This window comes from Puma concolor, chromosome B1, assembly GCF_028749965.1.
Source record: "Puma concolor isolate L17-30 chromosome B1, mPumCon1.1.hap2, whole genome shotgun sequence".
Taxonomy (NCBI): domain Eukaryota; kingdom Metazoa; phylum Chordata; class Mammalia; order Carnivora; family Felidae; genus Puma; species Puma concolor.
In genome coordinates, this window is record NC_141670.1 from 138,511,795 (window position 1) to 138,646,250 (window position 134,456).

At 40.3% G+C, this 134,456-nt stretch overlaps 1 protein-coding gene, 1 non-coding gene and 2 pseudogenes across 5 annotated transcripts; 1 reads left to right on the forward strand and 3 right to left on the reverse strand.

Moving 5' to 3' along the window:
- Positions 1 to 30,294: 30,294 nt before the first annotated feature.
- Positions 30,295 to 97,259, reverse strand: GPAT3 (glycerol-3-phosphate acyltransferase 3). 4 transcript variants are annotated; one of them, XM_086704683.1, is made up of 13 exons: positions 97,236 to 97,259; positions 95,969 to 96,246; positions 87,594 to 87,660; positions 51,329 to 51,599; positions 47,554 to 47,628; positions 46,942 to 47,031; positions 44,744 to 44,837; positions 40,674 to 40,789; positions 39,417 to 39,472; positions 38,564 to 38,649; positions 36,908 to 37,036; positions 36,345 to 36,424; positions 30,295 to 31,579 (listed from the first exon to the last, which is right to left on the reverse strand). In XM_086704683.1, the coding sequence occupies exons 2-13, from the start codon at positions 96,107 to 96,109 to the stop codon at positions 31,483 to 31,485; spliced, it is 1,302 nt and encodes a 433-aa protein (XP_086560809.1). In that variant the 5' UTR covers positions 96,110 to 96,246; positions 97,236 to 97,259; the 3' UTR covers positions 30,295 to 31,482. The 4 variants fall into 4 exon arrangements, with proteins under 4 accessions (XP_086560809.1, XP_086560808.1, XP_025777325.1 ...); XM_086704682.1 differs by lacking the exon at positions 97,236 to 97,259 and adding an exon at positions 96,545 to 96,750; XM_025921540.2 differs by lacking the exon at positions 97,236 to 97,259 and adding an exon at positions 96,399 to 96,750.
- A 20,016-nt stretch (positions 97,260 to 117,275) lies between these two features.
- On the forward strand, positions 117,276 to 117,382 carry LOC112859214 (U2 spliceosomal RNA; annotated as a pseudogene).
- A 2,626-nt stretch (positions 117,383 to 120,008) lies between these two features.
- LOC112858945 (vascular endothelial zinc finger 1 pseudogene) lies at positions 120,009 to 121,443 on the reverse strand (annotated as a pseudogene).
- A 1,739-nt stretch (positions 121,444 to 123,182) lies between these two features.
- On the reverse strand, positions 123,183 to 123,289 carry LOC112859113 (U6 spliceosomal RNA). Its single transcript, XR_003223432.1, has one exon. It is a non-coding gene; the product is annotated as a U6 spliceosomal RNA (small nuclear RNA).
- Between the last annotated feature and the right edge of the window lie 11,167 nt (positions 123,290 to 134,456).

The following is a 134,456-nucleotide window of genomic DNA, read 5'->3' on the forward strand; positions in this document are numbered from 1 at the left end:
CAGTTTGCTCAAATTCCCAGGAAGCATCCTCCTATATCTTGTCACTAAGGTAACATGTTCATGTCACTAAGGTCCCTTCTCCTTCCCCCCACCCCGCCCGGAACTACAGGGGATAATCACCAGACTCGGGCAGGCTGCCTCATTCCCCTTACCGCATGACTGATGCGATGCTTGTTACGTGACCCAAATCAGGCCAGCATCCTCCTTGAGATCCTTCTATTTGTTCCCGAGTCATAATGCAGAAACTATATGAAATCTGGACATCTGGCAACAATCTTCTCTGAAGCAAGAGGAACTAAACACCAAACAGAAATGAGAAACAGAGAGGGAAGGTCCTGGCAACACCGGGTCCTGGATCTAGCCCCAAGACCTTGGCTGCTACAGCAACTCCTTCAGTTCTGTGAGAACCCTTTTCTTGCCTAAGCTAGTTTAAAATAAGTTTCTATCCCCTGAAGTTGAAAGAAATCTGATTAATATACCAAGCCTTTGCCATAGCCAGGTAATGTAAACGTCCTTTATGACATTGGTTCTATGGGGAGACATTGCTAAGTCCAAATTGCCCAAAAACCCTCATAAACTTTTTAAACACAACCTTTCTGGCAAGTTGAGGAGCTGAATTCAATCTCTTTATAATGCTGACCACAAGATGGCACCTAAAGCATTCTTTCAAAAACTTCTCAACCAGACGCTCTCCATGATTGCCAAATTCAAACGTCTTATTTATGCCCCACATAGATCCTATTAGGTTGCAATATTGTTCCCTTCTAGAGGATTCCATACGCATCCTGGTAGTTAAGTGAGCTTCACAGAGCATCTTGCACTTAATTGTCTTTAGCAGATTGTCAAATCACCAAAATAGTGAACAAACTTGAAGAGGTAGGTGTTGGTCATTTCTTTCAGGATAACCGATCTACCTGTGATGTGTTCAGAAAATTTAGTCATATGAGCATGCTGTACGACAGGTGAAATCACTAAACCCCTATTTACACACCCACGAAATGAACCTGATTATCTGTCCTTTTTATGGCCAGACACAGCCCTATATTATTTTTAAACCGTTTTCCCTGTTGGCAACTCAGAATCACCAGCTTATGTCCCTGTCTATAAACCAGATTTAGTGTCTACCAACTGGCCCAAAAAGTCTTCTTAAAACTTGCTTTCAGTTTTCAATCACAACTTACTACACATAAGGTCAACACAAAAATATACTACATCTTACAGATTGTATCTTTGGATTATGCTTGAATGTGAGTTTATTAAAATGGAAGGGCAAAGCCTCTTAGATAAAATATAAAGGTTCTACCACCAGAATGTTTGTGAACCCTCTTTATGGGGAAGAGTCCTTCTCTGTTGCCCCTCCTTTCATAGTAAAACACCATCACATGTTATATACTGATCACAGCCCGTAATTTTTCTTTTTAGCATTTGGCACAATGTGTAATTATACATCTCCATTTCATTATTTGCTTAATATTTTTCTCCCTTTCTCTACAGTTACTATCCCCTTCAGGGAAGAACTGTTTTGTACCACTATGTACTTAGCACCTATGCCAATGACTGGCACTCAATAAATATTTATTGAATAAATAAATGAGTGAGAGCATCACAATTCTAAGCCAATTTCCTGAATACAGAGTGTTACTATAAAACAAGTGCAATTATTTGGCTGTATGCAATCTGCCTTTCTCCCTCCCACCCCAATACACACACACACACACACACACACACACACACACACTCACACTCACACCCATTTCTAGGCACTGTCTTTTCCTGCTTAATAGTGGAAAGAGCTTAAATCTAGAAATCTGAGTCTCTTCTTTTCCATTTGTAACAGCCTAACTCAGTTAATATTTATATGTAAAGGTGTTTAGTAAGTTGTTATATGCATAGAAGGATAAGATAGTGTGTGTATTGCTAATAAAGTATTACTTCTGAACTGCCCACCCCCTTCAGGGACCTTCTACCCTCTTTCCACCCTTGCTCCCTTAAATCCAGCAGCCTGATGACTAATGGGTTGGGGGGCGGGGAGGCGGGGAAGGTGGATAATAGAACAAAGAGCCTGATAACCCAGAACCCAAGAGGAAGTTACAGACTGAAGAGTTTAGTATGTTAAACTTTGCTCAGGTGTTGGGAGACTAGCCCCTCATGGCGTCTCCTTGCTATTGCTGGAACCTTTAAGGAGGTCCAATAAACAGCACACTTCTTCTCTGCCTGACTCCTGAACCAAGCCAGAAGTGCCATAAATGAGTCAGAGACAGAGAAGCAAATTACCAACTGTATTCATAAAGGCTGGTTTGGAGAACAATGCCGATCGTCAGAGTCAGACAGCCTTCCTAAGCCTCGTCTTGATCTCAGAAACTCATCTAAGGGAAAGCTGACTCGTGCAGTGGGCAGACACATGCCTGGAGGTCACTGCCTGAGCAGGGAAGGGCAAAGTGACCAAGCCCCATTCTTGGGACTTTTAGTGGGTTACCTCCCACCAATCCAGAAGCATGTCGGTCACACACTTGGCATCTTTATTTTCAACTTCTAACTGAATTTAGTTAGAAATATAAACATCAAACCATGTGGTATTAACAGTATCTGTGACTTAACCAATCATTATCACAAATATTTGCACATTTTACAGTTGTTGCAGATACCATGAAATATGGCATAAATTCATCACTACTTTCAAATTATAGCAGTTATTAGACCTACTTACAGACCTACTGAAGATGTACATATATTATAAATGTTAAGCCAGTTTAATAACTATATTTTAATATAATTGGTTTCCTTTGTGATCCTACTTATTTTATGCTTTGAAAAGTATTTTTCTGAGCTTGACTAGACTAGCATATGATTACAAGGAACAATAAAAGTTAAGCATCTCTGTTCTTAGGAGGGCCAATATAAGATTTTAAGCCAGCGACACGATCAGATTTGTCTTTCATAAAATAAACTCTGAGGATCTTTACAGAGTGATCTAGGGTTAGGGGAAATTAACACATCCTACAAAATCCTTTACAATGTGGCATTCAATGCCCTTGCCTGCCTATTGTCCCGCCTTTCTCCCACATCTAGCTGACCTTCAGGACAACTGGTCTTCTCACTCTGTCCCATACATTTCATGCTCTTTACTTCTCTAGGACTCTGCACATGTGATTCTCTCTCCTCCGCATGCCTGACATCCTCTCTCCCACATCATGTGCACCTAACATTCTTCACAGCCCAGTTCACATCACCCTCTCTTAGGAGCTACATTCTGCCATATTCCCATAACCATAGCACCTTGGACATAAGTTAGCCCCGCACATAACAAATGGCATTCCTCGCCTGTCTCCCAGACTAAGCTGTAGCATCTGTTGTCCTACAATCCGCAGAAATACAGTCTGCCAGCCCTTGTGATCTGTCTGGTCTCATGCTGGTTTTGCTGCTTACACAATTCATTCTACCTTTCTTTGCTTCAAGGGCCTCAGTACCCACTGCACGCAGTAGTGTCTTGTGCCTGTCTCCTTCTCTTTGGCCAGCATGTCCCTACAAGTCACCCTGGGCCCTCCTCATCTTCACACCAAAGCCTCTGCAAGTTCCTAGTTGACTCCCAGTCAGTCCCGTGCCCCTATGGGTTTCTGTTCTATGCAACCTCATGCGTGCATGTGGGTGAATGGGAAGGGATTCTCCCCACACGTTCCATGCCACCTTTTCTGCTCTTATTTAGCTGCGTCCATGTTAGCAGGAGGGTTGGGACAGAAGGATTTCTTTTCAAGACCTGCTGCCTCCAAGCTTCACCTGGGAAATGAGGGCCAGGTTGTCTCTGTTCTGGCATTCTCCAAATTTATTGAAAGTGTCTCGCCTTGGGGCACCTGGGTGGCTCAGTCGGTTGAGGGTCTGACTTTGGCTTGGGTCATGATCTCGCGGTTTGTGAGTTCGAGCCGCACGTCAGGCTCTGTGCTGACAGCTAGGAGCCTGGAGCCTGCTTCAGATTCTGTGTCTTGCTCTCTCTCTGCCCCTCCCCTGTTCATGCTCTGTCTCTCTCTGTCTCAAAAGTAAATAAAACATTAAAAAAAAAAAAGAAAGAAAGTGTCTCGCCTTTCTGATCGTCCACCTCTACCACATGGTTCAGTGTAGGAGTCCCCTCTGAGGCATTCACCAGCCTCAGTGTCTCAGTCATATTCCCCCCTGAATCTTGGCTTCCCACCAGTCACTTAGGTTTTAATGCCTATTGGATGGGGAACTGCTCCCATGCCTTTGTGCATCCTTCTCTAGACTACAATTAGAAAACAAAGTCAATGTGGAAGGAAGGAAGGAAGGAAGGAAGGAAGGAAGGAAGGAAGGAAGGGAGGAAGGGAGGGAGGAAGGGAGGGAGGGAGAGAGGAAGGAAAAAAGAAAGAAAATAAAGTCAGTGCTGAAGGACTCCTCCGCTCTCTCAAAAATCTGATTCTTCCAAAAGGAAGGTTTTCAATATTATAGTGAACGTTGCAGTATGTTTTTAATCAATCCAGTAACTCACTTTTTACATTTTTCAGAGCCGAAGCAACAAATGCTTCCAATAGGCAGAAGCCTTATGGGGCAACAAGAAATTTGCAGGAAGAAAAGCATTTGCAATTTTATCTTGTCACACTAGTCTATGTGTTATGTGCATACTTGGAAATGAACAATAAACGCATTTGGATGTGGTGTTTTAGAGTCAAATAATGAGCTAAACTAGGCCAACAGAAATCTTGAGAACTAAATCTAGCATTATTGAAAGTCAGAGTCAGGAAAACCTGGAGAATTCATTTTTGTCTAACCCTCTCACTTCAAAGATGAGGCACTGAAGCCTCGGGAAGGGACAAACAGGTGAAATTGCACGACTCACCCAAAGACACTTTTTACTTTTAGCTGCTATCTATTGGGCACTTGCTCTGTGCCAAGCACCCTGCTGTCACTGTCACTGTTTCAATTACTCCTCCCAGCACCCCCTGAGCATTGGTGTGACTGGGCTCATTTTTAAAGGGGTAAGTGGGGCTTACGAAGGTTAATTTACTCGCCCAAGGTCATAACGCTACTAAACAAAGGGCATTTAGTTTTCAGTCCCATGATGTTGGATGCCAGAGCCCAGGCTCCTAACCTAGACCTACTGTGTGTCAGACACCATGCCGAGGGCTGAGAACACAAAGCTTAGTAAACAAGATACCACACGTGGCCCTGAGCTGCTGAGTCCGCTGACAATACAAGCTACTGTTAGTCCACTGCTGTAGCCACATTTCCGTCAAGTTAGAAACAAGGATTTCTCCTTTGAAATCTACTCAATAACAGCTACTCACTCACAGGCAATGTCGTTTAGTGCAAAGTTCAAGGACTTAGGGTCTGAAGACTTTGGTTCCAATCTCCACTCTGCTGCCTGCTTATCAGGTATGAGTTCTGTGCTGGCCTCTGTTTTCTATCTGAAAAGGTATAAAATGCCCATCCTGGCTAGCTCACAGGATGACTGTGAATTTCAAACATCAAACACTTGAAAGCCCTCAGGAAAGCTTAAGAACTGTTGCAAACACCAGCTGAAATCACATTGCATATTCTCCCACAAAGGTGTCTGACCATTTTTATAAGTGATTATAGTCAGTTTGTGAAAACTTGAAGTAAGGCACAACAGTAGTTCAGAGATGAAGGGGAAGGATGGGAAAAGAAAGGAACCACAAATCAATTCCTTAATCATGCCTTAATCAATGCCCTAATCATGTTCTGGCTCTGAAGTCGATCAGTGGTTCTGTGGGTGTTACATTTATTAGTGTGCTTCTTAACATATATACATGTGGTACGGACATTCTTTTTTATATATTAAATACTAAATAATAAACGTTTGAATTTTTAAACAAAGAAAGTAAGGCATTTACTGGGGGAAAAAAGCTCAAAAGCAACAAGTTAGAGATATGTAGACTCTCTTTAGAGGAACTTTTGTGTTTGGGGTTCTTTTACAGGGAGAAAACCTACAGAGATTCTATGGCTGGATGCAGGGGAGATGATAAAAGCAACACATATGACCTACTGATTTCCTTAAACTCAGATACCCCACCACGTTTCAGCCTTAGAAGAATTCAGGGCTCACTTTTCCCTTTTGGATGGTAGGAGATCATTTCCTCTTCCAAGAAAGAACTCTCACCTACTCTAGAGAGATAACACATTTGTCATAACTATAAATCTATTTGGAAGAACAACTGGGCTTTACACAGGCCATCTGGAGAAGACAAATGTTTCATGTAAGCATGTGGGAAATTTCACTGACAACATATGTAGCTAAATGAGCTGTCTTCACCATTGCCAAAAGGAGAAAATTCCATTACACACAAGGAAGGTATTTCAACGATCACCTCAAAATACATACACATCAATATTTTAATTTAACTAAAACATATGTAACGTGTGTAGCTATGTTTCTTTTCAATATACTGGCCACCAAATATGCAGCCCCTGCCGAGACATGCATTGGGTTCACCCCCACAGGGACAGCCTTGAAATCACTGCGTTCATCTGCTCATGTTTCAAGAAATGTGTCTTCCTGCAATCTCTCCTGCTTTGCATACCCTCCACGCCTCTGAACACTTGACATGATGTTATGAATGAGGATTAGACAGGAAATCGAAAGTTCTAGTCCTACCCCATCCCAGCCCCCTGTCACTAATTCACAGAGTGATCTCAAACAAGTCCTGTGGCCATTTTCATTTTATCCACTCTAAAACAAAGAGCTCATTCCTTCCCTATTTACATTTTGGGGGGTTTGCGAAGATACCATTAACATTTCATGCTAACATAATATTTTACAACTTAGTAAGTGTCTCAAATAGATTGTTTCATTCAGCCACAACTTTACCCCCATCTTACAGATAAGATATTGAAGCTGTATTAAGGGAAAGGTAATGCTACAATTAATAAATTGGGAAAAGTCAGTGGCTTAACACAGTAAGGTCTAATTCGCATTCATGTAAGTCAGTGTGACGCAAGTGCTCCCGGTCACTGAGTAGCTCTCCTTCCTAAGGTGACTGAAGAGCCCGGCCGGGCTCATTCTGACTGTGGTGCCACCAGACCCTAGGACCTCAGAGTCCTCTGCCTCCAGCTGGCAGACAGTCAAAGGAAGAGTGGAGAAAGCATGCTCACTTCCTAGCAACCTCAGCCTGGCAGTGACCTGATGACTTCCATTCGCATTGCATTGGTGAGAACCAGTTATTAGCTCTACCTAGTTGCAAGGGGGACTGAGAAATGTTGTCCTTGGCTGAACAGCCACTTCTCAGTGACAGTGCTATTCTGTGAAAGAGAAAGTATAATTTCATGGTGAGCAGTTAATTATCTCTGCCATGACAGAGTGGTTATGTAATTACTTCAAGGCTATATAACTAGTAGATAAGTATATTAGCTATCTATTTCTGCATAACACAATACCATAAACTCAGTGGCTTAAAGCAATACACATTTGTTTTCTCACAGCTACTATGGGTCAGGAGTCTGGACATGGGTTGTCTGGCCTCACAAGTTACTACAGAGTCTCACCAGGCTGCAGCCAAGGTGTCAGCCTGGGCTGAGGTCTTATCTGGAGGCCAGACTAGGGAAGGATCCACTTTCTCTCTCACATGGTTCTTGGCAGCATTTGGTTCCTTGAACCTGTAAGATTCATGGCAACTTCCTACTTCAAGGTCAGCAATGAAGAGAGAAAGACTCTAAAGTGAGTCTGCTAGAAAGACAGAGTGATATATAATAGAAAGGAATCATGGAAGTAATATCTTGTCATCGTTGTTATATCCTACTGGTTAAAAGCAAGTCACAGGTACACATACACCCAAGAGGAGGGGAATACACAAAAACGTGAATACCAGGAGAAGGATCATGGTCTGTTCGTCAGAAGGATCATAAAGTCTGTTCGTCACAGTAAGAAACTCAAACCAGATTTTCTGATTATGAATACAATGTTCTTTCCATTTAATCATTTGTTCAACTTTCAACTCCATAGTCCTAATCTGTAAAATGAGGGGAATATTTTCATATAATATATCCAGTTGTTCTAATGAACAAATGAAATAATGGATGTGAATGCACTTTATAAGCTGTAAATGCAATGTGAATTAATGTGCATTTATTGTTATTTTATCCCCTTGCTTGTGATTTTTCTTGCCTGTCTAAATCCTACTCTTCTCTCAAGGACCACCTCAGTGTAACCTCCTCCATGAAGTATATGTGTCAGTTGGGATTAGGTTTAGTTTCATGTAATAAGAAAACCAAATGATGACTCAAATAACATAGAAAGTAGAGCTGATAAGATAGAACCACAAAGTCACTGGGACCCAGATCTCTGGTCTGTCCTACCTAGAATGTGGTCCTTGTCCTCAAGGTCCAAAATGGCTACTGGAGCTTCAGCCATCACATCCCAAACCAACGAGCTAGAAGGAAAAGATATTTTTTATGGATACCACCCAGAAGTATTTGTATTCACGGTCTTCTGACAAGAAATTAGTCCTATAGCTAACCATGGTTGCAACAGAGCCTGAAGGATACAGTTTTCCACTGGATATGCTGAAATTGTAAACAAAAGTGGGGTTCCACAACAAAGAAGGAGGAAGAGAATGAATGTGGAGACAATAAATGGTCTCTGCCACATGGTGTTTTGGAAACATCAAGTACACACACATATTTAGAGGAAAGGGGGCAAATAAGAATTTCAGCAGCTTTGAACCAGATTATGGAGAGCCTAGAACTCCAGGCTCAGGAGCTGGACTTCATTTGGTATCTAATAAGGAACTATGACATAAGAAAGGGGGTTTGGGGAAAATGCATTCTAAGGGTGGCTTCAGACTTAGAGAATTTGGGTTCTAAAATTTTTGTAATCTAGCAAGCAATTGAAAAAGTCTGAATGTTGACTGAATGGTGATGACAAAGAATTAACTAAGAGAGACACTTTAAAGGAAGAATCCAGTTATGTGTAAAAATCCCAACACTGGGGGTTATGCAGAGAACCATAGTCTCCCTCACCCTTATTTGAAATCAGGATTCTTAAAATGCCAACCACCATTACCGGCCAGCTACAAATCTGCCCACACAGCAGAGGCCACATGCAGCCCCTCCAAGAAGGACACCAGTAGCAATCTCAGAAGCCAGGGCTCAAAAGCCTGACTCCCTGTCATGGCCCCTCCCACCTCAAGAGGAGGAGACACCTAACCCAAGATCTGCAGACAACCTTAGCTCTTGCCCAAGGGCCATAGCAACAGACATCCTGAGCTACACACCCAGCCTGGTGAGGCGCCCAACATGGAAAAGTAACATTTGTTTCCACCCAGTCAGAGGCTGTCGGGAAGATTCTACTTTAGTGACCATGGAATAAATGAATGAATAAAAGTCCTTCAAGTTTTTGTTCAGAAAGTTGGGCTATGGAACAAGTGATTGTTCTCCAAGTAATCTGAACTGTTGCCAGAAGATCTACTTTCTGAATTTTATCCGTAAATATGACATGACAATTCTTCTGAACAAAATCTTCTGAATTGGAATTTATTAGGAAGAGTAGGGGAGGGGCGCCTGTGTGGCGCAGTCGGTTAAGCTTCCGACTTCAGCCAGGTCACGATCTCGTGGTCCGTGAGTTCGAGCCCCGCGTCGGGCTCTGCGCTGATGGCCTGGTTCCGATTCTGTGTCTCCCTCTCTCTCTGCCCCTCCCCCATTCATGCTCTGTCTCTCTCTGTCCCAAAAATAAATAAACGTTGAAAAAAAAGAAAGCGTAGGGGAAAAGAAGAAATTTAAAACCTATGACCACATAGCAATTTCCATTATTAAAAAAAAAAAAAAAAAAAAAAGAATGCTAATATGACATTATTTACTTTCTTAATAGAAGATGAAGTTGAACTTCTGGCCTCAGACTTTGGCTTATGTCTATGAATTTTCTTCTAATGATGTAAGCAATTATTTGATGAGACCACTTTAGAAGGAAGAGAGATCAGCACTAGGAAATTAAATGCTTCTTTCTCCAAAGCAAATCTCATAAGAATTCACATATCCACTTGGAAATGCTTAGGAGAACTGAACACATTTAAAAATAATTCTGATTTGGTCATCACTTCAGTGATTCCTGTGCCTTTGTTAGCTGAAGGATCTGTGCTGCCAAGATACATGATTTTGATCTAAAACTACCTCAACAACCTATTAATACTAGCAAACCAACAATGAACTGAGCATAGGACGTGAACAAAGCCAGACAAGTGCTAAAGGAGTCACACTGTAAATAGAAGAAAAGAGAAGATTGGGAGAAAACAAGGTCAGAGAAACAACCAAAATGCTTTTCTTTAATACAGACTAAGATTCCCAGCCACGAAGAGAAAACGGGTTACTTCTTACATTGTTTTTCTGAATGGTGCCCTGGTTTACACATGCTGAGATTCTGAGCATTGTCTTTTCTGTATTTTTCTGTAAAGCAGCATTCTCTTCTACAGTAGAAGTGTGTTTACAGACCTGCCTTCTCAGGCTCCCCCAAAACGTGGGACTACAGCATTATAGAACTCTTAATTCTCAGTATTAATATATCCTTTAAGAGTCTGGTAAATTATCCCTTTTATGTTCAGCTGTCAGAATGGTGTGTTCTATGATGAAATTTACCACTCTCCAACTTTTTACATAAATATGTGTTTAGGGATGACTATGGGGACTTCGCTCAGACTACATACAAAGAGTAGAATCAGGTATAGATTAACAACGAGAAATATTCAAGACCTTAAATTTTTTTTCCCCCATTTCACCCCAAAATGGTAGACAGAGACTTCTGGAAAGTATTCCTCCAGTTCCTACGAGTTTGCATTGAGTCGGCCTTACCTCATACTGCCTGGCTATTTGCCCTGGCACTGACCAGAGATTCTGTGTTCTACAGCTGCTGAAAGAATCAATTATAAATCTGCAAGCCGCACTGTCTATGGAAACACCCCACACTGGCTTCTCTGCCTCAGACAGCAGTTCTGCACCAGGCAGGAAGATTCCAGAAGCTCCTGGGCACAATTACCTCTCTCAGCTAGACTCAGTTTTAATTACATTTATGTTTGATTGAGCTTAGTAGTGGAGGCTGTCCAAAAAACTACCCTGAGGAAGACATTTAGGGTTTTTTTTTTTTTTTTTAAGTTTATCCATTTTTTGAAAGCGGCCAGAGGGAGAGAGAGAAAGAGAAAGAATCCCAAGCAGGCTCACACTGTCAGCGCAGAGCCTAGCATGGGGCTCAAACTCACGAACTGTGAGATCATGACCTGAGCCGAAACCACGAGTCAGACGCCCAACCAACTGAGCCACCCAGGTGCCCCAAGACATTTAAATTCTATAAACGTTCAACAAATTGTGTTGTACATATTTTGTATTTAAATCATTAAAATTAGGTCCAACAATTGAGGGAGGAAAATCCCTTAAAATTGCCTGTTTGCTGCCTTAAAGCTGTGCTTTGATTTTTGTCTTGCAGAGCCCTAAGTTTTCATAGATTGCCCTGGAAAGCATCGATGGAGGCGAAGGGAGACCAAGTGAATGAGGCTCTGGCTTCTAGAACCCCATCCCTGATTCTATATTTCGTTTAATGGACTGTGTTTAGGAGTTCTAAGGAACATTTCATTTGGAGGGGGGAGAAAAAAGAATCCCTTAGCTAAAAAAAGAAATGTGTCTGTGTGTGTATGTGTGTATATACATGTGTATGTATACATATATATATTATACATGTATATTTGTAAAACCATTTGTTTTAGGGCTGTTTCATTTGCAACACACTATAGCTATAAACTTAATTGAATCTAAATGCAAACCTACTCTAGCTTGAACAGGGGGAAAGATTCTATCGACTATTTTATCTGGAAAGTCAAAGGGTTTCTGGCTTCAGGCATTGTGAAATGAAACATATCAAACTATATCATCAGGATAGGTCTTTTTTCTTCCCTGCCTTCCTTTCTGTTGGCTTCATTCTCAGGAGGGACCTTCCATGTGACACCAAAGATGACCCCCAGGAGCTCTAGATCTATGGATCTATGTAGTTCTTTCCATGTGCAATCTCAGAAAAAAAGAAACTATTCCTCTGTGTCCCTGTTGCTCATTCAAAAAGACTCTGCTAAGGGGCGCCTGGGTGGCTCAGTTGATAAAGCACCTGACTCTTGATTTCAGCTCAGGTCATGATCTCAGGGTTGTAGGACAAGCCCCACATCAGGCTCTGTGCTGGGCATGGAGCCTACTTAAGATTCTCTGTCAGGGAGCCTGGGTGGCTCGGTTGAGCATCTGACTTCGGCTCGGGTCATGATCTCACAGTTTGTGAGTTCAAGCCCCACATCGGGCTCTGTGCTGGCAGCTCAGAGCCTGGATCCTGCTTCGGATTCTGTGTCTCCCTCTCTCTGCCTCTCCTAGCTTGTGCTTTGTGTGTCTCTCTCTCAAAAATAATTAATTAATTAATTAATTAATTAATAAGATTCTCTGTCTCCCTCTCTTTCTGCCCCTCCCTTGCACACTCGCACAGCATGCACACAGCCCCTCTCTCTCTCTAAAAAAAAATTAAAAATGAAATAAATTAAATAATAATTAAAAAACAAAAGACTCTGCTTGACACTCTTAGGTCATATGTCCACACTTAAACCAGAAGAAATCCTCTAACTCGCCAGCCTGGGGGACACGTGCCAACCTTCGTGGCAGAGAAATTGTTTTCTCAACATTATAACATGGCAATAAAAGGAAAGAATATGGGAAAGAGAAAGGATAACATTTACCCACTGCATCAAAGTAATATCAGACTTGTTTCCTAGTAATATCAGATCTCAGTTTTCAAAATGAAACTTGAAAGTGTAGGCTTAAAACATTTTAATATTCTTTGTTTTGTAAAGCCAAATTAAAATCTATCCAGGAGAGTGACCTAGTTATTTAAAAAGTCTATGTCTTAAATATGTTTCAAGGACTTGTCCAATTGTAATTTAAAGAAACATTTAAGATTGAAAGCACAGGTGGGGGCACCTGGGTGGCTCAGTCTGTTAAGTGCCCGACTTCTGCTCAGGTCATGATCTTGATAAAGGACCATAAGGCAAGCTGTGGGCCAAGCACAAGCTAGCACAACTCCTCTACCCCACGACCACCCCACAGGTGGAATATGTGTGATATTCCTCAGGCACTCCTGGCTACCCAAGGACAAAGGAAAGGACAGGAAACAAATGGTTAAACTGATAGATTCTCCAACAGTTTACAAATATCTTAGCATATTACAAGAAAAAAGCAATCTTATCAATAGCCTAATCTCCAGGAACTCCCTACTATTTTAATGATGATGCTTTGCTAAGGAGAAAAACAACCTTAACTTGACAATAGCCATGCCTCTAGCAGTCTGTAAAAACTCTTTAGCATATAGAAATCCCTTTAATAAACTTCCTCTTGACTTTACCTCCCCCAAACCCACAGTACAAAAGCAGTCACTCTGCACAACCCCGGTGCAGCTCTTTCTACCCACGGGGTCTTGTTCCCATGCTTTCATAAAATCACCTTTTTGCACCAAAGGCATCTTCAAGAATTCTTTCTTGGCCTTGGCTCTGACCCTCTATTGCCCCAAAACTTCATCAATCTCAAAATTCGTGAGTTGGAGCCCCACATCAGGCTCTGCACTGGCAGTGCGGGACCTGCTTAGGATCCTCTCTCTCTCCCTCTCTCTTTCTTTTTTAATTTTTTTTTAACATGTATTTATTTTTGAGACAGAGAGAGACAGAGCATGAATGGGAGAGGGTCAGAAAGAGGGAGACACAGAATCCGAAACAGGCTCCAGGCTCTGAGCTGTCAGCACAGAGCCCGACGCGGGGCTCGAACTCACAGACCTCGAGATCATGACCTGAGCCGAAGTCGGCCACTTAACCGACTGAGCCACCCAGGCGCCCCTCTCCCTCTCTCTTTCTGCCCCTCCCCCCCTTGTGCTGTCTCCCTCAAAATAAATAAACTTTTTTAAAAAGGGCACAGTTCGAAAAAAGACCCACTCTGCAACCATAAGTGAAAGCAAACAAACAAAAAATCAGGAGCAGCTCTTTCACTTCCCCTTTCTCTTTTCCTTCACCCTTTCCTGAGTAATTCAGGCCTAAAGGCAGAGCAGAGTCACATGGGCATCACCCTGGTAGTAGGAAGGCCAAGGTGGTCCAAGCCCAGCCCGGTGCAGGGTGATAGGGGGTGGGAGCAGCCTGATAGGATGGCACGCCAACACTACAGCATGTCACTGTACAACCTGTGCATGACCCGGATCTAGTCATGAAAAACATCATGAAAAACCCACCCAAATGAGAGGATACGCTAACAATAACTAGCCTGTAATTTTCAAAATTGCCAAGGTCGTGAAAGTTGAGGAAAGATTGAGAAAGTCGAGGAAAGATGAGATTAGCAAATTTACCCATTCATTTAGCAAATATTAAGCTTACAGTGTAGTGGAGAATGCATAAAACAAACACATCGTGTCTGGAAATGAGTGCTAATGGGGAAAAAAAAGAAGAAAGAAAAGCAGGGTAAGGGGATAGGGAGTGACAGGGGCTGCTGCGTGAGGGAGGGTGGCCAGCAAGGAGGGGACATTTGAGCAGACAAATCCAACTGGAAAGGAGCTTTGCAAATATCCAGAAGAACATCCTAACCTGAAGCAACAAGTGTCAAGACCCTGAAGAGAGACTATCTTTTGGCTTCCGAAAAAGAACAAAAAGGCCATAGTGTAGGGAGAGGTTGAACAAGGGAGGGAATGCTAGAAACCAGGCTGAGGGAGTGACCAGTGGCCAGATGGTAGCAAGGCCTTGGAGGTCAGGATAAGGATTTGGGATTTGATTCTCAGGGTGAGGGAAGCCACCGGAGAGGTTTGCATGTGGGAGTGACATGCTTCAGTCACAACCGGCAGCTGTTTACCAAATAGACAATTTTGAAGCCAAGAGCAGAGGCGGGGAGATCAGTTGGAAGATTCTTACTGTAGCCAAGGTGAGGGATGACGTTGGCTTGGGCTCAGGCAGGAAAGGTAGGAAAAGAGTAAATGGCTCCAAAAATACGAACGGGGAGCATTTCGGAGGCAAAGAGTTCTGTGATTATAAACAGCCCTCTCCTATTCGGGTTTTTGTTTTTGTTTTATTGGGAGGAGGGGTAATGTATACAGAACAAGAAATCCATTCACTACCATTTTCCCTAATTTCACCAGAGAGCACTTATTCATCCACCGCAGCCTGCTCAAATGTCCTCCCTCCTACACACACAGCTCCAGCCCCAGCATTAATCACTTCTCCAGACTCCTACAGCATTTTCCTCCAGGGACAAAAAAGAAGGAAAGAAAGAAAGAAAGAAAGAAAGAAAGAAAGAAAGAAAGAAAGACAGACAAGGCCTTGCTACTTCCTGTGTGGTTAGTGGTGTTGTCTCCACTTCTAAATTCTAAGCTTCTTTAATGCAGATTCCTATCCTGGGCAGCATAGAACCTCGGGACTAACAGAACCTGTCATCATATGCTTTTCATCAAACATATGTCAAATATCTAAACAATATTACTAATATAAACATTTTCCAGGGCACCTGTGTTATAGCAAATACTCGTTGCCCAGGAAGAGACAAGCGACGAGCACTCGGGGAATCAGAAAAATATATTTATTTTGCACCAGTGTTGGCCCAGCGGAGTCACCTCCAAAAGCTGAGCATCCGGCTCCGGTTTTACTGGTCTTTTATACACATGTGCTTCCGGGATGGGCAGAGCTAGTACAGTCAAGCTTCAGGCTCCTGGCTACAGGCTGATACAAAAGGCAGGCAAGATTTGAAGAAGCCAAAGCCTGCAAGGGCAGTGTCTGGCCTCGACCATCTGACTGCACCTTTTTATCTGCTTTTTTACCAGCTTTCCTTCTCACCTGGGCGGCTCAGTCGGTTAGGCATCCGACTCTTCTGTTCAACTCAGGTCATGATCTCACGGTTTCATGAGTGAGTTCAAGCCCCACATCAGGCTCTGCGCTGACAGTGCAGAGCCTGCTTGGGATTCTCTCTCTCTTCCCCCCTCTCTCTCAGCCCTTCCCCTGCTCACACTGTCTCTGTCTCCTCAAAATAAATTAACTTAAAAAAAGAAAAAGAAGCATTTTCCAAAAAGAGGTATTAAACCAAGGGACTTCTTGGGTGAAACTGTAGTATCTCATTTGTTAACCAAATTACTGTAGAACCCACTGGACAGAACACGGTTTCAAAGCCATTCCCCTGCCTCATCCTGAGCAAAATTCTGGCTCTTCAGGAACATTTTCAGAACCTGCCTTACAAACAACCAGCACCGAAAATTCCTTCCAGTTAGGTAATTTGGTACTCTTTCACTTATACCTGATTTAGTAACAAATAGACGTCAGGGCTACCTGCACCAAAAGATGGTTGCTATAATAAAGAGGCCTTACCCAAGGTCAAATCCTCAGTAGACTCAGTGAATAAGCATTGTCAGATGTGCATTCCACAGACCTTCGGTTCTCTACCTTCTCCCAATCACAGAGCTCGATTCCATTGACACTGTATAACTGTAAGAGTATACTTTTCCATAAATTCTCTCTAAGGAATGTTTAGGCATTTACTATCCCTGGGTTATTTGAAAAAAATTAAAGGCCACTATGAATTCATTGCGATGGTTTTGTCCCAATAAGCTTCTTGATTTTTTAACTTTCCATCTTCGTCAGTAGATTTCCATAAACTCAGAGATTTGTCTTTCTTTGTCATTGCTGTGTCTCTAGACCTAGAACTGCTGTGGACACAGCAGGTGCAAAATATATGCGTTTTACTTTATAAAGCCAGAGAAACAGTAATTTGAAAGCTTTCCCAACTCTAACCTGTGATTCCCAATTGATTTTTATTACTGGCAAGGATGTATCTTAACTAAGTCAAGGATACAGTTTTCAAAGCTTTTCAAAAAAAATTAAAGTCGGGGCGCCTGGGTGGCGCAGTCGGTTAAGCGTCCGACTTCAGCCAGGTCACGATCTCGCGGTCCGTGAGTTCGAGCCCCGCGTCGGGCTCTGGGCTGATGGCTCAGAGCCTGGAGCCTGTTTCCGATTCTGTGTCTCCCTCTCTCTCTGCCCCTCCCCCGTTCATGCTCTGTCTCTCTCTGTCCCAAAAATAAATAAACGTTGAAAAAAAATTTAAAAAAAAAAATGTGTTTTAAAAAAAAATTAAAGTCACTTATTTTCAAAATACGTATCCTATTTCACCTTGAGAGGAGACTGACTCTTTGGTCCCACTCTTCCAGACATCCTGCTCCCTAATCTTTGAGCTTGGGACTCAAAGGGATCTAAAATATTTTAGTTCACCAAGATAGAATACATACTCTGTTTGCAAAGCTATCCTGGGCATCTTTTCCAGATATAGAGCCAAGAACCCAAGAAACAGCCAGAACTGCTACATGCTTCCTACAACAGCAATGCGGCACACCTCGGAGGGATTTTTGACCCCTGCGAAGTAACATAAAAGGCCTCGATGGGACCTCAGCCTACGGTGTAACGTGAGCATCAAGAGAACTTGCCACTTACCACAATGCAGACAGAAAATATCACTGAACCTATAGCTGCTTTTGTGCTGTTAGGGTATTTATTCTCTACACACACTAAAAATCTAACAGCTTCTCCTGTATTGGTCTGTCTCTTCCTGTGTACTTTCATCAGAGTATTTAATTTATAACTTAGCAGTTATGATTCTGAAGGACACTTTTTTGCTCTTTATATTAAAATAATGGCTCAGAGAAACATTTTTTTTAGAGTTGTTGCTTTCTAGAGCTTTTATTTCTACCAACATATACCCACCATCTTTTTACATGATAAAAGAAAATTATTTTGAATGCTTTCTTAAACTAGCAAGAAAGTTATGACTACTCAGGCCAAAGACTGAGGGAAGATAGGTTAACCCACAGACAGAGAAGCAGAGCAGAGAGGCCAGCTGTTGGCTTTCACTTTGAGGGCATTGGCTAAACCAAGCAAATTGGAGCAGTGGTTTCCAGAGCATCGAGGGCCTAAGGAACAATAGATAAAATTGAAGGCTGACTCAAGGTTGGACTTGGGAATCTCTAGTCTCCAACCAGAGACCCTTCAAAGGTGGGATCTCAAAGGGCTACAACTTTTAAGGAAAAAGAAAGTAGAAATTTCCCATCCCTCACACCAAGATGCCAGCCAGGGATACTGTCTTTATCAAACCTTAGTGCTAAGTGAAAAGGGAAAATAATTTTCCCCAAAGGATTTACAACAACTTGGCAATTAAAGGGAATGAACTGCTTATAAACACAACAACATGGATAAGTCTCAAAAACATTATGCAGAGAATTTAAAACCACAAGATGGTTCTCATTTGGATTTATAGGCTAAATCCTCACTGTTTACATGGTTCAATAAACATCAAGCCAATAATTTAGTTTAAAGTGGTCCCAGATTGATAATGCTCTACAGCAGGAGCAGGCAAACTATTTGGGGTGCAGGACAAGACAGCAAATACTTTAGGCTTTGAGGGCCATTCAGTTACTGGTGCAACTACTTAACTCTGCTGTTATAAAGCAAAAGCAAACGCAGGCAATGTATAAATAAATAGGTGTGGCTGCTTTACAATAAGATTTTATTTACAATAACAGGCAGAAGGCAGGATTTAGTCTATGGGCTATAGTTTGCTGATTCCTGCTTTAAAGGTTTAAAGGAAGATTAAAAAAATCCATAGAAAATGACAGATCATGGTGAAATATCTCTAAACACACACAGAAATAAGGCTCCATTAATGACAAGCAACGGGGTGGGGGTGGGGGGGGGTGACTCATACCCACAAAAGATGTAAGCTTTTGGAATTATTGGAAAAAATACAAAATCAATAAGCATAAGATGCTGCAAAACTTATTCAAGAGTAAGTACCTTTGAAAAAAACAGATGTAACTCATGGAAATGAGAAATTTAAAAATCAAAATTAAAAAGAAATCAATGAAAAAATGTAACAGTAGACTAGATGGAACTGAAGAGAGCATTAGTGAAATTGTATAACTGAAGATTGTCAAGAAAAAAGTCTAGAGAGGCAAAGAAATGGAAAACATAAAAAGTAGATTAAGAGACATGTAGGATACAATGAGAAAATCTAACATTTGTTTTAATTAATCAGACTTCTAAAAAGACAGGAGTGGGAAACTGAGACAAAGGATATCTAAAGGATCTCTGAGAACTTTTGAGAATTGATAAAAAATACATTTCCACAGATGAGAACCCAAGAAGTCACAATTAACAAGAAATTCACACCTAGATACAGCAGAGTGATCTTCTAAAATAACAAAAACTGAGAAATGATCTTAAATACACCAGAAGAAATATCCTCCAAAAAAGTTATAATTAGGCTGGTAGCTGACTTCTCAACACCAACTACAGAATAATCTTTAATGTACTCAGAGAAAAATAAGTGTTACTCTGAATATAAACTTCTACATCCAGCAATAACTTCAAGAATGAGTACAGACATGTCTCTGAAGGCAAGGAAAATAAAAGCAAAAATAAACTATTGGGCCCTCATTCAGATAAAAAGCTTCTGCACAGCAAAGGAAACAACCAACAAAACTAAAAGGCAACCTACAGAATGGGAGAAGATATTTGCAAATGTTACCAAAAAACAAATAAGCCAGTGAAGAAATGGGCAGAAGACATGAACAGACACTTTTCCAAAGAAGACATCCAGATGGCTAACCAACACATGAAAAGATGCTCAACATCGCTCATCAGGGAAATACAAATCAAAACCACACTGAGATATCACCTCACACCAGTCAGAGTGGCTAAAATGAACAACTCAGGAAACGACAGATGTTGGCAAGGATGTGAAGAGAGGGCAACCATGTTGCACTGTTGGTGGGAATGCAAACTGGTGCAGCTGCTCTGGAAAACACTGTGGAGGTTCCTCAAAAAATTAGAAATAGAATTACCATGTGACCAGCAATAGCACTACTAGGAATTTATCCAAAGGATACAGGAGTGCTGATTCATAGGGGCACAGGTACCCCAATGTTTATAGCAGCCCTATCAACAATAACCAAATTCTGGAAAGAGCCCAAATGCCTATCAACTGATTAATGGATAAAGAAGATGTGGTATACACACACGCACGCATGTACATACACGCACGCACACACACAGTGGAGTACTACTTGGCAATGAAAAAAAGTGAAATTTTGCCATTTGAAACATGGGTAGAACTGGAGGGTATTATGCTAGTGAAATAAGTCAGTCAGAGAAAGACAGATATCATATGTTTTCACTCATATGTGGAATTTGAGAAACTTAACAGAAGACCATAGGGGAAGAGAAAAAAAAAATCAGTTACAAATAGAGAGGGAGGCAAACCATAAAAGACTCTTAAATACAGAGAACAAACTGAGGGTTGGGTGGGGGGTAGGGGAGAGGGGAAAATGGGTGATGGGCATTGAGGAGGGCACTTGTTGGGATGAGCACTGGGTGTTGTATGTAAGTGATGAACCATGGGAATCTCTCCTGAAGCCAAGACTATATTGTATGTCAGCTAACTTGACAATAAATTATTTTTTAAAAAATGGGTATAAAGTGTATACCTACACAAAAACAAAAACAAGGAGTTAGCCATTATCAAACTGTGATCCCAGATGTTAAAACTGAGATAAGAGGCGAGAAATAACAAAGAAAGTGGGAAAAAGTGTGGGTAAACATTGCCTGTATAAAGGAATAACCATGTTGCTGCTGATGACAATGATTATGACAATTTGTGAGACTATGTAAGTAATTGAAATACATAATATCGTATACCATAAATTGGTGGAGGGGTGGTGGTGAATGATTGGAACTCAAATTCTAGAGTCCTTGAATTATTCAGGAGTGTAAGGGTAGTGATCCACTTTAGACGTTGGTAAGTATGCAAATTAAAAATTATAAGGCAACCACAGAACAAATAGAAATGAGACCATTAACCAACAATTAAGTAGAGAAAATGGAAAAAGGAAAGTAGTAAGTCCAAAAGAAGGCAAGAAAAGAGAAAAAATGGAAGAAAAAGTACAAAATAAAATAATAAAAAATAAATCCAACTATGTTATTATAGTAAATACAAAAACTTTTTAATGTTTATTTATTTTTTGAGAGACAGAGCATGAGCAGGGGAGGGGCAGAAAGAGAGGGAGTCATAGAATCTGAAGCAGAGTCCAGGCTCTGAGCTGTCAGCACAGAGCCCGATGCGGGCCTCGAACTCACAAACTGAGAGATCATGACCTGAGCTGAAGTCGGACACTTAACTGACTGAGCCACCCAGGCACCTCTACACTAAATATAAATTTTGCTCTCCTACAGTGCCGATAGTTCATGTAAATTGCTACGTTTTTGGAAACAGTTTGGAAGTTTCTACACTGAAGTTAAACATGTTTATATCCTACTATGGAGCAATCCTAATTCCTACTAAACATACCAACTAAAGAAAAGCTCTTGTGCATGTATACTAGGAGACATTTACAACAAAGCTAAAAATAGCACTACTGTCAATCAGTAGTAAAAGGAATAATAAATTGTGACTTCTCATGCCTCCTAGGATATAGTCATTCATGTTTTACTTATTGGCCTGGGTAACAACTAACCAGGGTAACACTGAGAAATAAGTTTGCAATTTATCATTGCCCTGCACACTTTCATATATACTTGTATTCTATAATTTCACAACACATTAAAAGATAAGTAGAAATCAGAGAATTGCCAAAGGCTGCAAAGCCAGTGAGTGCCAGAGCCACAATTAGAAAATGTCTTTATGATTCTTTATCTCATCATTTTAACCATTATTCCAAAAAATAACATCAAATACTACTAGCATCAATTCACTAGAAACCAGTGTTAAATAAGCAAAAGCAAACACACAGCTTTTGTCAAAATCCCTACTAGGGTCCCTAGTTTTAAGTACCAACCTTAAATGCCAATTTCGCTCCATCTCCCATTCCATCCTACTCTGGCCAAGCAGAAAGCCACACCTCAGAAACAAAGACTGAGAAAACTCTGGCCAAAAGGCAGTCCTCATTATGTATAGACTACATTATCTAGAGTCACAAGAAATGAACAGCCCTTAAATTATCAACAGAATACCCAACGTGTAACATAGGCAGAAGGAATGATGGCAAATCACCAAAGCAAAGCTGAATATGCCTTGGAAAGTCTTGAGGAAAATTTCCTCAAGACAGTTCTTTGTTACACACTATGATCCAGGTCTATTTCCCATGCTTCCAGTATGTTTACTGTTTCCTACCATGGTTGCTCATCTAATCCTAAAATGTACCAGGATATTTCAGAACATCTTGACATTCCTAAAACCCTGTGTCTGTAATATGACCAGGGCAAAGTTGGAATTTAAAAAGGCAAACTTGAGGCTCAATAAATGAATCTGTGCAAGAGGTTAGATGAAAAGTCTTTTCTAATGGGATTTTTCTAACAAATTCTACCTACCCTTGATATGACATTATAATCAGAGAAGACTCAGAAGTTTAGAAGATTACATGCTGGGCATAGTACTTCTAAAGTAGATACAAAACAATATTAGGGATATAGGGGAAGATGGCAGCATAGGAGGATGCTGGGCTCACCTCGTCCTGCTGATCGCTTAAATTCCACCCACATCTGCCTAAATAACCCAGAAAACTGCCAAAAGACTAGCAGAATGGACTCTCCAGAGCCAAGCATAGACAAGAGGCCCACAGAAGAGGGTAGGAAGGGCGGAGAGGCGGTGCGTGCTACACGGACTGGCGGGAGGGAACCGAGGCGATGGAGGGGCAGCCTGTCCTGCAAGGCAGAGCCCCCGAGTCTGGCTTGCAAAAGTGGAGGGGCCAGACAGAGTGTGTTCTGCCAGCCAGCGGGACTTAACATCTGGAATGTTATAAGTCAACAGCTCTGCTCGGAGAGCAGGAGGGTTAGAGGACAACGGGAGGGAGAGTTGTTGAGCCTCGGAAGGACAGAGCTCAGTGGGGGAACAAAGGCACTGGCAAGCGCCATTTCCCTCTCCCATCCCACAGCCTAAATTCCAAAGGGAACCAGCTCCCGTCACCGAACTTGCTTGGACCTCGAAAACGCCCAACACTGTGCTTCTGTGGATCCATCCCTCCAACGGGTCTGCCTCCCTCCCGGTGCTGCCAGGCCCCTCCTACAGGGGACCACCAACAATAAATAGAGCTAAGCCTGCCCCTCCTGCCCCCTGTGCACCTTGCAGATCCACCCCTTCTAATACGCCCTTGGCCAGATCCCATCCAAGCAGTACCACAAGCCTGGCAGTGTCCAAGCTGCCCAGGCAAGGGCCACACCACTCCACAGTGAGTCCTGCCCCTGGGAGAGGGGAAGATAAGCTACACACCAGTCTGGCTGTGGCCCCAGCTGTGGGCTGGGGGCAGACATCAGGTCTGACTGCAGCCCCGCCCACCAACAGAAGTTGCTCCTGACAGCACAGGGGAAGTGCCCTGCAGTTTGGAGCTACCACAGGGACTAACCAAAATGATGAATGGAAACATTCTCCTCAAAAGAAACTCCAGGAAGTAGTGACAGCTAACGCATTGATCAAAACTGATTTAAGCAATATAACGGAACAAGAATTTAGAATAATAGTCATAAAATTAATCGCTGGGCTTGAAAAAAGCATAGAGGACAGCAGAGAATCTCTTGCTACAGAGATTGAGGGACTAAAAGATAGTCATGAGGAACTAAAAAATGCTATAAATGAGGTGCAAAATAAAATGGAGGCAGCCATAGCACAGATTGAAGAGGCAGAGGAGAGAATAGCTGAATTAGAAGATAAAATTATGGAACAAGAAGAAGCTGAGAAGAGAGAAAAAAAAAATCCAGGAGTATGAGGGGAGAATTAGAGAACTAAGTGATGCAATCAAACAGAATAATATCATTATCAAAGGAATTCCAGAAGAAGAAGAGAGAGAAAGGGGCTGAAGGTGTACTTGAACAAATCATAGCTGAGAACTTCCCAGATAGAGGGAAGGAAACAGGCATTGAAATCCAAGAGGCACAGAGAACTCCCTTCAGATGTCACTTGAATTGATCTTCTGCATGACATATCATAGTGAAACTGGCAAAATACAAGGATAAAGAGAGAATTCTGAAAGCAGCCAGGGCTAAACAGGCCTTAACATACAAAGGTAGACCCATAAGGGTAGTAGCAGACCTATCTATTGAAACTTGGCAGGCCAGAAAGGAATGGCAGGAAATCTTCAATGTCATGAACAGGAAAAATATGCAGCCGAGAATCCTTTACCCAGCAAGTCTGTCATTCAGAATGGAAGGAAGGATTAAGGTTTTCCCAAACAAACAAAAACTGAAGGAATTCATCACCACTAAACTAAGCCCTACAAGAGGTCCTAAGAGGGATTCTGTGAGTGAAATGTTGCAAGGACCACAAAGTACCAGAGACATCACTATAAGCATGAAACCTACAGACATCACAATGACTCTAAACCCATATCTTTCAATAATAACACTGAAGGTAAACGGACTAAAGGCTCCAACCAAAAGACACAGGGTATCGAATGGATAAAAAAAAAAAAAAAAAACAAGACCATCTATTTGCTCTCTACAAGAGACTCATTTTAGACCTGAGGACACCTTCAGATTAAAAGTGAGGGGATGGTGGGGCGCCTGGGTGGTGCAGTCGGTTAAGCGTCCGACTTCAGCCAGGTCATGATCTCGCGGTCCGTGAGTTCGAGCCCCGCGTCAGGCTCTGGGCTGATGGCTCAGAGCCTGGAGCCTGTTTCCGATTCTGTGTCTCCCTCTCTCTCTGCCCCTCCCCCGCTCACACTCTGTCTCTCTGTCTCTCAAAAATAAATAAACATTAAAAAAAAAAATTAAAAAAAAAAATAAATAAAAAAAATAAAAGTGAGGGGATGGAGATCTATCTATCATGCTCCTGGAAGTCAATTATATCAGAAAAACTAGACTTAAATTAAAGGCTGTAACAAGAGCTGAAGAAGGGCATTATATAATAATTACAGGGTCTATCCATCAGGAAGAGATAACAATTATAAATGTCTATGCGCCAAATACGGGAGCCCCCAAATATATAAAACAATTACTCACAAACATAAGCAACCTTATTGACAAGAATGTGGTAATTGCAGGGGACTTTAATACCCCACTTACAACAATGGATAGATCATCTAGACACAAAATCAATAAAGAAACAAGGGCCCTGAATGATACATTGGATCACATGGACTTGACAGATATATTTAGAACTCTGCATCCCAAAGCAACAGAATATACTTTCTTCTCGAATGCACATGGAACATTCTCCAAGAGAGATTACATACTGGGTCACAAAACAGCCCTTCATAAGTATAAAATAATTGAGATCATGCCATGCACACTTTCAGATCACAATGCTATGAAACTTGAAATCAACCACAGGAAAAAGTCTGGAAAGCTTCCAAAAGCATGGAGGTTAAAGCGCATCCTAACTAAAGAATGAATGGGTCAACCAGGCAATTAGAGGAGAAATTAAGAAATATACGGAAACAAATGAAAATGAAAACACAACAATCCAAACGCTTTGGGATGCATTGAAGGCAGTCCTCAGAGGAAAATACATTGCAATCCAGGCCTATCTCAAAACAAGAAAAATCCCAAATACAAAATCTAACAGCACACCTAAAGGAAATAGAAGCAGAACAGCAAAGACACCCCAAACCCAGCAGAAGAAAAGAAATAATAAAGATCAGAGCAGAAATAAACAATATAGAATCTAAAAAAAACTGTAGAGCAGATCAATGAAACCAAGAGTTGTTTTTTTGAAAAAATCAACAAAATTGATACACCATTAGCCAGGCTTCTCAAAAAGAAAAGGGAGAGGACCCAAATAGACAAAATCATGAATGAAAATGGAATTATTACAACCAATCCCTCAGAAATACAAGCAATTATCAGGGAATACTATGAAAAATTATATGCTAACAAACTGGACAACCTGGAAGAAATGGACAAATTCCTAAGCACCCACACACTTCCAAAACTCAAACAAGAAGAAATAGAAAACTTGAACAGACCCATAGCCAGTGAAGAAATTGAATCCGTTATCAAAAATCTCCCAACAAATGAGAGTCCAGGACCAGATGGCTTCCCTGGGGAGTTCTACCAGACATTTAAAGCAGAGATAATACCTATCCTTCTCAAGCTGTTCCAAAAAAATAGAAAGGGAAGGAAAACTTCCAGACTCATTCTATGAAGCCAGCATTACTTTGATTCCCAAACCAGACAGAGACACAGCAAACAAAGAAAACTACAGGCCAATATCCCTGATGACTATGGATGCAAAAATTCTCAACTAGATACTAGCAAATCGAATTCAACAGCATATAGAAAGAATTATTCAGCATGATCAAGTGGGATTCATTCCTAGGCTGCAGGGCTGGTTCAATATTCACAAATCAATCAATGTGATACATCACATTAATAAAAGAAAAGATAAGAACCATATGATCCTGTCAATCGATGCAGAAAAAGCATTTGACAAAATTCAGCATCCTTTCTTAATAAAAGCCCTCGAGAAAGTCGGGATAGAAGGAACATACTTAACCATCATAAAAGCCATTTATGAAAAGCCCACAGCTAATATCATCCACAATGGGGAAAAACTGAGAGCTTTGCCCCGAGATCAGGAACACGACAGGGATGTCCACTCTCACCGCTGTTGTATAACATAGTGTTGGAAATTCTAGCATCAGCAATCAGACAACAAAAGGAGATCAAAGTCATCAAAATTGGCAAAGATGAAGTCAAGCTTTCACTTTTTGCAGATGACATGATATTATACATGGAAAACCCGACAGACTCCACCAAAAGTCTGCAACAACTGATGCATGAATTCAGCAAAGTCACAGGATACAAAATTAATGTACAGAAATCAGTTGCATTCTTATACACCAATAATGAAGCAACAGAAAGACAAATAAAAAAACTGATCCCATTCACAATTGCACCAAGAATCATAAAATACCCAGGAATAAACCTAACCAAAGATGTAAAAGATCTGTATGCTGAAAACTATAGAAAGCTCAAGAAGGAAATTGAAGAAGATACAAAGAAATGAAAAAACATTCCATGCTCCTGAATGGAAGAATAAATATTGCTAAAATGTCAATACTACCCAAAGCAATCTACACATTCAATGCAATCCCAATCAAAATTGCACCAGCATTCTTCTCAAAGCTAGAACAAGCAATCCTAAAATTTGTATGGAACCACAAAGACCTCGAATAGCCAAAGTAATATTGAAGAAGAAGACCAAAGAGGAAGGCTTCACAATCCCAGACTTTAGCCTCTACTACAAAGCTGTAATCATCAAAACAGTGTGGTATCGGCACAAAAACAGACAAATAGACCAATGGAATAGAATAGAGAACCCAGAATTAGACCCACAAAAGTATGGCCAACTAATCTTTGACAAAGCAGGAAAGATTGCTTTCCATTATCCAATGGAAAATACATAGTCTCTTTAACAAATGGTGCAGGAAAAACTGGACAGCAACATGCAAAAGAATGAAACTAGACCACTTTCTTACACCATTCACAAAAATAAACTCAAAATGGATGAAGAACCTGAATGTGAGACAGGAAACCATCAAAACCCTAGAGGAGAAAGCAGGAAAAACCTCTCTGACCTCAGCCGCAGCAATTTCTTACTTGACACATCCCCAAAGGCAAGGGAATTAAAAAGCAAAAATGAACTATTGGGACCTCATGAAGATAAATAGCTTCTGCACTTCAAAGGAAACAATCAACAAAACTAAAGGCAACTGACAGAATGGGACATATTGGACAAAGGGCTAATACCCAAAATCTATAAAGAACTCACAAAACTCCACACCCAAAAACCAAATAATCCAGTGAATAAATGGGCAGGAAACATGAATAGACACTTCTCTAAAGAAGACATCCAGATGGCCAACAGGCACATGAAAAGATGCTCAACGTGCTCCTCATCAGGGAAATACAAATCAAAACCACACTGCGATATCACCTCATGCCAGTCAGAGTGGCTAAAATGAACAAATCAGGAGACTATAGATGCTGGAGAGGATGTGGAGAAATGGGAACCCTCTTGCACTGCTGGTGGGAATGCAAAATGGTGCAGCCGCTCTGGAAGACAGCGTGGAGGTTCCTCAAAAAATTAAAAATAGATCTACCCTATGACCCAGCCAATAGCAGTGCTAGGAATTTACCCAAGGGCACAGGAGTGCTGGTGCATAGGGGCACTTGCACCCCAATGTTTATAGCAGCACTTTCAATAATAGCCAAATTATGGAAAAGAGCCTAAATGTCCATCAACTGATGAATGGACAAAGAAATTGTGGTTTACATACACAAAGGAATACTACTTGGCAATGAGAAAGAATGAAATATGGCCATTTGTGGCAACGTGGATGGAACTGGAGGGTATTAGGCTAAGTGAAATATGTCATACAGAGAAAGATAGATACCATATGTTTTCACTCATATGTGGATCCTGAGAAACTTAACAGAAGACCATGGGGGAGAAGAAGGGGGGAGAAAAAAGTTAGAGAGGGAGGGAGGCAAACCATAAGAGACTCTTAAAACTGAAAATAATCTGAGGGCTAATGGGGGATGGGAGGGAGGGGAAAGTGGGTGATGGGCATTGAGGAGGGCACCTGTTGGGATGAGCACTGGGTGTTGTATGGAAACCAATTTGACAACAAATTTCATATTTAAAAAAAAAACAATATTAGGGAAGGGTAACATAAAAAAAACAGTATTAGGGAAGGGTAACATAAAAACAAATTAGGGAAGGGTAACATAAACATTCCTATCTAGGAAGCATAATCTAAATCTGAGCAATATTTGCTTTCTAAAAAGATGTTTATGGAAGCATGGCAATTCCCCCAACTCCAATTCACTTATTGTGCAATTCACAATAAGTTGCAATTCACTTATGCCAATGAAAACTAGTTGCATAAGTCCAAGACCTACAAAGGTTCCCACTGAGATAGCATTAGACTTTCTAGTGAACATGTGATAGCATTATTGCTTCCACAGTGCACTTGGAAAGATATATCTTATTGACATCCAAACAAAACAGCTGTTAGTTGTTCTATCAGCTTTTCTGAGAACTGGGCTAATTAATACAATGGATTCATTAATTCAAGTTATATTGAATATGAAAAGTAAAAGGGAAAAAGGAACTCAAGACAAAGAGTCACCCCGAATCAGTCACTTGCTGATTTTCAGTCAAGATCAAAGGGAAGAATCAGGGCCCCTGGGAGGCTCAGTTGGTGGAGTGTGTGACTCTTGATCTCAGGGTTGTGGGTTCAGGCCCCACGTCGGGTGTAGAAATTACTTAAAAATAAAACCTTTAAAAAAAAAAAGATCAAAGGAAAGAATCAAAGAGTAAGAACAAAGGGAAAAAGGAGGGGGGGTGCAAAGAACAGAAGAGTAGCTCACCATTTGGGTAACCTGTTTGCACATGTTCCTTTGGGAGCAAATCCATCTAGTTTGATAAGATTGTAAATCATAGCCCTATACCAGACATATGTATAGTCAATTAAAAGATAGTTACCTGGGTGGCTCAGTAGGCTAAGTATCCAAATTCAGCTCAGGTCATGATCTCACAGTTCAAGAGTTTGAGCCCTGCCTCGGGCCCTGTGTTGAAGGCTCAGAGGCTGGAGCCTGCTTCAGATTCTGTATCTTCATCCCTCTCTGACCCTCCCCCACTTGTGCTCTGTCTCTCTCAAAAATAAATAACCATTGGGGCACCTGGGTGGCTCAGTCGGTTAAGCGTCCGACTTCAGCTCAGGTCACGATCTCGCGGTCCGTGAGTTCGAGCCCCGCGTCGGGCTCTGGGCTGATGGCTCAGAGCCTGGAGCCTGATTCCGATTCTGTGTCTCCCTCTCTCTCTGCCCCTCCCCTGTTCATGCTCTGTCTCTTTCTGTCTCAAAAATAAATAAACGCTAAAAAAAAAAATTAAAAAAAAATAAATAAATAACCATTAAAAAAAAACTAAAAAGAAAAAAAAAGAGATAGTTGCCTGAGTTCACCCACAAATCAAGTGAAGTTTATGACTTGCTCAAGGCAGAGTCCACAGGGTCAGAGTCCAAATCATCAAGCTAAAAAAAAAAAAAAAAGAAAGAAAGAAAGAAAGAAAGAAAGAAAGAAAAGAAAAGAAAAGGAAAGAAAAAACAAACCAAAACTAGCTGTTCATGGTCTCATTTCTCAGATATTCCAGTCCAATAAAATCTAACTATGTAATTGATATGGAAAACAAACAATTCTTGTTTATAATAAGAAAAAATTTAACCTTCCTCAGACCAGAAGAGGGTAGAGGTGAGGGAAAATAATGCAACACACATTTAGAAATATATAATTTATTTATATTCACTGTAAGACAGTTTCACATTCGGTACACAGTTACCAGAAGAGATGGAACACTCCCAGAGTTTAACATGGTGTTATATTGCTATCAAACATTGTTTACACTGAGTAAATTGGGAAACACTTATCTTCCCCTTAAAAAAATTTAAGGCTCAGTTTCCAAAAGGTAATTTTACCACTCATTCTTCTGTTTAAAAAACTGGGAACATCCTGAAATAAACCTCAAAGGGGTAGAGGGTGAGAAGCAGCACACACGCCTGGCTCATTCATACCTCCCCTGAAGACAAAGTGATTTTTTTGTTGTTAAAGCCTCCTCCTGTTTGAAAATATGCTTCGGTACAAAATGAAACAAATCCGTAAATGGGAGAGGCACTACGTATAGATCTCTACTGTAACCACAAGGAAACCTTAAAGCTTTACCACCAGTGGCCCGCTAAAAAGTTGTTTATTCAAAACTTGCCTACATACAAATGCACACACACAGTAACCTGCATTCACCTTTCTTTGGTAAAGCTCACCAAGTAATACTTCTCTTCTAACACACTAGTAAAAAAATATTTACATTTGCTTTCAACTTTCAGATCAAGTGGCCACAAATCTGTCCTTTCTCCTAAATACGATCCTCATTTTTCTTTTCAACCTTGCAGTGGAACACAACCGTGGCAGTAACCTTGAACTGATGTGTACTCCCGCTGTTTAAGTGATTGGCGGAGGGGCGGGGTGGGGAGAAGGAGTGAGAAAACGAATCATGAAAAGAGCCTGGGGGATTTTTTTTGAGAATTGTCATATCAACAAGTTCCAAACACAGTGAGTTCCAAAAGTGTTTTAGAAGCACTTTTTCCTGTACAAATATTTCATTCAATCAACAATGACTTCATCATTTTACACAAGACAGAATCTGTTTAAAGTCAGTAAACTACCTTATAATTCATGAGACTATTGCTATGACAACAAAAGCCAAAAAGGGCCCCAGATGAGTTCTGCCTCTGGCGTAAAGAGGTAGAGACAATTCATCCTATAGAAAAGATTAACATTAAAAAACAAAAACAGTAAACCAAAACAATACTCCATTCTCCCTCTCACCCCACCAAAAACAACACATTCCATTTCTAGGGGCTAGTTCTGGTAAGCCAAATTTTATCACCAGGGTGGGATTCAGTCTGATTCAAAGAGATCCATTGCCTACAATCATCTTGCTGTAATTCTTCTGCTGCTCTTCCTTAAAGGTGTCCTTCACCTTTGCTCTCTTCAGCCCTCCATCCCTGGGAATAGAAAGGCAAATAAATGAAAGATATTCCCAGCAATGATGTAAAAGCATTTGCTGTTAACACACACTGTGTGGTGCCATGACACTTTAAGTGGCTGGTCAACAATGGGGCAAAGCACATGGGATTTGGAAGCAGAAAGACCAAGATTTCAGTCTCTGTTCTACTGACTAAATGTGTGTTACTCTGGGGAAGGAACGATCTCTCTGATGCTTAATTAAAATATAGAATAATATCTCCACTCAGTTTCCTTTTAGAAGTTAGGGTTGCTAGGGGCATCTGGGTGGCTCAGTCTTTTAAGCGTCCGACTTAGGCTCAGGTCATGATCTCACAGTCTGTGGGTTCGGGCCTGCGTTGGGCTCTGTGCTGACAGCTCAGAGCTTGGAGCCTGCTTCGGATTCTGTATCTCCCTCTCTCTCTGCCCTCCCCCACTCGCACTCTGTCTCTCTCTCAAAAATGAATGACCACTGGAAAAGAAAAAATTAAGAAGTTAGGGTTGGTATATTCAATATTTGGAATTTACATCGTTTTTTTTTAACTTTCTAAATGTTTATTTTTTAGAGAGACAGATTGCAAGCAGGGAGGAGCAGAGAGAGAGACAGAGACAGAGACAGAGAATCTGAAGCAGACTCCAGGCTCTGAGCTGTCAGCACAGAGCTAGACGCAGGGCTCCAACTCACAAACTGAGAGATCAGGACCTGAGCAGAAGTCAGATGCTTAACCAACTGAGCCACCCAAGGCACCCCTGGACTTTATATTAAAACTAGGATTGTTTGCCTGTCTTTTTCGGCAAGGAAAGCAAACTATTGTTTTCTTTCATCCAATAAACCTATGTCTTACTAGAAAACCCATATGGAAAATTTAAGGTACACTCAAATAATGGTGAGGGTACTGTGTATGTACCGGTAAATTCCTTACAGATAAATGGGTTAATCATTATTCAAACCAAAGCCTTTCTTCCTTTCTTTCCTATGTCTACATAGGAAGACATATGGAAAATACATAGAAAATATAGGAAAGACACAGGAAAATACAATGAAAAGTTGTATTTTCATTCAAAGCACTACATATTTCAAGCATTAATGATCTCCCATATTACAAAACAGACTCAGAATAAAAATGAACAACAAAATCATAAATTGCATTTAACCAGTAGGTAGTGCCTATGTAAGTAGCATTCCTTAATTCAGAGTCTGTGAATCTCTGAACTCTCTCCACGGTGGTGAAAACACAGAGCTGCCTGGGTTATAAGGACTCTGCATGCCTTTCCTTCTTTGGTCAACACAAAGGAACAACAAACTGTAAGCTCTGAGAGGAGAACTGGACTATAAGGGGCCACGATCTCTCTCCTAATCTAATGTTTTTGATTTTAACTCCTAAGCGCATAGATGGTGAACTTGCTTACCTTATACTGTACCTGTTTAATTTTAACCCAGTTAAACACAAATGTTTACCAAGTGCCTTCCGATGATGATGAATGGATCACAGGTTAGCCTGTAAACTCTGCCATGAGGACAGAACTTGACCTACAAACAGACGCCCGCCTGAACCACTGCAATGTTTTGGCCTCTGAAGTCAAAACCAAGACTCAGCCTGCCAGTGAGTCCTCAACTTAAAAACAGACTAAAGTCCACACATCTTCCAGGGGCTCAGATGTAGGAAATTTCCATGAAACAAAGTTATAAATTGTTATTAGCTCCCCAGAATTGTCCCCCAAAGCCTCTTTTATCCAGAAGAGCTGCCTCTAACTATTCATAGCACTGATGTGAATTCTGAATAGTAGGAACTAAGTGGGGGGGCGGGGGGGGGGGGAGGCAGAAGAAAAGCCTTTCTTTCTTTCCTAAGGTCCAAGCCAAAACTGACAAAACAGTTAAAAACATTTGCCCTTGAGCATCCTGACATTATTTTGATGCAACTATCCCAAGCACCCAGGTATCACACACAGCTCTGAGCACCCCAACTGTGACCTGCCCCCTCTAGAGACTTTAAGTGTTTTACCCAGTTCCCCTTTGCAATGGCAGCAGACCTGAGCTCCTAAGGATAGCAGCAACCATATGTAAAAACCTGTTTAAGATGATACAACCGAATTCTCATTTTATCTCGGAAAAAAGCCATGTAGACATGTTAATTCATACTCAGTGTGTGAATGACAGGTACACCTGGAAAGGCAGTGAGCCTTGCATATGGCCCAATAAAAGGAAATTGAAAAATTCTCAAAATCTGACAGATTTTCTTTAAGCCAATCTGATTGGGATCTGTCCTGTGGCTGACTTCCTTAGGCTGTTGTCTTTCAAGACTTTCTTCCTTTCTTTGGTGTCTGAGGCTACTGATCCCAAACTCCTAGATTTTCATATGGCTTCAGGGCAGGAGGAGGGCTTTGATGTCAGGTGAGAGGAAGCAGAGTAAAGAACTGAAAACAATGAGGAAAGAGGAAGCCAGGTCCAGAGTGAACTTGGATTCACTAGGGCATTGATAAACTAGGACATGTATAAGTCTGTCATTTCATGATATTATGATGTCTGTAATTTAGTTTCACCTATTTCAGCTTAGGTAGTGTGATACAAATGTTAGTTTTAGCCTATCTTGACCCTAGTCCTGGCCTTAGGGCCAGTCAAGTTGCCCTAAATCAAGAACTCATACTCTGGGGATGATCAGCCAGGCATTTAATTAGAAGGCCACCCTCCAAAGGTGTCACTATAAGGCATCAGCTATCTTTGTCTCCCATCAACTTCCCCACCTTTGTTAATTCACATAATGAATTTTAGAAATGGGTTTTCACTACAGAAATGACTGGCTTCCTAATTAGCATAACAGACGCCAGAAACAGGTTTCTTGGGTGAAATTGGTTGTACTCAAGGTATATGAATGGATAAAATATTCTAGAGACATTCCCCACCTTTGCATAAAGGAGTATAAGAACCCAGCAAGCCCTTATTCCAAAGGCTAATTCCCGAGCAGTCCCGGGTCCCTTTGCAGTTGGCTGAACTGGCTGACAACCTGACTCAGTCAAATCCTGCTCCTAGAACATAACTATAATTGCCTTAAGTGAACTTTTCATGCAAAGTGTTTTCAAAACACCAAAAATGATAAACAGAGGGACTTTATTAAACTTACAGGATTTGAAGTATGAACTGGTTTTTTTAAAGTTTATTTTGTATTTATTTTGAGGGGGGAGGAGAGAGAGGGAGAGAGGCAGAGCAGGGGGAGGGGGCAGGGATAAAGAGAAAGAATTCCAAGGAAGCTCTGCACTATCAGCACAGAGCCCAACACAGGGCCCAGACTTATGAACCATGAGATCATGACCTGAAACAAAATCAAGAGTGGACGATTAACCAACCGAGCCACCCAGGTGCCCCAAAGTTGGAACTGCTTTATGCAAGCTTGCTAACATAATGTCTGTGTGTGTGAGAATTTAATCTCCCACTATAATGTAGGTATATAGTTAACCCTCACTGATACAGACTAAATGTTTATGCCTTCCCCGCCCCCCTCCATTCATATATTGAGCCCTAACCTCCAATATTTAGATGGTATTTAGAGAAGGGGCCTTTGGGAAGTAATGAGGTTTAGATGAGGTCAGAAGAGTGGTCACGAATCTTCAAGATAGGATTAATGTCTGTATAAGAAGAGACACCTGTGAGCTTGCTCGCTTCTCTCTCCCCATACTCATACAAAGACGAGACTGTGTGAACACAAGGCAAGAAGACGGCCATTTGCCAGCCAAAAGGGAGAGAGAGCTCTCACCAGAAACCGACCTTGCTGGCACCCCAATCTCAGATTTCCAGCCTTCAGAACTGTGAGAAATAGTTTGTTTTTTAAGTCAACCCCATATATGGTAGTTTGTTATGGCAGCCCAAGCAGACTACTACACTCCCCTACATTCAACCTTCCTCAAACAAAGAAAAAATTAAATCCAAAGTTTCCATAACTAAAATATTTCACTTATTTCCTTTCAAGTTTTTAAGTTTTCTCTAATTTAGTTATAGCTAGCATTAAATATGAACAAGCCTATAAGTTGCCCCTTGCTCCCAGGGTCCGTCCTCCAACCCCAAATCTATTCTCACGTTCTTCTTCAGTAAAAAAACGCTAACAGCTAGACACATGGCCTTCCAGAACAAAGACGGCATTCTCCAGCCTTCTTCGTGGTTGCTGTCATATTACTTGAGTTCTAGCCAATGGATACAAATGGAAGTGGCTGGTCCAACCTATAATGGTAATAATGAGAGGGGTGTGTCCTTGTTATAAGTCTTCCCTACTGGCCATTTTCTGGACACATGGAGTAGCCCTGAAGCCATCAGCCTGGACCCGAAAGTGGAAGCACACTGAGGATGGGATACAGAATGAGCTGTTATACGAGCCTGTGCAGCCTGTGTTTAAGCAAGAGGGATAAACTTCTACCTTATTTAAGCCATTGGTATCTAAGTAAACCGCTCTTTCAGGTAAACCTCTGGCTAGCTAGCACAATAAATGACATTACTAAAGACGATTTTTTGGGGGGTGCCTGGGTGGTTGAGTGTCCAACTCTTGATTTCAGCCCAGGTCATGATCCCAGGGTCATGAGATTAAGCCCCATGTCGGGTTCTGCATTGAGCATGGAGCCTGTGTACCACATTCTCTCTTCCTCTCTCCCTCTCCCCCACTCGCTCACTATTTCTTTCTCTCAAAATAAACACACTTCTAAAAATAAATAGATAAATAATGCAAAATAAAAGTGATTTTTTTAATGAAAAAGAAATGATAGTACGTCTAAAAAATTTCTTACCAGGGAAGCTCAGTCAATCCTCCTTGCACAGCAATAGCAGACTTAACCCTGTTAGCAAACTGGACAGCATCTTCTCCTTCCTGGGGAAAAGAAAATTACAAGTACATCCTGGGAATAGAGTTTTCAAACAATTCTTAAAATATCTCACAATCATTTAGATTTGTTTTAAAATGTAAGAGTCACCTTTTAGCTCAGTTCTGTTCTCAATCATAGCAAATATCATTTGGTCTGCCAAGAAAATGCAGTGCTGTAATGTTTAATTTTTATCGTGTACATATATTATTAGCCTTACCAATATGTAACATTCCATAATATTTGTAGGTTCGCTAAACCAACAGCAAGTATAAAAACCATTATGGAAAAGAGTTTCTGAATATAAAAGAGCCTGACTTAAAGACGGCCAAATACATTTCGTTTTAAATGACTCGTTTGCTGAGAGAACAGAAAGGAAGCCCAGCTCTTGCTACTGTGAAGAAGGCAGGCACCCAGGTTTTCAGGGAAAAGTGTTCTCCCCTGGATCTGACTGGATAAAGCACCAAAGACCAGTTGTTATCTATGGATACCTCTCTGGTCATGGGGGGCATGTACCACACGTCACAGACGATGGCCCAGCTGGTCATCATTCGAAGCAGGTAGCTCACCATGTTGTATTTACTACTGTTCCAAAATGCATCCCCAAACTGAGGGTTATACTGGGGAAAAAAAAAAAAAAAAAAGAAGTAAAAGAAAGAAAAAACATTGCAGTCATGAACTAAGTGATGGCTTATCCACGTTAGTGTTTCCAAGGCGACAGGCCAAACATCTCTACTGAACCCCAAGAGAAAGAGAAGCTACTTTGCTTGATAGAAATGATCAAAAAAGTAAACCAGGCCAGCTAACTCCTCTGACCAGAGCCCCAGAGTGCTGCAATAAGAGAGTTATCCACATGAGTCTTCAATATCTGTCTCCCACTTCACTGAAATTGAGTGAAAGTAGGCACAGTACCTCTTTTGCTTATTACCGTGTCCTCGGTACTTAATAAAATGCCTGGTACACAGTCCCCTGGAACCCGTCTGTATATGTACCAATAGAGACAGAATGATTGAGCAAACAGGGCAAAATGTAAACAGTTGGTGAATCTGAATAAAGAGTATACAAATGCCTTAAGGAAGACCTTATACACAACAGGTCTTTAGAATATGTTGGTTGGCTAAATATCTCTAACATAATGGCAACACAATATTTCCACCAAGTAACAGTATAACTGTGAGACAAATTACATGACATCTCTGAGACTCAATTTACAAACTGAGAAAGTTTAACTAAAGTTGTGGTTTCTAAACATTCTGGGTTAGCAGCAAATTACCAATCCTTTTCTTCAATTACATCTCATGCAGAATCCCAGGATATAAAACAGATTTGCAAAAAGGAAAAACAGATGTGGAGAAAAGAGATCGTTGGTGCACTGCTGGTGGGGACGTAAATCAGTACAGCCACTATAGAAAACAGTATGAGAGCGTCCTCAAAAAGTCAAAAATTAGAACTACCATATGATCCAGCAACCTCACTTTTGGGTATGTATCCAATGAAAGTGAAAACAAGATCTTGAAGAGATATCTGCCCTCCTATGTTCACTGCAGCATATTTTTCACAATAGCCAAGATATGGAAACAACCTAAGTGTAGGTCAACAGATGAATAAAGATGTGGGGTGTGTGTGTGTGTGTGTGTGTGTGTGTGTGTGTGTGTGTGTGTATACAGATGACATTTGTGCCAACACAGATGGACCCTGAAAGCATCATGAGGAGTAAAATAAGTCAGACAGAGAAAGGTAAGTACTGTATAGCCTCATTTATATGTGGAATCTAAAAAAGCTGGACTGATAGAAACAAAGATTAGAAAGGTGGTTACCAGGGCCTGAGGAGGAGAGACGGCACAGTGGAAGAACTGGGGAGATATTGGTCAAAGACAACAGACTTACAGTTATTAAGATAAGCCAGTCCTGGGGACCTAATACACAGCATGGTGAATATAGTTAATAACACTGTATATTGTACACCTTAAATTTACACAATGTTATATGTCAACTATATCCCAATAAAGCTGGGGCAGGGGGAAGAGTGTACAAGCACTTGTTATTCTTACAGATTTTAACACTGAAGTTATATCAAAATAAAGTTACCAAGTCACTCCCCTTTGGGGAGCCTCGGGGCAGGGGGGGGGGTGGTATATCTGTTTTACCTTAATTGCAACTGGATGTATGGTTCCTCCAATTTCAAAGCTTCCCTTTTTAAACATCATGACTGAAGTATTGTTGATGCAAGTCCCTGCAGAAGGGAGAAAAGGGTATGGTGACTATTTTTAAAGGCAGTTTTTCTCTTTTCAACAAACTTTTAAAAGGAATTATTTTGACACAAAATAAAATATTCAAATCCTAGCAAAACTGGAGTTTACTCTTATTTCACAAATCAATCCCTGCTTAATTAAGTAACTCAACAGTTCTAAGCAAGTTTAAAAACAAACTTTTGCTTTGTTATTAAATACTCTGGAGATAAAAGTTTTGCACAACAGGTGATAATTTTAATACTTTTTTTTTTTTTTTAATTTTTTTTTTCAACGTTTATTTATTTTTGGGACAGAGAGAGACAGAGCATGAACGGGCAAGGGGCAGAGAGAGAGGGAGACACAGAATCGGAAACAGGCTCCAGGCTCTGAGCCATCAGCCCAGAGCCCGACGCGGGGCTCGAACTCACGGACCGCGAGATCGCGACCTGGCTGAAGTCGGACGCTTAACCGACTGCGCCACCCAGGCGCCCCAATAATTTTAACACTTTAAAAAATACTTTAAAAAATTAGGAACACTACCTATCCAAGTTCATTACCCAGAAATAACTTTTAAGATCAAAGAGGCACCATCCCTTCCATCAAATGTCAAAAGAAAGCAAGGAATTATTGGCTCAGAGAAGGCCATCCCATTCCTATAGGACAGCAGAGATCTGGACTAAGAGTGAACTTCTAGAACAATCTGATGCCTCACATACTTTTGGTGCTGGTTGTTATCAACTATAGCTTGGTAGGCAGTTACCCTTCTTACCTTCAGGAAAGATTAATATGGGTAGTTTTTTCTTATCAGCAATGTGTTCTTTTAGTCTGTGAAGAAAAATAAAGGATCAGAATGCTACCTTTATAAAAATAGAGGTGGGAATCCACTTTGGTGTTTACACTCCACTAGCACAAATATAATTGTATAGCAATAAGGAGGGGGAAAAATAAGACATAAGTAAAGGGATAAACTCAAGTTGGTCCCTTTCTAAAAAGCATAATGCTATCTGTACTATTTTAATTTCTCTCATTTCAAAGTGAGCAGTTTTCAGTGCCTTCTGCCTACTCTTAAAATAGAACGCTAGGCAGTCATGTGACATGAGCTCTGGAGCCCCCTGTGTCATATAGTTTGTACCCTTCTCCATGTACTTATATTTCCTCATCTGAAAAATGAGAATACTGATCACTGGAACCTGTCAGGCTCATGGCCATTGAGTGTAAAGAAATTCCTTAAATGAGTCAGGCTCAGCTTTCCTGTGATATGTAATAGAGATGCCAGAAAGCTGAGAACATGGAAGTTCTTCCAGGCTTAGGTCCTGTCTCCCCTGCAGCCAGCTTTATATTCCCAACTGCTCACCAGAAACTGGTAAGACTGAGAGAGAGAAATTACAGCTACCCGTGTCCCATGTTAAATAATCTCAAACTGGGGAATGGTTTCACTAACCTTCAACAGATTTCAACAAGTACTTTTCATCTTACTCTTAAAAGCATGCCCTACCTTCAAGTTTCTAGAAGCAATAACCAGACGGCCTTCACTTAAAGGCCTCAGGCAAAAAGCTGTTGTTTCCCAACAAAGGCTTCTGGTAGCTCCTCTCAATCCCAAACCCCAGAGATTTCTTCTGTTCCATAAAGAGCATTAGCTCTGCCAGTCTCTTGATGGATTTAAATGATAAGAGACATTCAGCAAACAATCAGCCATCTATTTACTCAGCAAACAGTTACCAATTATTTAACTTTCGTGGTAGTAAGTTTTAATTCTGAAAATTCAGTGACTGGACTATACCTAAACCACAGCAATACAAAATGTATGGGACTTCTAATCTCATCCTATAACCCACTATGACTACAGAATTCAAATTTTTAGGAATGTAGCTCAGACAGGTGATTCAGCAAAGAAAAGTCAACCACAAAGAAAACCCCATATATTTTAGGTTTAATCCTTAGTACTGTTCTGCTGTCTTTGCAGGAAGGCCAAGATTTATCAGATTTTATGCTACCCCAAAGAACACCGAGCAATGTCTCTGTTTACCGCTTAGTGACCAGGTGTCGATCTTTCATTTCCGATCGTTCAAACCAGACATGCGGACAAGCCTTCACCATGGCTCTCTGAATAATTCCCATCAATCCACCGTGAACCTGGCCAACCTAGAAGTACCATTAGAAAAAAAGAAAAATGTCCTGAGAAACTTAACAGAAACCCAGGGGGGAGGGGAAGGGGAAAAAAAAAAGAGGTTAGAGTGGGAGAGAGCCAAAGCATAAGAGACTCTTAAAAACTGAGAACAAACTGAGGGTTGATGGGGGATGGGAGGGAGGGGAGGGTGGGGGATGCGTATTGAGGAGGGCACCTTTTGGGATGAGCACTGGGTGTTGTATGGAAACCAATTTGACAATAAATTTCATATATTGAAAAATGAAAAAAAATAAATAAAAATTAAAAAAACAAGAAGTTCTCATAATAAGAAAAACATTTGCAACTATGTATGGTGATGATGTTAACTACATTGATTTTGGTGATCATTTCAGAATATACACAAATATTGAGTCTTTATGTTGCATACCTTAAACTAATAAAATGTTCTATGTCAAATACACTGCAATAAAAAATAAAGATCTCAAAAAAAAAAGAAAGAAAAATGTGAAGGCACAGATATGCAAAGAAAGCTTTTTTTTTTTTAAAGTGCCAATAAGTTCCTATTCCCCACCAAGAGAAAAGATTGGCCTTCTTCTACTGACTGAAGTTCTTAGTCTAATCAAAAGATATGAATGGCCAGATATAAGCAAAAAGTGTTCGTTAGTAGCACCTTTGAATTTAAACTGTGTTCCTACACTAGTTATAATCTAGCTTTAAAAAGTAAAGGTCTTTCAACTCAGTCAAGATAAGGGAAATGCAAATTAAAACTACACTGAAATACCATTTTTCAATCATCAGACTGACAAGGACTCAAAAGCTTAACAATGCACTCAGAGCCAAGACTACAGAAAATGGCAATCGTACATTGCCTGGGCTGGGGGAGATTATAACACCCATAGAAGAAAACTTGGCAGTATCTATCAAAACTACATACACATTTATCCTTCAACTCAGTAATCCCACTTCTGGGAATTTACTCTGAAGATACACCTCCAACAAGATGAAAGTACATATGCACGAGGCTTTAATTGTAAGATTATTTGTAATTTCAAGATACTGGAAACAACCTAAATATTCAAACTTTAGGAAATCAGATGAATAAACTATGATACATATATGCAATAGAGTATCATGCAGCTGGGAAAAGAGAAGGTTGATCTCTATGACTGATAAGGCGTGATGTGATTTCCAGGAGATGCTGGTTGGGGTTCTGGTTTTGTTTTCTTCTAATTTAATTTTTTTTTAATTTGAGTATAGTTGACACACAATGGCACCCTAGTTTCAGTTGTACAACATAGTGATTCACCATCTCTATACGTCATGCTATGCTCACCAGTCAGGCAATATTGTTAAGTGAAAAAAGCAAATTGCAAAAAAAGCAAACATAGTATGCTACCTTTTGTGTAAGACAGAAGGAAAAATATATGTTATATAATTATATATATTATATTATATTATATTATATTATATTATATTATATTATATTATATACATTTCTACAAAAAGAAAAAAAATCCAAAGCAGCGAAGCTGGAAACTTACAAGGATCAGAGGGAACCGGGCTGAATGGACAGCGGGAGGGGAGGAAGCAACACAACTCTGAGCATGCCTTTGCTGTTTAACATTTAGAAGCACGCCAACAATAAACAACAACAATGGGACTAGTAAACTGAAAGAAAACTGAAACAAATAAATCCAACTGTATTTCAAATGAATAAAAGAACAACACTGAAAGAAGGAGAAAAAAAATCTAAGAAATGTACAAAGACGAGTATTTGACCACACACCCTCCATCTCGGGGAAAACTACAAAATATCCTGATTTTTTTTTTTTTTACATTTGTTTTTGTAGTGAAACAGGTGAAGCAATTCTGAAACAATTCTAGATGTATTGGAGGATTGAGAAAAGAGGTAAATATGTTGAATGTTGGGCGCCAGGGTATTCACTATGAAAAAAAAGGAGATACAAATATGGATGGGAGGGAAAGCAAGAAAGAACCCTATGAATTGCATGAATTGGCACAGACTCAAATTTCCAATAGTATATTAATATTAGAAATAATATTAATACCAATATATAAAAAAATAAATAATTTACATACATTTTTATGTAGAGAGACAGCAGGAAAACCAGTGCATGATAAAGCAAATAGGACAAAACAGTACCAATAGGTAAATGTGAATAAAGGGTATATGAATGTTCTGCATACCATTTTATTATTACAATTTCTCTGTACCTTAGAAAATCTTTCTAAATTTTTTTAAAAATTAAGAAGTCTTTGTTTAGGAGGAAAGAGGGCTTTAAAAATCTTCTTCAGATATATAGTTTACTTGTAGCCGAAAGAGGCCAGAAGTGACCTCTGGAGGTCAACGATACAGTTTCCTCCCACTTCTGCCCTTTATTGCCTCTGATCTAAATCTCATTGGCTTTAGGTTTCTATCACTCAACCCAATGGAAAGTTAGCAGGCTCTACGCTTTTCTAAACTTTGGCTAATGTTATAACTGCAGTTACAACAATAAAAAAGCCAACAAAATTCTGAGGCCCTCAGTCACAAATGAGTTTTATTCAACTTTTTGTTGACAGGGACAGAGAACAAATATGGACCCAGAAACACAAAATCATAATTAAGTAAGTTGGTTAAAATGCCTGAGCCTCTGCTTTCTCATCTATAACAAAATCTCAGCCTTAATCCCACCGCATTACAGGGAAGGTCACATACGCATGTGAATATGCTTGTCCACATAAACGCAAGGAACGGTCATACACCCAGAACTGTACTGGGGTCTACCAAGGATTGTTAACATAAGGGTCCTTGCATGGGCTTTCTAAGAAGCCATAAACATCTTGAAATTATGCACAAAATTGTGCTTGTATGATGCACATGTATGTCATTGTTTTTCTCAAGAAAGGGTACATAACTATTAACTGATTCCTAACCTAAAAAAGGTTAAGAACCACCAATTCCCATAAGTCTTTTCCTAGAAGTAGTTAAAGCTTCCTTGGATTTAGAAAAAGCTCCACAACTTAAAGATTAAATGTGGTTGCATGGGGCACCTGGGTGGCTCAGTTGGTTAAGCATCAGGCTTTGGCTCAGGCCATGATGTCTTAGTTCCTTAGTTTGAGCCCTACATGGGGCTCTCTGTGGTAACAGCTGGAGCCTGGAGCCTGCTTCAGATTCTGTCTCCCTCTCTCTCTGCCCCTCCTATGCTCATGCTCTGTCTCTCAATAATAAATAAACATTAAAAAAAATTTTTTTAAATAAATAAAAAAAAATGCAGTTTGCACAAGTGTTGTATATCTGAACTTATTGACAGAGAAAGGCAATGTGTTATATATATATTTGTCTTTCTCGTCTGATCTTCATTAAAAAGTCTGATTTTTTTGTTTGCTTGTTTAATTGTATATGACTCCCTGAATGAAGACAGAACTAATTGGCTGGTAAGGGATTTGCACAGCTCTAAGGAGAAAGACTTTAATGTCTTGAAGTGTTATTGAACATTGCAGGGATTTTAGAAGCAAGATGAAGTCAACTTTGTAAATTCCTATCAAGTTCATGTATGTCTATATTTCACTAAGCTAAATTTTTTACCATCTTTTTTTTAAAAAAGAGATTGATCCATTTATTCATTTTTATTTTTTAAAGGTTTTTTTTTTCTTTTTAGTAATCTTTCCACTCAAGGTGGGGCTGGAACTCACAACCCTGAGATCAAGAGTCTCACACTCCACCGAGTCTCATACTCCAGCCAAGTGTCCCCAATTTTCTATTACCTTAAATATAATGGCTATTTTCTTTCTTTTTCTTGCCCCATATAGTCCTCATTTAATGTGTTATATAATTCATACAGCTATAGTAGTATAACCGAGTCACTTTCTAATATAAAACTTTCTAATCTGTGCCAAAATAAATTAAAAGTTTGAACAATCCACAAACCATGCAATTACTTGAACTATCAATGAGCTGCTCTTACCATAGCATAGCATCCATCTGTTGTCAAGATCAAAACATCTATTGGAGAAGTATGGTTGGCAACACAAATGCCTCCCTTCTGGGGTCTGTACTGTCTGCAATTACAAACAGTGGTAAATACTATACCCTGGAAAAGAGCCACTATTTTGCAGCATGTAGAGATTCATCCTATTTTACTTTAAAAAGTACATTAAAAGTACAGTTTCAAAGTATATGGGCTCATCTTAAAAGGTTATTTCTGGGCAGTATGATGGGAGTGGGGTAAGAGTAGATAGAGAAGAAGGGGCCCATGACTTTCCCTTTATATATATTTACATTGTTTTTTTGTAATGATCATATTTTCCTTTTATAATGAAAAAGTAATTTAAAAATATTAGATTGAATTACAAAGATTCCACAACTTTAATATTGTGATATGTAAGTTTCACATCTCTTATAAGTATTTTCATATTATTCCACTCTTTAAATGCATCACTTTTAGTAGTTTCACAAGACCCAAAAAGTAAATTTACTGTAGTTTCCTCCCTCTTATCCCCCTAAAGCAGAGGCTGGTAACTTCTCCTACTGAGGGCCATAATAAATATTTTAGGTTTTGCAAGCCAGCCAATCCCTGTCAAAACTACCACATTCTGCTATTTGGGCACAACGGCAGTCACAGACAATATATAAATGAGTAAGTTTCAATAAAACTTTATTTACAGAAAACAGATGGCAGGCCACATTTGGCTTCCAGCCCCATAGTTTGCCGACCTTTATCTTAAAGTTCAACCAGTATTTGATATTAATGAAGCAAAGTAGTTTTTGTTGGCCGTATACAAAGAAGAAAGGCAACCAAATGCATAACAACTTTAGCATGTTTTCTTTAAAATTAGAAGTAATTCGGGGCGCCTGGGTGGCTCAGTCGGTTAAGCGTCCAACTTCAGCTCAGGTCACGATCTCACGGTCTGTGAGTTCGAGCCTCGCGTCGGGCTCTGAGCTGATGGCTCAGAGCCTGGAGCCTGCTTCCGATTCTGTGTCTCCCTCTCTCTCTGACCCTCCCCCGTTCATGCTCTCTCTGTCTCAAAAATAAATAAACGTTAAAAAAAAATAATAAATAAATTAGAAGTAATTATATAATAAGTTACGAACTCTCTATGTAATTAAAGCACCTTTTCTGTAGATAGTATTTCTTCTGATCACAGTTCTATCAAAGCATTTTCTTCTACTTTTCACCCCAAAACACACAGCTCAATGAAAAAATCATGTAATTTTAGAATCTTAAGGGGCCTCTCAATGTTGGTAACACATGGTAAAGCCAAATGAGAAAATGTTTCCCTTCTACAAATGAGACAGAAAGACCCAGTCAGAAAAAAAAAAAAGAGAGAGAGAGAGAACTTTTAAAACAATGAGATTAAACGTAAAAAAATAAAACTGAGTTAACAGAAAAGTAATTAAAACAACCAAAATTACTTCAATCAGCTAACAAGTTAGCTACCACTACCCCTACCCTCTATAGTTAGGGGTGAGGGAAGCAAAGTGTGGGTGTTCTGTCTCAAGGCTCAGTTACAGAATTTCAGAAGCAGCGGGACTGAGACTGGAAACCAGGCCTCAAGACTCGAAGACCAGTCCTCCTTCCTCCACACCACAGGCCTGTCAACTTCATGGCTTTTTATATCGACAGACCCAGTTCACAACCTGACTCTGCCACGTGCCAGGCATGTGACCCTAGACAACCAATCCCAGGGCTCCCAGCTCTTCACCTGTAAAACAGGACACCGGTGTCTCTCTCATAGGATGGCCTATGAGAAGCTCGGGCCTGGCTGCACACCATAAATGCCCAATTTTGGTTTTTTTGTTTTTGTTTTTTTTCATTATTTTTGAGAGGTGGGGGAGGAGGGACAAAGAGCCTTAAGTGGGGCTCAAGCTCACAAACCATGAGATCATGACCTGAGCCAAAGTCAGACGCTTAATGGGCTGAGCCACCCAGGCACCCCTGCCCAATTTTTAAGTGTCATCACATGTCTATTATTATGTTCCTTCTGCAAATGGATGGCTTTTTAAAAGGTTTTCGGGCAAAATTGTTATGTCTGTGACACTCTAAGCAGCAAGAATGAACACACTGGAAGGACTTTCATTTCATCTGCTTCCTCCACCCGCTACTGTCAGTCATGGGCTGGACTTCCTGAACAGAAAGGCAGAAGGAAGCAGGCACACACTCACTTGTTATGGTAATGAATGGTACCAGAGAGGGCTCGCACACAGATCCGGCAGCAAGTCAGGTGAACCAGTTCACTCAGCCAGTTTTTGAGGCTGAAAAAAAGAGGAAACATTTTATGGTGCAGTTCTGGGCACTGCTAAGAGACAACAGAATAAAAACTTCAATGTGCTCCTTCACAGCAGCATACTGTGTTCTGAAACACAAGCACAGTTCAATTCTTAAAGTCTCATTGACGCATTAGGACAAAATTCTAATGGAAAATAGCTCCTGCCCTACTAGACTATCATGATAAATGCCTGACCAAGATTAGCTGAAGCTTCTCTGGTCTCAGCCTGATGAGCCTGACCGGATGATAACGCTCTTGTGGTTTCCTTGAGTCCCTCACTCTATTTTCTTTTCTTCATTTCCCCTTTGAAAAACAATTTCTTAGGATTTATATGAAAGTGTGGTGGCAAATCAGATGAAGACTATGAATACGAAGTAAGCAAAATTTTAATAAGTGTGATGGGGCCATAAATTTGATGCAATACATAGGAATCAAATATTCTTTTTTGAGGATAAGGCCAAGAAAAGGGACGATCCTATTTATGGCTGGGTGGAGGCAAACATTTCACCTGCCATCTGGAAGCTGCCCAACCAGTGTAGTTCCCAATACCAACAAACTGATCCCAATGAAAGCCAAGGTAACCCTGAAAAAGAAAAGAAAAGGTAATGTGAAAGTTAGTTGAATAGCAGCAGTGGAGGGAAATAACCTGAAAATTCATAAATAATTACATTGTAAATAAGTTGCGAAACATGTATGGCAGTGCCATTAAAAAGAATCAGGTAGGGGCACCTAGGTGGCTCCATCAGTTAAGCTTCTGACTTCGGCTCGTGAGTTCGAGCCCTGCATCAGGCTCTGTGCTGACAGCTCAGAGCCTGGAGCCTGCTTCAAATTCTGTCTCCCTCTCTCTCTGCCCCTCCCCACCCCCAACTCATGCTGTCTCTGTCTCTCTCTCTCTGAAAAATAAATAAACATTAAAAAATTAAAAAAAAAAAAAAGAATCAGGTAAATCTATAGATCCTGACATGGGAGAATGGTCCTTGGTACTTTTGAGAGAAGAAAAGCAAAATTAATTTCAAAATAATATGTAGAGTATGATAACCATTTTCAAAATGACAGCAAGCATATAACTAGTTGATAGATGCATAGAGAAGGCTTGGAAATTTATTTATAAAGCTATCAAATTCAATCTATGTAATCACTAAAGGGTTAAGCGGGTTAGTGACAAGAATAAATTTAAAGGCTTGCCCCTTTTGCTTTTCAGAATTATTTTAATTTTCAAAAATATATTCATATTAACTAACATCTTATATAACAAAAAGTTTTATGTTGTATAAAGGAGTCACATCAGGTTGAAAGGAGTTATCTAATTCTGTTCAGGATACATTGGTGGGCATAGTGTGGGTGTAAAAGAAAATATTTTCCAAAGGTATGAAAGTAACTTGTTTTTCTGTGTTTTTTCATGATGGAGGGAGGTACAATTCAAATTTTTCTCAAGGGAATTTAAAATTTATAGCAAATCGCAAGAAAAGCTCTTTCATATTAAGGACACCAAATTATATCACCATGTAGAAATCCTTTAATGCAGACCTTTGTCCCTTTGCATGTTTGTGGTAACTCACATCTAATCTCCACAAAGACACTTTCTCAGTTTTGAAAAGTGCTTTTAATATACATTCTAATCACTTCAGAAAGAAAATAGTCACCTTTAGAAATGTAAGTAGAATTAACCCAAAAAGAAAAAATTGAGATTTAAAATCTTTCCAAATAAGGGGGACTTCCTTATAAACACCTTCTTAAGGTATGAAACCTTGTTGAAGTCTTATTTTAAGACCTTTTGACAGAACAATTTGAAGTTCAGATTCCATTTTCTTTCGATGCCACATTTTCATGCCAGCACTGATGCAATAACTAAATCACTGCTTAATCTCATTCACCAATTATGCAAAAGTTTTAAAAGAACGTTTTGCTATCCTGCCGTAATGGCAATCATTTGTTCCTACACATTAAGTCAGAAGGGCCTTACATTTTAACATGTTTCATAATTGGGTTCAAAACTATTGAAAGCTTTTATTTGCTTGATGAACGGGCCAAAAAATTCTGTTTTCCAATTTAAGAGAGCCAACATGAGAGTTCTCATAGATGACACTACTTTTCAGCCACAACTTGTTTTTTATAAGAGTTCTACTGAGATACAATTTACATATCATACAATTTACCCCTTTAAAGGGTTCAATGGTTTGGGGCATATTCACAGAGTTGTGCAACCATCAACATAATCAATTTTAGCACAATCTGCTTTTTGAGTGTTCACTTTGTAGCAACAGCTCATCTTATAAAGCATTTACAGAGCAATTCTTTCACACTGAAGAGTATGTACTAAGTAGGAGTCTCAATTCTGCCATTTCTTCTTGTTCTTGGGTGCTTACATTCCTGGATTATCCTACACCTGCTTTCTTCGCAAGAATCTTTTATGTTATTTCTTTAGTTTGTGAGTGCTACTTAAATGTAACTAGATAACAGAATCATAATACCATTTGCTGGCAGCCACAGCAGCTAAAAGCTAACCAACAAATGAGGGCATCTCAAATACTCTGTGTGGCAAAATCCTCACTTTTTTTTATCACGTTGCCTTAGATACAGTGAATGACTCATGGGACAAGTGGAGATATAAGAGCTAATCTATATACTCTACTTTATTGAAGTTTCATTCCTTTTTAAGAATAAGAACAGTATAGGGGTGCCTGGGTGGCTCAGTCAGTTAAACGTCCAACTTCGGCTCAGGTCATGATCTTGCAGTCGGTGAGTTTGAGCCTCACATCGGCCTCTGTGCTGACAGCTCAGAACCTGGAACCTGCTTTGGATTCTGTGTCCCCCTCCCTATCTCTCTGCCCATCCCCTGCTCGTGCTCTGTCTCACTCTGTCTCTCAAAAATAAATGTGTTAAAAATTTTAAAAGAAAAAGAATAAAAAACAGAATAAATGGAAATTCTAGAGACTAGAAATCTCTAATAAATAAAAGTTCATGCGTGTATACCAGTGGATAGTCTTGTGCATGCTCAGAGTACATGAACCCCAGTTTGGGAACACCGGTTTAAGGCTGAAGGAAAAGTAGATGTGAAACCCTGAATGTCACTTTGTTATCACAGCTGAAATGATTCCCAAAAGACAAACCATGCCCCAGCTGGCAACATGGGCACGTGCACACACACACACACACACACACAATGTACCTTTGTACTCTTTGTACTCTTGTAATAGACCTAAATGAGGCAAATATAGGCCACCCGAGGGATGGTAAAAAGGTTTCAACTCATGTGCCCATTTAAGGTGGCTGATAGCAACTATCTGGAAAACTTTATTGAGAGGATGCCAAGGCTGTGTCGAGGGAAAGCAAACAAGACGATCAATAGCAATATTGTGACTGGTACACGTGCCTACTACCTCCCATCGCCATGCTGAATACACCTTGGCCACTCGTGCTTCTTCCCACTGTGCAGCGTCACTTCTGCTAATCTTATGTTCCACACTGTGGTTCCAGTAAACTGGACCTGAAGGTACCTCCTTCCTCAGTCAGCATTCAAACTTAGAACCAGAAGGGGACACAGGTGGGGGAACTTTTAGTAAGAAAAGTGAGGGGCAGCTGGGTGGCCCAGTTGGCTAAGTGCCCGACTCTTGACTTTGGCTCGGATCATGATCTCACAGTTCATGGGTTCAAGCTCTGTGCTGACAGCATGGAGCTTGCTTGGGATTCTCTCTTTCCCTCTCTCTCTGCTCCCCGCAAAGGGAAGGGAAAGGTAGGGAAGGGTAAGGAAGGGAAGGGGAAAAAAGAAAAGACAGAAAGAAAGAAAAAGAAAGAAAGAAAGAGAAAAGTGAGTAATCATAATGGGACTGGATGGAACAAATTCAGTCTTCTGAATGGCTCTCTCCCATGTGGTAACCACTCTCAGAAATTTTTTTCTCTCCTGGGCAACTGTGAACTGCTAAAGACTAGCAAAGAAAGGCAGTTATAGTTTGGTTGACACTCTGGTGAATTCAAAACTATAAATCTTCTCTCTTCTTTTTTCTACTTCCCTTTTCTATCCATCCTCAAATTATTTATGACCAAAAGAACAACATGGATCCCGACTGATATATAGTAGATTCTGAAGAACACTTCCATTTGGGAAAAAATGTGAAAGGAGAATGGATACTTAACATGTTCCTGTGGAGGTCACATTTGGTGGTGTTTTGCAGGTGTGAAGGGGTGGGATTAGTACCATAATACTCTCATGGGACCATTATATACATGATTTAAAAAGAAAGCCGAACCAATTATACCATCAAATTACTGGGCAGGAGACATACCTCAGGGGTAGTAGGACACAGTAGCGTACTATGACGCCCAGTACCCACACCATGGTGAGCCGCAGACTGATGTAATGGAAATTTACATTGGTCCTTGTGAGGAGATTCCACGACACTAGCTCCTCTGAGGAGAACCTCTGGGTCACTTCATCTTCCACAATGGCTTCCAAGCCCTTCTTGGAGAAATAAAACACGTCAGACAGCTCAAAGTCCCTTCCTCGCAGACCAGAGAGCCCTTTTTCCATGGGTGACTCATCTCTTTGGATAATACCTTAAAAGAAAGCATCAGAACATGAGAAAATGCCATAGGACACAAGAACTGACCAATGAGGCAACTTTGTACAGAAGACAAGTAAACAGATTTAATGGGTAACACGAAGCAGATTTCAAAAATAAAAGACAAGCAACCACAGTGGGAAAAGAGGTGAAATCACTGAGTCTGCATGAAATGGCCTCTACCGAATTACTTCAATTCACTACTGGTCCTCAGTAGCCTTTTTCTTGTTGCATTTCCTCCCTCCACACCGCTAGCGAACAAACTCTCCAGTATAGAACTACACTGTGTGAAAATAAAACCTTCTGTTTACCCCTGATAAAAACCATAAAACCAAAATGCAAGCAAAGTGGCAAAAGGTCTTTACCACAATTGGCAAAAGGCTGCTGTCTTTAATATGCAAAAATTATTTAATAAGAAAATTAGTCTCCTGTGAAAAAGTGAGCAAAGTTCATGAACTGAATTCATGGAAACATTAATAGTTAAGATAATCAGAAATGTAGGCAAGAGTGTTCACTGTAGCATTTTCCATTATAATCGATCCAGACAATGAGATATAATGCATCTAATAAATACCCTAGTTAATAAATACTCTAATGTTAAGTGAAAAAAGGCAAGATCTAAAACTATAGTTCGATCTAACTCTATGAAATATATATGCATAGAAAAAATGTCAAGAAGGCCACATTTAACAGTTGTCTCTGGGCAATACAATTAGATTTTCCTCCTTAAACAGTAATTGTATTTCCCATAAGGAAAATAATTCAAAGATTTTTAAGGTACCATAAATTTTGTAAGTTGAAAAAATGACTACTGTCACCCAGTTCTAACTATTAAGTGAGAGTCATAGATGAGATCTTTGAATAAAGAGTAGTTACACACACAGTGACAAGACCATCTGATTGCCCCTCTGGGGTGTGTCGCAAAGGAATTTACCTCCCAAAGTAGAAAAGTCTTTTCTTTTGAAAGAAGATCCCTTTTGATTGTCTCACTTTCCAGTTTACTGGGAAACCAGTGAGGAGAGTGAAGAGTGCTATATTACCTAACCGCTGGAGAACAAGTGCATGCATCCATAGATGAAGAGGTGATATATCAGTTTTTTGAAGGAATGGAAGCATAAGGCACTGGAGTAGAAAGTAAAGAGGACCTGGAGTCCAAGGTCAAGTTCTGTTTAGGACAAAAACGGCTCTGTGACTGTATAAACAGACAAGTCACCTAAGTTGGTGCCCTCCTTTACAAAATAGAGGGTGGGAAAAGTTTTAGCTTCTTACGGGACTCAAGTTACACGATTTTCCTTTTGGGTTTTTGGGGTGGTTTTTCTTTGTTTTTGGTTTTTTTTTTTTTTGGTTTGTTTGTTTTGTTTTTGGTTTTTGCCAACATGCAAACTAATCACCTTAAATTCGAGCAATAAAGTAAGTTCTGAGATGATTAGATTACCTTTTCCAGCCATCAAGTCTAAGTGGTTTAACCTTTCTTCACCACCTCTGAAAAGGATTTGATTCCTATTAGAGGATGACCCAAGACAGTGTCACTGGTGAATTACCCTCTTGCTCTGTGAACACTGCAATACCACTCAGAGCAGCTTACTCAATCCAAGTACTGACCAATATTTAGCGGGGCAAGAATTTCATTATTTAGCAATATATAGGGTTTTTGTGGGTTTCTTTTTTTTTTTTTTTTAATTAAAAAAAAATACCTCTAGAAGGGTAGGGAGAACAAGCTATTCAGCAAATCTCAGAATGAAACACACTGGAGACAAGTGGACAGCCCTTCTAAACATAATGTTTTTTGGAGGGGCCAGAGATAAAATTTCAAGTTTGAGTTGCCTCATTATTTAACTGAGCGAGGAGAGAGATCTGTAAAGAGGAGCCAGCCCCCAGCGCTTATCCACTTGATGTGCAATATTCTCTCTGCCCCCTGACCTACTTAATTTTGTGGAGCTCAAATAAAATATAACTCAATTTTATATTTTTGTTAAGCCTTTCTTTTTAAGTTTATTCATTTATTTTCAAGAGAGAGCGAGCACAGGTGGAGGAGGGACAGAGAGAGGGAGACACAGAATCTGAAGCAGACTCCAGGCTCCAAGCTGTCAGCTCAGAGCCCAAAGTGGGACTCAAACCCATGAACCGAACTGTAAGATCATGACCTGAGCCGAAGTCAGATGCTTAACCGACTAAGCCACCCAGGCATTCCTTGTTAAGCCTCTTTCAAAAGTATGTGGGTGACTACAATGCATCTAATTGACTAAGGATTAATTTCCAGAATATATGAAGACATACAAGGGGTGCCTGAGTGGCTCAGTCAGTTAAGCGTCAGACTCTTGGTTTGGGCTCAGATCACGATCTCACAGTTTGTGAGTTCGAGCCCTACATCAGGGTAAGAGCTGACACCACAGAGCCTGCTTGGGATTCTCTCTCTCTCCCTCTCTGCCCCTCCCCAACTCGTGCACTTGGTCTCTCAAAATAAGTATACAAACTTAAAAAAGAAAAGACATACAAAAAAATAAGAGAAAGTTTTAAAAATATATGGCAAACAATTCATAAAAAGAGTAAGCCTTAATGACTACACATTTTAAAAGATGTTCAACTCCACTATAAGCAGAGAAACACAAACAAAAACCACAATGAAATGCTATTTTATACCCTTAAGATTAATACAAATTTTAAATTGAATAGTATCCAGTGTTGGTGAAAATTTGGAAAACAATTTGGTACCACCTAGTAAATTTAAAGAAATTCGTAGCCCAAGACCCAGCAACTCTCCTTCCAGGTATACCTCAGGAAGACTTTTGTTTAATAATTTCAAATCTACAGAAAAGTTGCAACAATAGTTCACTTTACCCACATTCATAAATTGCTAACATTTTGTCACATTTGCTTTATTGTTCTATCTCTAGGTATATATAAAATGATACTTTTTTCTGGACCACTTGAGAACAAATTGCAGGCATCATGCCCTTTACGCCTAATATTTCAGCATTGATTTCCTCAACACATGAAGTTTTACTTATTTAACCACAGTACAACTGTCGAAATCAGGAAAGTGGACGTTACTACAATACTAGTACAAATGTACAGCCCTTTTCAAATTTTGACAATGGTCCCAGTAATATCCTTCATATCATTTTTTCTGGCCCAAGATTCAACCAAGGATCATACGTGATATTTACATGTCATCTCTGTAGTGTCCTAATTATATGAAAAAGTTCCTCAGGCTTTCTTTGTTTTTCAAGATATTGACGTTTTTAGGACTACAAACCATTTATTTTGTAGACGGTCTCAATCTGGGTTAATCTGATGTCTCCTCATGGTGAGAGGCATGTTGTACGCTTTAGGCAGAAATACTATATGAACGATGTATCCTCCATGCGTCACACTGGAAACATGTGACATCTGTCCCACGATTAATGACCTGTTCCTTTGACCACTTGATTTAAGATAGTTATTACCAAGTTTCTCTACTATAAAGTTACTATTTTTGTCTTTTTGATTAGTAAGTGGAGAATTATTATCTCTAAGTATGTATAAAGGAGAGACTATGGAAATATTGAGACTATGGAAATATTTGAGACCATGGAAATATCCTGCTCTTCAAACCTTCACCCAATATTAGCAGCTATTAATGGTCCTTCCTGAATAAATTGGTACTATGTGTATTCTAAAATGGTATTTTCTTATTCCTTCCCCATGTATTATCTGGCATCCCACCTTAAAGAAGAGCTTTTCCGGGGCGCCTGGGTGGCTCAGTCGGTTAAGCGTCCGACTTCAGCTCAGGTCACGATCTCGCAGTCCGTGAGTTCGAGCCCCGTGTCAGGCTCTGGGCTGATGGCTCAGAGCCTGGAGCCTGCTTCTGATTCTGTGTCTCCCTCTCTCTCTGCCCCTCCCCCATTCATGCTCTGTCTCTCTCTGTCCCAAAAATAAATAAACGTTAAAAAAAAAAAATTAGGGGCGCCTGGGTGGCGCAGTCGGTTAAGTGTCCGACTTCAGCCAGGTCACGATCTCGCGCTCCGTGAGTTCGAGCCCCGCGTCGGGCTCTGGGCAACGGCTCAGAGCCTGGAGCCTGTTTCCGATTCTGTGTCTCCCTCTCTCTCTGCCCCTCCCCCGTTCATGCTCTGTCTCTCTCTGTCCCAAAAATAAATAAACGTTGAAAAAAAAAATTAAAAAAAAAAAAATTAAAAAAAAAAGAACTTTTCCCTCATGCTCGAGCAATTCTTATAAAATTGTGCAAAGTAGACATATATAAGAATATCTGCCACATTGTGTGCAATAGCAAAATAGCGGAATCAATCTAAAGGTACATAAGATAGATAGCAATGTATTAAAATAGCAAATCATTATGTTGTACACCTAAAACCTACTGTTGTGTTAATTATACCTCAATAAAAATAAATACTAAAAGGCAGTTCATATAAAAAAGAGATGGATACATACAGTGCATACTACACAAGAGCTAAAAGAAATTAACTAGAACAATTACTCCCTTAGGTAATTTGCAAACATCAGCAGGAACAAACAACTCAGAATGATATGTGGAAGGTGATATTTTTATAGAGCTTGAATAATGCAAAACAATAAATACTATGTATCGTTTAAGGATATATGCATGTATAGGGGGAATATGAAAAGATGCATAAAAATAATAAACATTAAAATCAGAGTAATAGGTTTCTGTAAAGTTTTATTTATTAAACTAAGTAGTGGCTACACATGTGCTATACCCCCCCCCCAAAAAAAGTTACATGAAACTGAAGATTTTTCCTAGGATAAAGATCTATATTATAAGAAAGCAGGTACCAGCTTAGAAGCTCTTTAATAAGGCACACAAAATATGAAAATGGGTATTATTTTAAAATTAGATGTCAAAAGCAGCACTACTAAATATGTAATATTACTTCCTTCCTGAATTATATTGACTACGATGGTCAGAAACACTGATTCAATTTACCCTAGGTATATCTTCTGAGAGAAAAAAAAATATTTAATTCAATCAACACATAGGGGATACTTACTCTGCATCAGGCATCAAAGTACACGTTAGAAAGAAAAAGAGGAAATATTTCTTTTGGCACGAAGACGCATTTATAAATAGACTGAAAGTCTTCAAAATATAGATTAAAAACACATACTGGATTTAACTAGCACAGACACAATTTTGATATCAGTTTTTATTGTCATTAAGGAAACCTAGTTATCACCAACAAATTAGTCCTGATCCTTCAGGATCCTTCATAAACTGATGAGACCCTGATTGTAGGAAATATTTCCTTTTGTTTCATAAATCAAAACAGTAAGGCCATAAACATTTGAACTTTGTCCTAATACCGAATGCTTTGGCCAACCCAACAAGGTTCATGCTTGAATGAAAATAAAATGAAAAAACTATCTCTATCTAATGCAAGAGATTAATTGCACAAGCTGCCCTGTGCCCTGTGCCCTCAGCAAGTCATGGTACATAAATAATCAGCTATGAAAGTCCTGTTAAATGGAGGCTAAAGTTAAAACCATCTCAAATATAATTAACTCTAAATTAGCTGAGCGAACTCTTGGAATGACTGCCCATTTATAAATCACAGTAGTTTTTCAATCCTCTAGTTGTAAAGCATGTTTCTAAGTCAGCAGTTAGGGAAAATTAGGGCCCACTACAGACCAAAAGTGTATACAATGGACTTTATACAGAGAAGTTGATCTTTAATCTACGAATGGGCTATATTCCAAAAGTCAGAAGCTTAGAGTTCAAAACACACTCTCACCTGGAAACTTGAATTGAACTAATCTGTTTGAGCTAGAATTCTATCCCATCATAAGCCCAACTAACCCCAAAACATAGGTAATCATATACTAGTAATACCATGAAGTAGAAATCTCTTTTAGCACTGTTTCTACCAGAATTTTTTTAATTAAACCTGGTTTGGAGGCACCTGGGTGGCTCAGTCAGTTAAGAGTCTGACTTCAGCTCAGGTCATGATCTCACTGTTTCTGAGTTCAAGCCCCTTGTTGGGCTCTGTGCTGACAGCTCCCAGCCTGAAGCTTGCTTGGGATTCTGTGTGTCTCTCTCTCTCTTTCTGCGCTTCCCCCACTTGCATGCGTGCTCTCTCTCTCAAAAATAAATAAACATTAAAAACAATTATTTATTTTTGAGAAAGAGAGAGACAGAGTGCAAGCAAGGGATAGGCAGAGAAGGAGACACAGGATCCGAAGCAGGCTCCAGGCTTGGAGCTGTCAGCACAGAGCCTGAGGCAAGGCTCGAACCCACAAGCTGTGAGACCAAAATCGGACACTTAACCAACTGAGCCACCCAGGCACCCTCCAAAAAATTTTTTTTAAGAAAATAAATTAAATCTGGTTTGGAATTAACAAAAATATACTTCCTTATCCTGTAGTGACTTAGAGGGGACACTGGGAAACTTTCAGGGGTACTGATAATGTTCTTTTTCTTGATCTAAATGAGAGATACATGAATAAATTGACTTTGGGAAATTAATTAAGTTGTACATTTATAATTTTATACTCTTGCCTATGTATGTTAAGTTTCAATTAAAAAAAATTTTTACTTGCAATCTGCTGTACAATATTGCCTATAGTTAACAATATTGTATTATACACTTTAAAATAATGTTAAAAGGATAGATCTCATGTTAAGTGTTCTTACCACAGTTTAAAAAAAATAAAATGGGGGGCACGTGGGTGGCTCAGTCGGTTAAGCGCCAGGCTTTGGCTCAGGTCACGATCTCGCGGTTCGTGAATTCGAGACCCACGTTGGGCTCTGTGCTGACAGCTCAGAGCCTGGAGCCTGCTTTGGATTCTGTGTCTCCTCCTCTCTCTCTGCCCCTCCCCTGCTCATGCTCTGTCTCTATTTCTCAAGAATGAATAAACTTAAAAAATAAAAATAAAAATAAATAAAAATAAAAATAAGAAAGAAAGAAAGTAAGAAGGAAAGAAAGAAAGAAAGAAAGAAAGTAAGAAGGAAAGAAAGAAAGAAAGAAAGAAAGAAAGAAAGAAAGAAAGAAGAAGGAAATAAAGAAAGAATTGGGGGCACCTGGGTGGCTCAGTTGGTTGAGCATCTGACTCTTGATTTCATCTCAGGTCGTGATCTCACAGTTCATTTATAAATCACAGTTTTTCCATCCTCCAGCCACACTGTACTGACAGCGTGGGGCCTGCCTGGGATTCTCTCTTTCTGCTCCTCCCCTGCTCGCATGCCCTCTCTCTCTACCCCAAAATAAATAAACATTAAAGAAATTTAACAATACAAAAATTAAATTAAAAAAAAAGAATTGAAGGAGGCAGTATCTGTGAATCCCCTGTTTCAGTGATTTATCCACTACAGGATTACATAAATACCTACTTCCATGATCAAAAAATAAATAAATAAATAAATTCATATCCCCCTAAGCAAGTGGACAGGGAGGAGTTTACCTGTCTCTGCACCAACCACTGGGACTGAAGTCCCTTTCCTGGTGTAAGGAGCTCCTCTGAGGGGCTGTGGTCCTTGGCAAGGAAGCCGGGCGTACATTCTACCCCCACCAGACTCCAATATCCTCCCTGACTCACCCATGTGATTAAAGAAGAGACCAAAGTAAACTAGTTGTAAAGATTAACTGCATGTGGTTGGAGTCGGGGGTGGCATGGACCACTGCTGCTGGCTTTAAAGAACAAAAATATGCAACGTCAAGCTCCAGAGAAAGAAGACCCACATTCAAGCGATCGCTTAGATTTAAAGACTGAAAGGTATTTTTTTTTTTAACGTTTTATTTATTTTTGAGACAGGGAGAGACAGAGCATGAACAGGGCAGGGTCAGAGGGAGGGAGACACAGAATCCGAAACAGGCTGCAAGGCTCTGAGCTGTCAGCACAGAGCCCGACGCGGGGCTCGAACTCATGGACCGCGAGATCATGACCTGAGCCGAAGTCGGCTGCTTAACCGACTGAGCCACCCAGGCGCTCCAAGACTGAAAGGTCTTTAGATGGTTCTCACAAGTAAGGGCCTAGGACGGATCCTCAGACGACCAATCTCTGTTCTCGTTCTTTTCCATCAGTCATCATACATATGAATATATCCATCGGTGCATCAACTAAATAGCCACCTAACTGTACAGATTTCCAGCCCTCCCTTTGTCACCTTTTATGACAAAAATTTAGCTGTAACACGGCAAGGCTAAACGCTAGATACACCATGTGCAAAAAATTCCCTGGGCCAATAGTCAGGTTATAATTTCTATAATTTACATAAGTAGGGGATTGACTATGCTTATTTCACAGTGAATCCTTTGTGTTCCTGATTACCCCTGCTGTCCTTCCTAAGTACTTTTTCAAAATCCAGTGTATTGTTACTAACTTAGTTAACAATGGTGTCAGGGTTGTTTTTTAAAAAGTCAATTTTTTGAGATATATATACTGAAGTACTTAAAGGCGAAATGGCATATTCTCTGGGATTAGTTTTAAACTACTTCCATAAAAGGACGCATTAAGGTGAGAATATGGTGTTTCTGATAGCTTCTCTGTATTCTCTAATTTTCTACCTTGCTCACATACTGCATCTGTAATTTAAATTTTAATTAAAAAATACTTCCACAAAGGAAAAACTGAAAAAAGGACAGATGATGCAAATTCTTGTTGAATTTGGGTGATGGGTATAAGAAGATTAGTGACACTATTCTTTATACTTCTTAAAAATAAATGCTACATTTTTTAAAATTTTGTTTAAGAAACTCGTTTGAGGGGCGCCTGGGTGGCGCAGTCGGTTAAGCGTCCGACTTCAGCCAGGTCACGATCTCGCGGTCCGCGAGTTCGAGCCCCGCATCAGGCTCTGGGCTGATGGCTCGGGGCCTGGAGCCTGTTTCCGATTCTGTGTCTCCCTCTCTCTCTGCCCCTCCCCCGTTCATGCTCTGTCTCTCTCTGTCCCAAAAATAAATAAAAATGTTGAAAAAAAAATTAAAAAAAAAAAAAAAAAGAAACTCGTTTGAAAAGCCAATTTCCTCATCTAAACCAAAAGCATTCATTCATTTAGTCAGTCGTCAGCCACTCTAGAGAGAGAATGTCAGGCACTAAACACAGAGGAGAGGGAAAAGGAGCTAGACTAGGCATGGTTCTGCATCAAAACATCTTGGGAACCTATAAAAATACAGCTGTCGGGGGGTGCCTGGGTGGCTCAGTCGGTTAAATGCCCAACTTCAGCTCAGGTCATGATTCCGCAGTCTGTGAGTTTGAGCCCCACATCGGGCTCTGCGTTGATAGCTCAGAGCCTGGAGCCTGCTTCAGATTCTGTGTCTCCCTCTCTCTCTACCCTTCCCCCACTCACACTCTGTCTCTCTCCCTCTCTCAAAAATTAATACACATTAAAAAAAATTTTTTTTAAAAACACAGCTGTCAGGGCCCAACCCCAAATCAACTAAACTAAAACATCAACTACATTTTTAAAAATATACATGAGTGGAAGGGCACCTGGGTAGCTCAGTCGGTTAAGCCTCCAACTTTAGCTCAGGTCATGATCTTGTGCGCGGTTCCTGAGTTCGAGCCCGGTGTTGGGTTCTGTGCTGACAGTTCAGAGCCTGGAGCCTGCTTCTGTTTCACTGTCTCCCTCTCTCTCTGCCCCTCCCCTGCTTGCACTCTGTCTCTCTCAGTCTCTGTCTCTCAAAAATAAATAAACATTAAAATAAAGTTCACTGAGTCACGTAACCTGGAGACAGCTCATAAACATTATACTTTGTGGAAAAAAATAGGTACAACAGAGCACATACTGTATGATTCCATTTATGTGAATTCCAAAAATAGTTAAAACTAATTGATGACTGAAATCAGAAGAGTGGTTGCACAGGGACCGAGGGATGAGCACTATATATGGTCAGGGGCTTGAAAGAGCTTTTGAGATTTGGGGTATGTTCTTTAGGGGGACTGTAACAGGTTCTTTGACAGGTCTATAAATACACAAACATTCATCTAGCTGAACACTTGATATTTGTGCATTTTATTTATTTTTTTTTTTAAATTTTTTTTTTCAACGTTTATTTATTTTTGGGACAGAGAGAGACAGAGCATGAACGGGGGAGGGGCAGAGAGAGAGGGAGACACAGAATCGGAAACAGGCTCCAGGCTCCGAGCCATCAGCCCAGAGCCTGACGCGGGGCTCGAACTCACGGACCGCGAGATCGTGACCTGGCTGAAGTCGGACGCTTAACCGACTGCGCCACCCAGGCGCCCTGATATTTGTGCATTTTAATATATGTTAATTGTGCCTCAATTTCTTAAAAATAAGAAAAATGTTACATTTAAGAGTCTCCACAATTTCTTGCTATAATCCCAATTAGAGGCTCCAGGCAATCACACATATTTTTCCCCTGAATATTTTTAAATTTCCCATACTAAACTAGAAGACAACTGACAGTTATTGAATGTTTTCTGATGCCAGACTCTATGCTAAACGCTTGACACCTGCACTTCCATAATCCCCATAACCCTATGAGGTATTGTCTGTTACCCACATTTTACAGATGTGGAAACTAAGACTCAGTAGGGTTGAGTAACTGGCCTGGGGCCGCAAAGACAATAAGGAAGAGAACCAGGATTTGAAGCCAACTCTGTGACTCCAAAATGAAATGCTTCCTCACATCCGCAAGCTTCAAATTCCACATCACCCTCTCCAACACCTGCCCTTTGACAAGTCCCAAATGTGTACAATCTTTCCCATTGACTCCACATCATGCCCAGTTCACCTTGCTAAATAGAAAGCCCTGAGTAACAGTTCTTACAAGTATCTATCCTATCTTTGAGGGAAGGAATGGAACCTTGATGCAGGAAAAACTACACATGGCCTCCACCTATCGTTAATCTGGATATGTACTTGTCACTAACTGACTTAGACTTACTCATCCTTCCCAGATAATTGTAACCCAAGTCACTTAAAACAAACAAACAACAACAACAACAACCAAAAAAAACTAGGGGAGCAATCTTTCATAGCCAGGAACACATTGATTAGGTCTCTAATGCCTTCTCATGATAAGCAGCCCCTGCTTGATGCTTCCCTAGTTCTGTGGTTCAGCCAGGTCTGAGTTGTCCAAGGAAGCTCTTCTGTCGGACTTATGACTCTATGACTTCAGCACACAGATGTCCTTCTGGTACTTTGCTCTTCAAGTCCTCGCTGTGGCAGAAGCAGCTGCCCCATGCATCTTATAGGTTAGTCAAGGTTTAGAAAGAATAATCACCCCTGGTGTTGTTGCTCTTAGAAATACTTTAACACCTTCTGCCTCCTCATTAACCTTGTCACTCAGCCAACCTTTTTAGGAAACAGCCTCCATCTCTTTTGGTTCCAACAATCTGTTGTGCCTTCACCCATGACTCTAGGTTTGAGTTCAAACTCTCTGAGCCAAAGATAGATTGACCGTGAAGGCAGTAAGGTTCATCTTCAGTCTCTTCACCTGCACGGCTCCTTCCAAGGTCTCATCCCTAATTTTTTATATTCTCTCACCTAAAGATTAGGCTCTCCAAGTTGTATAAGCTTCAGGCACCCACAAAATTACATTTGCCCTTACCTCTGAATCACATTATCATTTTGTTGCTACAAGCACTGGATCTGTGATAAACCATTCACCTTGCAAATTAAATTGATTTAGAAGGAGAAATACTTAAAAGATGAGAGAACCGGGGTGCCTCGGTGGCTCAGTGGGTTGAGTGGCCGACTTCGGCTCAGGTCATGATCTCGCAGTCTGTGAGTTCGAGCCCCGCGTCGGGCTCTGTGCTGACAGCTCAGAGCCTGGAGCCTGTTTCAGATTCTGTGTCTCCCTCTCTCTGACCCTCCCCCATTCATGCTCTGTCTCTCTCTGTCTCAAAAATAAATAAACGTTAAAAAAAATTAAAAAAAAAAAAGATGAGAGAACCAAGTTATTACCAATAAGTATTAGAACATTAGAACCAATAAGTACACAGACACACATTAACACATTTCTGCTTAATTTCACATATTAGTGATAATATATTACCTATTTGATGATCAAATCAGCAATATACTCATTAGAGGACTGCTGTTGCCTAGGTTGTCTTTTGGTTATTGTTTTAAGCTCTGAAGTTTCTCTAATTTTGAAAGTGGAGAGATTGAAGAGACATGCAAAAAACATGAATACAAGCAAAATGAAAACAAGTTCACTACATAAGTTTCACATGTGTCCCTATTACAGTAAAAATGTTTTAAAAAACTAGATTATTGTATGTCATATAATAGATCCATAAAAAGAAAAGGAGGGCAAAATCAGCACAAATATCATGACCTGTCATAAATATGAAAAGTGCTCAAAATTAATGCTGGCTTAGCATCTCCTTTGGTTTCCTAAGAGGTACTCAATCGCAATTGCCTCATTTTAAAACAAGCATTAGTTACGAAACTACTCATGCTCTCCCTGGCAATGCTTCCCCAGTTGGCACATTTAAGAGTGACATTCAACTTTTTAGTTTAATTTTATTTTTTGACATAAAAAAGGGTAAAGTTTACTTTAAACACCTATATACCCCACAAATTAATCCAATTAAGGAAGATAAAATAAATATGGATGAAGCCCATATATAATACAAAATAAGAATTTACAAAGGAGAAATAATATAAACAAAATTATTAAAATCGTTAAGAAAAAACTTTGCACAAAGTTCTACACAAATTTAATAAAAATCTGGGCCAAACGGATAGTTTTCTACAAACAAAACCAAAAACATGTGGCTATTACTAACACCAAGAGATGAAGGCTCTAAAGAGAACCGTTTGTAAAAATAAAATAATGTGTAGGGAGTAAAAAAAAAGTTTCACTGCCCCCCCCCCATAAGCACCAGACCCATAGCTTTACAAAAAATTCTACCAAGCCTTTAAATCTAAGAAGGAAGAGAGAAAGGGAAGGATGAAGTAAGGAGGTAGCTAATACACTAATCTCAAGGATCAATTGCAACAATCCTAACCCCAATTTGACAGACAGTTTCCAGCATTACATTATGACCAGACAATGTTTAGGGCATAAATGCGAAGGTGGCTCACCATAGTAAGCTATTAATGAAATTTACCATAATATGTCTAAGGGGTAAAAAATATATTCATCACCAAAAAAGCTGAGAAAAGTATGAAAAACGCGACATTCATTCTTCATTTAATATACCAAGAGTCAAGTACTTAACATGAGATAGAGAGCTAGAGCAAAGCGAGTATGATGTTTACTGGGAAGACATAGACAGCACTACCGCCTGTCCGCACCAGACCCGCAGCTAGCATCACTGCCCTTCAGCAATGGACCAGAGTAGCAGCCAGTGCACTTAGACAAGTGAAAGAAATCAAGTAGAAACTGGAAAAGAAATCAAGGACAAACTAAAGTTGAATAAGAAGTGATTAAATCATCACTATTTTAAGTTAAAATAATTGCATACCTGAAAAAAAAAAAAAAAACAGAGAGAAAATCTGAAAACTTACCTACAGTATGAGAATTCTTACTTTTATATCCTCCTACCTTACTAAAATCAAACACTTTCCAGTATTGAGTGACACATTGGACCAGATGGACTTAACAGATACAGTTGGAACTTTTCGTCCTAAAGCAGAAGAATACACATTCTTTTCAAGTGCACATGGAACGTTCTCTAGAATAGACCACATACTTGGTCACAAATCAGGCCTCAACAAGTACAAAAAGACTGGGATCATGCCATGCATATTTTCTGACCACCACACTATGAAACTTGAAGTCAACCACAAGAAAAAATTTGGAAAGACCATAAATGCATGGAGGTTACACAACATGCTACTAAAAAAATGAATGGGTCAACCAGAAATTAGAAATAAAGAAAATACATGGAGGGGTGCCTGGGTGGCTCAGTTGGTTGTGCATCCGACTTCAGCTCAGGTCATGATCTCATGATTCACTGGTTTGAGCCCTATGTCGGGCTCTGTGCTGACAGCTCAGATCCTGGAGCCTGCTTTGGATTCTGTGTCGCCCTCTCTCCTTCTCTGCCCCTCCCCTGCTCGCTCTCTCTCTCTCTCTCTCTCTCTCTCTCATATTCTCAAAAAAAAAAAACATTAAAAAAAATTTTTTAAAGAAAGAAAGAAAATACATGGAAAGAAGTGAAAATGAAAACACAATGGTCCAAAACCTTTGAGGTACAGCAAAGGCATTCCTAAGAGGGAAATATATAGCAATACAGTACTATATCAAGAAGCAAGAAAAATCTCAAATAAACAACCTAACCTCACACCTACAAGAAGCTAGAAAAAGAACAAAAGATGAAGCCTAAAGCCAGCAGATGAAAGGAAATAATAAAGATTAGAGCAGAAACAAATGATATAGAAACTAAAAAAACAACAGAACAGATCAATGAAACCAGGAGCTGGTTCTTTGAAAAGATCAACAAAACTGATAAACGTCTAGCCAGACTTACTAAAAAAAAAAGAGAGAGAGAGAGAGAGAGACAGAGAGACAGAGAGAGACAGAGAAGATTTAAATAAAATCACAAATGAAAGAGGAAAAATAATAACCAACACCACAGAAATACAAAAGATTCTAAGAGAATATTGTGAAGAATGATATGTCAACAAATTCAGACAACCTAGAAGAAATGGGTAAGTTCCTGGAAACATATAAAGTACCAAAACTGAAACAGGAAGAAATAAAAAATTTGAACAGACCAATAACCAGAATGAAATTGAATCAGTAATCAAAAATCTCCCAACAAACGAAAGTCCAGGACCAGATGGCTTCAAAGGTGAATTCTACCAAACATTTAAAGAAGAGTTAATACCTATTATTCTCAAATTATTGCAAAAAATAGAAGAGGAAGGAAAACTACCAAATCATTCTATGAGGCCAGCATTACCCTGATACCAAAACAACCCAAAGACACCACAAAAATAGAGAACTACAGGCCACTACCTCTGATGAACATAGATGCAAAACTCCTCAACAAAATATTAGCAAACCGAATCCAACAATATATTTAAAAAATCATTCACCACGATCAAGGGAGATTTATGCCTGGGATACAAAAGTGATCAATATTTGCAAATCAAGGTCCCATTATTTCCAGAATGGCTTGCCATCTACCATCTCTTCTTTCTCCACTTCTCCTTCCCTTTTCCTGTCTAATCCGACTTCTGCAAAGCTAAAGATACATGGAACTTTGAGACGCCCTCATCTAAAGAAGTACTTTTTTTTTTCTTTTGACTGGGAATTTTATTTTTTTTATTTTTTTTTATAATCTATGAAATTTATTGTCAAATTGGTTTCCATACAACACCCAGTGCTCATCCCAAAAGGTGCCCTCCTCAATACCCATCACCCACCCTCTCCTCCCTCCCACCCCCCATCAACCCTCAGTTTGCTCTCAGTTCTCAACAGTCTCTTATGCTTTGGCTCTCTCCCACTCTAACCTCTTTTTTTTTTTTTTTTTTTCCTTCCCCTCCCCCATGGGTTCCTGTTAAGTTTCTCAGGATCCACATAAGAGTGAAACCATATGGTATCTGTCTTTCTCTGTATGGCTTATTTCACTTAGCATCACACTCTCCAGTTCCATCCACGTTGCTACAAAAGGCCATATTTCATTTTTTCTCATTGCCACATAGTATTCCATTGTGTATATAAACCGCAATTTCTTTATCCATTCATCAGTTGATGGACATTTAGGCTCTTTCCATAATTTGGCTATTGTTGAGAGTGCTGCCATGAACATTGGGGTACAAGTGCCCCTATGCATCAGTACTCCTGTATCCCTTGGATAAATTCCTAGCAGTGCTGTTGCTGGGTCATAGGGAAGGTGTATTTTTAATTTTCTGAGGAACCTCCACACTGCTTTCCAGAGCGGCTGCACCAATTTGCATTCCCACCAACAGTGCAAGAGGGTTCCCGTTTCTCCACATCCTCTCCAGCATCCATAGTCTCCTGATTTGTTCATTTTTGGCCACTCTGACTGGCGTGAGGTGATACCTGAGTGTGGTTTTGATTTGTATTTCCCTGATAAGGAGAGACGCTGAACATCTTTTCATGTGCCTGTTGGCCATCCGGATGTCTTCTTTAGAGAAGTGTCTATTCATGTTTTCTGCCCATTTCTTCACTGGGTTATTTGTTTTTCGGGTGTGGAGTTTGGTGAGCTCTTTATAGATTTTGGATACTAGCCCTTTGTCCGATATGTCATTTGCAAATATCTTTTCCCATTCTGTTGCTTGCCTTTTAGTTTTGTTGGTTGTTTCCTTTGCTGTGCAGAAGCTTTTTATCTTCATAAGGTCCCAGTAATTCACTTTTGCTTTTAATTCCCTTGCCTTTGGGGATGTGTCGAGTAAGAGATTGCTACGGCTGAGGTCAGAGAGGTCTTTTCCTGCTTTCTCCTCTAAGGTTTTGATGGTTTCCCGTCTCACATTCAGGTCCTTTATCCATTTTGAGTTTATTTTTGTGAATGGTGTGAGAAAGTGGTCTAGTTTCAACCGTCTGCATGTTGCTGTCCAGTTCTCCCAGCACCATTTGTTAAAGAGACTGTCTTTTTTCCATTGGATGTTCTTTCCTGCTTTGTCAAAGATGAGTTGGCCATACATTTGTGGGTCTAGTTCTGGGGTTTCTATTCTATTCCATTGGTCTATGTGTCTGTTTTTGTGCCAATACCATGCTGTCTTGACGATGACAGCTTTGTAGTAGAGGCTAAAGTCTGGGATTGTGATGCCTCCTGCTTTGGTCTTCTTCTTCAAAATTACTTTGGCTATTCGGGGCCTTTTGTGGTTCCATATGAATTTTAGGATTGCTTGTTCTAGTTTCGAGAAGAATGCTGGTGCAAAGAAGTACTTTATTAACCTGGCATTTGAGGCCTTTTAGGATTTAACTTAAACCTATATATCTATCTAATCTTAACTCCTATATCCAACTTATTTTCACTTATTCTAGTTCCAGCCAAACTAAATCAGTCTTTGGGCTCCTAATACTTCCTGGGTTCTCCCACCCTCCTGCTTTTCCTTACAATTTCTTCCACCTGATGACTCTAGTCCTAAAATCATTCAAAATTATTCACATCAGCAGAATGCCACCCCCCCCCTTTTTTTCAAGCCCACGAACCACGAACTCCATTCATTCCATGATGCAGGCATTGTCTTAACCAATTATAAGCAAAGATCAAAAAAAGACCAAGTTAGCTCGGGAGGAGGGGCCAACATGCCAGAGAAGTAGGGGGATCCACACTTCCTGCTTCTCTCAAACAAAGAAGTGCATAAGCCAAAAGACTTTGAACACCAGAGCCTGGGAGGAAAAGAGACTGAATCTACCAGAAAGAAAATGGGAAAGCTGGAAAAAAGATAGGGGTACTCCAAAGAACAAATCAAAGCATACCTGGTGGGAAGTCCAAAATAGCACTACGAGTAGGGTAATAAAATAACAAAAGTCACAACAACAGAGAGCAAGTAACAATCTCTGAAAAAATGCCTCCTGAAAGGCCAGGCCCTGGACAGTATATGACCCTCCTTTAATATAGCAGGGCTCACAGGTGCAGAGCACACAACAAGCTTTTAAAATGCATAAGGGACAGAAAACTAGCCAAAATGACTAAATGGAAGAATTCTTCTCAAAAGAAATTCCAGGAAGTGGTGACAGCTAACAAACTGATAATACCAATTTAAGCAATATAACTGAACAAGAATTTAGAATAATAGTCACAAAAACAATCACTGGGCTTGAAAAAAGCACAGAGGACAGCAGAGAATCTATTGCTATAGAGACCAAGGGACTAAAAAATAGTCATGATGAATTAAAAATGCTATAAATGAGGTGCAAAATAAAATGGAAGCGGCCACAGTGCGGATTGAAGAGGCAGAGGGGAGAGTAGGTGAAGTAGAAGATAAAATTATGGAAAAAGAAGAAACTGAGAAAAAGAGAGGTAAAAAAATCCAGGAGTATGAGGGGAGAATTACAGAACTAAGTGATACAATCAAATGAAACAATATCCGTATCATAGGAATTCAGGAAAAAGAGAGAGAGAAAGGGGCTGAAGGTATACTTGAACAAATCATAGCTGAGAACTTCCCAGATAGAGGGAAGGAAACAGGCATTGAAATCCAAGAGGCACAGAGAACTCCCTTCAGATGTCACTTGAATTGATCTTCTGCATGACATATCATAGTGAAACTGGCAAAATACAAGGATAAAGAGAGAATTCTGAAAGCAGCCAGGGCTAAACAGGCCTTAACATACAAAGGTAGACCCATAAGGGTAGTAGCAGACCTATCTATTGAAACTTGGCAGGCCAGAAAGGAATGGCAGGAAATCTTCAATGTCATGAACAGGAAAAATATGCAGCCGAGAATCCTTTACCCAGCAAGTCTGTCATTCAGAATGGAAGGAAGGATTAAGGTTTTCCCAAACAAACAAAAACTGAAGGAATTCATCACCACTAAACTAAGCCCTACAAGAGATCCTAAGAGGGATTCTGTGAGTGAAATGTTGCAAGGACCACAAAGTACCAGAGACATCACTATAAGCATGAAACCTACAGACATCACAATGACTCTAAACCCATATCTTTCAATAATAACACTGAAGGTAAACGGACTAAAGGCTCCAACCAAAAGACACAGGGTATCGAATGGATAAAAAAAAAACACAAGACCCAACTATTTGCTCTCTACAAGAGACTCATTTTAGACCTGAGGACACCTTCAGATTGAAAGTGAGGGGATGGAGAACTATCTATCATGCTACTGGAAGTCAAAAGACAGCTGGAGTAGCCATACTTAGACAAACTAGACTATAAATTAAAGGCTGTAACAAGAGATGAAGAAGGGCATTATATAATAATTACAGGGTCTATCCATCAGGAAGAGATAACAATTATAAATGTCTATGCGCCAAATACGGGAGCCCCCAAATATATAAAACAATCAATCACAAACATAAGCAACGTTATTGATAAAAATGTGGTAATTGCAGGGGACTTTAATACTCCACTTACAACAATGGATAGATCATCTAGACACAAGAACAATAAAGAAACAAGGGCCCTGAATGATACATTGGATCACATGGACTTGACAGATATATTTAGAACTCTGCATCCCAAAGCAACAGAATATACTTTCTTCTCGAGTGCGCATGGAACATGCTCCAAGATAGATCACACACTGGGTCACAAAACAACCCTTCATAAGTATAAAATAATTGAGATCATGCCATGCACACTTTCAGATCACAATGCTATGAAACTTGAAATCAACCACAGGAAAAAGTCTGGAAAGCTTCCAAAAGCATGGAGGTTAAAGAGCATCCCACTAAAGAATGAATGGGTCAACCAGGCAATTAGAGGAGAAATTAAGAAATATATGGAAACAAATGAAAATGAAAACACAACAATCCAAACGCTTTGGGATGCAGCAAAGGCAGTCCTGAGAGGACAATACATTGCAATCCAGGCCTATCTCAAGAAACAAGAAAAATCCCAAATACAAAATCTAACAGCACACCTAAAGGAAATAGAAGCAGAACAGCAAAGACACCCCAAACCCAGGAGAAGAAAAGAAATAATAAAGATCAGAGCAGGAATAAACAATATAGAATCTAAAAAACCTGTAGAGCAGATCAATGAAACCAAGAGTTGTTTTTTTGAAAAAATCAACAAAATTGATACACCGCTAGCCAGGCTTCTCAAAAAGAAAAGGGAGAGGACCCAAATAGACAAAATCATGAATGAAAATGGAATTATTACAACCAATCCCTCAGAAATACAAGCAATTATCAGGGAATACTATGAAAAATTATATGCTAACAAACTGGACAACCTGGAAGAAATGGACAAATTCCTAAGCACCCACACACTTCCAAAACTCAAACAAGAAGAAATAGAGAACTTGAACAGACCCATAGCCAGTGAAGAAATTGAATCCGTTATCAAAAATCTCCCAACAAATAAGAGTCCAGGACCAGATGGCTTCCCAGGGGAGTTCTACCAGACATTTAAAGCAGAGATAATACCTATCCTCTCAAGCTGTTCCAAAAAAATAGAAAGGGAAGGAAAACTTCCAGACTCATTCTATGAAGCCAGCATTACTTTGATTCCCAAACCAGACAGAGACACAGCAAACAAAGAAAACTACAGGCCAATATCCCTGATGACTATGGATGCAAAAATTCTCAACTAGATACTAGCAAATCGAATTCAACAGCATATAGAAAGAATTATTCAGCATGATCAAGTGGGATTCATTCCTAGGCTGCAGGGCTGGTTCAATATTCACAAATCAATTAATGTGATACATCACATTAATAAAAGAAAAGATAAGAACCATATGATCCTGTCAATCGATGCAGAAAAAGCATTTGACAAAATTCAGCATCCTTTCTTAATAAAAGCCCTCGAGAAAGTCGGGATAGAAGGAACATACTTAACCATCATAAAAGCCATTTATGAAAAGCCCACAGCTAATATCATCCTCAATGGGCAAAAACTGAGAGCTTTGCCCCGAGATCAGGAACACGACAGGGATGTCCACTCTCACCGCTGTTGTATAACATAGTGTTGGAAATTCTAGCATCAGCAATCAGACAACAAAAGGAGATCAAATTTATCAAAATTGGCAAAGATGAAGTCAAGCTTTCACTTTTTGCAGATGACATGATACTCTACATGGAAAACCCGATAGACTCCGCCAAAAGTCTGCCACAACTGATGCATGAATTCAGCAAAGTCACAGGATACAAAATTAATGTACAGAAATCAGTTGCATTCTTATACACCAATAATGAAGCAACAGAAAGACAAATAAAAAAACTGATCCCATTCACAATTGCACCAAGAATCATAAAATACCCAGGAATAAACCTAACCAAAGATGTAAAAGATCTGTATGCTGAAAACTATAGAAAGCTCAAGAAGGAAATTGAAGAAGATACAAAGAAATGAAAAAACATTCCATGCTCCTGAATGGAAGAATAAATATTGCTAAAATGTCAATACTACCCAAAGCAATCTACACATTCAATGCAATCCCAATCAAAATTGCACCAGCATTCTTCTCAAAGCTAGAACAAGCAATCCTAAAATTTGTATGGAACCACAAAGACCTCGAATAGCCAAAGTAATATTGAAGAAGAAGACCAAAGAGGGAGGCATCACAATCCCAGACTTTAGCCTCTACTACAAAGCTGTAATCATCAAAACAGTGTGGTATCGGCACAAAAACAGACAAATAGACCAATGGAATAGAATAGAGAACCCAGAATTAGACCCACAAAAGTATGGCCAACTCATCTTTGACAAAGCAGGAAAGAATATCCAGTGGAAAAAACATAGTCTCTAACAAATGGTGCAGGAAAAACTGGACAGCAACATGCGGAAGAATGAAACTAGACCACTTTCTTACACCACTCACAAAAATAAACTCAAAATGGATGAAGAACCTGAATGTGAGACAGGAAATCATCAAAACCCTAGAGGAGAAAGCAGGAAAAAACCTCTCTGACCTCAGCTGCAGCAATTTCTTACTTGACACATCTCCAAAGGCAAGGGAATTAAAAACAAAAATGAACTACTGGGACCTTATGAAGATAAAAAGCTTCTGCACAGCAAAGGAAACAACCAACAAAACTAAAAGGCAACCAACAGAACGGGAAAAGGTATTTGCAAATATATATCAGACAAAGGGCTAATATCCAAAATCTATAAAGAACTCACCAAACTCCACACCCAAAAACCAAATAATCCAGTGAAGAAATGGGCATAAAACATGAATAAACTCTTCTCCAAAGAAGACATCCAGATGGCCAACAGGCACATGAAAAGATGCTCAACGTTGCTCCCCATCAGGGTAATACAAATCAAAACCACACTGAGATACCACCTCATGCCAGTCAGAGTGGCTAAAATGAACAAATCAGGAGACTATAGATGCTGGAGAGGATGTGGAGAAATGGGAACCCTCTTGCACTGTTGGTGGGAATGCAAATTGGTGCAGCCGCTCTGGAAAGCAGTGTGGAGGTTCCTCAAAAAATTAAAAGTATGACCCAGCAATAGCACTGCTAGGAATTTATCCAAGAGATACAGAAGTGCTGATGCATAGGGGCACTTGCACCCCAGTGTTTACAACGCACTTTCAACAATAGCCAAAATACAGAAAGAGCCTAAATGTCCATCAACTGACGAATGGATAAAGAAGATGCGGTTTACATATACAATGGAATACTACTTGGCAATGAGAAAGAATGAAATATGGCCATTTGTAGCAATGTGGGTGGAACTGAAGAGTATTATGCTAAGTGAAATAACTCAGGCAGAGAAAGATAGATACCATATGTTTTCACTCATATGTGGAACCTGAGAAACTTAACAGAAGTCCATGGGGGAGGTGAAGGGGGGAAAAAAAGTTACAGAGAGGGAAGGAGGCAAACCATAAGAGACTCTTAAATACTGAGAATAAACTGAGGGTTGATGGGGGTGGGGGAGTGGGAAAAGTGGGTGATGGGCATTGAGGAGGGCACCTGTTGGGATGAGCACTGGGTGTTGTATGGAAACCAATTTGACAATAAATTATATTTAATATAAAAAAGAAAAAAAGACCGAGTTACATCAAACTCATGAAATGTCTTTCCTAAGTTTCTAAAACAAGCTTATTCCAAAGGACACAATGGGTGGCTTTTCCTATGGGGGTAAGGACAGAGTGGCAAAGCAATGGCTTTCCTTAAGGAAAAAAGGACATTAGTTCTTTTTGTTGATTACAAAATACCTGTCTTTCTCTCTCCTTGATTATATACCCTGAGACACATGCTTCTCTACTGACTGGTGACAGGCTTGTTGTGCAGAATGTCAGATGAACATCAAAGGCTGAACACCATCACATGTTGGGATTTCACAATGCCTGCTGGCTTCACACACTTGAAATCTGTTCTGGAGAGGTCATGTGGATTGGCCACTGGGTGCAAATAAACTGACTGTTGGGAACATTTGAGCCATTGAAAATGAAGATGCTCATTTATTTGTGTAGATTTGTACCAATGTCATTACAGAGGCAAGGAAAGGAAGTGATCTATATGCCTGACACTCTAACATAACAACCTAAAAAACTTACCACACTTGGGAAAAAGGGGACGTACACTTAATCCTTGCAAAGGCTTTAAGTACTGCACATAGTCTACCAAGTAGGTGAATGTTATTAATTACTCATAGCCAAAACCTATACTCTCTGTCCAGTCTTAATCTCCTTTTTACCTCCTTCCTTTCTTCCTCCCTTCCTTCCTTCCTTCCTTCCTTCCTTCCTACCTTCCTTCCTTCCTTCCTTCCTTCCTTCCTTCCTTTCTTTCTTTCTCTTTCTTTCTTTCTTTCTTTCTTTCTTTCTTTCTTTCTTTCTTTCTTCTAAAGATAGTCTCTAGAATTCATTATCAATTTCCTCTTTGTGTAAGCCAACAGAATTCCACTGGTTGCAAAGTGATACCAGAAATCATAATGCTGTTTTCTCTTATAACTTGAAGAAGAATGTCACTACATATGTATATGCACTGTCTCCAAAGTATTTTAGCTTTTTGTAAAGGCCAAAGTCAATGTTCCTCCAAGTTGCTGTCCTCCGCAGACAGTGCATTTTCCCTTTTAAAGGTAAAAGGGCCAAATTATCCCACCCACAAAGTTTGTCTATGGCATTTCCTACATCCTCAGGCTTTCAGGTCCACTCCATTTCCCAGGTGAAATGAGTCAGTGCAGGCTACCCAGCACACAACACCAGAAAAGCACACAGGCAAGGTCCATCAATTCCAGAAATGCTGAGGCAAGACAGGGTGAAGGCTCTAAGACCCGAACAGAAAAGCAGACCACATCCCAGGTTTTTTTTGTTCACCAGGTGTCCCCAGAAGTTACAGGAGACATAAGGGCTCTACGGGTTCTACTCCCTGAGGAATCTTCAAAAAAACAAAATAGGACTCCAGGGAATTAAAGTTCTTCTCTAGTCAGCTCAAGTTTTGAAGGAAACAGAACTCTGAGAAAGAGAAGTGGAAAAACGAGGCACCTGACCTAGAAAAGTTAGGAGAGGATGTACAGAAAGAGAGCTTTCAAAACACTGGGGTTGGCATACAAGGGGAAGGTCCCTGTCTAAGAGCTTTGCCCATCCCCAAGGCATCCAGACATCACCAGCTTCTTCCTACCCCAACCCAAGAAAAGGACTCTGTCTAATCACAATTCTAACAGGCTTTCTCCTTTCCCTGAGCCCTGAGAGCCAATCCTGAACAACAAAGGAACCACCACCATCTGCTCCCCATCTCCCCAGCCTTCTGTGTACCAAGCATGCTTTGGCACTCTAGCCTGTCACCTTCTTATTCATTCAAAAACTTATGCTTTCCCAAAAGCTTCAGCAAGAAAACAGAAAACTGGGAAATGCCATTATAAAACCTCCTAGAGGGAGGAGAAAAGGTGAAGAGGGCTTGATTGTCATGACTTATTGGCAGAATAAAGAGCCGATGAAGAGCTTTCTTGATTCCTCTGCCTATGGAGCCAATGACCTACAAACAGATACATAGAGACAAACACACACTGAAAAACTTAAGTTCTCGACTACATATTCTATTTGGTTTTTTTAATTTCTTTTAATGTTTTTATTTATTTTTGAAGGAGAGACAGACAGAGCATGAGCAGGGGAGGAGCAGAGAGAGAGGGAGACATAGTATCCAAGGCAGGCTCCAGGCTCTGAGCTGTCAGCACAGGGCCCGATGCGGGGCTCGAACTCACGAACTGTGAGATCATGACCCGAACCGAAGTCAGACGCTTAACCAACTGAGCCACCCAGGTGCCCCAACTATGTATTCTATTTGTAAAACTTCTCTGTATTATAATCTACCTACTAGCTTGGTTTAGTTTTATGATCATTTTTTGCTAAGAATCTCTGTCTTACATGTAACAATTCTTTTACTTTACAACATTCTTTTTGTTCCAACATTTCTTTAAATTTATTTATTTTAGGTAAGATCCATGACCAATGTGGGGCTTGAACTCACAACCCTGAGATCAAGAGTTTCATGCTCCATGGACTGAGCCAGCCAGGTGCCCCTCTTTTGTTCCATCTTTTATGGATGTGGAGGGAAAGAGGGATGGCTTCTACCTTCTAATAATTAATCAACTGTCATTGGAATCATCTCTTCTTTTTTTCCAAATTCAATAATCAACTTTCACCGGTCTGGTTTGCCACTATATTAATCCTTTCTGCAGGTTTCAGAATTTCTTCTTTACCACCCTCAATATAAACAGTAAACCCAGGCTTTTCTATGCCTTTATATCACATCGAAAGCCCTTAGCATTTGAGCCCTTCACAACCTCATGTCACCTTCTTGCCAACCTTATTTCTATGTCTGTTCCCTTCTATGAACTTAGCTCACTACCATTGCTGTCCAAGCAATTCCCTCATTCCCCCAGTTTAGAAAGCCCTGTCACCTCAGTTAATCCCAATCCACCTCTACATGACTGGTTCAACACTAACATGTTCACCAAAACACTCTCTCTGACATCCCCCATCCGAAACGATCTCTTTTCATACTGCGTTTATGCATTTCTTTACTCGAGGTAATTATATTTATTTTTGTGAAATTCAACACCATCAGCACTGCCTGGTTCCCATTTGCCACATGGACATGTGGATATTGGTGATATCTCCTTAAGTAGGCTAAGGGTTGCCTGAGGGCATAGTTCAGCATATAACCCAGGTACCCAGAAAACACTGGGTAAAGTGTTCATGCAGAGACCAGGGTGAGTGATTCAAAGCAGTTTGTCACTGTGTGTTGAACATGCTCATTCTGCCATGAACTGCAGCATTATTTTGGGTTCTATACTTTCCCTGGCTTTCCATGCCTGATGGTCTAAAACTCTGCTTCTGGTCCTTCTGAAGTGGCAAGCCTTTTCCTATCAAGGCTGGCTTTTCTATTCCATTTCCAAGCATCCACCTTGGATAAAGGATCTTGAATGTCAATCTTCTCTTTGATGGCTCACGAATCCAAACAATCAAGATCACTATTGGTGTGAATGCAAACTGGTGCAGCCACTCTGGAAAACAGGGTGGAGGTTCCTCAAAAAATCAAAAATAGAGCTACCCTACAACCCAGCAATTGCACTACTAGGTATTTATCCAAAGGATACAAAAATGCTGATTCTAAGGGGCACTGCACCCTCAATGTTTATAGCAGCACTATCAACAACAGCCAAAGTATGGAAAGAGCCCAAATGTCCATCAACGGATGCATGGATAAAGAAGATGTGGTGTATATATAATGGAATATCACTTGAGTATCAAAAAGAATGAAATCTTGCCGTTTGCAACAATGTGGACAGAACCAAAGTGTATTATGCTAAGCAAAATAAGTCAGAGTAAGACAAATATAGGATTTCACCCATATATGGAATTTAAGAAACACAACAGATGAACATAGGGGAAGGGAAGGAAAAATAAGATAAAAACAGAGAAGGAGGCAAACCATAACAGACCCTGAAATACAGAGAACAAACAGGGTTGCTGGAGGGGTTGTGGATGGGGGGAATGGGCTAAATGGGTGATAGGCACTAAGGAGGGCACTTGTTGGGATGAGCACTGTGTGTTCTATGGAAGTGATGAATCACTGGGTTTTACTCCTAAAACCAATACTACACTGTATTTTAACTAACTTGAATTTAAATAAATAAAATTTTTAAAAAGATTACTTCAAATTCTATTCGGTTTCCTAGGTAATTTAAAACCCAACTAAGAGCATTCGGTCAATGATACTGCACTTTCAATACAACCCCTTGAACAATACAACCAAATCTATGCCAAAGCCCAATTACTCAAGAGGTTCTCCTCCTTTTAGTTAGTGATCCTTTGCTACACAGTATGAGAAACTCCATTTATTCTCCAGATCGAGTGGTAACAAGGTTTCAACTTGTTTCAACTGTTTCATCAGCCTACACAGACCAACTCCAAATCAGTGAGAAGTGAGGGCGTGTCTGCAGGTTTGTGCTAAGGAGGCTACCCGGTGGTTCAGTGGCAAAGACTTCATCAACCAGAGATGTCTTCCAGGGCCGTGGGAGGGGTAACAGATAGAGTGGATTTGTCAACCCTGTTATTTGGAATAGGATACAATCAAAAGCTTTACTGAAGTAAAGGTACCTTCTATTTTCCTGTTTTCTGTATGACTTATATATCTGTAATAGAAAAATTTGGCCCTTATTAAATTTAGAGTACTTTCCTGTTAGTGTCTCTCAGTTATCAAGACTAGAAGTACGAAGCTACAAGTAATCAAGACTAGGAGTACTAAGCTACAAGTACTGGAGACAAATTTTTGTTCTCCTGAGAAAAGCAGATGAGAAAATCAACTCCCTTTTTCACCATTATATACCCCGGTAGTTCCCTAGAAACTTACAAAATAACCAATGGTAATGATAAAAGAGGAAGATTTTAACCCCCAGATATAAATGCTAGTCATGAAATTAACCATGTGTTTACAACTGTTTTGAAGCATAAATGGAGGGAAGTATGGACATTGTTGTAATCAATTCTCAGTCAACCCTGCAGAGAAACTAACAGGCATTTAGAATTAACAGGCAGAGTTTCAGTTTAACTAACATTTTAACATCCCATCCAGTATACTGTTAAGCCATCTCTTCTTGGCTGATGGACCCCATTAACTTTGTTGATTTGGACATAACTCGTTTGATTAAACAAGAAATCCCACAACAGAGAAGCGTCTATAAAACTTCATTGTCAAATAAGCCATCAAATCAATTATAATGTCAACATTATGGCTTGGCATTTATGTATAGTATCTTTTGTTTATAATTCTAAATGTTCTTAATAGATTTCATTTCTTTAAAAATTCTGTTGATGATTTGAATTGAAATGTTATGCGTTTCCTAAGATGCGACGAAGCCAACTTTCAGCAGGGAGTTTCCATTTGTGGAAGAGTTACCTCAACCTTCCAAGGGAGAATGAGAAGGCATGGATTGACCAGAGGAGCAGGTAAGGAAGGTATAGTTTAGGCAAGGAGTTGTGGCAAGCGATTCTGAATAGGAAAGACAAATTGGGCTTTCTTTTCAGTCTGCCCTGCCTACTTAAATGATCTGAAGGAGTCACTTGACCTCCTTCACCCATTGTTTTCTCATCAGGTAAGAGAGAATTACCAAGACCTCCCTCATGTAAATAATTTTGCACAATGGAGCCATTGTTTAATAAATGGTGGTGATTCTTATTATTATTGACAGGATTTTGTCTATAAAGTAGAAACAAAATGGAGAAGCTTTGTAGTTCTGACTAGGGTTTTCTCTGGGGAGTGTGTTAGGTGGGGAGATTAGTTTGGGGAACACTTCTAGAGTGACAAGCTGGATTTTAGATTTGATAGGTACCTGATGAGATGTCTGCTCCTCCCAATGTCACAGAGAACTTCTCTAAACCGAGAATGTCTTCTCAAGTTGACTATCCAGTCACCTGATCCAGCTATCTTCTCACTCTCAAAGAATCCCTGAGTCTCATTCTCATCTGACTTTTTCAAACCTCCACAATTCTGAGATGCAGGTACTCTCCCAATCCGCTGAGGAGTTTAGGACTAAGAGAGCCAAAGCACCAACAAGATGGCCAACAGCTAAACAGTGCTGGGGATAGAAAGATTTAAAACCTGCTTTTATCATTTATGTTTAAAAGCAAAATTCATTTCATAGAAAATAGGGATTGGGCACAGGGCACGTCACCTACTTTGTTCCTGCTACGTGACAAGAAAACAATGTGCAAAATAAGAGAGTATGTTTTATGAGCTTCCTAACTGCTTTCTTAAGTTAGGAGCCTTCCTTTCTGTGATTTAGGGCTTATATCACTCTCCTCCCACCCATCACTTTACAATGCAATGAAAGCCATTAGTCCGATCTGACTTTTTACTTTCTTTCCTGCCAGAACCACTCCTTCCTGCTTACTCACTGTTAGCCAGAATTAAATGTTAAGTCATCTCCTTTCCGGAGGTTAGAGTACATAGTTATACACAAGTCTCCAATCCATTCTAAAATAAAGCTCCCTCCAAAACAGCGTATTTTCATCAGATTATGAGGCAAAGTTTACAGAAAGAGTCCCTTGTCTCACTTCTACCTTTCCTTAAGGAGCAAGCTTCCTCTCCCATCATCCAGTGTTCTCTGCTCACCCTGTTGTTCACGTGCCTTACCTCACTTTCTGTCCTTCCCCACACCAGCCACACCACCAAAAACTGGAAATCAAGTTCTGCTCCCTCAAGGGCCTATTTGTTAGAAAACTAAGATAAATGATGCTAATGATATTGGATACCAATAGAAAAACACATTATTCTCTAAGAGCAGTGCTTTGCAAAGGAGAGGACAGAGGTTAGGAGACAGGAGAGGACTTTGCCCCCTGGGGACATATGTCAGTGTCTGGAGACACACTGATTGTCACATTAGGGGGTACACTACTATCATCTAGTGGGTAGAGACCAGGGATACTGCTAAGCATCTTACAATGCATTTACTCCCATGACAAAGGATTATTCAACCCAAAATGTCAGTAGTGCTGAGGCTGAGAATCCCAGCTCCAAAAGGTAATATATTTCGATTCCCATTGGTTTAAATGTCAACTCCAAGCATTGGACAGACTGAATGAAGATGTACTTTGGAGCAGGTAGGAAACCATCAATCACAATTGATTAGACAATTTTTATTGATAGACAAATTTTTATTTTCTATTATAAAACTACTTCCACCCATCAGACTAAAGACTCTAGTTGAGCAATTCTTAATATTCTTAATATCTTATTAGTTGGGTTTTTTTAATTTTTATGCTTAAAATAAAATTTTGAGTTCAACAAAGAAAAAAGAGACTTATTGTCATATTTGCTTCAGGTATTCTTTTTTTTTGTTTAAGGAAGGTCAATTTTTTTTAATGTTTATTTATTTTTAAAAGAGAGCACGCAGGGGAGAGACAGAAAGAGGGGGACAGAGAATCCAAAGCGAGCTCTGCACTGACAGTGGCGAGCCTGATGTGGGGCTTGAACTCATGAACCCCATGATCATGACCTGAGCTGAAGTCGGACGCTCAACCGAGTGAGCCACCCAGGCGTCCCTTCAGATATTCTTTAAAGAAAACAATTAGAGATACAGTTAAAGCCCATCTCCCCACCTTTTCTCCTCCCTCCTAGAAGATAAACACTAACCTATAGTACATTTCATTTCCACATATATTTTACACTTATCTACATATATCTACATAATTATATGGTATCTGCGTATAGTAATAATTTTAAATAAATGTTACACCATACGTTATTTTCGCGTAACATTAAGATGTACATACTTTGTTCTCTTCATGTAAATCCAGTTAGTTCATTTGAACTAGCTCACATATTAATTCTCCTCCTGATGAGTGACAGGATTGTTGCCCTATTTTCACTATTGGTATCCATTTGATGCATGTCTCCTAATACATACATGCTGAGAGTTTGGGTGGGTTTGATATCTTAGGAAAAGTGGAATTACGGGGCTACCGTGTAATGGGTCTTCAGCTGTGCCAAATTGCTCTCCTAAGTGGTTGATTAAATTTCATTATATTGCTTAGAAATACAGAGGACTAATCTGACGGTTTACAAACAAACAAATAAACAAGCAAAAGAATTAAACCTTGTCTTCCACAGAGCTACATCAAGCTGTGAGGATAAAAATGCAAGGTATGCAAGCGAAATTTTTCAGAATCACCTGCTATTAAGAACTGCTATTTTGCTTCAAGAACAAAAATTATACTCCATCTGTCCAATAAGCCATGTCAATAAATAAATAAACAAACAAGTTCGTGGGCCATGACTGAATCTCAATTCAAATAAATCAATTATAAAAACATTTTGAAACTGTTAGGGGAATTTATATATGGACTGTATATTAGATGATATTAAAAAATCAGGTTTGAATTAAAGGGATAATAGCACTGATTATTTTTCAATCCTGTTTTAAAAACACACGAAAAGGGGTGCCTGGGTGGCTCAGTTGGTTAAGCACGGAACTTTAGCCCAGGTCATGATCGTGTGTTTTGTGGGTACAAGTCCCACATCAGGCTCTGTGCTGAGAGCTCAGATTCTGTGTCTCCCTCTTTCTCTGCCCTCCCTTGCTCATGCTCTGTCTTTCTTTCTCAAAAATAAACATTTAAAAAAAATTTTAATTTAAAAATGCATGAAAGGATATGAAATTTTATACTGCATTGAATATTTTAGCAGAAAGTAAGAAGGCATAGATGAATCAGGTGTGGCAAAATCTTGACAAATATTGCCTATATTGGGTTCAATATACTATTTCTCTACCTTTGTGTGTGTTTGAAAATTATCATCATCTTCATCACCACCATCAGGCACAAGATTTATAAATAGAGGCAGACTAATAAAAGCATTTGGCTGTGATAAGGAAAAATCTCACGCTATAATCCTTCCATATCCCATAAATGGATTATTTTTCTCTCTACAAGTAGCTAGGCAAGTTCCAATATTTTATCAGCAAGATAACCCCTTTAAATGCATTATACTCTATATCCTTGAGGACTTGTACTCAGGGAGTTTATGCCAAGACAATACTAGTTGACAATTAGTTGATGTAAACAGACTATCAAAAACAGCCTGCCCGAAGCAAAAATGAGTATAGAAAATGATACTCAAATTTCTGTCACAGAATATTATCCCACATTTTCTATAAATTCAAGGTTATTGAATTTATAATATCTTTATTGTAAGTTACAATAAAGATAAATATAGCAAATAAAAATCTTTATTGAATTTACAATATCTTTATCTTGTGAATTTATTAAATTCACAATATTGATGTGACTTATATTGTACCAGCATCACCATGGTTGATCAAGTCTCACAGAAAGAATTCCAAGAGTAAAATCAGTGGAAATGTTAAGCAGCCTGAATTCTCTCTGAATAGGTATAACATGAGAAGTTTCTCCACAGCATTTTGTCCTTTGTGTGTGTTTGGGTGGAGGAAGAGATGGGCTCTGGGGGTAAGACGCACAGGGCAGGAGAGAAATTCAGCACGGGGCTTCACTAACAACAGGCCATGTGACCACAGATCCCTGTGTGTGATGCCTCCTGAAGTGGGGCAAAGGGGAGGACTGAGGAGGTGGCATGCATCTGGCATGCAGATAACGCTAAGTCAGGCCAGCGCCACATTCTAGAAAACAGTGCCACAATGACTGAACCATAGCCTCTATTTATTGGTTTTGTTTGAGACACTCCAGGCCAAGGGCAAATTCGGGCCTTTCATCCTGCCTGTTGACCTATGGTGGGTAATTGTTCAAAATGTCCTAGTAATATAATGCAATGTACAGTGGAATTCATCTTGAGTCATGAAAATGGCATAATGAATCATAATGATTACAAGTGCAATCCTAATTACTATTTGAAATCTATTGCACAAGAAGTCCTCCAAATCAGTTAGGCACCCAAGGGTGAGGTTGGGGGCTTTTTTTTTTTTTTTAAATAAATATAGCATAAAACTACAGTTTCATTGTTTTATTTGGGGTGGTTTTTTTGTTTGTTTGTTTGTTTTGAGAGAGAGGGGGGATGTGCAAGTGAGAGGGGGACAGAGAGAAAGAGAATCTCACCTGGGGCAGAGAGAGAAAGAGAGAGAGAGAGAGAAAAGCAGGGCTCATGATCAACCCAAGCCAGGCTCAAGCTCACCCACTGTGGGACTCAAACTCACAAACCGTGAGATCATGACCTGAGCTGAAGTCAGATGCTTAATGACTGAGCCACCCAGGCACCCAAGGTTGGTGGCTCTTATTAATAGTTGATGGTCCTTTGCACTATTTACAACAAAGTAAAATAAAAGTTGATACTATCTCCATCAGACCACATACCTGGGTCCGAGAAGATGCATTTGTCCTAAGGCTGGAGTGATAAAGCACAGCTGATGCAGAGAAGCAAAGGACCCAATAGCCTTCTTGTCTCTTGTTTTAGCCTCCCCAGCATATGAGCCCTCAGGAAACAAAAACTAGGGTAGAGGGGACTTCTACATTCTCCACTGAGTCAGGATGCTCAGAATAACACAGTTACTTGAAGAGGGGGGGAAATATTTACCTTCATGGTTGTATTAACAATGAGGAAAAGTCCTTAAAACTGGAAGAAGAAGGTGCAATAACAGAGCTTCCTAAAGAGCTCTTGCTCATGATCATATCTGAAGCTCCATCAATAAATGAGACAGATTTTTACCAGAAGATACAGCAGAATATGGCTAAAGACAGAAGAGGATTATTTAACCACAAAGGTAATATTTCTCTAGGTCAGATTTTAGCTGTCTTACTAATAAAGGCACAGGAGAAATACACTGAAAAAGGGGTCTCACTGGAAAGAGAGACTTAAAAAGTATTTCCAAAAATGTGCTTCGGGGCACCTGGACAGCTCAGTCGGTTAAGCCTTGACTTTGGCTCAGGTCAGGAGCTCATGGTTCATGAGTTCGAGCGTTGCATCGGGCTCTGTGCAGACAGTGCAGAGCCTGCTTCAGATCCCCGGTTTCCCTCTCTCTCTGCCCCCTTCTCCCCGGCCCTCTCCCAAAAATAACTTTTTTTTTTTTTTTTTTTTTTAATGTGCTTCATTAAGTAAAAGAGCAGCAGAGTGAATTTTGGGTGCAGAAAATAAACATAACTATTTTCCCTGTTTAGCAATTCTCTCCCTCTCAGTTTCGTAAACCTGTCATCAGCACTATATCATTCAGACATCACATCCGCACTCTTGGGGCCCTTGGTCTGCCTGTGACCCTTGCCTCAACTTTGACCGACTCAACGCTGACTCGGGCTACTGTTGGCTGCAGTACAGAGACATGATGCTCCGAAGGCAGAAGATTGCACCAGCCAGGCACACAAGTGCTCAGTGTGTTTCATCACCCTTGGCCAGTCTATCTAGGATTAAGATATTACCTCTTGCTGACTCCAAACAGCAGGATGTATCAATAGGGCACACACCCTCTAACAGGGCTACCCAAGCAGGATGCAAATCAGAATGGGAATGGAGGTGCATACCATGCACACTTGTGGGATTAACAGAGACGAAAGCAGGATATATCAGAGCCTAAATTAGATCCCACGTTGTCCTTTGCTTATGCACCTACTTTAGCATTTATCACAGTGACCGGTCAGATACCTGTCTCCCCAGAGGAACCTTATCTTCATCATCTTTGGATTCCCCACCAACCTTACAGATATCAAATGCTCGTAACTGCAATAGTCACTCCCAATTTCATGGCTAAAAGGAAAGATGGCTACTCTGAATGAAAGAAGAAAATTTGGTAGTCTTCAGCCATACTCTAAACCATTATGATTTGTTTTCTCCTCTTGTTCGCTTCTATTCTTTCCTGGTGGTACCATGGAAAAGACAGATGTGTGACCAAAAAAAAAAAAAAATTCAACAAGTGACAATACTCACTTCTATTTAGGCTAAAAAGTGCTAAGGAAACTCACCTAGAGATTTTAATCCTCTTAACCTACCAAATCGAAACACCTTGTGCCCTTTTAAATTCATGGCCCAACACATGCACCACCAATACCCCAATCTCTAGGGCTCTACAGAATTTCACTCAAGATCAGTGACAGCCCAGGGGTGCCTGGGTGGCTCAGTCGATTAAGCATCTGATTCTTGACCTCGGCTCAGGTCATGATCTCACAGTTCTTAAGTTTAAGCCCCACATTGGGCTCCACGCTGACAGCCTGGAGCCTGCTTGGCATTCTGTCTCTCCCTCTCTCTCTGCCCCTCCCCTGCTCTCTCTCTCTCTCTCAAAACAAATAAACTGACAACAACAACAAAAAATCAGTGACAGCCCAAAGTCTTACGAAGTACAACAGAAAAACCAGCAATAAAGTTTGTTGTCTCCTTAAATCATAAGGAGTACGTAATCATAACGTACATTTTTAAATGTACCCAGAAACAGAAAATATTAGTAGATCTGCTATGTCCAAGAGAAGGTACCTGGCAATAAAAAGGGGATTGTGTAGCACCGAAAATATCTAATTTTGGTAAAATGTTACTGATGATAATACTTGGTGTCCAAGTATATACACCTTGAAGGTCTATTAGCTGCTTCAATCATTTGAACATAACAATCCATTTACACAAAATGAGCCAATGTTTTCGCTCAAATACTTTATTTCCAAAATGCACTGTGGTATACCATTTCTACAATTTCTCCTAGACAAGCCTCTGGAAGATTAAGTTCCTTCCAGTGAAGGGCTTGACACTTTGGTCATCTTTTATCCTAAATTAGATAGGCACAAAATTGTCTGCACATTATTTTTGGAAAACACACAAAGGCTTAGTCTTTTAATTAAATCAAGTTCCTAATTTCGTAGTCATCCTTTCCATAGAATTCTACTCTCCTATGATCCCCCGTGTCTTAACCAATTCTTAAAATTCTTACCCCAAAAGTGAAAAGGTTTGTTGGAACAAAAGCAAAGCAGTAATGGATACACGAGTGAGCTCAGCTGACTTGTCAGCTCACTTCTAACAAAAATTAAACAGCTTTCTGTACTGTAGGACATTTCTGAGCCTTTGTTGCTGTATAATATTACTTTCCAAAAGTAAGGTATAGCATGTGGTGATTCCCAAACTTATTTCATGGGGCAGTTATTATTTATTTCATGTATTATCAATCAGTCGTTAGCAGGAAAGGGTATTTTGAGGAACATTTTTGAGAACCGCAAGTTAGACTACAGTGCTAATAAAAACCTCAAAAATAGGTTTAACTCCAAAGGAGTCCAATTAGCATTATTTTTTCAAAACATTGACTGCATCTTGAAAACTATAGGCAGACATCTTCAAATGTATGCCTTTAGAAGTAAGAACACATAGATGAACTAGCACATTATTACCACCTTTCCAGTGAAAACTCATTCAAAACTCAGGCAACTGCTATTTTGCATAAAGAACAAAATTATGACTGATCCTAGGCCTATAGAATGCACTGCTCTCTGCATATTTCAAGTTCAAATTTGGTAGATGTAAATTTTTACAGTGTGGATATGTTAGCCATCATAACTGAAAAGGAGACTTACCAACAGAAGCTGAGTTTTTAAGGACCGACTCCTTTGAGACTCCCTTTTCAATGCGTATTGTGGCCCACTGTTCAAAAATAAGTAGTGTTGTTAATTTAAACTGTTCCATAGACACAATGTAAAATACTCAAACCATGCTTATACAGAAGTGAAATTAAACATTATGCCCAGGACTATCTGAATTAAAGAGATACCTCAGTAAATCTCAGAAGTAGCAATATTCCAAGTCTCAAGTATACTCTTTTATATTAGTTACTGATCATGCCCTATTTACCCTATATAAACCCTATTTAAACCCCTCACACACACCTGGTACCCCAATAAACTACTCCTTGAAAAGGTCATGAAGCATGTCAGGCAAGAGCTCAGGTTATGGCATCAACACTGAGTTCAGGGGCGCCTGGGTGGCTCAGTTGGTTAAGAGTGCGACTTTGGCTCAAGTCATGATCTCACGGGTTCGAACCCCGTATCGGGCTCTGTGCTGACAGCTCAAAGCCTGGAGCTGCTTCGGATTCTGTGTCTTCCTCTCTCTCTGCCCTTCCCCTGCTCATGCTCTCTCTCTCTCTCTCTCAAAAATAAATAAACGTTAAAAAAATTTAAAAAGACTAAGTTTAAAGTTACTTAATCCCTCTAGGCCTCCATTTCCTCATCGGTAAAATGAGGATAATAGTTCCTATCCCATATGGATGCTATGAGGATTAATTGAAACATGGGGCCCAAGGGGCGCCTGGGTGGCGCAGTCGGTTAAGCGTCCGACTTCAGCCAGGTCACGATCTCACGGTCTGTGAGTTCAAGCCCCGCGTCAGGCTCTGGGCTGATGGCTCAGAGCCTGGAGCCTGTTTCCGATTCTGTGTCTCCCTCTCTCTCTGCCCCTCCCCCGTTCATGCTCTGTCTCTCTCTGTCCCAAAAAAATAAATAAACGTTGAAAAAAAAAAAATTAAAAAAAAAAAAAAAGAAACATGGGGCCCAAAAAATAACTATGTTTTCATAACAAATTAGGCATTCAGGGGCAAGACACATTCAAACAGACCTAATTGCCTATGTCAGAAATAGCTTAAGATTTGGAGAGCTTGGGGTGCCTGGGTGGCTCAGTCGGTTGAGTGGCCGACTCTGGCTCAGGGCATGATCTCACGGTTCGTGAGTTCAAGCCCCGCGTCGGGCTCTGTGCTGACAGCTCAGAGCCTGGAGCCTGTTTCAGATTCTGTGCCTCCCTCTCTCTGACCCTCCCCCATTCATGCTCTGTCTCTCTCTGTCTCAAAAATAAATAAACATTAAAAAAAATTTTTTTTTAAAAATAGGCTTGGAGAGCTGGATAGGGTGCCTGGGTGGCTCTGGGTTTCAGCTCCAGTCACGATTTCACAGTATGTGGATTTGAGCCACACATTAGGCTCCACACTGACAGCAGGGAGCCTGCTTGGGATTCTCTCTCTCTTTCTCTTTCTGCCCCTCCCCTGCTTGCACACTCTCCCTAAGTAAATAAATATTAAAAAAAAAAAAAAAAAAAAAAAAAAAAAAAAGACGTGGGGAGCCGGAAAGGAATTAGTGAAATCGCTAACAAAGGAAACCACCTGCCGACCTGTCACTTGCTTCTGTGGGGATGGACAGGGAAAATGTTATGAATATGAGGAACCACACATCTGTGAGAATTTAAGAACGGGGAAAATCAATTCCCATTTAAAAAAAAATTTTTTTTTAATGTTTGTTTATTTTTGACACACACACACACACACACACACACACACACACACAGAGTATGAGCGGGGGAGGGGCAGAGAGAGCCAAAGACACAGAATCTGAAGCAGGATCCAGGCTCTGAGCTGTCAGCACAGAGCCCATTGTGAGGCTTAAACCCACGAGCTGTGAGATCATAACCTGAGCCGAAGCTGGACACAACCGACTGAGCCATCCAGGCATCCCAATTCTCATTTTATTTTGAATGTACATGGAAGTATAAAGAAATACACCAAGATGTGACTTGTTATTTGCTTCTTTATGTGCTTTTTTATGCATTTCCAAAATTATCAACCATTAACAATAGTTCAAAAACCACAAATGAACTAACTTTTGTTGACAGCATCCTGGAAAATCCCTATGACTATTTTTCTACTTTAGAAAGGGAACAAATAGGGGCGCCTGGGTGGCGCAGTCGGTTAAGCGTCCGACTTCAGCCAGGTCACGATCTCGCGGTCCGTGAGTTCGAGCCCCGCGTCGGGCTCTGGGCTGATGGCTCAGAGCCTGGAGCCTGTTTCCAATTCTGTGTCTCCCTCTCTCTCTGCCCCTCCCCCGTTCATGCTCTGTCTCTCTCTGTCCCAAAAATAAATAAACGTTGAAAAAAAAAATTTTTTAAAAAAATGAAAAAAAGAAAGGGAACAAATAAAATATTATTTAAATGATTACAATGGTGATTACAATTCCAGAAGCTAATATTGTCAAAGGGGACGGGGGAGTGGGAGGAGGAAGGGTGAAATTAGAGGTGAAAGGCATTGTGATCGTTATAATTAGGACTTAAGTGCCCTTGAAGGAGCAAAAAGAATTTATCAAAAACCTAGTGGCAAAAAACAGGTATTTCTAGGCTCACAAGGAATTAAACAAATTTTTAAAAATTCAAATCAATAAGAAAATGACAGAAAGAGACTACTAAATGACCTAAAACCTATACCTGAAGGTCATGAAGTAGGGCATGATCTGACTACGTCAGGACCCCTGCACAACATCCCAAAGAGCCAAGTAGGAACATGCTATTTGTGCTTAGAGAACAGCCTATAAATAGAGACTTAATCTTCTGGGCTTCAAGTGGCAAGTCACAAATGATAATCAGACTCAATCTTAATCTGATTGCAGCCTTTTCCCTTCCTTGCTGATTTGGTGTAGGAGTTCTCAAACTCTAGATATACCTCCCATGTCTTCTCAATAGAAGGAAAGGTTTATTTCCATAGTTTTTCCACTTTAAAGCTTTAGCACCTGTTATCATTTATAAGTAGCAATATGATTTTATATTTTATATAAATGATAATTACCTTAGATTAAGACAATTATTCCATGCTTATTTTATGGAAAATATTGATATTTTGAGGCTGTTATGGGCTGATTTTGTGTCTCTCCCAAAATTCATATGTTGAAGCCCTAACTCCCCGGTATCTCAGAATATGGCTGTATTGGAGATAGGACCTTTTAAAAAAGGTGACAAAGTTAAAAAATGAGGTCTTTAGGGTGGGCCGTACTCCAATATGATTGGTGTCTTCATAAGAAGAGGAAATTTGAACACACAGAGACACCAGGGATTTGCACACAGAGAGGAAAGGCCATATGAGGACACAGAACGCAGCCATCTGCAAGTCAAGGAGAGAGGGAGGCCTCAGAAGAAACCAAACCTGCCAACAACAGTTTCATTTTGAACTTCAAGCCTCCAGAACTGTGAGAAAACAAATTTCTGTTGTTTAAGCCCCCCAGTCTGTGGTACTTTGTTATGGCCGCCAGAGTGAACGAATACAGGGGCGTGCTTCATACAGCATGATGTACTACAAAGAGCTCCATGTTCTGTCACAAGTATCAGAATGCATAACCTCTCCTGAAATGGTCACGCCAAAGGTCTGTCCTACAAAATGCAGTTACAAATTTTCAGGTGGAAGGAGAAGTCATTTAATGTCAAAGGAAATTTGCACTAGAAAACCATTTTCTTCTTTGGGCTTACTCTCCAGCAAAAGTGAAAAGCGCTAACGCTTTGCAGCCAGACACATATGCATACGAATCGCAGTTGTGTGCTCCTGGCTGTATTCGGCTCTGATGAAAGGTTGTCACCTCTTGGGACCCCAATTTCATCATCCCTAAACCAGGGACAATACCAAGATAAAAGAGTAAGGAAGATAATCTTTCCAATGACCACCACCCAGTAGGCCTCAAAGTAGAAAACACTGGCTTCCTCCTCCCACTTCACGCCCCAAAATTTATTAGCTTCCAAAATGATCACTTTTTCGCAAACCACCCAGTGCATTTCCCACAAAATAGCTACTCCACTTCCACCATGCCAAATGATCAAGTAAGCCCGAAGACAGAGGTTGGAATATCTCTTCAGAGGTTCCCAACCTCTTATAGTGGTTATCTCAAAACACATCTGCCTCTTGCCCACAGGATGATGCTGAAGTATGATAGTAGTTTCTAATCCCCATGGCTACTCCCATCTCACTTCTCCCTACAAAGAAAGGTTGAAAGACACTGCCTTCAAATCAGGTTCTCACTCTACTTAGTTTTAAAACTCCTCTTGGGGAGCAAAAGGTAGCTGTCTCTAATTCACCAAAAAAAGAAAACAGGTTAAGTCTGAGTTTTAAAGCTTAGATCAAAAGCTTGCAAAAATGATACTGTCATCTAGACAATTACAACTTTTAGTTTTTACACTAAAAAGACATTTAAAGATTAACTAAAAAGAGAAAAGGAGAGGATGAAAATATATACAATTACATACAAATTCAAAGTATTAGGTTTATGCAGATAACAGCAGGCCACTGTCTGTAGCCTAATAAAACAGTTTTCTTGACAAATCTGTCATCTTGGCAGAGCAAGAACTCAGGCTCTAGATTCAAATTAAAATCCTAATTCTACTACGAACAGCTGTGTGCCACTATCTGGACAAATTAACTCTCTGAATCTCCATTCCCCAATCTATCAGTGGGAGTAATATAGACTATGTCAGAGAGTTGTGCATTTAAGCACAATGCCTGGGTAGCTTTTCTTTATTATTACTTTCTGTCATAAACAGCCATGGCCTTCTAGCACATTTATTGTATTTCCAACACCAGGAATAACACCTGAATATCATATTAACGGAGGTGTTATAAACCATCCTACATGACATTTATTGACATGTCTTTTGAAAAGATGAAAAGCTAATTGGTGGATGGAGGAAAGTATAAAGGGGAAGAAAAATAATCAAGACAAAAGGTAGGGTGACTGGCTAGCTCAGTGTATAGAGCATGCAACTCTCAATCTTCAGGTCGAGTAGGCAGAAAGCCTACTTAAAAAAATATATTTTTAATAAAATAAAATAAAAGGCAAGAATAGTCTGCTCTGAGTATGGATGCTAACTCATTAAAGATCTGAAGATGGGTTAAATCTCAAGCCACATAGGAGCAAAGACAAACAAAAAATAAAAACAAGACCATTTCCATTCAAACTCCACTGAGATTTGAGCACCTACTGTGTATCGTGCTTTCCCTGACCTCTCCTCATTTCATGCACACGATACAGTAACTCTCGGAGGCATTCTCCTATACCCCCCGGTAGAAACTAAGGGTGAGATGTTAAGTGACCTGCCCAAGGTCACAAGGCCAGAAATTTGGAGGAATCTGTTTATCCTTCCATCTTATTTCTCAAAAGCTGAGGGAAAAATTAGCCCCGTAGACATTCATTATCTGTCCATTGACTGTATTACCTGGTTAGATTAGATAATTTACATACCATTGCCCTACCTTCTTCTCCACCAATGCTATACTCTCTTCCCAGTCTTTATTTCCCTCTAATCATGAGCCTTAGGCCAACAAATAGCAATCCTCACCCCCCCTTACCCCCATTGATTTCTGTGGTTGAAAACAGCACTTAATCCATACTCTGTGGTTGAAAACAGCATTAAATCCATGCTCCTATTTAATATACATGAAAACTTCACACACGCGCCCTCCAGAATTTCTGATACACCCCCTACAATCCAGATGGACTACCCTCTACATATCCCCACCCAAAAGTTTTACTTTTCATAGTTTGAATTGCTAAAAACAATTTTCCCAATATAAAGTTGTAATAATGCCATCTATACTCCTTAGAAATGATTATATACCCCTTGAAAAATCACTGGTTCAGAGAAAGATACAGCCAAATCCGTTGAAAACAAAGTGCAATGAGTAACTGAAGGGTTGGGCTTTGCATAGAATCTACAAAAAGACATCATTTGTCCAGACCTAAAGATGTCCTAATACTAAGCAAACAGCACAAGTTTTGAGGGAATTATCCCTACGGTCAGGAAAAGCAATCCGCTATACTACCCACCGCCTAACAGAAATGTCTTTGAAACATCTAAGGCTGTTCTGGCTGAAGGATGAGAAACCCTGGGTCACCATTTCCCTCCCCTGTGCCTAAAGCAGACATCACTATGGGATCACAGCTCCTTCCTGATGAGCCCAGAGGCTCCCAACCACAGGCACTCCGAGCAACTATTGTCAGAGCTGGCCCACAAAATGAATCTCCATTCTAATTACATATATGCCAAGCATCACTCTGACCCAAAAGCTTACTCTCAGCAAAAACGGAAGTTCCTTATGCTGCCATCTACCTGGTTTCCAAGCTAAGTGGTCTATCTCCCACTAACCAAGCAGTGCATCTCTGAAAAGTCTCTTCAACTCTAGATGGACAAAAATTAAAACTTGAGGCCCTACCTAATTGATGGTCAGACTCTAAGCTGGATATATCCCTTCCAAGTATAGAAGTTATTTGCCAGGTTGACAGCAACTAGCTGGCCTCTCTCCTTGACAACTCTTCAGTCATACATTGAATTATCAAAGCAAGACCAACAGGAGTCAGCCGCTGAAAACCAGTGTGTGCAATTTACCTTCACTCCAATGTCACTTGGGGTATAAACTCCAAAAGACACTGCTGTATGGGAGAACAATTCAACCATTTCAGAGTTCTGAGAAAGAGTTCTGAACACCAGCCAAAGAGGATCATCTGCTATGGGGAAAGTATTTGAAGAAGATCTAGCAGTAAGAGGCAGCCTGAGAAGTTCACAGCACAGTGTGACCAAGTTCGGAGCGTGAAGTCAATACAAAAGGTTCAAAACTGCAATATCTCCCAAGCAAAAACAAAACACCTTTGAACCCATGAGGGCTGAGGATAAAGAATCAAATATGACTAGACAGAAAAATAACCAAGAGAAAGAAAGTGCAACAAAAATCTGGGGCAAAACAGGAGATTAGCAGGTAGAAGAGAGTCTCAGGAGTTTAGTAGGTGAGAGATTAGCAGGTAATCTCCAGGTGGGAGATTAGCAGTTTACAGATGTGTATCTGGGAGCCACCCCACTCACTGAGGGAGAAGAGCAAATAAAGCCAAGTTCTGGGGGTAGACGGAAAAGAAGGGCAGAAAAATGAGAACCCATATTAGAAGGTACCAGCGAAGTTAGAGAAACCAGGATGCTAGAGTCTAAATAATAATAATATTCTTTTAATAGCAGCAAACGTTGATATAGCACCTAACACCCCACAGGCACCTTTCTAAAATGCTTGACGTGTTAGGTCAGTTAAACAACCCTATGCAAATAGGTGTTAAATTGTTATTCCTATTTTACAGATGAGGAAAAGGAAGCACAAGAAGTAGGTGACTTCCCTGAGGTCACATATTGAGAAGCAGAACTGGGATTTTGGAACCAAATCTAAGCAAACCTGTATCTAGAGTCCGTCCTCCTAAATCACTAGACCACAGGTCCTCTCCTCAGTTAAGACTCCTGTCTCCACTTAACTCAAGCAAACCGCTGAACTTAGCTCTAAGTCTCAGTTTCCTTGCCTGTAAAAGGGGGATAACATTGGCCCTCCCTACCTTCCAAGGCTTTGGGGAGCGTCTGATGAAAGAGCAAATGGGAAAGCCCTGTGTAATTTAATTAAGCTTTGTGTAAGGGTGAGCTGCTGTTCCCTACCAGGCTCACGTCCATCTAACTTACCAGCTTTCTTAGCAGAATTTGGAAACAGGAGTGTAGAGAGAACAGAGATCAAAGAATATAAACTTACGATGACATTTCAAGTGCTTTTGGTTAGATAAAATTTCCATGACTCCATTAAAACATAATCAGATTTCTCACTACCGCCCCGCAATTGCTTTCTTATCTTGAACATAACTTAGAACAGGATGCCTTTCTGGACAGCATGCCTTAGTACACGAAAAGGACCTCTGAAACCTGGGGCTGTAAAAACTAAGGAAGGTGAAGGGACAAGGGCACTACATCATGGATATAAAAGAATCGATGATATAAAAGACGGCTGCACTGTTATTCTAATCAGTAATAATAATAATAATAATAATAATAACAACAACAACAACAATAATAGCAGCGGGTGAGGATGGCTCTGCATTCAACTAGGGGAACAATACGGTGGTCTCATGGTCTCAGCCCGGATCCCTTCACTCTGAAGGAGTAGCCAGGATGCTGTCTGGGCGCTACTGAGGGGGATAAACTGAAACGCACAGCCCTCGGGACCGCTGACCTTAGGAACTGGTCCCCTCGCATCAACTTGGCTCTCAACAGCTCTACTAGCGGCCACCACTGCCCCAAGTTCTCTCTCCCTAAAGCCCTCAAACGGTGCTGGGGCGCCGCCTCCCCCCCCCCCCCCCCCGGCACTCACCTCTAAAGTTTTCACCAAGAGCTTCATGTACATCTCAGAGATGCCCAAAGACACCCCGAAGGCCGAAGGCAGGAGGATGAGGCAGATCACCAGCGTCAGCCAGGTGGAAAGGATCTTCCCGGCCAGCTCTGCGCCCTCCATGGCTCGGCGCACCCTCTCCGAAGGAGTCCACGGGAGACAGCTGTCCCTGTCCCCAGGCAGTGGGGCAGCAGCTCCGGGAGCGGAGGCGCGGAGCCGGGCTCCGGAGAGTCAGAGCCGCCGCCTCCTGGCACTCACCTCTGCGGGGAAAGAAAAAAAAAAGGAAGGAAAAAACTTTCAGAACGACGGCAATTTCCTTCCTTCCCTTTCGGGCTCCTCCCGGCCCGGCCGGTTAACTCTTTCTCCGCTGGAGGCCCAGGCCAGCGCCGAAGCCACACCAGCGGGCACAGACCTGGTCGTGCCGGCCAGAGGACGGGAGCTGGGGGGTGAGCGAAGTGACACGGCGGCGCGGGCAGGACAGAGCAGTCGGGAACGCGCCCCACCCTTGTGCCTAATTTCCTCTGGGTGGCGATTACGACGACTCAACGGCTGACTCACAGAGGCCCTCCCGGAGGCCCTCCCCGAGCGCGGATCCCTGCGGGCGCACCGCACCACTGCACACCGGCCACTTCCACAGCCGTGCGGAACGGGTCCCAGGCCGAGCACCGTGCCGGGGGCAGGCTGCGCTTCCGCGCCCGGCGCCCTATTTCTGCGCCCTGCCCGCGCCCCACCTCCCCCGCCACCCAACGGGGAGCTTCCAGGCGGGAATCTGCACCGCCAGCGCCGCAGCCTCCCGGGAGGCCTCCCTTCTTCCCCGCGCCCCGCCTTCCCCAGCACGCCTAGCCAAGGTCCTTTAGGGAGCAGAGTTTTCTGCAAAATGTTCGCATTTCTTCACCTCCAGAATGAACCACTGACGCACCCGGGACTCTTGAGAAGGTCACGTTTGTGTGGTTGTAAAACAACCTCTTTAGAAGAGCTTTCAAGAAGAGGGAAAGGCACAGAGCGCCGCTGAGCCGCGGTTTGCGCCGCTTTTGCAGGTCTCCCACGCCTCCCTGCCCTCTCGCCTGAGCGGCTGTGCGGCTCTCCCCTGCTCCCCGGGAGAGGGGAAAGCTCTCTCCACGAGTCTCCTACTCCACTCAGCCGCCATCTCCCTGGCACAGGAATCCTTGGGCTGGGGGTCCCTCTCTTCCTGGGGGAAGATTCCAACCAGTTTGCCCAACCAACCGTTCACCCAACACCCTGAGCGCACAGAAGCTGCAGAAAAATGCCAGGCCGGCTCAAATCTTCACCACGCTGACGCGCGCCTCCTGGGCGTTCAGTTCCCCTCCGCACAGCCGCCTTGCTAGCCCTTACTGGAACAATGAAGGGCAAAACCCTATGTGGCTGTTTGCTTCACTGCAGCTCATGTCTCTTGGGGACCTACTCTGTTTTTAAGAACGAACCTGAGACGGGATGCCCAGACTGTAGGAGACAGAAAATCAGGCTGCCCAGGGCTTCCAGATCATTACCGAATGAGACCAAACTCTCCTACAGACGGGTCTCTTCCAGGTGTTATTTCAAGCTGGAAAAACTGGGAGGGCAAGCGAACTGAATTGAAGCAGTATTGATAGCAAATACTGTAAAGAGAGCTGCCCCTGCCTAGGGTGTGGAGGAAGTGGGGTGTAGAAAGATGCAGAGAAGCCCCAAACCAAAGAATGTAAATGTTTGCCCTCTGCACCTTCTGCCAGGTGTGTATCACAACCTCCTCCCCAGCTAAGAAAGAAAAAAAAAAATTATGATTTGGTCATGAGAACCAAGTTATGAATGAAGTTTTAGGGGCTTGGCTTCTCTGTATGTTCTGCCAGTTTTCAAAAACAAGGAAGACACAATTGCCAAAATCTGTCCAGAGTCCTTGCTGAAAATAAACATATATTTAGCATAAAACCTCAAAGATTCTGGGGTGGGTGCCTGGGTGGCTCAGTCGATTGAGCATCAGACTTGGGCTCAGGTCATGATCTCATGGTTAGTGAGTTCAAGCCCCATGGGGGGGGGGGGGGGTGGGCTCTGTGCTGACAGCTCAGAACCTGGAGCCTGCCTCCCATTCTGTGTGTATGTCTCTCTCTCTCTCTCTCTGCCTCTACCCCACTCATACTTTGTGTGTGTGTGTGTGTGTGTGTGTGTGTGTGTGTGTGTGTGTGTCAAAAATATATTCTATTAACTCATTTACAAAGATTCTATTAACTCATTTAACACTCCAGGCAAAATCCTTACTTTCCTTATATTTCCTCCAAGGAAGGTGACTAAGGAATGCTGAATGTTTATACCAAAGTTTACCCAACAAAGTCCCAGTGCAGGCAACTCAGTGTAAGGACGGCTTTTTCTACCCAGCCACACACAGGCGCTGATTGCCTTCAATCCCTAATAATTTCTGCTGCTCATGACCGAATTCCATGAACTGGTTTGGGTTTTTTGTTTTTGGTTGTTTTTTTTTTTTTTTTTCACTATTGTGGAGGAATTACTGTCCCCCAACGGCATGGTCGAATGATAATAACATAGGATTTGTAGTTTTAGGTTGAGTGCCCTTCTGTGTTTCCACTTTCTCATCAGTAAAATGGATCATTTTTAGGGTCAAACAGGATTATGAGCCTAAAACTACTTTTTTAACAACAAAGCTCTGTGCAGAGATCAGATGGCAAGTTGGTGCAAGTGCAAAAGCTCTCCATTGTTTTCTTGCCTAAAACACACAAGAGCCAAGATAGGCTCGCCTTTGCAAGTGATGAGGAGAAGGAGAGAAGGGAAGAATGGGTGAATGGTTCCAACGTTCCCTTTCACTCCCTTCCTTGCACTCACCTCACCTCTCCCCTCTCCTGCAGCCCTTGAGTCACTTTCAATCAAACCTAAGTAGGACCCTCCTCCCTTTCATACATTTAGGACTCCTTCACTTACTCCATTCGTTTCCTGAGCCTGCCTTAACAAATGATCACAGACTTAGTGACTTAAAACAATAAAAATTTATTTTCTCAGTCTTGGAGGCCGGAAGTCTGAAGCGAAGGTGTCTGAAGGGCCAAGCTCCTTGGCTCTAGGGGATGATCTTTCCTCATTTCCTCTAGCTTCTGGTGGCTCCCAGCGTTTGCTGGTTTGTGGCAGCACGACTACACTCATAGCCTCTGTCTACACACAGCCTTCTTCCTAAATCTCTTCTTGCCTTCTCCTCTGTGATAAAGACACTTGTCATCCTGGATTTAGGACCCCACCCTAATCCAGGGTGATCTCATCTCGAGATACTTCATGTAATTCTACTCAATCGGCAAAGACCTTCTTTCTAAATAAGGTCACATTCACAGGTTAGGACTTGGGTATGTCTTTGGGGAGGCTACACTTCAATTCATGACACTTATCATCTCTGTAAACTGGGGATAATGACACCCATTTGGAGAGGGTGGTATTGGGATTTGAGATTGTATTTTTAAAATTTAGCTGATAGTAAAATGCTCAATAATGAGGTTTTTCAGGACAATCCTATTTTTCACCTTTTGTCCTGGCACATATTTTAATAATGCTTCCTCTTACTCTCAAAAATATCCTGGCTTGAATGGTAAATCACATGGTTTCCTTTACATAATTTCTAAGAGCCTTCCCAGTTCTAAAATATTAGATTCTTTGACAAAAATCACTGTCGTGTCCATGCTTGACCCCTTGTCAACAATGGAGGCCAAATGAAATTGTGCTGGTGGATGAAGAAAAGGGATTACCATCTCATTCAGATTTTCTCACCTGTTAATGTGGGTAGAAATTCCTGGGGCTCTTGTTAAAATGCAGGTTCTTAGTCAGTAGGGTTGAGATGGGGCGTGAGATGCTGCATTTCAGTGTGTTCCTAGGTGATGCTAATGTTGTTGGCCTCGGACCACACTTGAGTGGCAAGCCCTTAGAGTATGGGCAAAGGATGAGTTTCACATTTGACAGATAATAAAAGATTGCAAAGGTTCAGGTAGGTCTTTGGGATCCAACACAAAAAAGAATTGATTCTGGGGGCACCTGTGTGGCTCAGTTAGTTGAGCATCCAACTCTTGACTTCAGCTCTGGTCATAATCCTAGGGTCAGCTCTCTCTCTCTCTCTCTCTCTCTCTCTCTCTCTCTCTCTCTGTCTCAAATAAAATTTAAAAATACATATACATTAAAGAAAAAAAAGAATTGATTCTGAAGAGCTGGCCCTTATCTAAGAACTCCTTTTGTGATTTTGCATCTTCTTTATACCCTTGCTTTGACAGCAAATGGATAATGTGAACAGAGGAGTTTATGCTAAAAAACTTTGACCAATTGTCAATACTCTCATGAATAGATGCCTACAGCAAATAAGATGCCATAGTTGAAGCCAAATGATGAATATTGATTTAATATAAGAGGTAGGGTAGAACAGAGAAATCTGGGGATGAAGCAGATTGCTGAAGCATTTTATTAAACAAACAAGTTTCGTGTTTCTCATCTCCAGTCTTAGTATGAGACTTCTCTTTTCTCAGATTTCACACCTTTCTTGGGCCTTCATCATCTCCTGCCTTGATTCATGTATTTGCTTTATTGTCCCACTGTAAACTGTTTCCTGTCAGGGGTTTTTTCCTTCTTCTGTATTACTCCCTGCCCTCTGTTATCCACTCCTCCACCTGCACAGAATTTGACTTCATGCCACACTGTTAGTCAATGCCAGCAGTGTGACCCTAATGGTCACAAAGTTCAAATATCTTTGGCTAGTTCTTGAAGCACTCTAACTCTAACTCCCATTATGTTCTAACAAAACTTTCTCATCTTCCTCTGGTTTCTGCAGAGTTGCTTCTTCTCTGGGTCTTTGATCACATCACAGTTCCCCCTCCCTGTGCCCCCCACCAATATCCCTGTCCAACTCCCACCCCACACCCCTCTTCTGATCTCTCATCCAAATCCCTCACTTCATAGGTTAGGGATCCAACATGGGGATCCCACCAGTTGCTGAGTATTCTATTGCAATTATGCATTTCAAAACTGGGGAAATAGCCACAGGATGGATTTGAGGACTTATTGGGCTCACTGTTTGATGGACCTGCCCTAAAACTCCATCATTCACCTGACCACCATAAACTCCTACTTTCACTGATAAACCAAAGTGATGTTCTAGGTCTCCAGGAGTTAGTGTCAATTCAGAAACAGCCTCCAGTATTCCCTGGGAGTCTGATTACTTCCCTTTTTTCAATGGACAATCACCCTGATAAATGGCCATAGGTCTTTTGGGGGAAGACAGATGAACAGTTTAACACTTGTCAGTCTTTAAGGGGACTCAGTCTCCCCTTCTTTGAAGTGATTTAGGGTCTGTAATCTGGCTCAAGTTGAGGAATTCATTGAGGGACTAAGATTATCTCTCTGTGATTCAAAGTAGACTTCTATTGACTAAACCTAGAACATCTTCCACTTCTCCAGAATACAAGTGAGAATCCAGTAGAAAGCCCATCTGGTTTTTTGGGGGGGGGGGGTTGTTTTTTTGTTTTTTTTGTTTTTTTTTTTTGTTTTTTTTTTTTTTGGTCAACTGGTCAACACCAGAGGTTTACTAGGTTCAAACTATTCTGATAACTACTCTGATTTTGCTCCCACTATAGTCATCATACTCACCATCTGTGGCAATTAAGTGCAGCCACTTGGCCCCTGTGTTCCTAGTGTCCCATGATCCCCATTACACTTACGGACCCCAGTTCCCACTGTAAATTCTAACCTACAGAGAAAAGCAACCACCAACCTCTTTGATAATGCTGGGGACCCCTTTCACAAATTTATTTCTCCCAGTTGAAGTGAGGGGTACATCTTTGGATCTTCCTAAGATGAGTGACCTTACATGACAAATCCGCTCTAACATTCCAATCTCCCTAAACCTTTGGATACTTTCCTCATACTACACCAAGGTAGTTCTGCCTTTTCAACTTCTTTCATGGAGACCATCTTTGGATTCATGTTTCAAGCCACCAATCATACTGTTAGAGTCCTTTCTGACCCCTTGAGCTGAAACACCAAATCTGTAATTTCTGCTTAGCGGGCTCATTTCAATAGATTTCACCTGATCCATACTCTTATATTCCTTCCTTATATTCCTTATATAAATATAAATTCCTTATATTTATATTCCTTCCGCCATACTCTTACACCCTTAATAGCCATTCCCACACATCGTCCACAGATTTCTGCCCATCTAAGTTTTAAAACTCATAAAGTTCTTTTGGAGTATAGCACATTTCCTCATGGCGTATACTTTGTACTTTACCTTTCAGGGCTGCTAAGACTTGAGTGTAGTTACAGGTCTAGAAGCCAAGAGTGATGGAGAGTCATCATTGTCTTTCAAGGCAAGTACCTCAGGGGAGGCCATTACAGGTCCTTCAGACAAAGGAGGGCTGAGTTCTTTGGGCAGAGGTAGAAAACTGCTTCCTCTGGCAAAGATGACTCAGCAGAATTTAAGGGCTCAATGTCTCCTAGCTTTGTCAAATATGCCCATATATCCACTTGTCAGTTTTCAGGATCCTCTTTGTTCCCAATCAATGCCATAGCTTTCATGTTGCAATTCAGTCACTCACAGAATGAGGCTCTAGGTTTGCTTTTCAGACATATTGGCCCATGGGTCAGAAGGTTAGTGTTCCTTTCAGGGCACATACAGAAGAAGCTGTCAGGTCATCTATTTGGAGTGCCACCCAAGAATTTGAAACCCTCAGCTCACCCTTTTCTTTCCCTACTACTCAAGTATAGTTAGGAACAAATACCAACCTCATAATATTCCTTAGTTTAACTAAAATGATCGAAAATAGTAAATATAGGGTCACCCAAAATCTTGCCTTCTATTAATATTGATTAGGAATATCCCATGGCCATATTTTGCATGTCTCCTACCATATCTTGAGGTGGACCACCAGTGTCCTCTTTATCCCTGAAAATAGAGGCATTGGTGCATTTAAATCTAATCAGATTAGAAAAACTACTCCAGAAACTCATCCTTAAGATTCTGAATGAGTAAGTCGTGGGAATAAAAGGCATGGCATAGGAATATAGTCAATGATATTGTAATAGCCTTGTGTGGTGACAGATGATAGTTACACTTGTGGTGAGCCACAGCATAATGTATAGACTTGTCAAATCACTATGTTATACACCTGAAATTAATGTAACATTGTGAGTCAACTCTACTCAAATTAAAAAAAAAAATTTAAATACCATCAATCACACTTATGTGAAAATAAGGGGAAAAAGGAAAACTAATGCCTTACTATTACCATAAAAATAGTTGTGACTTCATGTACCCCTGACAGCCTCTCAAGGACCTCCAGGAGTCCCTGGGCTATGCTTTGCAAACTACTGAAGTATACACAAGTATTTGTCCAACAAAAAAAAAAAATAGTGCATGGAGGTACATTATTTATGGCAGAGTTGCCTAATACCTCATGCCTCATTTTTACTTATGTGAATTAAATTATATGACTAAAAAAATGAAAAGAGAAAAAAATGAAATAATGGCCATTCCACTCAGGTAGCATTTTGAGATAGGGAGCATAAATCTTTTCCTTCTCAAGGTGTCAGTTCCTGGATGGGGGATGAGGGTCTCTCAAAGTGTGAACATTTCCCTTGCTGGGTATGATTCTAGTGTTAAAAACTAGAATGCACATTTTTCAAACTGCTTAGCCCTAAAAGCCAAGCAATTACTTCATCTGTGCTCAGTCCAAGGAACAATGAATCTATTCCAATATTGGAAGGAAAACTGACATGGTAAGAGGTAGTCTCTCAGTTTCCATGATGGAGAATTTCTAGTGAACTCTTCAAGGATGATTTTGACATACTCAGCTTCTTTTCTTTTTTCTTTTTTAAATGTTTATTTATTTATTTTGAGAGAGAGGGAGAGCACATATGAGAGAGAGGGGCAGAGGGAGAGAGGGAGAGAGAGAATCCCAAGCAGCATCTGCCCTGTTAGCCCAGAGCCTGACGTGGGGCTTCATCTCATGAACTGTGAGATCATGATCTGAGCCAAAATCAAGAGCTGGACACTTAGCTGACTGAGCCACCCAGGTGCCCCTCAACTTTTTCTTTTGTGGGTGGGCTAAGAAACTAACTCTTGGATCTAGAATGTGGCCCCACAGATTATAATCTACAATCTGATTGGGAACCACTATCATAGGACCTGATAGCTGAACCTACTATGTTTAGTCTCCAAATGTAGGAGCAACAACTAGTAGTTAAAATTTTTCATGCCATGGAAAACTGTTATGATATAGTGATACACTCAATGAAAGTTTGCTAAATTGAACAGAATGTCCCAAAAGGGCAAGAATGTAGCTTCAAGGAGTATGTACGTAGGGAGAAGGGAAGTCTCTGCCTAAAAAGTCCAAGCTCCCCTTTTCCCAAGCCATTTATTCATTGATTTTAAGTAAATTAGCCATCAGAAATTACAGCGCCTTTATAAGACCCATTCAATGCTTTTTTAGAAAATTTGAATTGATAATCCACGTATTAAAATAGTCACACTAAAATTAAAATTTCTAGACTCCTATAATCAGGCAACACTGAGCATGCTTCCTATAGGGCAGAACCTCTCCATCTTCATCCCTCTCATGGTCTTTTGTCATAGAATGCCATTGATGTGTTTCTTATAGTAGAACAATGACTTGTACTTTGTACCTAGGGACTTAGCAAAATTTTTCTTAACCTCAGCCTATTTCTTTATTTTCATTACCTACCCAGCCTCTTCCAGTAGGTATTTGAATTTGAAAGTAGATAAACCTCAGTTAGCCCAGTTAGTCAGAATTTCTTCCACAGGGAATTTTATTACCCCATTGCTAGCAAAGCTTTAGAGTTTCAGTACTCCTAAGAGCTGGATATCATGAAGAAATAACTTTCTTTTTATTTTCTTTCTCTTTCCTTCTTTTGTTATTTCCTTCCCTCTTTTAAATTTTTGTTGTTATTGTTGTTGTTGTTGTTCAAAGATTAGAGATCTTTGTTCAAGATTAGAGAAGGAGAGGGTCACCTGGGTGGCTCAGCTGGTTAAGTGTTGACTTCGGCTCAGGTCATGATCTTGCTGTTTGTGGGTTCAAGCCCCGCATCGGGCTCAGCACTGACAGTTCAGAGCCTGGAGCCTGCTTTGGATTCTGTGTCTCCCTCTCTCTCTGCCCCTCCCCAACTTGGGCTCTGTGTCTCTCTCTCTCAAAAATAAATAAACATTAAAAATACATCTTTTTAATTAAAAAAGAAAAAGATTGGAGAAGGACTTTGATGGTCAAGTGCCCTGTGTCCCCAAGAGACAGAAGACCCCACTCTAGAATCTGGCCAACATTTTTATTATCTTCCAATTTTATTCTCTTTTGTCATCATCTCTCTTCCTTTCCCCAGAAATTTAGGGAGAGATGATGACAAAGGAGTATAAAATTGGGGAATAGTAAACATTTTGGCAAAAGTTTCCATTAAGGAACTGGTCACTTAGGGAAGATCTTTCTCAGGCAGCTGTAATCACTTTATACCCAGTAATATCCACATTTACATAATTTACCAATATTCCAGGGGCACCTGGGTGGTTCATTCGGCTAAGCATCTGACTCTTGATTTCAGCTCAGGTCATGATCTCACGGTTTCATGAGTTTGAGCTGTGCACTGGGCTCTGCACACTGACCTTGAGGAGCCTGTTTGGGATTCTCTGTCTTTTTCCCTCTCTGCCCCTCTCCTTCTCACACTCTCTCTGTCTCTCTCTCAAAAACATTTTTTTTTAACCAATATTCCCAAAATATTTCCCCAATTTTGGAAGAATCATGACATTATTATAATAACCAGTAAAACCTTTAAAAGATTTTGTTTATTTTTCTTTAACAGATTTTAAAAATTGACTTTATATTCAAAATTTCTGGATAATAGCAACAATTTGATGAGATGCTAACACTACATCTAGCCATCTGAACTTACCTGAGAGTAAGTAAAATCCTCATCTCTAGGTCTTGGTGGTTTGGTGAGTATAGGCATGATTTCATGATTTACCATTCTCTGATGACGTAGTCAGGACTGAAATTCATTCATGACTGGAACACTTGTCATGGAGATTGATTTTCTGTTTTTTGTCCTTAAAATATTCACATTTCAGGGAAGATTAAGAACTTACAGATAAAAATTTTCAAAGACCAAATGCAGTTATAAATTATATATTTGGACAAGTGGTAATAAATAGAAACTGGTATTTTAAATATTATTTAGATGCATACCTTCCTTTTTCTAGGGCAGAATAAAAATAAGTAGATTAGCAGTTAAGAAGAACAGTCAAATTTATCCCAGGATTAGTCCTAGAGTCTTTCATTCTGCAAGTTCATAAGTTAAAAACGTTTTCAAATCATGAGAGTTGTCTTTAATTAATGGCTTGCTGTCGCCGCCCTATAATTATAGTGCTAAAGTTCACTTCTGCATTTTGAGCAGAAAGCAACTAGCTGACAACAATTAAAAAGAAAATAATTTGCTGACTAATTAGTAGCTTCAAATGCACTCTGACCTCTTAAAAATAAAATCTCTTCAACTATTGTGATGACTGTTATAACACACTCCTGTTATTTATAATGCTTCACCCATTTCTCTTTATTTGTCTCCTCCTGGTGTCTCCTCCTGAAGTTGGAGGAAAACCACTCTTGTCATCAAAACAGAGTTTAGTTGAGCAAAGCTTAAAATGAGGTAATGATGCCAAGCACATTCCAGTGTGATTTCTATGCTTCAATTATTTCCACCATTCTTTTTTGTTATTTTAACAAATGAAAATTTTTTTTGTTTTACTTACTTTAAAGCTACCAGGTATTACTTTCACTAGAAAATAACTAACAGTGTTTTGGGCAGGACCTCAACATCAATGCAAAGAAAACTGGTTAACCCAACATTGTCCGTGAGTAAGTCAGGTGAAGACAATCATCCCTCCGGTTCCTCTCAAAATGGGGTTCCTGGAACGACAGGGACACAGACATAGTCTGGGGGATCCATAAGTCTTCTGTGAGTAAGTAGTGACCATCTACTCTTTCAATTCAGTATTTCTTAACTTAGAGCATACAAACACATTAGAGATCTGAGAATACTCTGGTTTGCGCATCCCAGGAAGATGGTGATATGGTTCTGAATCTGATGAACTTAAATCTGTAGGAAATGTTCTTTCTTTGGAACCATGAAAATCCCAGCCTATGGCTCTGTTTCTAAAGACCTTAAAAAACAGATGGCTCATCTACACGTTTGTGTTGAATGAAGTAAGGAAAACATCAGCTTCTTCACTGTTGACTAAAGTCTCAGCCTCAAACTCTCCTATTGACCTACCTTTACAAAAGTATGTTGGGGGCATTTTCTTGGCGACTCCTACCTGGAAAATACCATGACCCAATCTCCCCAGCACTCCTAAAGCCAAATGCAAATGACTCCACAGCAGAGATTTTGCAAGATTGCCTAGGAATGAACTACCCTGAGGAGGCAGGTTCTTCCCGTAAAATTCCTCTGGGATTAGAGATGGTGAAACAGAATATCAAAAATGGGGACTCACAACTACCTTAGTGTAATCATCTCCACTTGAGATAGCTAAAATAGCCCTTGGGTTTAAGATCTAAAACTTGGTTTAGTCAAGCTTTTGTGGCCGATTCATAATAATCAAATTCAGAGGAGGCTGAGTTATGAATCATGGTGCTTAATACCATATATATGGTGCTGTATATATTTTCCTAGTAGCCAGAACATCTTCAAAATATAGTACCTCCTCCTTCACTCTGTCAAAGGGATGAAAGGCAAAATTCACAAGCAAAAGAAATGAGAGCAGGAGAGTTGTAGTTAGTGTCGAGGGTTCTTTCATCCATGGCCCAATTCTACCCGGACTCTCATCTTCTTTAGATGGGTTTCTTGATCGTCAGTGAAGTCATGGTTCCTTTTGGGTTAGTCATATTCTGGTGGTTCTTCTGGGAAATGTACTCTAGTCACTTTCATGGGTGTTTCCCACATCTCTTCCACAACACATTTGCCAGTTTTTTCTGATTTTTTTTTTTGCTACAAATGACTCATTATGCATAGTTGCATTCATCTTCTTAAATAAGTAATCCTTAAGAAATAAAGAAATTAAAAGTGATGAGCAATAAATGTATAAATAATAAATGTATACCTTATTTTAATTCTCAATGGATGTTCTTATTTCCAAATTCTGGTGATCCGGGGATATCTTACTCCATTCTCTATATAATCACTTTTTTTAGTAACTCCTAATGAAAAAGTCCATTCATTCAATAAGTAAATATGGAGGACATACTATTTGTAAGACAGATATTGTGATAATCTCAGAGGTTTAAAGAAAAATAAAATTGTCCAGTGCATGTGAAGAAATTAACTAAGAGGGTTCATAAATACAGAATAATCTAGAATGAATCCACTTTTACCCCTTCTAATCCATTTTCCATTATGCTATTTGAGCAGTCATTTTGAAAGCAAGCATCAGCGTGTTTTAGCTTATTTGGTCTTACAGCCATGTATAAGATATCAACAATCCAGCATAGATTGGGTTTTCCAAGCCCAGTCCTATTCCTCATTACTCTCTTCTAGTAGAGGTAAGGACCCTGGGTTCTTTGCACTAATGCAAGAGCTCTGGAGCTCTGCAAGCAATTCTTAAATAATCCCACATCTGCCTCCCCAAGGATAAGCCTCCTTTGCTGTATGTAGCAGGAACCGTAGGCATAAATAAAGCCAAGAAACATTTCCCACCACAGAAGCAACTGAGTCCCAGTGTAGTAATAATTCAAGCTGTGAAAATTAACAAAAGGAAACCTCACTAAAATAGAGTCAGGAGGTCAGAAGGGGGAGCTCTCATGCTGTGACACTCAACATCAATTAACTCAAGAATTGCCAATTAATTAGCTATAGACCCCCAACAGAGGAACCATCAACAGGAGAGAATCATCAGTTATAGGCCCCAACAGGGAAAGATGTACTTTGCATCTCCGACATAAGAAATCAACTTACCCCAGCCACTCATCCAGATGAGAAACCATCATCATCCTGAACTCTTGCTTTTCTCCAATGGACTTTCATTCAGAACCACCCCTCCCAACATCCTCCTTCTCCACAAAATAACATTTCTCTCTTTTGTTTGTTGGACTTGCCTATGGTTTTTGCTGTAGCTTGTTTGCCCCAAATTTCAATCCTCTGCTATTCCCAAATAAACCCATTTTTGCTGGTAAAATAAAGGTTCTAACTTTAAGGTCAACAAAGCATGTACAACTATTTACAATCCAAACATGGCATTGATTAAGACTTAATGTCCAAAACATCTCCATTCCTATTTTCCTTTCAGGTTTCTCCTAAAAACAAAGCGTAAGCACTTGCTTTACGTTTGTGTAATTAAAGAGTCTATTTACAAAATAGATTGTAAATAGACTCAAAATAAGATTTTGAGTCAAAATAAGATTTTGAGTCAAAATAAGATTGCAAAATGTATTCTAATTTTCTCTCTCAGCTGAGGTCTCTTCCTCAGGTTTCAGTCCTGTCTTCCACACCTGGTATTCCTTTCCACCCCTTCCTCCCTGGCGGTGTTTAGGTCCTTAAACAGACATTTCCTGATCCCAACACTAGGGGGGGTTAGGTACCTTAATTATCCTTGCTTCTAGCTTTCTATCTTACCTACAAAGTGTTTATCAGCATTATGTAATTATGTCATCACAAAAGAGATTATGTCTTTAATGTTTTTGTCTCACATTAGATTATAAATTCCATTAAGGCAGGCACTGACTAGCCTGATTTAAAGTACATATTCACGAGTTGTGAATTCATGAATATGAGGAAGGTATAAGGCCAGGATTCCTGTCTTCTAAGAATTTAGAATAATATTGAGGGGAAAAAAATCCAAGAAACACCTACTATATCCAGAAGTTAAAAAAATTAAAAACCAGGGGCTCCTGGGTGGCTCAGTCGGTTCAGCAGCCATCTCTTGATTTTGGCTCAGGTCATGATCTCACCATTTGTGAGTTCAACTCTAAATCTCTATTCATATGAAGCTCACATTCTAACAAAATAATTGATGTTGGTTAGAAAAATTCCATAGGAGTAAAAATAACTTTGTACAATGGTGAAGGATTTAAGGAGAAAGAGGAACTCTAATAGGCGAGATGCAGATTTGTAGAAAAGAAAGAAGGAATGAAAGGGACTGTTATGGTCTGAATGCTTGTGTCCCCCCCCATCCCCCATTCATATTTTAAAATCCTAAGCCCCAGGTGATGGTTGTAAGAGGTGGGGCCTTTGGATGCTAATTAAGTCATGAGAGCAAAGCCCTCAAGATTGGACTTAGCGCCCTTGTAAAAGAGACCCCAGAAAGTCAACTGCCATTGAGGCTACTATGAGAAGCCTTCATCAAACACCAAATATGCCAGCACCATGATCTTGGGCTTTCTAGCCTCCAGAACTGTGAACAATAAGTGTTTGCTGTGAATAGACCACTTAGTTCATGATATTTTTGTTGGAGCAGCCCAAAGAGACAAAGACAGGGCTATAAGAAAGTAAAATTCAGTAGAGAAAGCATGATTTTAGTGGGGAGTGGGGAAAAGGCTTAGGGCAGTGGAAGATTAGGTGGATCAGACAGTGATTTAGCAGCAAAGCAATCTGCTATTTTAGGAAATGCGTTAATTTGCTTCAGCTGCCTTAACAAAGTACCACAAACTGGGTGACTTAACAGAAAGTCATTGTGTCACAGTTCTGGAGGCTGAAGTCCACGCTCGGGAGGGCAGGAATGGATTTCTGAGGGCTGGGAGGAAGAATCTGCTTCTTTCCTCTCTCCTAGCTTCTTATGGATTGCCTGCAGTCTGGCATTCCTTGGCTTGTAGACACATCACAACATCTCTGCCCTCATGTTCACATGGTGTTCTCCCTGCATGCACGTCTGTCTCTTTACACGGCGGTCTCGTTACAAGAATACCAGTCATACTGGAGTAGGGGGCCACCCTATGACGTAAGCAATGTCCTTATCTCTAAAAGTTGGTAATAAAAGCATTTACAATCTTCTGTAAAGTAGTGGTTTACAACCCTAACAGCTATCATAACTACATTTTTCAGAAATGACAATAGCTGGGCCCTACCAGCCTTCCTAGCATTTTCAGAGGATTTCCCAAAGTCTAATGGCCTTATATGTGAGGGTACCTCTTCTCTCTCAATCACCTCTTCATTTTTTTTGGTCTAGTAAGACGGGTATAGCACTGGGAATCAGGACCCCAAAGTTCCGGTTCCGACTCTGCTTCAGATTAGTATTTACAGTTCGTTGCAGCATTATTAATTAATAGTTAAGATATGGAAATAACCTAATTATCTCAAAGGGTGATTGGATAAAGAAAATGTGAAATGTATAGGAATATTATTCACCTTTTCAAAAAGGAGGAAATCCTGCCATTTGTGACAACATGGACGAAACTGAAAAACACCATGGCAAGTGAGATAAGCCAGACATAGAAAGACAAATACTTCATGATCTAAATAATCATAATCATAGAGACACAGAATACAATGGTGATTGACAGGGGTTAGGGAGTGGAGAAAATGGGGAGATGTTGATCAAAGAGTACAAACTTATAGTTATTCAAGCTGAGTAAGGTCTGTGGATCTAACATACAGCACAGTGACTATAGTTAATAATGCTGTATTGTATACTTCAGAATTTGCTAAGAAGGTAAATCCTAACTATTCTCACCACACACACAAAAAAGGTAACTATGTGGGGTGATGGACATGTTAACGAGCCTGATTGTGGTGATCATTTCACAAAGTGTACAGATATCAAAACATCAAGTTATATACCTTAAATATATACAATATCTTTCTGTCAATTATACTCCAATAAAGCTAAAAAGAGAATGAATCTAAATAAATATTACCCATAAAAAATAGTTTGTAGAAAATAACTATTTATGAATTTGGATGATTTGATTAATTGCTCTGGGCTTTTAGTTTCTGCATCAATAAAATGAGAAGGGACTAAATAATCTCTGAAGTTCCCTTTAATACTTGTATTATTTGATGCCTGCAACCAAGGAGAATGTTTAGTAAATCTGCATAAAATAAATAAGGTGAAGTGCTTTAGAACATGCCAGCCCAAAATATACTGCTTTAGCATATTGATTATTTTGAGATGAAGACATCTGAAAAACAGCAGAGGCAGAAAGAGCACTCGAACCTACTCTTTCTACCAAAAAATAGGTCATAAAATTTCTCATGAGAGGGGCGCCTGGGTGGCTCAGTTGGTTGAGCGTCAAACTTTTTTTTTTTTACTTTTTTTTATTTGAGCGTTCAACTCTTTTTTTTTAAGTTTTATTTATTTATTAGAGATGGAGAGAGCACAAGTGCAGCAGGGGCAGAGGGAGAGAAAGGGGGAGACAGAATCGGAAGCAGGCTCCAAGCTGTTAGCACAAAGCCCAACACAGGGCTCGAACTCACAAACCGTGATCATGACCTGAGCTGAAGTCAGACGCTTAACCTACTGAGCCACTCAGGCACCCCTGAGCATTCAACTCTTAATTGGAGTGTCCAACTCTTAACCTGGGGTCATGATCCCAGGGTAGTGGATTGAGCCCATGTCAGGCTCCACACTGCTTAGGATTTGCTCTCTCTCTCCCTCACTCCCTCTCCCCCACTCATGCTCTTGCTATCTCTCACTCTAAAATTTAAAAAAAAAAAAAAAAATTGTTTTAAATATCTCATGGGAAAAAGGGCCTCCTTGACCAGGAAGAGAACGAACTTTTTTCATTGATTTCTCTCCATTGTTTTTCTATTTTCTATTTCATTTATTGCTCTAGTTTTTATTATTTCATTCTTTCTACTAACTTTGGGTTTAGTGTGTTCTTCTTTCTCTACTTCTTTGAGTTGTGAATTATGTTGTTGATTTCGGATCCTTCTTGTCTTTTAATGTAAGTATTTATAGCTATAAATTTCCCCCTTAGCACTATTTTCAATGTGACCCATAGTGATGTTATGTCATGTTTTCATTTTCTTTTTTTAACACTGATTTATTTTTTGAGAGACAGAGAGAGACAGAGCACGAGCAGGGGAGAGGCAGAGAGAGAGGGAGACACAGAATCTGAAGCAGGATCCAGACTCTGAGCTGTCAGCACAGAGCCTGATGTGGGGTTCAAACCACGAGATTATGATCTGAGCTGAAGTCAGACTGAACCACCCAGTCGCCCCTCATTTTTTTTAAATGTTTATTTGGGGGGGGGAGGGGCAGAGAGAGAGGGAGAGAGAATCCCAAGCAGGATCCCCACAGCCAGCACACAGCCTGACACAGGGCTTCATCCCACGAACCTGTGAGACCATGACCTGAGCCAAAATCAAGAGTCAGACACTTAACTGACAGAGCCATCCAGGCAGCCCCATGTTTTCATTGTCATCTCTAAGTATTTTCTAATTTCCCTTGTGATATTTTTCTCTGATTCATTGATTGTTTAAAAGCATGCTGTTTAATTTCCATAATTTTGTGAATTTTCGAGTTTTCCTTCTGTTATGGATGTCTCTAACTGCATCCCACTGTGGTTGGAGAAGATACTTTGTCTGGTACTTACCTTTTTAAATCTCTTGATTTTTAAGTGTGGCCTAACACATGGTCTTTCCTGGAAAATGTCCCGTGTGCACTTGAGCAGAATGTGCACACTGTAGTTACTGGGTGAAGCGTTCTGTACATGTCTGTTAGATCTACTTGGTTTATTGTGTGGTTTAAATCCTCTATTACCTCACTTATCTTTCGTCTGGCTGTTTCATCCATTATTGTGAGAGGGTGTTGAAGCCTCCAGCTATTATTGTAGAACTGTCGATTTTTCGGCAGTTAATTTCTTGAATTAAAAAATTCAACTCTATCCGTTTTTGCTTCTTGTGTTTTGCTGATCTGTCATTGGGTATGTAAACATTTATAATTGTTATATCTTCCTGCTGTGTTGAATTTCAATTCATATATGGGATTCTTCCTTGACTGTTGTAAACTTTTTTGATTTAAAGTCTATTTTGTCTGGTATTTATACAGCCACCCCTGCTCTCTTTTGGTAACTATTTGCATCGAATATCTTTTTTCCCTCCTAGCTCCTGCAAGCTGTGTGTAAGCTGCTCCAGGAACATATGTCTATCTGGCTACTATGGGGCTGGGAATGGGACAGGGTAGTTGCCACTGTGCTAAGAGCCAAAATTGACCGATTACTCCAGGTAGATGCTATCAGAACTGAATTAAATTGTAGGACATCTGGCTGGTTTCAGAGAATTGCCTGATATGTGGAAAATCCACATATCTGGTAACAAAAGCATTACATATCAATAGTGAGAGTAAATGAGAAACACACAGGATGAGTGTATTTTACCTATCCATGTGAGTGTTATGGGTTGAATTTTGTCCCCCAAATTCATGTGTTAAAGTCCTAAGCTCCAGTATCTCAAAATGTGACTATATTTTGAAATAGGGAATTTAAAGAGGTAATTAAGGTTAAATGGGGTCATCAGGATAGACCTTAATCTAATATGAAAAGGAAATTTAAATGCAGACACACACAGAGGAAGGACCAGGTGAAGACACAGGGAGAGGGTGGCCATCTACAAACCAAGGAGAGAGGCCTCAGATGAAACCAATCTTACCAACACCTTGATCTTAGACTTCCAGCCTCCAGAACTGTGAGGAAATATATTTCTGTGTTTAAGCCACCAAGTCTAGTATTTTGTTCTGGCAGGCCCTAACAAACTAGCACTGTAAGCACAGACCATTTTGAAAATTTGGGAAACAGTCATAGAAAATAGCATAATTATGGCAAAATTCCTTGAGTCTATCAATAAAACTCAACAATATATTGTAAGCTAATAACAGTCTATACTTGCGTGTGATTAAAACTTTTTTCTGATATATTGTTTAGATATTTTATAATTCCATTTCCATATTGTACTATATTCTATGTAGTGACTTTATCTAAAGAAAATTTAGTGTAGGGGGTGCCTGAGTGGCTCAGCCTGTTAAGCGTCTGACTTCAGCTCAGGTCATGATCTCATAGTTCATGGGATTGAGCCCTGGGTCGAGCTCTGCGCTGACAGCTTAGAGCCTGGAGCCTGCTTTGGGTCTCTCTCTTCTGCCCCTCCCCAACTCTCAAAAATAAATAAACATTAAAAATTTTTAAACAAAGAAAAGAAAATTTAGTGTATATTCAGAATGGAATATTATTCAGCCATAAAAAAGCAAATGAAGTTCCACCATTTGCAGCAATATGGATTAATCTTGAGGGCATTATGCTAACCGAAATAAGTCAGAGAAAGATAAATGCCATCTGATCTCACTTTTTGGACCACCTAGAAATGTTGAGCTCATAGAAACAGAGAATAGAATGGTGGTTGCTGGGCCTGGGCAGTGGGGGAAATGGGGCGATGTCAGTCAAAGGGTACAAACTTTCACAGTTATAAGATGAATAAGTTCTGGGAATCTCATGTATGATATCATGACTATAGTTAACAATACTGTATTGAATACTTGAGATTTGCTAAGAGAAGATCTTAAATGTTCTCACCACACACAAAGTCAAATATGTGAGGTTACAGATGTGTTAATTAACTTTATTGTGGTAATCATTTTACAATATACATGTACATGAAATCACATTATATACCTTAAATTTATACAATTATATTTTCAATTATACTTCAGTAAAGCTGGGGACAAAAAGAATGACTTTGTTTTGACCTGTAAATGGTCAACATGAATATTTACATTGGATCACTGATGGGAATTTTAAAATAAAAAAGATTGGGGTGCCTGGGGCACTCCAGTGACTCGACTGGATAAACGACCAACTCTTGATCTCAGCTCAGGTCATGATCTCACAGTTCGTGAGTTCGAGCCCCACATCAGGCTCTGTGCTGACAGTGCAGAGCCTGCTTGGGATTCTATCTCTCCCTCTGCCCCTCCTCCACTCACGCTGTCTCTCTCTCAAAATAAATAAATAAATAACTTTTAAAAAAAAGATAGGGGTGCTTGGGTGGCTCGGTTGGTTAAGTGTCCAACTCTTGATTTCGGCTCAGGTCATAATCTCGTGGTTCATGGATTGAGCCCCACGTTGGGCTCTGCATTGATAGCTTGGAGCCTGCTTGGGATTCTCTTTCCTCTCTCTTTCTGCCCCCTGTCCCTTGCACACATTTGTGTGTGCGTGCATGCTCTCTTTCTCTCTCTCAAAATAAATAAATAAACATCTTTTTAATAAAATAAAAAACACTGGCACAAATTGAAAATGGGATCTTTATGGCTTAGGAAGACCTTTGTGGGTGACATGAGAAGGCAAGCACTCTGTCCATTTGGATCCTGAGAAGTAGACACAAAGACAAGGTTAGATGTTCAAGAGCCATATTGGGGAAAATATCTGTGAATGATAGGGGAAAGACAGGTGAGTAAGGAGGGAGAGGCTTCACAATGTCATGCATGTCTGACACCTGGAAAAGGATAAAGGGAAGGAAGGAGAGTTGTAGAGGAGTCTCAGACTACAAGGCAAGCTAAAAAAAATCTCCACCAGGCTGATGGAGACTCTTTGAGCAAGTCCCCTGATAAAGTAATGTGGTTTCTCATAAGGATGGGCCTTCATTAGTACCTCCATCATGTGCACTGACTGTTTGGGAGCAGCCGGGGGGGGGGGGGGGGGGGAGGTGGCCACAGCTCTCATAGAAGCTGCAGGTGAAGGTTTTCAGCCAACTGTGTCCCCCAGTAGGTTCCCTGGAAGACCTGAGTGGAGCATATCCATGGCCATACACACTCAATTTCCTTTGAAGAAACTATAATTGGTGATAGGCTGTTAAGATAATTTATATTATCTTAGGTACCTGGGTGGCTCAGTCAGTTAAGCATCTGACTCTTGGTTTTAGCTCAGGTCATGATCTTACAGTTCATGAGTTTGAGCCCCACATCGGGCTCCACGTTGACAGAGTGAGCCTGCTTGGGATTCTCTCTCTCTCCTTCTCTCTTGCCCTTCCCCTGATCATTCTGTCTCCCTCTCTCTCTCTCTCTCTCTCTCTGTCTCTCTCTCTCTCAAAATAAACTTTTTTAAAAAAGATAAACTTGTATCTTCCTTTATGATACTCATTTATTTTCAGGCATATTTATTCAAAATTTGGCCCTCGTCATAATTGCAATCATTGCTTTCTATATTCTTGTTATGATCCTTTTTTTTGTTATGATCCTTTTTATGGGAAAAATAGATATATAAAAATGCGAATAAAGAGGTAAAAAAAAAAAGCATGGTTTTTCCTTTAAATGATTTGAGTTTGCATTAACCAACCTCTTTTAAATGCCACAACTATTGCTTCTCAGCCTTTTGGCTTAGATAAAGTGTAGTATCTGTTCTTACAGGTTTAATAAAATGTTGCAACTATTTTTTCTCTACATTTTGTTTATTGAGACACAGTAATTAAAAGGATTAATTAATCCTTAATTAACAAACAGAGGGCATGTTTACATGGACATTATAACAAAACATATATATTAAAAGTGTAGGAATGTGTTGCCTTCCTGCTAAACAGAATGTTCCTAAGCTTTTATATGTACAGAAGTTGTACAACTTAATGTCCTAAAGTACAAAAGATAATTTATAAAGTTATTTTACACTAAGTACTATTTTATTTTTTACTATGTAGTTCAACCCCCTCAAACTGTTTTGTATAATGACACACAGATATCTGTCCATGATGTAGGAAGTCTGTCTCAGATGTAAGGTGCTTGATGCTTGAACTGACACAGTGGGGTATAAACTGAAATCATCCAATTTGATAGTCAGTCCTGCCAACATTCTGCAAGATTAATACAACTAAATTTGATTTCCTTTAACTGCAAGATTACAAAGGGGGGGGGAACCCCAAAAACATATTGTAACTTAAAAAAAAATCACAGCATCTTGGTTTTAGGAATTTTTTTTTCAACGTTTTTTTATTTATTTTTGGGACAGAGAGAGACAGAGCATGAACGGGGGAGGGGCAGAGAGAGAGGGAGACACAGAATCGGAAACAGGCTCCAGGCTCCGAGCCATCAGCCCAGAGCCTGACGCGGGGCTCGAACTCACGGACCGCGAGATCGTGACCTGGCTGAAGTTGGACGCTTAACCACTGCACCACCCAGGCGCCCCAGGAACTTTTTTTTTTAACACAATGCTTTAAAAACATTAATGTGTGGCATAATGGTGTAAAGAGTATCTGTTTCCCTAACTTTTGGTTTCTACTTTACATACAGAGATAAAACATCCTGCTAAGAAATAAAAAGCACCTGTCTTTTTTTTTTTTTTAATTTTTTTTTCAACGTTTTTTTATTTATTTTTGGGACAGAGAGAGACAGAGCATGAACGGGCGAGGGGCAGAGAGAGAGGGAGACACAGAATCGGAAACAGGCTCCAGGCTCTGAGCCATCAGCCCAGAGCCCGACGCGGGGCTCGAACTCCCGGACCGCGAGATCGTGACCTGGCTGAAGTCGGACGCTTAACCGACTGCGCCACCCAGGCGCCCCAAAAGCACCTGTCTTAACGTGCAGAATCATTCCTGGGTTCCTACAGGGAGTACAGATAAATGCCTCCCTGAAAACACCACCAAGCTGATACAAGTGTTTTTTCAAAGAAAAAAAAAAGTGATGTCCATGTTTACAAAGTTGAACAAATCTGCACAATACTTGATTAAGAAATGAAAGGAGAAATTAAAAAAAAAAAAAGATACATTCTGCTTGTTCTGAAGGGGCATACTACCTAGTCCTAGCTGGTGGTTAGAATACAAACTGTATACAATTTAATATAAGACATAAACTGCAGTGAGCAACTAACACATCTTTCCCTATCATAGCATCAACAGGTTCTGATTGGGAAAGAGAGGGGAGGGGCATATCACATCCTGGTGCCTCCAGCATCTTCCAATTTAAAGCAATATATTTTGGCTGTTCTAAAGTACTTCTTGGCCCCTGAATAAGAGTCCCATGGCCTCTGTTTGTTAGGGGTCTGCCTGTTCACACACTTGACTTATCCACTGTCAGTTGAGGCCTTTTCTTACCAAAACAAAATTTGTATATTTTGGTTGTTGTTTTTTTTTTTTTAAGTCAACTACAATGCTATGTTCTATCAGGATTAATATACTGAGTGATATTTACATCTCCAAATATCAGGTCACGATCTCTATTATGTGTTGAAAGTAGAATCATAAATTATTATACGCTTTGCATATCAGAGCTGGTATCACCTTTCCCATAAAGAATGCTGCCTGAAATTAACATATTCTCAAAGGTAAAATGAATATTCTCCAAAATGCATTTTTTATGACAATGCATGTGTTTACTCATAAAAACAATAAACACAGACAATTCTACACTAGCTCTCACAAATTCTAAATTTCTGGATTTAGGACTTCGGGTTAAAATCAGCTATCCAGCCATCCACCTTGTATGGGGAGAATAGTTCTGCTAGTGTTTAGAATAAAATGATTTCTTGGGATTAGAAACAGTAATGCTTTTTTTTTTTAATTTTGAAATGGGTTTTGCTTTTTTATGATTGGTTTTAATTCTGGCATTTCATCTTGCCAGCTACTATCCTGTTTAAGCAATGCTGTCAGCTAAAAGGAATTTCTGATTAAACTAAAGTGGTCCAGTGATAAATTACATACACACCCTACTTTGAATAATCCCAGCCAAATTGGAGAAAAATGCTGCTACACTATTATTAACTAATGTAATGAAATATCCCCATTTCATGGTTTACTTTTTAAAAATTTTTTAATGTTTATTTATTTTTGAGAGAGAGAGACACAGAGCACAAGCAGGGGAGGGGCAGAGAGCGAGAGACACAGAATCCAAAGCAGGCTCCAGGCTCTGAGCTGTCAGCACAGAGCCCAACGCAGAGTTTGAACTCAGGAACCGTGAGATCATGACCTGAGCTGAAGTCAGACGCTTAACCGACTGAGCCACCCAGGTGTCCCCATAGTTTACTCTTTGCTTTAATAAATTAAAAGTAAGTTGCTGGTAAATATTTACTTTAACCCCTTTTTTTAAATTTTATAATGCTGTCTATCAAGGTGGTGATGTGGGTAAGGCTTGGGGTAAGAAAGGCATGCCCTCTACAGGCCTCACTGCTATATTGAGAGGGCCAGCTAACGTCACAGGTGTTGGCAGGTTCACTGGAGACATGATTGTGACAGGGTGGGCTATATTCACTGGAGCAGTGACAGAGGTGAGAAGGTTGACTAGGGTAGTGAATGTTAAAGGAGAGGTCATGGATAATGGGCTGGTTATAGTTACAGGGTGCGCTCTGTTCGTTGGGCTGGTTATGGTAACTGCACTTGAAACATTTACTAGATGCTTCATGCTCGTTGCTGCTGCCACTGTGATTGGGTTTGACATCGCCCCAGGTGACACGCAGGACATTACATTGAATGGAGCAGTGAGAGTCACAGGTGTCATAGCAGCCACGGAGGTCAGGGACGGGTTGGCAGCTTCTTGCTTGCTTGCTTTGACAGCTTCTTCCCCCAGTTTCAGTGTCCCCACCTGCTTCCCCGGTCATCTATCACATGTTGTTGTTGCCGCTGCTGCTGCTTCTGGCTGCCAGTCTCCACTCATGCATGCATGTTCTACTGATGCCTTGTTCACATGTATTACAGCTGATACCTTGGCTCTGCCCGTGTGTCTTTAAGTGGCTGGTGATGTATGCTGCACTCAGAAGCTTCCCACAGACGTTACACCGTACCTTGCCTTCGTGGCGCCCCGTGTGTGTCCGCAGTCTGTCTTTGGTGGCCAAGGCAACAGGGCACGTCTCGAGAAGCCTTTCCCACAGACACTGCCAGTATGGGGTTTGGTGCTGCCTCCTTCATGAGACCTCACATGAGAAGTCATCGGCCCTTTCTCTTGAAGCGCTGATTGCAAACAGGACACTCGAAGGGCTTTTGGTCCGAATGGAAGAGCCTGTGCCGGTTGAGGTGGTACACATCCCGGAAGGCCTTCCCACACATCTGGCAGGCATGGTTCTTGGCAGGCTTACTGGGTTTCTTGACGGCCGGGGCCACGGCCATAGCTGTGCTCCTGGCACTGCCGCTGAGGTTGGTGCCCGAGGAAGACGCAGTGACTGTTGATAGGATGCCAGCAATGGTAGAGACCAACGAAGTTCTGCTGCTGTCCCCAGTGATGGTGGAGATGAGGGGAACCATGTAGTGGGAGTTTTCTTTGACCGGGACACCAGCTTGATCCCTGTGTGGCAGGACTCGTGGTGCCTCGGATGATAGCTGTCCCTGAAAGCTTTACTGCAGTCAGTGCACACAAATGAAGTTTGGGATGTTTCTTTTTTAATCCTGATGGCATCCTTTCATGTTTCTGGTGCCACTTGAGGTTTCTGAGTTATGGAGATTGGAAGCAATGGTTTCTGATCAGGGGGCTCTGCAGCAGGGCTCTGGAGGGGCAGCAAGCCGTTCTGTGCTGCCTGCTCGTGGCGATGGGAGGCTTCATGGGATGCCATTTTACAATTTCAGATGTCTGTGGCAGCATAAAGTATTTTTACAGAATTGCTGAAGCTCACTCTCACACACGGGTCACACCAGGTCTCTGCTTCTTGAGTGAAATGCTGTAGAATGCCTCGACCACCACGGGAATCACTTTCTCAGGATTCTTAGGATCCCCACATTTCTACATGAAGCCTTCTCTTTTTTTATAGAATTTTTTTAAATGTTCATTTTTGAGAGAGAGAGAGAGAGAGCAAGAGCGGAAGAGGGACAGAGGATCTGAAGCGGGCTCTGTGCCGAGAGGCACAAGCCCGATGTGGGGCTCAAACTCACGAACCCTGAGATCATGAGCTGAGCCCAAGCAGGACATTTAACCGACTGAGCCACCCAGGCGCCCCATTACATGAAGTCTTCTAACAGGGGAACTGGGTTTCCCCAACTTGTTCTCTGAGGAAGAGACAGAGTAAAATAACAACCATCGCCTGCCTTCAGTTAAGTGATTAAAAAAAAAAAAAAAAAAGAACTTCTGGGTAGACTTTTGACTAGTATCACCAAACCAAAGCTTTAATTTTATCTCCCATCTCTTTCAACTTTTTTTTTTTTAAGTTTATTTATTCATTTTTGAGAGGGACAGAGAGAGTGAGCAGGGGAGGGGCAGAGAGAGAGGAAGAGAGACAATCTCAAGCAGGCTCTGCACTGTCAGCGTGGAGCCCAACGTGGGGCTTGAACTCATGAAACATGAGATCGTGACCTGAGCCGAAACGTAGAATCAGATGCTTAACCAACTGAGCCACCCAGGCACCGCCCCCCCCTACATCTTTTTCAACTTTAAGGCTTTTTTTTTTTATTTTTTTTAACGTTTATTTATTTTTGAGACAGAGAGAGACGGAGTATGAGCAGGGGCGGGGCAGAGAGAGAGGGAGACACAGAATCCGAAACAGGCTCCAGGCTCCGAGCTGTCAGCACCGAGCCCGAAGCGGGGCTCGAACTCACGGACCATGAGATCGTGACCTGAGCCGAAGTCCGAAGCCTAACGGACCGAGCCACCCAGGCGCCCCTTTAAGGCTTTTTTAATCCTGCGCAAGCTTTCCTTTTTCTGGGGTTGGCGAAAAACAAAACAGAAATGCTATTTCATCACCCAGGGTGGTAGGATGTAGCAACGTGAAATCTCCAGTGCCAGAGGGCACAAAAAATTGTACCGAAACAAATTAGCATCAGTGAGTCACACCTTGAATGTCTTGTTAGGAGAATCCATCAAACATCTTAACAGCTGTGGCTTTTGCTTTCCACCAGGTTATCTGGAAAGCAAGCAGGTATTAAATTGTTTTAAAATATAAATTCAATAGTATGCTCTAGGAAAAAAAAAACAAGAGAATTTAACACTCCCATTTCTCCAGGAAAATCTACTTAAGACTGAAGCTGAGTGAGTCTATTCATACCTTTCCATAGAAAAGACTGAAATAGTCTCTTTACCCATTCAGCTATCATGGGTTCTAAATTATTTTTCCAACAATTTTCACTGCACACATCGCCAAGCCCAGGATCAAATATTAGCTTTCACACTTCTCCAGCAGGTGGAAAAAAAGATTTTAATTGATGGAAAAAATTAAATAATAGAAAACCTAATTAATGAGTTGATCAATAAATGCTTGGTATGTGTTTTATCCAGGAAAAGAATTAACACAAGTATTCCAAAAGATTGTTCATCTAGCTTTCCAAAAATAAGTTATAGGTTTTTCTTTTACATAAAGATCTCAAAAATATGGAACGCTTCTCGAATTTGCATGTTATCCTTGCGCAGAGGGCATGCTAATCTTCTCTGTATCATTCCAATTTTAGTATATGTGCTGCCGGAGTGAGCCCTACAACTATTTAATAGAGATGAATATTATTGGATCCCAATTTCAGTAAGCAAGAACATCCCTCTGAAGCATCAAGTCTCTAACTAACATGATTCTAATAGAGCAGCTGAACTGCTTTTCTTATACTGTTATCTTCTATATTCTGGTATTGAACTACTAGGTCAATATGCTATATTATTCACGAAATTGTTATAGTGCAGAGGGCATAAATCTTTTTCTCTTATTCAAGTAAGATACCTACTAGTTTTCACAGGAATTCCAAACATAGAATGAGACTATACCTCATTACGGGTTTATTTCCCTAGAAGAAAAACTGTAATGTTACTGTTGATTACTTCATAGACCAATGTGTAGATGAATTCCCCCATTTCAAAAATATACATCAATATAATATTATTATTAAAATATACATTGGGGCGCCTGGGTGGCTCAGTTGGATGAGTGTCTGACTTTGGCTCAGGTCATGGTCTCGTGGTTGAGAGTTCGAGCCCCACGTCAGGCTCTGTGCTGACAGCTCGGAGCCTGGAGCCTGCTTCAGATTCTGTGTCTCCCTCTCTCTCTGCCCCTCCCCTGCTCAATGCTCTGTCTTGCTCTGTCTCAAAAATAAATACAAACATTTTTTAATAAAATATACATTAATCCGTTAGTTTTGTCCTTTCTGTACTCTAGTATTTATTTACTTGTTTTCTCATTTTCCCTGACATAATTATACATAGAGTTCAATAAAAGAAAAGTTTCAGTGTTTGCATTTCTTTTCTGGACTTTATCATTATTCATTTTATTTTGTTACCATTACTGAAAATAACTTTGTTGTAGAGAAGAAAGAAAGTCAAAAAAAAAACCAATATGCTTGTTCCAGGTGTCAAATACACTAGACTCACCACTGGAAGGCTATACTCTGGGGTAGGTTATTTCCTCAGCCTGGCAATCCCAGACTCAAATATTAGGTCTACCAGCCTCAAAATATTAATTTCAGAAAAATTAATTTACAAATTGGCTTTGCTTAGGTCACGTCACAGAATAATTCAGAGATCTTTCACATAAGTAGCATATTAGGAATTTACTTTTGTTTACAATCAAACAAAGGTAAAAAAAAAGATCTTAAAAAAAGATGATAAAACAAGAAGAAAAATGATAGTCTAGGAAAATAGGGGTTCTGTTTTCTTTCACTGAAGTCTCTGATTGACTGGAAGTTACCCTTGAGAGCCCATCATGGAGTCTGCCCTAGAGCATGCTACTGGGTCCCAGGGAAAACAATTTCAGTTGCTTGCAGACTCTTTTGGACAGTGGTTCTCCAAAGTTAGCAGGTTCTAGGAGAGGTTGTTAAAACACTGAGTGCTGTACTGATTCCTTAGGTTTGAGGTGAGGCTGGAGAATTTGCATGTCTAACAGCTTCCCAGATACTCTTCCTCTGGGAACTACACTTTGAGACCATTGCCATGAGAGTCTTAGCTATAGTGTATCACGTCTGCCTTTGCTCTCCTGTTGACAGCTCTATCTAGTTAAACCAAAAGTGCATCATTTTCTTCATCAGAAATTCTAGTTACCCCCTTTTGGTTACTGTCAGCTCTCAAAGGAACAGAGGTGTACATAAGGACTGCTTTTTGACACAGTATTTTCAGTTGGATTTAACCTTGAGATAATGGCTGCATAGCAACACTTAAACACCTATATATCAGACAATGGGGAAAGGCAAAAAGATCAATGCAATCATGAATATCATAAGAAATATTTAGAACCCACTTTTACATTCAATTCTTTAGTCAGCCTAGAACTATCCAATTTGGGTCATAGTCATGGTTAAATTATGTATCACAGATTTTTGTTCAAGAACTTGCAGTTAGGTGAAACAAAAAATCCTTGTATAAACCAGTGACATGCAGTGTCTCAGACCATTCCTGGTAATTTATCATCCTAATAAAATAAAGAAACTGGTGGGTTTGTTTTTGAGTATTTGGAATCTAACCAATCACTGATGTGTGTTGGGTTCGCTGAAAGCCAACACTGGGATGGAATTTTGCCTATAGGGCATTTATTAGGGATGAACACTTGGGAGGTAGATAGGAGTAGGATTAAGCAGAAGGTGAAAACGAATGGTCATGCAGACCTTGCAAATCCTTGGCCAAACCACAGGGAGCTCTGGGGCATATAGGACTCATCAAACTTAACCTTCTTTGGGCCAAAATGGCCAGGCCTTTATACCCCTGCAAGATCAGTTAGATGTTGACCGTGAGGTGACTTCTGGAGCTAAGGCAAACCTTGGCAGCTGAGAGTAAATCCTGTTCACCAGAATCATGCCCAAATTACACCCTGCATTTTGATGAGGTAAACACAGGGAGAAATGTCCCAGGGATTCTCATTAAGTAGACAAATGTGCAGTTTAAGGTAACTTGAAGGTATCAGTTGCTGCTTTGATTTAGTTGGTCTGATTATTGAGGACACATGCCCTGAATGGAGTTAAACAAATCACATAATGGGTTCTATATGACTTTGTGAGAAAATAATAAGATAATAGCTTCCATTATCAGCCCCACATCTCTTTTATATTCTTGATGTCTTCTGGGTTTCTTCAGGGCCCTGGAAGATAACAGTTATAGCAGTTAATTATTGGAGGCCTAGGGTGTAATTAAGGCATGTAGATGTATTGGGACTGATAATATTCTAGAGGGTTCCAGTGTCAATTAATCCAATAGTTGGAAGGTCCAATGGTTAGAAAGTCCAGTGGTTGGAAAGAATTGCAGTCATTCAATTATTTGAGAATGATATTTAGGGATTTTAAAGCTCATTGCCAGATCATGGATCTTGATCCATAGATGATGGGAGAAAGATGTTTATACCAAGGACTATAAAAACTCTCATCACAAATGATTCCAATCCAAACTCATACACTAAGAACCTTGACCAAACTTTAGCATGGTTCTGAGCAGACTAAGGCCATGTCCCTGGGATGACTGCCCCTCCCCCTACCTTGCATTTCTGAGGGGAAGAGCTCAAGACTGCCAAAAGAACTTGCTATTTGTTTCAGTCAATATCTAATGATAGGCCCCTGACCTTCCTTTCTTGGAGCACTTACTAAAAAGGGCTTACAATCATAAATCCTTCCTCTGCCCCTTTGAGATATATTTGTATTTCCTATGACCAAGAGTGTCTTTCCCAAGGACCAAAAAACCATACCTTTGAAATGTAATAATGAGAAAGGATAGGGTCTTTGCCTCCAGTCTTTTGGGGGAGGGTAGAAGCCTAATTTTGATAGATGCTAGTTAGCAGAACCAGATGGTCTAATCACATTTACATCGACCAACTCTGTTGCCCTTTTTATGTAATTTTTCACTTCTCTGACTCTGCTTAAGCCTATACTTGCTCCCCCTTCTCTCATCCCTCATACTCCCTTTAATATGCCCTATCATCTCTGCACAAATTGGAATGGACCTCACTTCTTTCCCCTATGGCAGTAGTTACTAAATAAAAGCTGCTTTTACCACTTTAACAAATGTCCAGCTTTGTTTATCTTTGACAATACCCAATGGTATCTTATGGATATATTGATCATTTGGAGATAGCTTTCTACTTATGGAAGCCTTCTACTTAGGGAGACCACTTAATGAACCTCAGCATCAGATCTCCAGTGGAACTGGATATCTGGAATCCCAAACACATCACGCTGGTGATGTGGACTGAATTGTGTCCACCCAAAATGCTTATGTTGAAGCCCTTACCAACAGAACCTCAAACTGTGACTATATTTGCAGGTAGGGTCTTTATTTTTTATTTTTTTTTTAATTTTTTTTCAACGTTTATTTATTTATTTTTGGGACAGAGAGAGACAGCATGAACAGGCGAGGGGCAGAGAGAGAGGGAGACACAGAATCGGAAACAGGCTCCAGGCTCTGAGCCATCAGCCCAGAGCCCGACGCGGGGCTCGAACTCACGGACCGCGAGATCGTGACCTGGCTGAAGTCGGACGCTTAACCGACTGCGCCACCCAGGCGCCCCTGCAGGTAGGGTCTTTAAAGAGGTAATTAAGTTAAAATGAGGTCATTAGGGTGGGCCCTAACCCAAGCAACTGATGTCTTCATATGAAGAGGAAATTTTGCTATACAAGAAGATATCAGGGATACTTATGCACAGAGGAAAGACCACGTGAAGACACAGAGACACAGCGAGAAGGAAGCCATCTGCAAGCCAAGGAGAGAGGTCTCAAAAAAAAAAAAAAAAAAATCTTGCGGGTACCTTGATCTTGAACTTGTAGCTTCAGAACTGTGAGAAATAAATTTCTGTTATTTAAGCCACCAGGTCTGTGGTGTTTTGATATGGTAGTCCTAGAAAACTAATACAGCTGGAAAGCATATTTCCACAAGAGTATGCATTGGAACTTAGGAAACCTATTTAAGGTTGAAATTTCCTTTCTAGTATGTTCTAAGGCTGACTTCTATTGGTGTCTCTTCTTATATCTTATGATGGTACATGAGGGAGGAGTATGTCTAGAAATGCTCCTTTTGGAAATGTATCTCATACATGTTGGACATATACTGTGAAAATGGTATTTTGAAAATACTTGACAATATTAGAAATGTACCAGGAGGAATCTGTCATAGTAGGAGTCAAGCCAAGCTTCATGAGAACTTCCTATAAACTTTTCATATGGTGACAGTTTATGAGGATTTTGAGGTAAAGATTGTATTATTATTATTATGCTGGAGTAAAACTTTAAATGAAGGAAGATTATGATTTTTGAAAAATTCAGACTATTCTCTTATAATAGATCATCTCATTTTATTTTCTTAGAGTTTGGGGAATGATATGCACAATGACATTTCTGAAAGTCTCTTCCTCAGTTCCTTAAGTATTTCACCTGTAGAATAGGGTGTTTAAAAATTATTATTAATAGAGTATATTAAAGGAATTCCTTATGTTGGAAAAACAAATGTGTGTGTGTATGTATGTGTGTGTGTATATATATATATATATATATATATATACATATATATATATATATATATATATATATATATATATATATATTTCACAAAATGTAGAACATGGCAGAAAAATTTCAATATGACCAGAAAATTTACAAACTATTATTTACACATACTCAAAGATTTGCAATTTGGGTAACTGGAGGAGGTCTATTTATAAATTTTTAAAATAGTTCTTAAAGTGGAGATTCCAGGGGCACCTGGGTGGCTCAGTCGGTTAAGCGTCCGACTTCGTCTCAGGTCATGATCTCGCGGTCGGTGAGTTCGAGCCCCGCGTCGGGCTCTGTGCTGACTGCTCAGAGCCTGGAGCCTGTTTCAGATTCTGTGTCTCCCTCTCTCTCTGACCCTGCCCCGTTCATGCTCTGTCTCTCTCTGTCTAAAATAAATAAATGTTAAAAAAATTTTTTTTTTAAAAAGTGGAGATTCCAAAGTTGCTCTATTTTTCAGGTTTTCCTGAGTTATCATATGCTAATGATGGAAAAAAGCAAAGAAAAATCAGGTAAAAGTATTTTTCAACAACAGTTCAATATTGTTTGAACCAATTTGTCCCTGTCATTGTGGGTTATTTCTTACAGCATTTAGTTGTCCTGTTTTTTAAGTTTTCTTTAATCTAGAACAGTTTCTCAAACTTTGTGTTCCATGCCTTTGACATTTATGAAGAGTACAGGTCAGTTATTTTATAAAATGTTCTTCAATTTGAGTTTGTCTGAAGTTTCCTCATGGTAAAATTCAGATTATGCACTTTTGGCAAGAATATCACAGACAGGATGTTCTCTTCTCGGAGCATCATGTCATGAGGCATCTGATCTTGATTTGTCTCTTTATTGGTGATGTTAACTTTCATTTTTTGGTTAAGGTGATGTTTGTGAAGGTATATTTCCTCCAGCCATTCATAAAAATCTTTGGGGAAGATACTTGGAGACTACATTAATAGCCTATTACTCAAACATTGCCCAGTGGTGGTATCAGTTGCCAGTAATTGCTTTTTTTTTTTTTTTGAGAGAGAGAGAAAGAGCATGTGAGCAGGGGAGGGGCAAAGGGAGAGGGAGAGAGAGAATCTTAAACAGGCTCCACACTCAGAGCAGAACCCAACAGGGGGCCTCATCTCACTACCCTGAGATCATGGCATGAGCAGAAATCAAGAGACCGAGGCTTAAGCAACTGAGCCAGTCAGGCCCCCCTGTTGCCTGTATGAGGAGGAGGAGGAGGAGAGTTCCCAAAAGAGATTTTCTAATTTCATAATTTCTTCTACATTTATTAGTTGATATTTTACTGAAAGTAAGAGCTTCTTACCCTAATTATTTATTCATTCATTCATTTATATCAGTATGAACTCAAATATTCTTGCTTTATTTAACGGGACATAATCCATTATTATTGTTATTTTAAAACTCAAATTGCCTCAGATTTGGTTAGTATCACCCTTTTCCACCTGACTCTTAGGCCAAGGTGACATGTTTACATCATTCTTTGAGCCCATCTTTACTATCTGGCACCCCCTAAAAAAAATTAGTGAAGAAAGGCAACAATTATCATTTTTTAAAGTCTTTTAAAAACAATACTATTGTTTGTGTGAATCTAGTGTTTAAACTTTTGGTAAATGATCTCTATTACGGCGCCATGCAGCCAATGGCATTAGTGATTAGTCATAACTAGTAATTGCCTCTAATTCCAAATAATGTTTTTTTTAGCATAACATAGGGAGGTGTTCCTAAACATGATACCTTAGAAAGATTAAAGACATGAATGGAAGTTTTATTTTTTTTTAATTTTTTTTTCAACATTTATTTATTTTTGGGACAGAGAGAGACAGAGCATGAATGGGGGAGGGGCAGAGAGAGAGGGAGACACAGAATCGGAAACAGGCTCCAGGCTCTGAGCCATCAGCCCAGAGCCTGACGCGGGGCTCGAACTCACGGACCGCGAGATCGTGACCTGGTTGAAGTCGGACGCTTAACCGACTGCGCCACCCAGGCGCCCCTGAATGGAAGTTTTAAATACAAAGCTTTCAATTTTCTGTATTAAATTAAAAATTAAAAACCATCTGAGAAGAAAACACTCTCAATATTTGACAGACAAAACTTAATATCTTTAATGTATAAACACTCTTTAAAAAAATTTTTTTAATGTTTATTCATTTTTGAGACAGAGAGAGACAGAGAATGAGCGGGGAAGGAGCAGAGAGAAAGGGAGACACAAAATCTGAAGCAGAATCTCCAGGCTCTGAGCTGTCAGCACAGAGACCGATGCTGGGCTCAAAAACACGAACTGCGAGATCGTGACCTGAGCCAAAGTCGGACGTTCAACCGACTGAGCCACCCAGGAGCCCCTATAAATGCTCTTTTGAATCAATAAGACAATAGATAAAGAGCAAATATACATTGATGTAATTCATGAGAGAACAAGTAAAAATGGCCAAATAATGTCTCAGCTTCATGAGCAAGCAAACTACCTATCATAACAACTGAAACTACCTAAGAGAAAATTTTTGACATATAACCTTGGCAAAGATTCCAGTTAGTGAAAATTTATTTTTTCAAGGTAGTCATTTCTCATGGGATTATAAATTACAACAGTTTTACTCTAGGACAATTTGATGGTGTAAAGTAAAAACCTTAGCAGATTTTTGGTTTTACAGTACTAAATTTAGTGGCCTCTTTTAGGCAACCAACCTGAGCAATGAAAACCTGAGTAAAGTAAAAGTGCCCACAGTGACCCCCAGGCTGAATACAAACAAGCCGTTAGGCAACCCACCTCAAAATGTCCATAAACCCTAGCTGACCAAAAAAGGAAAATTCTATTCGTTCCCATACCTCCCATCCTTCTCCTGTCAACTATAGCCCAGCACCACTGCCTCCTGGCAGACAGTCTCTTTGCTGCCCTGCCCACTGCTTCCTTGCAGTGTGTTCAATAAACTTCTATCTCCTTTGTTCTGCCTTGGGTGAACTCTTTCATCTCCTGGATGACTGCGTCCACCCGACTGGATTGCCCCACACTAAGTAGGAAAAGTGTTCCCCAGTCAGTTATAATATAGTTAGAAAACAAAATTCAACAGAGTAAATTTTATTTTTTTTTTATTTTTTTTAACGTTTATTTATTTTTGAGACAGAGAGAGACAGAGCATGAATGGGGGGAGGGTCAGAGAGAGAGGGACCACAGAATCGGAAGCAGGCTCCAAGCTGTCAGCACAGAGCCCGACGCGGGGCTCGAACCCGTGAATCATGAGATCATGACCTGAGCCGAAGTCGGACACTCAACCGACTGAGCCACCCAGGCGCCACTCAACAGAGTACATTTTAAAGATTTTATTGGCTTTATTCAAAGATGCATAAATCGGGCAGCATTCAATCTAGCAGACAGAAAGGAGCTCCAAGGAGCTGTAAAGAATGAAAGACTTTTATAGGCAGAAGGGAGCAGAAACAAGGAAGTTATACTAGACAAAAAAATGTTGATTATTGCCAGATTGCTTTCCTTTAGGGGGATGGCAGAGCTCTATCAGGCAGCTTACCTAACTAGAGCTAATTAGGCACTAATGTAAGATTCCATCTCTGGGAGAGAAGAAACTCTAAGTCTCAGTTTGGTGGCATGGGACTTTGCAGAAGTGACTCCACTTTAGGCCTGTTGTCCTGTTTTTACCAGTATCTATCCCTCTAAAGCATTCAGATAAAGGAGACAAAACCTCTTCACATAAAGCCTGTTTGAACATTACAATTTTCACTCAAACTTTCACCTTAATCCTATCAACTCTTACATTTCTATATTCTCTCAATCTAATTGTAGCCCCTGGTAGGGCTTCACCAACAGTTGTTGATACCACCATGCATGCATCTCCTGTGTCCAGAAATCTTGGAAACTTCTTTTCTTCATCCTCTGACCATTTTACCTACTCCTGAGTGTCAGGCTTTGGGTCCCCAGCCAAGGGACCCTGCCCTTTTGTCAAACTTTATTTTGCTTAATCTGCCTATTGCCCCGGGTGATCATAGGCCAGGTTTCTCATTGTATTCTTTGCCTTCCAACTTTTTAAATTCCTCCAAGTTGGGGTAAATAGAGCAAAGTGGTTTGGGGCATTTTAATGTTGGGGAACCAGCAGGGGGTTCATTTGGTCCACCCAAACTTCAATAGTGCTGTAGTAAGTACACTTTTCAACCCCATCAATGTCCGTTTTATTTATCTTATTTGTTAATAACCATCTAAAGATTTCCACCTTACTGGGAGAGTTCTTTGACCCTTCTCTGTTCCCTTCCCCATTTCCTTGTCAGCTAATTTAATTTTTTTTTTTTTTTTTTTTTTTTTAATTAGTCTCTGGAAGACCCATGAGAGGAAGCCCAGGAAACAAATTTGGTAAGACTTCTCAGACATTTGCTTGCTTTTGCCCAGGGAAACCCCATTCTTAAGGAGTTTTAGTGGAGGTTTCATTACCTAGGCAAGATTGATCAAATCATTGGCCGTTCACAGTTAATCTCTAGTTAATCTCTAGTTCCTGTCACCTAAGAGGTCTGGAGTGGAGCTAAAAATTCCAATCTAATTAAGGCTTGGTCTTTCTGGCAACTAGTTCCCATCCTTGTGCTATCCAGCTCCCCCAACCCTAGATCACATTAGCAAAAAGATACTTTTATCACTTTGGAGACTCCAAGAGTTATAGGAGCATTGTTCCTGGATGCAGGGACAAAGACCAAACATATCTTTCATTATACCGTTGCCATCCTGATGCATGTGAAGTAGTATCTCTTTGTGGTTTTGATTTTCATTTCTCTAACGATTAGTGGTGGTAAGCATCTTTTTGTGTGCCTATTGGTCATCTGTATACCTTATTTGGAGAAATGTTTATTCAAGTTCTTTGCTCATTTTTTAATTGGGTTATTTTACTGTTGTTGAGTTCTTCCTTATATATATTCAGGATACTAATCTCTTATTACATATATGGTTTCCAAATATTTCTCCCATTCTGTGGGTTGCCTTTTCACTCTCTTAATAGTGTTCTTTTTTTTTTTTTTTTTTTTTTAACATTTATTCAGTTTTGAAAGACAGAGAGCGTGAGCAGGTGAGGGGCAGAGAGAGAGAGGGAGACACAGAATCAGAAGCAGGCTCCAGGCTCTGTGCTATATCAGCGCAGAGCCTGATGCAGGACTCGAATTCACAAACCATGAGATCATGACCCAAGCCAAAGTAGGATGCTTAAACGACTGAGCTCCCAGGCACCCCTTGATAGCGTTCTTTGATGGACAAATGTTTTTAATTTGTGAAATGCAATTTCTATATTTTTTCCTTTAGTGTCTGTGCCTTTGGTACCATCCACAGCATCATTGCTGAATCTGACATCATGAAGCTTTCCCCCTATGTTTTCTTCTAAGAGTTTCATAGTTTCAGGTGTTACTGTGACATCTTTGATCCGTTTTGAGCTAATTATTGTCTGTGGTATAGGGAAAGGGCCTAACTTAATTCTTTTGCATTTGTTGAAAAGACTGTCCTTTCCCTAATGAACAGTCTTGGCAAACTTACTGAAAATTACTCGACTTTATATTGAGGCTTTATTTCTGATCTCTTGGAATAGTGTTGCATTTTATTTTTTAATCCTTTAGATTACCATTCACAAAACAGAAATTATGTGACAAATCTTTTCGTATTAACTGATTTTGCTAAACTGAAGGCAAGAAACTTAATTTCAGGTAATAAACATATAATTCTACACATCTGTCTTCAACGTGTTACTCAGCCAAACACAGCCGCCACACAACAAAACCCAGAAATATGCAACAGTAACTCAATTCAGTAGTCTGATATTTTGCTGACTTAATAATTTAAGAAACATAGCTTTACATATTGTGTGTGGAATATTGTCAAGCCCTGGTCTTCCCACTCCCCTTACCATTTATATCAAATGACTCAACACAACACGGTTATACATATCATTAAACAATATTTATAATCAGCATATTCTTTAACCCGATTCTTTAGTTTTCTAAAAGATAGCAAATCTTCAAAGAAACCGAAGCCGCCACCCCACCACACAGACACACACACACACACACAGACACACACACACACACACACGCACGATGTAACATCACCGGAGAGTTCTAGAAGAGACTGAAAAGGGTGCCAGTATGCTAGAGGTCTCAATGGGTAAATGGCAGTATCACGCACTTTGAAATCCATACCCAGGGTATTTCCATTGTGCTATTACAGCGA

Coding starts and splice junctions, on each gene's coding strand:
- GPAT3 (XM_086704683.1), bottom strand. CDS start 96,109: ATGGAGGGCGCAGAGCTGGCCGGGAAGATCCTTTCCACCTGGCTGACG. Junction 40,790..44,743: donor CAGATGGATGCTATGCTATG/GTAAGAGCAGCT, acceptor TGGTACTTCTAG/GTTGGCCAGGTTCACGGTGG. Junction 36,425..36,907: donor TGCCCCCCATGACCAGAGAG/GTATCCATAGAT, acceptor TCTTTTCCCCAG/GAAGGAGAAGATGCTGTCCA.